The sequence below is a fragment of the Opisthocomus hoazin genome, chromosome 14 (genome assembly GCF_030867145.1).
Source record: "Opisthocomus hoazin isolate bOpiHoa1 chromosome 14, bOpiHoa1.hap1, whole genome shotgun sequence".
Classification (NCBI taxonomy): domain Eukaryota; kingdom Metazoa; phylum Chordata; class Aves; order Opisthocomiformes; family Opisthocomidae; genus Opisthocomus; species Opisthocomus hoazin.
In genome coordinates this window covers 754,775-892,726 of record NC_134427.1, presented here as the reverse complement: position 1 = coordinate 892,726, position 137,952 = coordinate 754,775, and the positions used below count along the sequence as shown (strand labels likewise).

Sequence of the window (137,952 nt, the reverse complement as noted above, 5' to 3'; positions counted from 1 at the left end):
TGTGTTTCCTCTCACACACCATTTCTCTGGCTGAACTAAAAATTCCCCCCGCACTCCTTCCTCCTCCTGCCTGTCCCCCCCTTTTTCCTGGCAGCGGGACCCCGGGACCCCATCCATGGGGAGCAGGGGCTCATCTGGGGCTGGTGGTGAGAAAGATAAAAATGAAACACACTTGTGTCCGGCAGCGGAGCTCTGACCTTGCAGTAAGGGGATCAGAGGCATTTCCAGGCAGGAACGGGGAGTGCTCGGCAGGCAGCACTGCCCTCCCACTGCACGGCCCCCCCACCCAGGGCTGCCAGCCTGCAGGGTCGGGGTTATTGCTGCTGGAGAAACACAGGTTTGCTTTCAGGGGGCCGTTGTGGAGAGCCCCGGCGCATCGCCTGGCACGGCCCCGTGGGGTGCAGCTCTGCCCGGGGGGCTTCGCACCGCAGCAGCACTCTGGGGGGAGATGCTCTGGACCCTTGGAGACGATGATGCGAGGCTCCTGCCAGCACCCAGCACCCACCGCGGGTCCCAGCCCAGGACCCATAGCCACTGACCACGCTCTCTGCAGCACGGAGAGACCCTGAGAAGGCAAGCGGGGAGCTACAGCCCCTCCGTCACCTTGACCTGCATTCCTGCCTTGTCACCATCCCTCTCCCTCCATCCCCAGTACCTCCAGCACCCCTAGCACTCAGCCGTGATGTGACACGGTGCTAAAAGGACGTCTGGTGAAATGTGGCTTGGACGAGAAAGGTAAACACATTCATCAGCATATCATCAGCCTTTCCACCTGCCTGGCAAGGTCAAAGCTTCGCCAACAGCCAGTGTGTTAGCACTGCTCCTCTCTGCCCGGAATTACCCTGGGCTTTGCTCTGTTTCCCCTCTCAGCGCCCATTTTCTGCCAGGCAGAGGGTTTTCACACCTTCCCAGCTCCTTTTGCCACCCGATGTCGAATTGCTTCTGCAGGCGAGGGAGAAGGCAAGGGGAGCTGGAGGATTCATTCACCAGCCATCACGCGGAAGCCAAAGCCCACGAGGGTTATCTGGCCAGCGCTGAGGAGCAAACCGTGCCTTGGCTGAGCCCTGCCAGACCCCGAGGAGCCCCGCGGGGGCTCGGGGCTAAGCCCCCCATCGCAGCCCCCTGCCCCGGCCAGCCTTCGCCCCGGGGGTCTGCACACACGTCCCCTTGGGCCACCAGCATCGCCCGCAGGCTCTGCTCCGGGGCGCGTTGTCCAAGCCCAGCTCCTGGCGCTCTCCCACTGTAATTAACTGCAAATAACACGCACAACCCACTCGCTCGCGCTTCCAGCCCTCACACCTACGTCTCTCCGCTTGAAAGGCTTGCTTAGCCGCGTGATTGACGTCCAACAAGACAACTGTGGAAACAAAGCCATCAATTGACACATCCAGGTTTTAACTGCAGGCTGGTATTTGCAGCACTAAAGTGATGTCTCATTACTCTGCTGTAGTGATCTTGTTAAACGCCAATTTAAACCCTGATCGCAAAGGAGCAGAGAACAAGACTCCAGCCCGAGGAGGAGTGATACATCGCAAGGAAGAGACATCTGCAGCCTGCCCTGGCGTCCTTCGCTGCAGCGCCGCGGAGAGAAATGCAAAGGCCTTTTTATCTTCTCACCTACCCTCCGTGGGCCGAAGCAGGCCTGTACACTACCCCCCAGGGCTCTCTTCAGTCTAAATTTAGATGGCTCAAGGTTTCCATCACTCCCCTTAGGATACTGTTCTGAAGTCTGTAGAGTTGCTCTGCTCTGCGAAGTTTCCCTGGGAGTCAGCCTAAATACTTAATTTCTTCCCCCTTTGTCCTAATTAGAGCTAGCAAAATAATGAGAACATTATTTACAAATCATTCAAAGCAAAGATCTGCACACAGAAGTTCTGTGCGGATGGAGCGCGTCCGTGGGGCGCGTGTGGGCCCCACGCGCAGCATACGTGACGCTGACACGGAGGGGTTCTTCAGCTGGCCCTGCTGAAGACGGCTCCCCGAGGACCTTCCCAACCCGCTCGGTGCCTCCACCCGTCCAGCCCCGAGACGAGCCCTCCAGAGCCGCCGGTTCAGCCCTCCGGAGGCTTGCGCATCGGCTTGCGCCGCGTTCCCGCAGGGCTGCTGCACCAGGGCACCGTCCCAGCCAGCCGCAGGGCACGCAAGCGCCGCTCCCGTGCGCCAAGCACCGGTCGTGCTGGGAGCTGGTCGGTCCTGGCATGTGCCCGGAGCTCTGTCCCCTGTCCCTCGCTGCTCACCCTGGCTGTGCTCCCCAGAGAGGAAGGGTCCCTGCCTGCCCGGGAGCCCACCACACCACCTCTCAGCAGGAGACCGCCGGGGACAGCAGAGCTGTCACGCTGCAGGCAGCAGCGCATCTGTCCAGAGGGAAATTTTGTCCCTGTCATGGAAAAACGCCTTCAGCAGAGGACCGAGCAGGATATGAACACACTGCAGTCAACCACGTGCTGCCCTTAAGTGCAGCGGGTCTGTGGAGACCTCGGTCATAAGCCCCTCTTTCAAAGGGTTTTATTACATACTTAGTCATAAAACTTCGCCTGGGGCTGACTTGGCAAGCGGGGCCTCGGCCCGGAAGCCAAACCCTTTTCATTTTTAATAACGTTTCATGAAAATCCATTTGGCCCTTTGTAACTCGGACAGGTGGGAAAACAACGGAGAGTTCTGTCTGCAGCCCCTCTGGCTGGCCGGCCGCTCGCCCGGCGGGCTGCGGGCTGCTCCGCGCGGCCGGGGACCCCGGGGCAGCCGCCGGCGGGGAGGTTGCTGTGCTGGCTCCGGGGACAAGGACCGTTCTGGCAAAGCCCCCCATATGAAGGAGTATGTGAGAGCCACAGACCCCATCGCGGTCCCCAGGTCAGTCTGCCCGGAGGCTGGGGTCGCTCAGAAAACCGGTCGCAGGGGTGAGGGTCTCTCTCGGCATGGTGAAAGCCAAGCTGTTTGCTGGAGCACCCACACAACCAGCCTCCTGCAGCCAGCACTTGCCCTTCCCAGAGCTGTTGTTCAGTCCTCATCCTCTCACCTCCTCCTTTCCCGGGCACCCTCCCTTCCCTCCCGCTCCAAAGGCAGCCTCCGGCCCGCTCTGGGACTGGGCAGGGTGCCCCGGGCTGTGCTCACCCCCCCTCCACGTCTGCCGGAGGCTGCAAACCCCCGAACCCCCATCCCCACCCCGACACCTCGCGCCCGGGCACCGAGCCCCCCGGCTCCCCGCTCCGGCCGGGTCACCCGAGGATTGAGCTGCCCCGGGGACGCGATGGAGGGACAGACCTGCAGCTGCTGGCTGCCCGACGTGGAGTTCAAAGAGGTGTCAGATGAGTCTCTTGGCATCGGGCTCTATTTTTACAGCTTGTACATTAATGCTACCAAAGTTTAAACATTTGCAAGGGACCAGCAGCTCTGCAGGGGGAGAACATGTCGGGTTTAGTGCAGCCGGCATGCACCGAGCCCTGCTCCGGGAGCGGGTCCCAAAAGCCCGGGCACATGAGCTAACAGCGGGGTGGTGCAGCAGGGTCCCAGGGCACAGCACGGGGACCAGGGGACAGCCAGGAGGGAGGGACGGAGCCTGCATCCTGGGGAAAAGGGACCCAGCAGCCGTGTGAGCCTGGGGAGGGGGCTCGGGGGCGCGGGGGTGCCTGCACGCCGAGTGCCGCGGTGTCGGTGCGGGACTGCCGGTGGCAGGCGAAGCGGCAGCCCCGTGGTGACGGAGCAGACGGGGACCCTGGGCGGGCAGAGGGGGGAAGCCCCCCACCACCCGCTGCCAGGCCGCTCTGCCTGCCGCTCCTTCGTGGCTTGCGAAGCTCGAGTGCCGCGGCGCAGAGGCTGCAGGGGCAGTTTAGTGCCAGATCTGTGTTTGAAAGGTTGGAGTTATGAGTCTGTCAGCATTTCCATTACAGGGCCTGATTAATTTGGGGGGTTCGGGGTAGGGTTAGGAGTTGTCATTCCAGATGTGAATTTTTGTTTTAATTCCTAAAAAAAAATAAAAAGGGTTTAAATCCTTTAACTTTGCGTTTTCCCTTTCAAAGGGAAGAAAAATATGTGCCGTCTGGGTCTGTTTTGTTTTTGCTGCAGAGCTCCAAATGCTGTTTGCCAGGTTCACGGCTATAAGTGCTTTCGTTTGAACTGGGTTCGCTCTCTGTCCTTCCTTACGGGATCACCCCGATTTCAGCCCGGAGAGCCGAAGCAGCGTACGGGGGCTCGGCCTGTGAGCAGCCCAGACTCACGGCGAGGGGCTGCTCAGGTCTCCTGCTGCTGGCAGCAGCAGCGCGATGCTGCGGCAGGGCCGCAGGTACCTTCTCCCAGAGAATAACCGGCGACAGAGGGACATCAGCTTTGGGGACCCCCCCACGCCGTGGCCCAGCTGCGCTACAAGCAGGGAGCGGGGTCAGCATCACAGCATCCAGCATCGGGTGCCTCGGCGAGAGCCCGGCAAGTCCCACCTCAGAGGCTGGGGTCTCTGCCGAGCAGCACCTTGCCGGCACCCCCGGCTCCCCAGCCCCACCAGGCAGCAGAGATGGGGTCTGGGGCCAGCGGTGGCCAAACGGTCGAGGCAAAATAAGCAAACTAAAACTTTGTGCTAGGGGAATATTGAAATGTAGCAGGTTCTCACCAATGCTTGAGCTTTTCTGAAAAGCTGTTTCCCAGCACAACAAATTCAAGATAAAACCAGAAGCTAGAAGGATGGTGGTCCCCCCGCCAGGGAAATGCAGGTCTCCCCTTCGGCACGCTCCGAGCCCCCGTGCCTCCTCCCCATGTGGCAGCGGCTGCTCCTGTCCCCCCTGCAAGACACGAATCCCCTGCAGCTTCTGCTGTGCTCCCCGTCTCACTCGCCCACCGAGTTCCTCATGTTAATTCTGTCCTATAGAGCAAGGGTCTTCTATTAGCACTTGTGGCTTTCATCCTCCTAAAATCTTCCCGGGCACCTCTCCCTTTTTTTACATCACCAGAAAAGACAGGGACCAGTACAGGTAATTTAAATGTTTATGTTGTCTGAAGCACCCTGGCCGTGGTAGCCCTGTGCCACGTTCCCCCTCAGGAGCACGCCGCGGGGTCTGCAGACAGCCTCCGAGGCCTGGGTCTGGCTGGGCAGCAAGCGAAGCTCGGGAGAGCGGCTCGGCTCCCACCCCAGCGCCCGGGAGGGGCACCTCAAGCACAGAACCGTTTTCCTGCAAACCAGAGGAAACCCCCCAGCTGCCCGGTTCCGCCGGTGTCACCGTCCCAGCGTCACCGTCCCAGCAAAGCGCCGGCGGCCTCGTTGCGCAGGTACTCGAGTAAACTTGTCCCTTGATGGGTTTTACTGTGGAAAAAACCCATCCCAAGGAAAGGAGGGACTGAGCGGCACCTGGTAAGGTCCCTCCCATCCCGTTGCCCCCTCCCCATGGGACACCTCGGCGTGCTCCACGTGCCACCTGCGAGAGCAGAGAGCGTCCCGCGGCTTTCCTGCTGGCCTCCCCTAAGGGATACAGGTGAAACCATATTTCTGTCATCCTGCCCACAGATCTTACTCACGACCCACTCTCCTGCTGCTTTGCTGGGAGGGCTTCTTGGCTTTCAGGTTTTACCCATCACGAGGACCTTAGCGCTGGGTGAAAGCAGTGAGAGGTGAAGACAGAAAGCAGTCAGAGAGGTGACAACATATTTACTCTGACGATAACGCAAAGGCAGAGCTTTTGGTGCCCCCAGAAAAAGGGGTCTAAGCTCCGTGGGGGGGGGGGTGTCCCAAGCTGCTCCATTTTCTGCGGCTGTCGTGCGCGCCCGATCCCGCTCCCCAGCCACGTGCTGGAACGTGACTCGGAGAAAGGATCCCAGCTGCCAGCCCTCCCCGCTGCGGCGGCTTTGAAAGATAATGAAGAGGTGGTGGACTCAGGATCCAAGAAATGGGCACAGAGCACTGCAAAGAGAAAAACAAAAGTGCCAGGATTCGTTGCAGCTGCTCAGTGAGACGCAGAGGGGGCTGAGCGATGGCGAATTTCCTTTTATTGCCATCTTTTCACTTGAAAATCTGCCTGGCAGCTTTTCAGTTCTTTGCAGAGAGACTGTTGTTGTCACTGCTGCTGCTGCTGTTGTTGTCGCTGCCAGGAAAAGACTTGCAAATAATCTTCCCATTAACGCTGACTTGGTATCAAACTTGGTATCAGCATTTTTCAGCGAGGGCTTGTGCGGGGGCTGAAGGAGCTGGGCGTCAGGCGTCGAGAGGCTGCATCTGTGCCTTGCAGAGTGGCTTTGCCGGCACTGCCGGGCTGGCAGGGATGCGGGGAGCTGGCAGGGATGAGGGGAGAGGGCAGGGATGTGGGGAGATGGTGGGGATGTGGGGAGATGGCAGGGACGCAGGGGGGGTGGCAGGGATGTGGGGAGACGGTGGGGATGTGGGGAGATGGCAGGGACGCAGGGGGGGTGGCAGGGATGCAGGCAGCAGGCAGGCATGTTGGGGGGGTGGCAGGGATGCGGGGAGCTGGCAGGGATGCGGCAGGGGTGGCAGGGATGCAGGCAGCTGGCAGGGGAACCGGACAGCAGCCACCCCACCAGCGCTCGCTCTCCTCGTTGCCCTCTCCGGCTGCTCAAGCCCTTCTCGAGGCCTTGGAAACGTGACCGGGGTGGGAGGACGGGTAAGGCTGGCATCCCTCGCCACCTGCCCGGGGCCTTCCCCAGTGCGGGCGGATGGGTGTCTCTTACCAGGGCTCCGCTGTGAGGATCCCAGTGACGGGGATTTTCTGTTCATTACCTAAGCAAAGGCTGATCTCCACTTTCCAGAGTGAACTTTTTTCCTTCAAGCACCAAGTCCCTCAGCACCACGCTCCCTCCTAGTCCAAGCCACCCATGGAGTCCTGCCACGGACAGAGCTTCCCTTCCCCCGGGCAGCCCCCGGCAGAGGCGACGCAGCCGACGGAGCTCACCCCGGGCGAGGCTCTGGGGCTGCCCTGGACGGATTTACCTCTCCTGGCGCTGTCAGGAGGGAGGTGGGGGAAGTCCTGCCCTGCCGGCAGAGTCCTGGATCCGAGCTCTGCAAACCCAACACGGCTCTGCCTCCTCTTTAACCTGCCTCTGCGCCGGGACGGGTAGGGGAGTCCATGGGCAAGCCGGAGCCGGAAAACCAGGGTATCCCAGGGAGACAAAACCAGCCAGAGGTGATAGTAACCAAGAGTAGAAAGGAAGAGAAAAGGGGCATGGATGGCACAGGTAGAGCTCTATCTGCCAGACGATGCAGGGGAATGGCTGAGCATCACTGGGGCGGGTGGGCTGCGCAGCCGGGGGGTCTTGTCCTGCCCTGTCTCTGGCCGCCATCTGACTGACTGCCAGGGTGGGAGCAGCAGGGATGGATCAGATAAAACAGAGAGTTCCCTGCTGCCCTACATAAAACTTTGCCTAAGGGCAATTAATTTTTTTTTTTAACTGTAAAGAAAACAGCTGGAGAGGCCCAGACGTCACAGCAGCCTTCCCTGCCGGGGGTTCTTCTGCGAGTGCTGTCCGCACGGGGGGGGGCTGAGACTGGCTGCCAGCGGTCCCCGAAACTTCGCTGTCTGTAGGGGCCTGTTCAACATCGCTACAAAAACACAGTAATAGAATGACACTAATAGGTGTGCAACTATGTAGGTAACTACCCGCGTCGCTAAAAACCTGCCGCAGAATAATACCAAGCCGTAACCTGCACGGCCGCATCCATCCCACCAGCGGTTTCTGTGCCTGCAGGGATCCGTGGGGATGCTCCCAGCAAAGCCTCCGGGCCACCAGCCCCTCGCAGCCCACGCGTGCTCCTGCCCAGTTCACATCTGACACAGCCGATTGACTTTCTTCCCAAGGAAACCCATGCTGCCCTATTAGGAGCAATAGATTAACTGCCGAGATAAAGAAAAATTGCAGGAAAAGCGCAGTTAAGGAATCAAAGTGTGATCAAGGGAAAGGAAACCGTTTCCAAACAGAGGGTATCTTTGGCAGGGATCTGACACTGCCTCTCCCCTTGAAGGCTGCGCCTTGGCCTCTGTTTGCTGAAAGTCCCCAGGGTGGGCGGCCTCAGGGCGGCCGCTTTCCAGAAACGACTGCTGATGGATGGGGAGCTGCCGGAGGGCAGGGAGGAGGGAGAGGGCAGCTCACCCCCCTTGAGCCTGCCTGCGCCCATGCCCGGGAGCTGCTGTGCGGCAGGGGCTGTCACCCCCCCCCCCACCTCAGTCCCTGGTCCTGGTCCCCAGCGCCGATCCCCGGTCCCCGGCGCAGAGCGCTGGTCGCAGGGCCATGCACAGCTCTGCTCCCCGTGCCGACGCTCAGCAGCCCGCACCCCAACACTCCAGCTCCGCTCCCTTTCAAGCACAAAAGCAATTCACAGGGTGGTTTTCACAGCTTTTTAAAAATAATTCCTTTAGTCTCTATGATTTATACAGTTCCGGAGCCTAACCACGGGAACGAAGCGGCCCAGCACCCACCCTCCCCGAGCACCACGCTGCCCAGCCGATGCCACCATCGATAGGCGCCTGGCAGAGAAGTTCAGCGGCGAAGTGCAGATGGCTCCCAGGATCAGCCCCGGGAGCGCAGGGACGGGGGCTGCGAGGGCTGGGGCGAAGGATGCTTGCTCTTCCCTGTGACCACCGCTACCTGGTCTCTCTGTGGGAGAGCAGGGGTGCAAACAGGCAGCGTCCTCGCTTTTGGGGCCAGCTTTACAGAGCCGAGCTTGCGCACCGAGGTGAAACTGCACTAGATAGAAAATGAAATTTCCAGCTCCCACCACACATATTTTCCACAGCTTTTGCTTATTTCCCCATCTCTTCTCTCCTTTTTCTCTGCTGTTTTTCACTGCTTTTGCTGGCCAGGCCCGGAGTGTGGGGAACAGATGTAGGTGGGAAAGGGTAAAGGGGAGGGGGCTTCTGTGTGCAGATGAAACTGGTCATGGAAATGCAGACAGCGTGTGCCTTCGCACGTCAGCCTGAAAGAAGTGTGTGTTTTTATGTTTCCCAAATGAGGCTGGGAAGTGGACAAATAATTGTTTCAGGATTTGGATTTAGTTAATTGATTTTTTTTTGTCCCCTGGCGAATTGTGACAATCTGGAAAGCTGGAGCAGCTGGGCAGGTGAGAGGATGCTCAGCGAAGACCAGCACCCAGCCCAGGACGGGAGAAACCCCACGCCAGGGCCTTCTGTCAGCCCGTTTCTCCTCCTCCTCCCACCCCTGTGGGACGGGCAGGACGGGGCAGGTCCCTCTGCCACCCCAGCTGCCCCGCTCTGCCGGCACCGCAGCGATGCCCCGGGGACCGCGGTGTGTCCTGGTGCGAGGAGGACCCCGGGGATGTGGTTGTGACCTTCCTGCAGAAGCACCGCTAACCAGCGGGCAGCCCTCGCCGTCGGGGAGCTGCCCGCCGTGGGAGCAGGAGGAGGAGGAGGAGGCACCCAGCGAGGGAGAGAAAACGGGCCGTTTCTCAAAGTGATGAATGGGAGGAAAAGAAAGTGGAAAGACGGACAAGGGGAAGAGAAGGGAACTGATTTCCAGATAAAGTTTTCAGGACACTTAAATAAACATCTCAGCCAGCGGAGCAACGGGCGGGGGACAGCAGGAGGGACGTGTGTGAGCTGGGCAGCGCGGGAAGCCTTTCAGCAGGACACTTCAAATAAACAGCGTCTGAAAAAACACGCGCGCTCTCCGTCCCGGGGGTCTTCCTCTGAGCTCCCCCCTCTGCAATTCCCACCCTGTCTCCAGCTTGGCCCAAAGCTTGCAAGCATCTCCAGTCCTGTTTTGTGCCTGGCAAGGGGGACCCTGGGCTGGGGGACCCCCACCATGGCTGCAGCCCTCGATCCTGTGCGAGGAAGAGCGGCTGTGGGTCGTCAGGGCCTTCATCCCCGGCAGAGGAGCGGAGGCGGCAGAGCCGTCCCGTCCCGTCGCACCCCGCCGCATGCTGCCGCCGCTTCTTTCTTTCAAGAACAAAAGAGCAAAGGGGGAGAGCAGAAATTGCCGAGCCATTAAAAACAAAAATGAGAGCCCATCAATGAATTAATACAGCATTCGATGTTAATAATTAGGGGATCGTAAACGTTTATGGGAACAGATTAAAGCCAAGTTCTGCTCCATTAAATTGCTCACGTGATCTCTGCTTTCCACCCACCCCATGGGAGAAAAGAGAGAACAGGCGAGGAGGTTTGCTCACCACCGTCACCGCGCCTGCCCTCCAGGCTCTGGGTGCTCTGGGGGTCCAGGGCAGCTCTGGCCCTGCCAGCAGCTCCCAGGACCCCCACAGCAGCTCCCGGGACCCCCATTAGTGGGGAGCACGGTGCCCATGCACGATGCTCTCCGAGCGACCGGCCGGGGTTAGCTCCATCCCCGCCGCAGCGAGCACGCCGGGATGCCGCAGTCGCTCCCTGCCACGGCAGCGGGGAAAGGCGTGTTGGAAAGGTCGCGGTTTGGGCGTCTGAGTGATGATGACGCCGCAGTTCATCATCCGTGCCGAGCCCGGTGATCCTTTCCACTTCCCTGCGATATTTAGGCAGCCCCTGAAGCGAGGCGGTCTGAGACGACGCGGTTCAACGTGCCGAAGAGCGGCAGAGCATCCCTGCGCACCCGGCTGCGCCTCGACGCGCGCCCGCCTGCTGCGGCTGCGCCTGGGGCTTCGCCACCTCGCCCAGAAAACCTGGTAGAAACGCGGAGGGAACTGCTCGTACAGCGTCGCCCCGGAGAGCGGTGTTTGCATTTCTGTAGCAGCATTCACGAAAGCCTCTGGTTTGCATCAGTGAAGCCTACAGCGGGGCTCTGAGGGAGGCTTCCAGGGGAAGAGCAGACCAGTTCCCCGGGGGAAATCCTGCCGACGATTCTCCTCGGCTCGGCTGGCAGCGTCCCCGTCCCCGCTTTGCGGGGCCGATGGTCCGGCAGCGCTGTGCCCTGGCCCGGCCGGCTCCGGCCAGCAGCACGCAAAGGTCTGCGGCAGCGCTGGGAGAGCAGCCCGGGACGAGCTGCGACGCTGCCGCAAGCAAGGGGCAGAGCTCGGGGTTCTTCCACCCCACAGAGAAAAAAAAAATGTTTTACTTTTATCATTTGAATCGGTGTTTGTTGGGAAAAAATTCTATTTTTTTTCAGTGAAGATATTCTTAATAAACACTTTTTTTCTAACCAAGTTTTTTTAAATGCCAGACTTTTTCTGAAAGATGTCTTTTGCAAGCACTTCCTTTCATTTACCAAAAAACACACGGAAATTTTTGGCAATAAAAAAAAGAAAAAATTTTAAGCACAACACTTTTTGAATACAGAAACGCCGGGCCCCGAGCCCATCTACTTCCGACCTGCTTTACCTACTGGCTGCTCAGCGCTTCTCCTGCAACACCACCCAGCTCTCCGAGCCTGTGACGGGATCACGGGAGGAATGCCAGGAACCTGCCGGGCGTCCCCGCGCTGCTGGGAACACCTCGCCGCGGCTCTCCCTCGCCGCGGGGCTGCCGGAGCCAGCGCCCGGCATGCGGCGAGCGCGTCCGTGGCTCCGCGGTGGGTGGGTGGGAGCAGGGCAGCTCTGCCCGCAGCGGCGGGCAGCGGGCAGGGACGGCGTACGGGCCCCACGCAGCCCGTCCCGGTGGGCTGCTGTCGCCTTTGGCCGCCCCGCGCTGCCCCGGCCGTCCTGCGGGCTGGGGCCGGGGGTCCGCGGCGGCGGGGGCCCTTCGCAATCGAAAGCTTCCTGCTGGGGACCCTTCAAGGGCAGCCCTCGTAGCAGATCTAATTATACAAACAATTTTGTTCTGCTTCTCCAAATAAACACAGTGAGGTCTGCGGGACGCGGGCACGATGGGAAATTAGAAACGAGAAGGCTTGCTAATGGGCTCCTTAGCTGCAGGGGTAAACAGATGATTTGAAAAGGCCCCGGCCGCCCCTCCGACAGATCCACTGCTCCTCTCCCCTCTTTCCTTCCCACCTCCTCTCCCCCCCGTCGCACCCAATATTAACAAAGCTTGCAATTTAATCAAATCTCTGAACTGTGAAAGGAGACTTCTGTAGATTCGATTTCAAGGTTTTTCCCTGTCAAGATTTGCACTGAGAAAATTAGATTAAAATCCTGCATGTGAAGGGAAAGGGTCGGGGGGGATGACTGGCGTGGAGAGGAATCAGGGGAGAAGGAAGGAGGCAAAGAGGGGCCCCAAAGTCTGGCTGTCAGTGGGCAGTTGAGAGGCTATGGAGTGAGATGGGGGACCCCCTTCCCTTCCCTTCCCACTCCCCAAAGACCAGGGTAGGGCTGGGACCCCGTGCTACACCCCCCCCCATCCCCCCATCTAAGATCTGCTGTGGATCAGGACCCGGAGTCCGAGAAGGAGCCCGCTTCATCCATGTCCCCATGTCTCCCACAGACAACTGCCTTATTCCAGGCTGGGGATGGGTGGCACCGGGATGTCTCTGCTGGCTTCAGACTGGTGCTTCTGGTGTGGGGAAACACGTGTAGAGTCAGCCAGTGAGCCCTGGGGACAGCCATCGATGGGAGGTGCCACCACCCCGCCCCACCGCAGTGCCCCAGAGGTCTGCAGGACATGGGTGCCCTGCCCCAGGCTCTGCCCAGCTTCCCCACCAGGACCTCCTGCATCGGTCGCAGTCAGGGATGCGCGCTGGAAAGGGGAAACTCGGAGGATGAGGAGGGTGTGGGAGCTGGAGCGGGGCCCATCAGCTGGTGAAACGGGAGAACCCCGTCCCCGTGCAGCACGATGCCCTCCCCCAGCAGCAGCCGCCGCCGGGGTTTGGGTCTCGCTCTCCAGCACCGGCGTGCATCTTGGGACGCGCCAGCGCTACTGGATCCGCGTGCCCGGGATGCTGCGGCTGAGCCGGGGAGACCTCGGCGCAGTCCCGCAGCGATCCCGGCTCGCGCAGGTTGGCCGCAGTCCTCCCGTCGTGTACACACACAAATGGGCTCTATCAACACCCCGTCACCAGAGGAAATCTAATTCAAGCCAGAGTCCCTCGATGGCGGCTTGGCAGGAACATGCTGTTGGCCGGGACTTTGTTTTCATTACTACTCCATGTAATTTATAATTGTATCAAAACTGAAGACCTAATTGCAGTTGCCGTCCCCTTCTGTGCCTGCCCGCCGCGTGTAGCAGTCCCCGTAGCGGCGGGATGCAGGAGGGCTCATCCCGTGCCAGGGTGTGGGATGGAGCATGGCAGCCGGGGCAGGGCTGGGGGGCTCTGGGCTCCCCTGCCCGCGGGGGTCGGACACACGCCGGGATCGGGGGGGTCACACAGTACCAAGCTGCTGCTGAAGCCTCTGAGATGGGAAATGATGCTGTTTGAGCAAAGGTTTTTCTCAGCCAGCTACACCAGTTCTGCACTTTCGTTTTGGTCACACTCCGATCTTTAAATCAGATTTTCTTTTTTCCAGGTTAAGAACCTCCCTTTGACATTTCAACAATGAAACATGTCGATTTTTCTCTCCAAAATCCTTCCCTTTTAAAGCGCCCTTCAATCCTACTTTTTAAAAACTAATGCTCCAGAACAGAACAAATATTTCCCCGCAACTGAAATGTAACATTTCATTAAACCTGGATCAATTCCTTCTTCACTTTCTGATTCCCTAAGACTGAGTCGTTTCCAGCAGCAGCTCTCGCTGAGGTCCCTCCGCCCTGCCGGGAACATCCCAGTGCCGGGATGCAGGCCCGGGTTTGGGAGGGGCTGGGACCCGCTGTCCTGCCTCCCGCTCACCGCACAGGCGGCCTGAGTTGGGTTTTACTTCTCCTGTCGCATTAATTCATTTTTTTGCCTTGCTTCTTGGCCTTTCTTGCAGCTATCACATCTTCTCCCACCGGTTTTGCAGAGCCTGGGATTACATCGGACACACCGACGCCACGTCCGAGCTGTTCAGCAGCAACCCTCACTGACGGCGGCACCTTCCGACCCATGGCTTCCCCCCACAGGAGCTGTTCCTCGGGGAAAGAGGGGCCGAGGGAACAGTGCCCAAAAGACCTGCAGAGCACCATCTCTGATGAAGGGACTGGCCTTTCTCCCCCACCACCCAAGCCGCTCAATCCGCCGTCCCCAGCTTGCAGACCCCTCCGTCCTGTTCCTGCCTGCAGGCACCCTCCAGGTCTGTCCCATCACCTCTCCGTGTGAGAGATCCCGCCGCTCCGGGGCTGTTACACCGCTCGGCTGGAGGCGTGGGTCCCTCTGCGACAGCCACCCGAGGGGAAGCTGCCCGTGCCCTGCGCATTGCTCTCCCCTCACGCCCTGGCAGGGCAGGGGACAGCCCCACAGTGCCAGGTACCCGCTCAGTGCCAGGGTCCCTATTCCCATCTCCCATGTCCCGGCGTCCGCTGGAGGGACATGGAGGTTGGGTACCACCACTGTGGTATCATCTCTCCTCCTCCCATCGCTCCGGCATCGGCTGGAGGGAAGCAGAGGTTGGGTACCACCACCCCAGCACCATCCCTCCTCCCCGCATTGCTCCAGGGTCGGCTGGAGGGACACAGAGGTTGGGTACCACCACCCCGGCACCGTCCCTCCTCCCCGCATCGCTCCAGGGTCGGCTGGAGGGACGCGGAGGTTGGGTACCACCACCCCGGCACCGTCCCTCCTCCCTGCATCACCCCAGGGTCGGCATTGAGAAGCACCCAGAAGGATGGTTTCTGGTCCCATCTGCTGTCCCACAGCAAACCACTCCCTGAAAGCAGCTGGGGAGGCGCAGGGCTTTCTGGACACACGTGTGGCAAAATTCATTGGGGAAAAAAAACCAAGGGCTGAGAGAGGGAAAGAGGAGCTGTTAAAGGAAACCCAATCTGCCGAGCACGCCGGGGCGGGCGGACAGACCCGCCTGTGTCTGGGGCTATTGAATCACGGAGTTAAGTGGTTTCCTCTCCACCTCACCGGGGAGCGGCTTTTATGTTCCAGTGAAAAGGTATCCTGCTCAAACAAGCGGAGACATAATGGGGAGAGCATCCATTAAACAGAAGGAAACGAGGGCATGTTAAACATGAAATATTCATGGGGGCTCTTGCCAGCTTGTTAATGCATTTGTGTTTGCAAAATACCTCTGGGTGGGGAGCAGGGGAGGGAGGGAAGCGCAGCAGGTCCGGGTTGGAGGGACCCTGGGTGCGTGTGGGCAGGAGGAAGCTCCGGAGAGGGAGGCTGGAGAGAGGACAGAGCCTGCCACCAAGGCTCCCAGCATTTCTCCAGCTTCAGGTCACGGAGACCTCATTGCTGCAACAGAACCCCCTTCCATATATTTACTGGGACATTATAAGATACCATCAATAATTAAAAATAAAATGCAGTTGTCAAAATGGGCAAACAAAGTGCATCTGGTGATGAATTACCCTGGCTATGCAAAGCGGTGTTTGCTGCCTCGGTTGCTAAGCCATGGATCTCATTAACTTACGACACGTCTCCCAGTCATTTCGTGTAAATTAGGGAAGCTCTACTGTGTTATTCCTATTATTATTATTATTATTACTATTACTATTACTATTATTATTAGTACCATTATTATTTGGTAACACAGTCTCAGGGGGAGTGTCGCTAGCAGAGCTGCATCCATCCCTCCGGAGCGGAGAGCGGGCTGGCGGCGGCTCGGTGCCGTCGGGAGCTGGGCAGGGTCCCGGCAGTGCCAGCTCCGGGGAGTCTCTCGGCACTGAGGGAGACCCCGCGTTGTGAAGCTGCCTCTTCCCAGCTTGGGCAGAGTTGCCAGGCCAGAGACGACAGCCGTATGTCCCTTCTGTGTCCCTCCTGTTGCCGTGCCTCCACCTCCTTGTTCTGGGAAGGGTCTGACTCTCTAGCCAAGAACACGTCGATCGTGCTGCGGTGCCAAGAGCGGGCGCTTTTGGTATTAAACCAGGACCAGAACGACCGCCGGTGTCAGCACTCGGCAAAGCCGCTCTCGGCTCCCCCGGAGGGCTCTGTCTGCTGGGCACGTCCCCGTCGTGCCAGGCTGCCCACCCCTCCTTTCACCCCGTTTTGGTGAGGGTGCCTGGAACCTGGCAAGTCCCCGGTGCCCTTTGCTGCTCTGCTGCGGGGAGAGGACCCGGTCGGGGGGTCACGGGTGGGGGGATCTCAAGGGGGTCTTCACGCAGAACAGAGTAATTGGGTGGAGTGCCAACAGGCAAGAAGGGAAAGAAAGCACTTTCTAGTGAAGAGCAGTTTTTAACAACTGCGATTATTCACTCCTAATTAATGAAAGCAGGCTGGGGACAGACGAGCAGGAGCAAGGCAGAAAGCGGGATTACAGCAGCTTTGTCGTGGGCGTTACTGGAACTGGCGGGTGCCTCGCAGCCCAGCGGTGAAGGCAGAAGCGATATCCCATGGACCTGGGCCTCGAGGAGTGTTTTGCAATGGAAAAAAATCAGCATATAATAGAGCTGTAAAAGTGTTGCTCATGCCTTTGTGAAAGTCTCTCGCTCAGAGGAAGAGGCTGGGGAGGGAGAGGGGCTCTCTGAGGAGCCGGAGGCTGGAGGCTCCCTCTGCTAAAGGCGAGGACCGGCAGGCAAAGGGAGGGAGACTTTGCCCAGCGTGGCCACTAATCCTTCACAAGTGTGAACTTTTCAGACCTCGAGTCCTGGGGAAATGGGAACAAAGTGCAAAGGGGAAAATGTTGATACAGATCAGGTTTATGCTGTGCAAATACATTCTTACACTGCTATTTGGGAAATGCAATCACAGACTTGGCCAAGGAGGAATTAACAGCCGGTTCAAAGGCAGCTTGGGCTGAATATTTCATCAGAAATTGCCTATTTCTGTAACACTTGTCTGACTTATCCTGCAGCATTTGCCTGCTAGCCCTCTGCTGACGTCCAGTCCCTCGGAGCCCAATGCCATGCACCAGAAGCATGTCCCAGGCTCATACCCATGTTTATTCTGCCAAAACCCCACTGGAAGAACCCCCAGTGATGGAAGTGGCCTTTGGGGTGGCAAGGGTCCGAGGGCATTCCCTGTCCCAGCGAGGGATGCCGGGCAGTCCAGCCGTGCTGCAGCCCCAGCTGAAATCCACCCCTGAGCGTCTCCAGCAGAGGTGGGGGCTCTTGGGGAAACCCAGCCTCAGTCGCTGCTTGTGAGCTTGGCCTTCTCCTCAGACACGGCCGCATGCTTGGCCCAGCACATAGTTCTGGGCTATTAATCCGTTTCCCCCTTGCAAACCTCCCAGGGTTTTGTTTTCTGAAGGGAAAGTGAGTTGATTATTTCAAATTGATGTTCAGGGTCATCAGCCGAGCTCCTTCCCACAGACAGTAACTCCAGCCAGCTCCCTGCTCGCTCCGTGATCTCAAACCCCATCAGCGGGATGGGCTCGTCTTTAGAGCCCTGACATCACCAGGATGGTTTATCCGGACCCTCCACGGTCTTGTGAAGATCCTCACGGTACAAATGAAGCTTGCTGGAACATTTATTTAGAATTTCTCTTCCTTTTTGATTCCTAATTTCAGGTCAATGAACTCTGTGTAAATCGGCCGCGGGCGCCCGGCAGCCCCCGACCTGCGGCGTGGGTGAGCGCAGCCCCTGCGCCCCGCTCTGCTCTGCTGCAGCTCACCTCCTCTTCCAACACCAGACTATCCCAAGGAGAAAGGAAGTTCAGCAGCCTCGACACGTCTGTGCGGTTTGCCTCGGCTTTTCCTTGTTCTTCATGGGAGAGAAAGGGAGATGAAACACTCTTTCCTTGTGTTTTTAAGAGAATCAATTCATTTTTTTTCACTTGAAACGGTCATGTGTTTCGCTCTCCACTCTATTTTATCCTTCAAATTACAACAATAATAATAAAATTCAGGCCAATTTCTTGCCTGCTGCGGGAACAATGTGCCAGTTGTCCCCAGAAAACACAGGACACAAACCAGGACGTACAGACGTCCTTAGCCGCTGCCCCCTCGTTGGCTGCGGGAGCTGGGCTGCGAGGCGGGCATTGCAGCGGGGCAGATGGGCAGCCGAGCTGCAGCCGCAGCCGCAGCCGAGCCGCAGCCGCAGCCGAGCCACAGCCACAGCCGCAGCCGCAGCCGAGCCGCAGCCGAGCCGCAGCCGCAGCCGCAGCCGAGCCGCAGCCGCAGCCGAGCCGCAGCCACAGCCGCAGCCGCAGCCGAGCCGCAGCCGAGCCGCAGCCGCAGCCGCAGCCGAGCCGCAGCCGCAGCCGAGCTGCAGCCGCAGCTGCAGCCGAGCCGCAGCCACAGCAGGAGTGATGGCTCTCTGTGCCACCCGAAATCAGGGCTGGCCTCGGCCGGGAGAGAGCTGCTCGCAGGTCGCCGCGGTTCTGCGGTGCTGGGGCCGTGCCTGCCCTGCCAAAAGCACGGACGAGCTACCCCCGCTATGAATTCTCAGTCTCAGTGAAAAAATCTCCCCTTCAAACTCTTTGCGGGCTCCGGAGGGGAGCACCTGGGCTGGGACCTGCCGTCGCAGGAGGTAACCACACACTGCGGCCAGATGTGAATCTGCTCTAATTATCTCCGGCTCATTAACACTAGGGGAAAGGCAGGGAGGTTTCTCTGGTGAATGGGCTGCATAGGGAGCTTGCTGCAAGGCTTTGCCTCCCTGGACATCCCTCCTCCTCCCTGAGTTGTGTCTCTCCGGGCATCTCTGCCCGCGGGGCTCTCCTCTGCCCCCAGGGCTCTCCTCCTCGGCAGCAGCTCGTTTGCTGTGGAGGTGAGGACCAGGACCAGGAGGGATGGGCGAGCAGGACAGCCCGCCCGTGGGACACGCGTGGGACCGGCGCGATGGCAGGGCAGCAGGGGATGGGCAGGACGCGGTACCCGCGCATCCTCTGTGTCCCGCAGGCACGGTGACGCTGCAGCAGGACAAGCGCCCAGGCCACCCCTGTGCTGGAGCCTGTGTGACCCTCATGTGCAGTCTCAGGGGCTGGAGACTCCCCAGCACTCCAGCAACCCCACCCAGCCCCGAGACGTGTCCCAGGCCCTCCCCTGCGAGAGGCACCAGCCTGAGAGCAGGGGGCTGGGACCCCCGTGGCGGGGCCTCGGGTGGGGGGTCACCAGGTCCAGGTGTGCCCTCACAGCTCACCCCAGTCCCTCCTGGGCACAGTTATTTACTGTAGGGTTTATACTTTCTTCTTCTTTCTTTTTATACTTTCTTCTTCTTTCTTTTCTTTCTCTTTCTTTCCTTCCACTGGTGCGAAGAGCCTGACAATAGCCATGCTTCCCATCCCAGGCAGTGGTGTAAAACCAGGCTAACACAGCCACGCCGTGGAACAGCAGCCACCTCGTTTGCTCTGAGATCAAATTCATTAAGGCATTAGTCTCCTTCTCTCCCTCTTCCCGCTCTCTCCCCCCAGCACAGAAAGCAGAGGCTTTCACGCAGCCGTGGCTGCTGCTCTGCTCTGAGCAGAAAGCAGGGGACGAACGTCAAGGTGATGGGGCTGTGGCTGGAGCAAGGGGCAGCCAGTGCCAGGGGCTCAGCAGCAGCCCCCGCGGGCACCCTCGGCCACGGGAAAACCCAGCCCCGTCGCTGGCACCTGCACGGTGCCCCACGGGCACAGCCTGCGCTGCTTGTCTGCACCCCGAGGAACCACCCCAGCCTGTCCCCAGTAACCACCCCAGCCTGTCCCCAGTAACTACCCCAGCCTGTCCCCAGTAACCACCCCAGCCTGTCCCCAGTAACCACCCCAGCCGAACCCTGAGCTGCCACCCCAGCCCAGCCCCGACGGGGCCGCTTGCCGGGGCAGCTCGGCTCTCGGGAAGAGCCAGGAATCTGCCCAGAGTTTGCCCTGCACGTGGGCGCAGCTTCAGAGAAACGAACCACGCGTGGGGCGGCTGGCTGGAGCCGCACGAGGGGCTCAGGGGCAGGAGGGAGCAGGAAAGGGCACAGGGAATCGGGGGCGGCTGAAGTCCCTGTGGCGGGACTGCTAACGGCGGCACAGCGAAGGGCGTGAGGGAGGACGAAACACCTTAACGTCACGGGACCCTCAGGCTGGGCAGAGGCGGGGTCCCGCTGGACCCTCCAACGCACGGAAGAGGATGCAAACGAAACTTGCTGTGTGCTCCGATCGCAGGTCGTTACAGACCAGTGGGATCCTTTATAAATAATGAACCAATATTGATTGCCTTTGCCAGTAAACACAGTGACCTTTATTAAAAATACACGAAAAACGCACTTAGAGGAACTTGCTGACTTCTTGCTACAGACAGATTTATACAAAAAGCTGATTTGTCCCGCAACAGCCAGAAATGTGGCAAATGAGGCAGGCAAGGGGAGCAAGCTGCCGGCATAGCGGGTGCTGCACGCCACTGCCCGCTGCCTGCTGCCTGCTGCCTGCTGCCTGCATCCCACTGCCTGCTGCCTGCTTCCCACTGCCCACTGCCTGCTGCCCACTGCCTGCTGCCTGCTGCCTGCATCCCACTGCCTGCATCCCACTGCCTGCTGCCTGCTGCCTGCATCCCACTGCCTGCATCCCACTGCCCACTGCCCGCTGCCTGCTGCCTGCTGCCTCCGTCCCACTGCCAGCATCCCACTGCCCACTGCCCACTGCCTGCTGCCTGCTGCCTGCATCCCACTGCCTGCATCCCACTGCCTGCTGCCTGCTGCCTGCTGCCTGCTGCCTCCATCCCACTGCCTGCATCCCACTGCCTGCTTCCCACTGCCCACTGCCCACTGCCTGCATCCCACTGCCTGCATCCCACTGCCTGCTGCCTGCTGCCTGCTGCCTGCTGCCTGCTGCCTGCATCCCACTGCCCGCATCCCACTGCCCGCTGCCCACTGCCTGCTGCCTGCTGCCTGCATCCCACTGCCCGCATCCCACTGCCCGCTGCCCACTGCCTGCTGCCTGCTGCCTGCATCCCGCTGCCTGCATCCCACTGCCTGCTGCCTGCTGCCTGCATCCCACTGCCTGCACCCCACTGCCTGCATCCCACTGCCCACTTCTGCCCTGCAGCTCCACTCCATCACCCAGCAGAGCTGCCCACGTGGGAACCCACTGCCATCCCTTTGGGTGCCCCAGGGGAGAGGGCACAGGTCTCTGCCCCACGGAAACCTGCAGGAGACGAGAGACTGGGCCCTGCTGCAGTTACTGGGGACAGGAGAGAGCTTGGCAGAGGAGGGTGAGGTGAGATGTGAAACTCCACTTCAGGGCGTATCGCACAATAGCCCACTCGGGCACTTCTGATGTGGGGTTTGGAGCTGGCCCTGGGACTCTGCAATTTGCTCCGAATCGCCCGCTCCGCGCCCGGCACCGGGCTCGCCAGATGCCGAGAGCTGGACACGGCTCCCTCGGCCGGGGGCGGTGGAAGTGGCTCACGGCACTGCGTAAATCTGGGAAGCTGCCTCGGAGCTGCCCTCCGTTTGTCTGCTCTCCTGGGGGCTTGCAACAATTAATTATCTGCTATACAACAGAAAGATCATTCCTCCTGTCCAAGGTTAAACATCCCAGCGCTGCAAAATAGCATGCGTGTTAGCTCAAAATAAATCTCGCTTACTCCCTAGGCAATGCTGCTGCTTCTGATTCTTTGGCCCTAGATTAGAGGAATGGGCAAGAGCGCGGCTCCAGACCCTGGGAGGGGGCTGAGGAGCTCCTCGCCCCTCGGCCACCACTCCAGCTGTGAATTACCGCTCCGGCCCTTCCTGACACCGAGTTGCTCGTGACCCCACAGCAGTTTTTGCCCGTGTGTGACTCGGTCTGCAGCCGTTCAGAAGTCCTGGGGCCGGGCAGTGTGGCCAGGGATGCGGGTGCTGCTGCTGGGCAGATGCTGGGAAGATGCCGGCATGGAGGAGAAGGGGCTGGTGGGGCCCCGGATGGCTTGGGCTGTCCTTCGTCGGCAGGGGAGCGATCCTGGCACCGGGGTGAAGTAAGCCTTTGAGGTCTAGAGACTACACGAAGAAAAACAAGTAGAAAGGGCACTAGAGACTCAGATCCTCAGACTTAACAGCATCTGGTTCTCTTCCCGAAGGAGAGGGGGAACCAGGCGTGTTTTCTGTCTACGAGAGGGTACATCCCGCTTGCTCTCTCGCTGGGTAATTGCCTGCGTATGCAAAGTGACTGGGAGATAGTTCTCTCTCCCAGAGTCCTTTACACACAGCACTTTTCCACATGGGAGTGTGCCCGTGTGTGCACAAGCACAGGCATCTCCACGAATGAAAGCGTTCTGAGCAAACCGTCCGTTCCAAGCAGTGCACGTGGGGTGCGGCGCAGAGGCAGGGAAAGGCCATCCCCGTTCGGACGCGGGGAGCTCGCTGCAGGACTGGCTCTGGGCTCTCACCAGTCGCACCAGGGACACAAACCAGCCTCCACCAGCCCTTCCCACCCTGCCACACAAGGGACTGCAGCCCCTGCCAGCCGAGGGTGGGGAGCCACCGGGACCTCGCTGCCCATGCTGAGCACCTGGCTCGGGCTCTCACGGGATGGGGGTGTGGGCTGCTGCCCCACGCTGCTCATGCCTTCCCACCCCAAAAGCCAACGAGCCCGGGCTCTGTCCTCATGGTGGAGAAGCCAGTTCCATTAACTCCCTCTGGACACGACCAGGCAGCCTTTTTGGGTGCTCTTCCACTGGGGCGTCTCCTGGGCACCCCGTGTCCAGGCACGTGGGCTGCCCCAGGGCCCAGCAAGGGCAGGAGAAAGCCTCTCCCCGTCCCGTCTGGTCTCAGTGAGGACCTGCAAAGCGTGAAGGCTGCTCTGGCACAGGTTGCTGGTGCGGTCTGGGCTGCTCCAGAGGATGCACGATGCTAAAAAGCCGGCGTGGACCAGGGCCAAGTGAACAAAGGTTTTATTAATTGGAGTGCATGTGGGTAAGTAGCATTGATCACTAAAGCCAAAGGAAGTACATTACTTACGGCTTTAGAACAAATGCTGCTGGAGCAAATGTGTCTGGCTGCTTAATTGATTTGGGGTTTTATTTTATTTATTTTTTCCCTCCACTGTATTTGGAGAAGCACGGCTAGGTGCTGAGCCTCAAGCACCTGCACAGTGTGCCTTCGAGGTTTCTCGTATCAAAGCATCCCATTTCACATTCTCATTTCCACCTCCCTTATCACCCCTTAGCTCCCAGGAAGGGATGTGCAAGCAAAAGCCAGTGTGGTATCATGTGCTGGCCCCAGACAAAATGTCTGCTAGACTCACTCGGAAGGGCAGCAGGTCCTCCACACGCCCCACACCTTCCACACATTCCAGCTGAGCTGAGGCACAGGGCAGAGCAGCCTTCCCCAGCATCACCCTCTTGACCACCACTGTTTTATAATTAATGTCAGCACTGCCCAAAGAACACGGCATCACAAGAGCTACGTGCCGGAGCGTGCTCCGAGGCCAGGCTGCCCTGAGTCCTGGTGTCCAGCCTGGTCATGGTGGTCGGCTGTGTTTTCCCCGGGAGGCTGGAGTGGAGGAGCTTTTCCCCAAGCTCTCAGCCGTCCATCACCCTGACGAGCCCCGCAGCATCCTCCATTACTGCCATGCACAAGGGACCACTCCAGACCGTGCTCATAACCCAGCCCCGCAGTCCTGTCAGCACCAAAACCCATTGCACGGCCAATAAATAATTCACTGCAGCGAGCTGGCTCTGCTCGCTGCCTCTGCCTACAGCCACAGCCCGGGGTGCCAGGAGAGCCCCGGAAGGGCAGAAGCACCCTCGCACGCTGCCATGGACGGGACCGCGCTCCTCCGCTGCCTCGTCACCCTGCCCTGCCGCTCCTGCTGCCTTCCCTGCCCGGACCGCTCGCTCTCCCTGCCCGACCCTGCCTGCTCTGCCCGCAGCCGGAGCAGCGGCCGCGGGATGTCTGCTCCCCGCGCGTGGCTCGTGCTGTTGCCCTGGAGAAGGCGGTTAGCCCGCTGCGTCAGGATGTTACTGCACCAGACCAAAAAGGTCAGGGGCTGCAGCAGCTTGTCTCACAGTCTGACCCCGGCTGCCCTCGGGAGAGCCCTGTGCTCAGCAAGATGCTGAAAACACAGGATTGGAGAGGGGCTGTGCTTCCCACCTCACACTCCAGGTAGCCTTCAACTAGCTCCTTAGTCTGGTCACTAGAACCAAGCTTTAGCTAAAGGCCAGTGTTGACTCCAGGTCTAAACTGGGTTTCTTTCCCTACACGCACCCCTGCACTGATGAGGGTCAGAAGCTGGAAGGTTTCTAACCAGCTGGTCGGTGCCTTGGGACAGCTTCCCCCGAGAGGCAGCGAGCATACGAAATCCTGAAGTGGATCTAATATGAAATTTAATTAATTTATAAATGGAAACACATGGCACCGCAGCCTGAGGGAGCAGAGGTCTGCAGCTGATCCAGGCCACCGCTCCGGCCCTGGAGCATCCTCGGGAGGTCCCAGCATCCCGCCTCGGGGTCGGGACTGGGGAGCGGGGACCCGGCCCACAAACAGACCTGTAAGTTTCCCTCACCTTTTTTTTAATTCTTTTTTCTAGACATCAGAGAAAAGAAGCTTTTAAGGGATCGTGGCTTTTTTCATATATACAAATACAAAATGAGAGGTAGATAGGCACGTGGTTTTAACGATCAATCATTCATTTGGTTTGCACTTGATTTTCTGCTCAAAACACTAAGGAGAGGTGGTCCTGATAAACGCCTAACAAAATGATCAGTCTGTTCCCACAAGAGCTCAGGCGTTTGGGAAGCTGTGGATACGCAGGGCTGTGTTTGCCTCCTCCCCTCTGTGACCTGCACTGCACTGGGATTTCAAATCTGGAGGACGGAGGGACAATATTTGCATTTTGAGAAAATTTCCCAACTTCACAGGCTGATTGTCCTCAACTTCCTGCAGAAGTCTCTTGACAGAATGGCACTAATGGAAGAAAAAACAACCTTTTTCTCTAGAACCCTTGAAATGTTCCATTTTGGAGCAGCCAAAGCAGATTCTGAAAGAAAACAGACTCTCCAATCACAGCCCAGGCAGGAAGGCTGGCAACAAGCGGATGCGAGCATGAAATGTGATGTGCAGCGGGATGAGATAAACTCCCTATCTTGTTTTGGCCCATTACGGCGTATTATTCATCAAAACACTTTGTTGAAATCAGCTAGCTCCGGGTTTTGTTAATTTTCTCTGTTTCAAAAAAATCAGACTTTGGGGGAAAAAAAGTGCCAAGAATAGATGTTTAAGTAGCTGCAGCCAAATGGTCCTTGAGTTTAGCCTGTCATCCCGGGTTATTGCTTCACTTCTCTCCCCGTGATAATTTGGGAACGCTTGCTCTGTGCCGGGGCGGGGAGGGGGCGGGTAACGCGCTGCCTTGTTCAAACGCTGGCGATGCTTTCCCGGACGGCTCGAAGCAGCCAGGGTGAGGTCCTCAGCCCGTGGGGAGCGTTATTCCCATCTGCCTGGGGGACATCTTTGTGAGGAGGAGGCGATGTGTGCGTCCCCGGGAGAGGGGTCCCTCGCCCGGCCCCGAAGATGCCGGAGAGAAGCGGAGATGCCTCTGCGGTGAGGGAGGGCAGGGAGGGGCTGGGGTCCCAGCACCCGCACCCCTCCCGCACCCCGCAGCCGCTCCCAAACGTTTCAATGTGCCATCAGGGCGTAGAGGAGCGAGAGCGATGTCTGAAGGCGCCGTTGATTTTCAAGTACCAGCCGCAGGCTTGCTGTGTTTGGGTGAGCTGGGCGCTCGCTGGAGTTTCTTAGCAACCCTCACGGGTGATGCTTCCCGCTCCCCGGAGCTGCAGACGGCGAATTAAGCCGCGGCGTTCCCATCAGAGCATCCTTCGCATGCCCACCCAGGCAGGGCAGTGGGGCATCTCCGGCTCTGCTGTTGGGGGTGCCCCAGGCGGGTGCCCCGGGAACGGTGTGGGACCCCCAGGAATGGCATGAGACCCCCTGGCCCTTTTGGCCAGCAACGCTGAAAGGGACCCATGTTCCTCAGCAGTGACCTGTCAGGAAGGTCCCATTGCAACCCCCCCTACCCATCTCTCCTACCCCTCCTGCTACGCCCAAGCTGGGCCTCTCCAGAGCAAGGACAATGGGGCAGGGATGTGCTTTATTTCTCACATTTACTTATTTAAACCCTATAAATCAGTCAAAGCCACATTTGCTGCTGTTCGTACTTCTCTGCGTCAGCTTCAGGGCAAGGGAGGGCAGCTCAGCAGGCCCCTAAAGCAGCTTAGTGGTTCTGACACCACAACGGAGCAGGAAACGACCCGTCAGCGAAGGACTGTAAATTGAGCCCATTAGAGGAATCATTGCAGTTATAAAGGACAGGCCATGCTCATCTCGGTGCAGCTCTGGACTTCAGAGGGTTTCTACAAAATCACTTCTTGCCTTTGTATAATTTAATACCCTTTAAGTAATATTACGAAACAAAAGCACCACCCTTTAAGTAATATTTTGAAATAAAAGCGTATATGCTTTGCCATCTCAGACAGATGGGTTTGCTCTTCCCCCCTTTAGGACAGTGACTCAGGCCAGCTGGTTTCACGTTCCATATTTTGTGATTTTTACTGTCCATGTCCCCCTGGAGTCAGATCTCTGCAAAACGAGCACCGAGGGATGATCTTTAAAGCGAGGGGATTTAGCTCTCCACCAAAGTCTGCTCTGTGCCACTGCAGGGCATTAAAGGGGGGTCTGTCATTGCTGGACGGCTTTAGCCAGTTGCCCACCTCCCTCCATCCCTGGGGGCAGAGGAGTCACCCCGAGGTGCCCAGCAAAGCCCTCCGGACCCCCGCACCCCTCACCCGGATCCTCAAGGCTCGGTCCCAAGGCCAGATTGGTGAAACTTGAGAACAAATCATGTCTTTTCCGTCAAGACTTTCCAGCAACGCCACCAAGTGTGCTGCAACGTGCTGTCAGGTGGAAATCATTAAGCCTCCCTGATGAGCCACTGATGTCCCTCATTAGCTCGCTAGCGCTTAGTCACCCGGCTGCTTTCAAAGGGTCCAGAATCTCTGGTCTTGGCAGCATCACCAGGGGAAATCTTTTACTGCTTCTTTGTGCTCTCTTGGCCCATGGGTGCTCTGGTGCCAATTGTGTCCCTAAGTGCCACCACAGCGGAGAGAAGTGTTTCCAGGCTTAATGCAGCAGGTTTGGCTACTTTTGTTCATTATTTCATTGTGGACCCCTTTTTGGCTGTGACCTTCAGGATAAACTTGGGCTTCCGTGGAGGACACGGGCAATGTGATGGTGATGATTTTGGCTGATTTGCTGTCACTGTCAGCTGTTCCCGATTACAGGAACCACAGCTGCCAGCCAGGCCTGGACTTGGGGCAGATCAGGACTTCCAGGCTGGGTCGGGGGAGCTGGACTAGGACCTGCCAGGGTGTGGGCATCAGGCTGGGGCTGAGCCCAGGGCATGCTGGCACTTCACTGCACCAGGAGGGAAAGGAGATGCCAGCCCTGCTCTCTGCAGATAAGGCAGCTGGAGAGGTATGAGAGGAAAGGACCAACTGGAATACCGCAGGGAGAAGGACAAGCCACAGGGTAACAGTGTGGTGGGCAGGGCTTCACGGGAGCCGTGTGGGCTCTAAGCCAGCCCCTCCAGATCTTGGCAATGCCTCGACCCACCTTTTTTTGAAACATATGTGTATGTGTTGTGAGTGGGGGCAAGGCTGCGGTGCGGGAATTTGGCCAGCCTGCATCTTTTCTGTCATCTTCTCCCTCTCCCCTCGCAGCGCCGGGCAGCTCCCGAGGGCCGCTGGACGTGATGAACCGGCTAAAGCAGCGACTGCGGGATGGAGCCGGCGATCTGGTTTCAATAAAATCAGCAGATTGTTTCATGGCTGGATGGGAAAGTTGTGAGGCTCCAGGATTTGCTCCTCTGGCAGCTGGATCCTGTTTGTCCATCGCCGTCTCCCTGGACTGCAGCTCCCACCCCACCTCTCTGGAACGGGCTTCCCGGAGAGGTGGTCCATGCCCCAAGCCTGCCAGTATTGAAGAAGCATTTGGGCAGTGCCCTGAATAACCTGCTTTAACTTCTGGCCAGCCCTGCACTGATTGGGCAGTTGGACTAGATCATCACTGTAGGTCCCTCCCAGAAGAAAATATTCTGCTCTGCTCTGCTGTATTCTGTGGTGGCTGGAGCATGACGTCTGCCCCAGGACCCAGCACACCCGGGGCCTGACCTCCTTGGGGGATGCCAGACCAAATAGTGGTCCAGCCTGAGAGACGAAAGCTTCTGCTTCTGCTGGTTAGCAGCTTTCTGAGTCTTTGGAAACACAAGCAGGCTGGCTGGATGAGAGGGTTTCCAGGGAGAACTGGAAAGGTTCTTGGGCAGCAGAGAGCCTCCAGCTCGCAGTGCATCACCCTCTTGGGGCATCCAGCTGACCCAGCGAGAGAGCTGGCAAATCCTCTGCCCACGCCTGGTCCGAGGAGGGCATCTCCTGCGCAGCACTGGAGCTAGGAAAGGAGGAGAGGGCTGGCCTTCAGCGTGAGCTCCTCTGTCACCTCTGGAAAGCGTAGCTGTCCCGGAGCTCGGGGTGCCTGTGGGGTGCAGGATACGGGGGCATCGCCTGGCTCCGGCTCAGCACAGCGCTGCAGCCTGCAGCTTTGACGGGGCCGGTCAGCACATGCTTCAAGCTGAGCCCGCGCCCCGAGGCGCTGCTTAGCCGAGGACTTGGACCTGGTTCAGGCAGAGGCAGCTTTGAAATACTGGGCAGTTTTCTTGGTTACATTTAGCTTTTGTCTGTACCTTTAAATTCTAAAAGCAATGTGACTTCTAAGGAAAAAAAACAAGCCTTTAAAGCAGTAAACAGCTGTTTTCCCTCTTTCTATATAAGAGCAATTTTAAAAAACACTAAAAAATTTAACAACCTTATTTTTTTTTTTTCAAATATTTTTTGTGAAGCAGGACCATTTCAGGGGTCTGTCAAGCATACTCAGTAACAATGTGACATATCCAGTAACGGCATCACCAATAACCAGCTTGGCCTTCCTCCCTAGCTTGGCTTTATTACAGCCCTAAACTGGCCCGATAGGAATTTCTGCTCTGTATTTAAATGAACTTGCAGGCAGTAAAGGAGCGTGTATAGAGAAAGGGGTGAGCATTATGTCAGTTTGGTGTATTGTAACCCCTTTACTTACAGCCCCTATATCTTCTAAACTCTGGCAGGGGCAGAAACACTAACTTCTTCACTCCCACTGTCTCCAGCCCCAAAGTGTGCGGTTAATCCCCAATCCGAGCCTGCAATATCAGCTTTCTCTTCTAGCCAGGACAGAAAAAAAACAGAGCAGGACAGCCCAGCTGCATTTAGAGCCCCATCAGCTAAATTTCAATGAAATCATTTTGATGAATTGTTTAGGAAGGGGAAAAAAAGCCCCATTAACTGTACATTTGCTGTTAATTAATAGTCTGCTTCTTTCCTCCTCTTCGGCACAGCACTTCCGAGCTGTTTCCCGCTCCGCTGTGAGCGCGGCGTCTTGGGCAGGCACAGCAGCGGTGGGTGCCAGGGACGGGTGATCCGGACAGGCTGCATGGGCACGACCCCGGGGAGGAGGACTGCTCCGAGCTCCGTGTTCTGCTCCCAAGAGATGATGCTGAAGCCACGCCAATGCATGAGGAGTGGTAAAAGCTAACGGCTCCATTCTGCTCCCAAAACCTCTGCAGGGCTGCTCCTGCTCCATCCCAGCCTTGGTCCATGGGCAGCCCCGCAGTGTCAGCGGGGCAGGCAAGGCATTCCTCAGCTCCTCGGTTTTATTATCTTTAATAAAGTCTCTTTTCGCGTATTTATTTTCTGTACATGTCTTGTAAATATCTCTGGAATGTTATTCGAGCAGAAGGTTGGCCAATATCCCCCAGAACACGGATGCTGGAGCTGCTGTGGGAGACAGAGGCAGGGCAGTCCCGTGCCCCGTGGGGGTGGTGGGTGCCCGCGGGTCCTGGCCAGGGCTGAAAGCCAGTAGCAAACACACAGCAGGCAGCTGCAATGAAGGGAAAGTCTTGAGAAAACATTTTCATTCATAATTACGATGTCAGCGTGCCCACAGGATGTTCCAGGAGCCAAAGCACAGGCGAGAGCAGGGAGCAGTTGCCCAGCTCCCAGCCAGCCCCTCCGGGAGCAAGGCACGGGATCGGCTGCAGTGTCCCCGGCCTCGGCAGCGCAGGCAGCCCTCGAGCAAAGAGCTTCATCGTGTTTTACACCGGCTCACGTGCTGTGGGCTGTATTTCACAGCTCTTGTAGGAAGCCCTTGCGGTTTCGAAGCCCAGGGACTGAGGGCCCTCTCACAGAGCAGCGCTTGGGGTGAGAGTCCTTGGGCTGCCTAGCTTTAGTGGAGTTAAGATGTTCTTCCTCCATTGAGACCTTCCAGGGTAAGTCACCCTGGGAAGAAAATGCAAAACGCCCGGATGGTGCGGAGGTGGGCACCCCGTCCTGACCAGCCTTGGGGCTCAGTTCAAAGCTTCGCATGCCAGTGTCGGACTTTTCTGTACTTAATTTCCAGTATTTTTTTTCCCCTGTGATTAATCCAGAAACTTTCATTCAAATTCAGCTTGGATTTAGGAGAAACCAACGGCTGTAAACATGGTTTCTTCCAACCCACCTGCATCACCTGGGCTCAGCTCTCCTAGCGAAGGTGAGAAAACCTCCGGAATGGGAACTGTCGGAGAGTGCAAGCCCAGCTCCGGCACCCGGAGACAGAAAAGGGACAGGTACCTAGCGGTAGAAGTGTTTGTGAGCCTGCAGGTTTCTCCTCCTCTTGCCCAGCTGTGCTGACTCCCCCAACAAGCCAGACCAGGGTATGAGGGCGACCAGCGCTCCCCGGCTCCCACCCTCAAAGGCTTCAGCAAAACGGAGGGAGGGAGGGAGCAGTGTGCGGGCAGGGGCGGGTGGAAGGCAGATCCCTCACCTTCGGCGGTGACTTTCCATTCTTTCAAGTGTTTGGGCTTCCTGCAAATAAGCTCTAGATTTCCTGGGGCTTTTTTATTCTTCTCAAACTACCGTGGCCTCCAGCTTGTGCTGGCAGCTCCCCGCGCCTGCGCAGAACACCACTGCTGTCAGCCAGAGCTCCAGGTCTCTGCAGGAGCCATTACAGGTTTGGGTCTAAAAGCTTCCTTGGGGGATTTCTTGCCCTTGATTTTTGACAGGCACCCTCAGTATCGGCTTCACCTTCAGGAAGCGTTTTCTCTGGGTCCCCCGTAACAGCCGCGAGCCCTGGCCATGGCACGCAGGAGGGGGTGGGTGTACTGCATGTCTCTGGTCCACGAGGCATCAGTGCAATGAGCTGCTGCGAAACCTGGGCTCTGCATCCCTCTGAGCCACCGCCCCAGCCCAGAGGAAGAAGCTGATCTGAGATTTTGTACGAAGATGGAGTCATCCACCGCCCTGCCACATGCTTAATTATCCTGGCTAGAAAGAGCAGCCCTGGTAACATTTGGTCCAAATTAATGATGGTTTGTTTTGAAATGCAAATAGTTTTTAATCAGAGGGGGAAAGGTGGAAATAGACACTACTTAGTTTCTACTTTTTATTTTTTTTAACGAAGGCATGCATCTGTGTTTTTTTTTTTAAATATATATTTTAATATGGAGAATAACTTTTGTGTGGGCTGAATTAGCTCTAAATGAAAGCAAACAGGGCATAATTAGGAACCGGTTCACTTTTTCCCTCCATTTCTTTTCCTCTGTAACGGCAGCATCGTAATAAGGTGTGTGTCTGGGAGGGGGGGGGAGGCACCCCAGCAAGAGCGTGCCCGTCGGCGGGGGTCCCGCCTGCGAGGCTGGCACGGAGGAGGATGGAGAGGTGCGGCAAGGTACGGATGGAAGCGGGAGCTGGGCAAATGCCGGGACCTCTCCCAGCTGCCGAGCAGCAGGATACGGCCCCTCTCTCTGCTTCCAGCCCTGCCCCGGTTCCCCCACCCCGACACCCCTGACCGCTGGAAGCAGCTCTGCCGAGCGGCAGGCGAGGGGCCGGATTCCAGAGGCATCTCCACGTGCGAATCTGGGAAGATCCCATTTGGGAACGGCATGAGTTTCTCATTTAATATGGTGCCATGCTGCATTCTTTCTCTATAAAGAGCCCTCATTTAACTTTAGGCGTGTTTATACATCTAATTAAAAATTGGTCATGTTTAATTGATTGCATATATCATTACTGCCGCCTCATTGCATCCGCGGGCACGGTCCAGCAGCAGCCACAGAGCAGCGTCCCCGCGCTGCGGCGCAGGCACAGAAACGCTGCTGGGGCCGGCCGGTCTCTCGCTGCTTTGTCCTCGGTTTGTCAGCGACGGCCACAAACTGTCCGGTGTTGCAGCCGCTGTCTGGGGAGCATCTGGGCTTCGCCAGGCGCTCTGCGGCTTCGCTCCGGCACGGCAGTGCACACACAAAATACCACGCTGGGCTGGTGGTTTCCAGATCCCTTGGGGCTGGGAGGAGGAAGCTGTTTCCAAGGCAAGGCAGGAGCTGGAGAGCCCTCTCCCGTGTCCCTGCCCGCGCTGAGCAAGGTGCTGGGGTGGGTCAGGGCTGTGGCTCTCTGCCCGTGCTCCCCATCACCCACCCTGTGCTTGACACCCCGCATGGTCCCCTCCTCCTGCAAGCCCCACGGCGAGGGGCATGTGGGCTGTGTGGGGTGGGCGTCCGTCCCGCTGCAGGAACAAGGGCCAGCGCTGGTGGACAGAAGAGAGCGTCGCTGGGGGACAGCCACCGCCCCGGCCATCGGCACAGCCACCTCTGCCCGCCTCACCGTCCTCATACCCCCGGCACCGAGCACCATGGCTGTCCCGGCGTGCTGTCCCGGCGTGCTGTCCCGGCGGAGGGTGGCTGCTGCAGCAGTGATGACAGGGCACTGCTTGTCCTCCTCCTGTCACACCTCTCCTGGGTAATTGAATCAAATTGTCAGCAGAGAGGGGATGATGATTCAGCTCCCACCAAAGGCTAGACTATTACCTAGCAGCTTAATAATGAAAACTGTCATCATTCCTGCAATAAGGAAAGATAAATAAGTTATTAAATGCAAGAACCTGCCACCCTCGCCGGGCAGGGCACCACGCCAGAGGAATATTAACTTCTGGCCAGAGCCTATCTGTTAGGGAGCGGAGAGGCATACCCTCAGCACCCAGAGAAAGAGCTCTTTCTCCTCCAGCCGGCTTTGAAAGGGCTTCGGCTTGCTTTGTGCTGCTGCTGTGGGCTTGGCAAACTGAGAGCCACTGCTCCCTGCTCTTCCTCAAAGGCTGAAAGGTAAATACAGTCCCAGACAGGGAGAGAGTGGAGAAGACCAAGTCTGGGGAGGGGCTGGAGCGGGGTCTGAAGATGCCCATCACTCACGCAGGTCTGGTGAGCCCCAGTCTGAGCAAGGAGCGCGTTCTCCAGAGCTTTACTGAGCAGCTGAGGTGGGACCCTCGGCTGCAAGACAACCGAGGAGCGAGCGATGCGGCATCACCGTGGGCAGCAGCTGCGGGTGGTGCCGGGCAGCGAAGGGGACGGGGTCAGCATCCACGCCGGACCCGGCTCGGCCCAGCAGCCGACACGGCTTTCCTCTCCCCGACGGCCCCTGCCAAGCTCACCTGGTTGTGTCTCACCTTCGGCGCCTGTCGGTACGACACGAAACGAAAGGCACGTCTGATGTGGAGAGCAAAGGGTGAGAAACGGGAAAGAAAGGAGGGGAGAAGCAGTGACCCTTCTTGCCCAGCTGTGTTTTACTGGGAGAACACCCCTGAGCCGTTACACGGCCCGCCGGGCACCGGACGGAGCGAGCCCTGGCACCGCTCCGGCTGCAGCCCTGCACTGTGGGGACCCGCAGGGGCTGTTCTGCGGAGCGAACCGCAACAAATGACCTTCATAACGCCTTCCCTCCAACGCTCTCCAACTTTCCCACTAATAAACCCTGTGGTTGTCTAGGCAGTCCTATCGTTTTATCTAAAAATTGCTCCTTCCTTCCCTGCTGAACAGCCAAAGCATCCTCCACTGAGCCTGCAGCCATGCGTTCTCCTCTCCAGCCTGCTTGCGGGGGTCAGTCCTCCCCTGGCCTTCGTCCTCTCCCACCGCCTGAGCTCTGACCCCTTCCCCATTGCCCTTAACTCCTAGGGGATTAAAAAGAAAAATATTTGCTGATGTGGCACCTCCCTCTCTCTCCAGGCTACCTCGGTGCCATTTTTAGCCTCAGCACAGCCCCTGGAACCGTGTTTTTTAATCGCTGTGTTTACACGCACCTTCTGGAGGCTGCAGAAGTGTCCTGACAAGCCTGGGAAATCAAAGGCTGGGAGCTGCCCCGGGGGGCAGGGACCAAAGCGAAGCCATCCGCTGGGCTCCCGCCGGGATGGCCCGGGAAGGGCTGCCGGAACACGCCTGGCGCGGGCGGGCGGGCGCCCGTCCATGCCCCCGCGGCCTCCGCCGCCTTCCCGCCCGGCCACCCACCGCGGCACGGGTCCCGACACGCCGCCCGCCGCGCCGCCCCGGCAGCCCGAGCCCGCAGACGCCAGCGGAGACCACAGGTGAGTTTCCACGCTCGGCCAGAAAGGAATCCAGAAAGTTAGCGAGCATCTCAAAAACGGAGCATCTAATGAGCCCCCTCCTGAAGCCAGGGGCTTGGTTCCAGCTTGGCACCGGCTCCGCTCCGTGCCCTTCCCACAGCGGCAGACGGCTCTGCCTGGCTCCTCTGCCGCGTTCCGTGACCGGAGCCTTCCCTGGGGAGCGGGGCCGTGAACATGCAGCGGATCCCAGGCCGCTGCCACCGGTTAGATGGCAAACGAGGGCATGAGGACACCGGGGCGAAGCGGGGCGAGATGTGACCCAAGTCCTCCTGCTCTGCGTTATCTCGCAGAGTCACAGAATGTTCAGGGTTGGCAGGGACCCCTGGGGATCACAGAATCACAGAATCACAGAATAGTAGGGGTTGGAAGGGACCTCTGTGGGTCACCCAGTCCAACCCTCCTGCCCAAGCAGGGTCACCCAGAGCAGGCTGCACAGGACCTTGTCCAGGCGGGTCTGGAATATCTCCAGAGAAGGAGACTCCACAGCCTCCCTGGGCAGCCTGGGCCAGGGCTCTGTCACCCTCAGAGGGAAGAAGTTCTTCCTCATGTTCAGACGGAACTTCCTGTGCCTCAGTTTGTGCCCATTGCCCCTTGTCCTGTCACTGGGCACCACTGGAAAGAGCTTGGCCCCATCCTCCTGACACCCACCCTGCAGATATTTGTAAGGATCCCCCAGCCTAACCCCCTGCCCAAGCAGGGTCACCCAAAGCAGGCTGCATAGCCTCCCCTCCTTCCCCCCAGCCCTGGCTCAGCCCCCTCGCAGGCGCCTGTGCCCCTCACCCCACCGCTCGCCCACTCCCACCCCGCTCTGTGCTGGACCGGACCCCCGTCCCGGGGTACCTGCCCGCCTTGGGCTGCTCCTCGGGAGACTCCTTCCCTACAGCCTTTCTCCTGCTGGCCAGCCTTCTGCCGTTCCCTGCCCTCTACTGCTCTCCTGCCGGCCATAAAAGTATATAGAATATAGAACATTATTTTATGACGTACTATAAAAAAAAATAAAAAATCCTGGAACTACAAGACACGTGCCAAACCTCAGCAGCACATGCAGGAATGCCTTTGTTCCAGCTGTTGCTGGATTGCCCGAGCATTTCCCAGCGTAGTTTGAAGGCTTTTCAGGACAGGAACCCTGTTTGATTGATTTGTTTATTTATTCGGGCGTCGGGCAGCAGCAGCGGTTGGGGCTGTGCGCAGTCGGTGATGCCGCCTGTCCTTCCCGCACAGCCTGTGTCCCGTCCCCCACATTGCTGCCCCGGACTCCCCAGCCCAGCCGCACGTGCGGGGTTTGGAGCGTGGGCACAGACCGAGGTTGGAAGTGAGAGGGGGGGAGCGGGGCAGGGACCCCCGGTTCTCACCGAGGACGCTGTCTGCATTTATTGCTCCTTACATCTCGCCCCTTGCTCCCGTAAGAGCCCTCTCCCCCCCTCCCTGGGGCTGAGCCGGGGGAGCCCCTCGGTGCAACGCAGCCCCGGCTCCTTCCAGGGTTTCTCCGAGGCGCTGGCTCCGGCACGGCCGCTCTGGGGAACGGGCGAGCAGGGAACTGTCTGTGTTCCTCATCATAAATCACGGGGGATGCTGTCCCACACCGGCACCCCTGCCCCAGGGTGCCAGCCCCACGCCCCGAGGTGCCAGCCCTTGGTGCGCTTTCCCTTCCCTCCTGGGCTGGTGAAACCTTCCTGTAAAACCTGCAAACCAAGCTCCATAAAACTCCCGATTCATTCTGCAGACATTTCCTGCACCGGGGCTCTCCGCAGCATCTGCTGGTTTGAAGTACGCTTTTTATTCGTCCTGGGGGCACCATTACTTTCTGCTTTAGCAGTTTTGCCTGCTCTGTACTCTCTGCCAGGCTCCATCCACGGAAGAGAAAATTGGTGAAAGAATAATAATTATGATTGTTACAAATATATATTTCATTGCGGTGGCCCTCTGTGCATGTGTTCGGCGCTGATGAGGAGACCGGAGGGGAGGGGGGGGACGCTTGGCTCAGAGCAGCCTCCCCCAGCAGACGCTGTGTCCTCACCCAGCTGCCCTCCTCCTCCTCCTCCTCCTCCTCCTCCCGAGGGACCTGCTGGGACAGCCCCATCTCTTCTACCTGGATGGGCTCCGCGGGCCAGCGGGGCCAGAAGAGCCGGACATCTCCGAGGCGGGGGCCTGGGGACGTGCCCTGGGGCAGGCTGGAGCCGCTTCCAGGCTCGGCCATCCTTTGGGATGGATGGAGAGGGGGGCAAGGAGAGAGTAGCTGAGTCGGAAATATTGGGGAAAAGGACTTGTGGAGTGGGGCACGGGGAAGAAGTGCATAACCATGTCTTCTGGACGCTGCCTCAGTTTCTCCAGGGGTGCCTGCTCTCCGCCAGCGGAGTGGAAGCACGAAGGGCTGATCATTCTGCGCAAATGAGTCACAGCAGCAGCCAGCAGCGAAGCTCTCCTCTCCTCAGGGAGCGATCTGAACAGGGATTTCCTGAGTGAGTGCAGAGGATCTCTGCCCCTCTCTTAGAGGGAAATCTCCTTCCCTTCTTTCAGCAGCCGTGGATGATCTCCTTCTCTTCACGTCCTTCGTCCTTCGCCCCTGCCGACTGCGGATGCTCCCCGGGCGAGAGTCCCGGCCCCTCGCTGCCACCCACCCGCTACGCTCCCCTTTCCTGCTGAGAACGGCGCAGGTTCAGCCACGCTGAACTTCCCTGAGAGCGCCTGCATTTCACCCTCAGAGGGACGGCCTGAACGCAGGACAGCAGGAGCCCTGCCGAATGGGTTACACAGGAAGAATTTGTGCTCATCAGTGTTTCTTGGCTAATTTTTCCATCGGCCTCTCAACCCTTCCCTCCCTGTAGATCAGACTAGGTAATTATATGTGGTCCCTCCTGGTTTTGAAAATCGGTGAATGCAGTTCCACCTGTAAGCGAGTCTGATATCACCGCTGTCAGACCTTCCCCGCTCCCAGCCCACCGCCCCACCGAGACTGTCCGTACCGTGGCAGCTGCCGCTGGGGCTGCCTTGGAACACAGAGAATGAGCCCGTGGTGGGCACTCGTGGCTACAGATGGAGATTCATCTCTCAGGCGCTTGCTCTTCCGTAAACTCATTTGCCGTAACTCCTCCAGAGGACCTGGAGCAGGTCGCTGTGCTTTGCCTTCGCAGCAGAACAGAGAAGAGGTGGGAGAAAACACACACACATACGAACGCATTTTACCCCACAGGAGCACACAAACTGCTCTCTGCTCCCACGGGGCCCCGCGCCGGAGCCCAGCACCCCAACCCGGGCAGCAGCATCCACTGAGGGCCAGGCGGTGCCGGCTGGGCAGCCCCCATGCACCCCCTCTGCCAGGCGCTGGGAAAGGAAGGGAGGACGCCCGGGGTGAGGTGGGATGTCCGACAGATGCCAAAGCCAGGTTTGGAGACCGGGGCTGCCGCAGCTGGGAGACGAAGGCGGACGAGCCTGGGTCCACGTGGGATCTGCTGTAAAACACACGCCCTTCGACTGCAGCGCCTGGAGGAGCAGCCATGGACTTGGGTCCTCAGACAGCAGCAAAATTTTAAGATGCCTTTAAAGCCCTGTGTTGGGAGATCGTCCGGAGCTGGTGCCCGCCCGTCACACAACGCCCACCTCTCTTGCACAAGCCCCTCACCCAGCGCCTCGGGGAGATGCCCGCGAGCTGCTCCTCCGCCGGCACTGGAGCGGGACCCCCGGCGCTGCCGCTGCCCCGGGCCCAGCGAGCCCCTGACAGGCGCTTGCTAACCCAGGCTGTCTCCTCCAGACCTGGCTGCTGCTCTCTGCCATGCCCGGCCCCGGCCCCAGGGCTCGCGCTGGGGTTAGAGGCTCGCGCCCGGGCAGCTCACGCTGAGCAGGTCCGGCAGCTCCTCCGAGCCAGCTCCGCAGCCGGGCCAGGCGCTCCCGCACGCTGGGCAGGGACTCACTGAGCAGGAGCAGGACGGGGTCTCCTCCTGTCTCGCCAGCCCCGCGCACGGCAGCCCAGGAGGGTGGCAGAAAAAAATGAAAATGCATCAACAACCGGAGCTTGTAGAAACGTAGCACTAGCTGCAAAGTCTGGGGTTTTTGTCCTTTTTCTTCTGTAAGATCTGTCCTAACCTCTGCCAGTTGTCCTCCCAGTTCGGACAGACCGTTCATGTCCCACCATGGGGTCAGCAGCTCCCTCCCCGCCTCCTGAGCTGCTCTCCTGCGTCCATCCCGGAGAGGAGAGCCAGCTCTCCACAAAGCCGGAGCATCCTGCTGCGGCCTTCTCCGCACCGCGCTTGCCAGAGGAGCCTTCCCAAACACCCTGGTATCTGTCTCCAAATGTAAACGGACATTTCCGTGGCAAACCCGCAGCTCAGCTCGCGCGGCAGCGCAGGGGTGTTCGCTGCAGGCCCTGTTTCTGAGCCCGGAGAGAACCCAGGCACCCCAGAGGGTCTCAGTTTGCCTGGTTTGCACACAAGGAAGCTGTTTCTTATGGCAATTTGTGCTTCAATAAACGTGGAATAAAATTCATTCTGCCCTTTCCCAGCCAGCGTCGTCACCATTTCCTTCTGTTTATCCCATCATCACCATCGCCCCGGCAACCGCGGCGCGTCCCAGCCGGGGATGCTGGCTGCAGGCGGGGTGTGCCAGCCCCCTGCCACCCAAACCAAGCTCCCGCGCCCACACGAGCATCCTCGGTGGCACGGGCGGGAGGGAGGGAGCTGGGGACACCAGCACGGGCTGGGAGCGCAGCGGCTGCTGGGGACGATGCTCCCGGCACCGACCCCAGGCAGCCCCTCGGAGCCGAGCGCCGGAGGCCTCTGCCCCGCAGCCTGCGGACGCGGGCATCCCCGCGGCCTGCTCCAGCCCGCAGCGAGCAGACCAGCAAGCCCAGCGGGAAGGGGGCGGTGCGGGTGCGGCTTGGTGCCCCGGTCCTGATGCGGGTCGATCCCGCTCCCGCTCCCCCGCCGCGGTGGGACCTGTCCGGTCCCCGTGCCTCCCCCCTCGGCTCCGCAGCCAGAGCCCGTCCGGGCGGGGCTCTGCCCTCCTCGCCCCGCACCGGCTGAAGCTGCGGCCGCCGGGTAACGAGGCGGCCACTCCCCGGCGAGCCCCGCACCCCCGCCCCGCCCCGCGCTCCTCCGCCGAGCTGCGGGGCCCGGCCTGTGCGGGGAGCGGCTCCCGCGGGCTGCGCCTGCCCCCGCGCGGCGGCTGCCCGCACCCGCGCCCGCACCTGCGCACGGACCCGCGCATGGACCCGCGCACGGACCCGCACCCGTACCCGCGCCCGCACCCGCGCACGGACCCGCAGCCGGACCCACGCACGCCGGGACCCTCGCCCCAACCCACACCCGAACCCACACCTGGACCCACACGTACTGGGACCCACACCCAGACCTGCACCCAGCCCCGCACACACCAGGTCCCACACCCAGACCCACGCCAAGACCCACGCCAGGACCCGCGCCCACCCGGAGGGCAGCATCCCACACCGCTGCTGCAGCACCCCATGCAGTGCCGGGGCGCAACCCCCCATCCCCACGCTGCAGCAGCACCCGGGGGACCCTCACCGGGACCGGCGCAGGCGAGGAACGGGAGGGACCCATGGGCAGCTCCTCCACCGGCTTTGCGTCCGCGAGCTCCAAGGACACCGACCCTCCGGGGTGCAAGCGGTCCCGGGGCGCAGGCCCGCTGTCCTGGGGGCTCTCTGCAGATCCCCCCGCTGCACGGTGACGAAACGGGGTGCCCGTGGCAGCAAGGCGGGGGCGAGGAGCCGGGCGGGTGCTCACCCACCAGCTTACCTCCGTTACAGGGAACACACCGGGACGCGTTCTCCCAGCAGCTGGTGAGCGGCGCGAAGGTAAGCGGGCCAGGAAAGCAGTCAACACGGGTTTCTCAAGAAAAAGTCGTGTCAGACCAATCTCCTATTTCTTTTTTATGACAGAGCAATAGAGCGAGAAGCAAGGGTTGTCCTCTTTTTTGTCTTTAGTGCCTTTTGATGTTGTCTTTCACGGCACGCTCATTAGCAAGGGAGAGAAAAGCTGAAACGATTACGAACCGGGTGCTCCCGGCCCGAAACCTGCACCAACGCAGACGGCACCCGGCGCTGCCGTCGGGCTGCAGGCACGCACGGAGCGGGACTGGCTCTGGGCTCGCGCGTCCGCTGTCGGTTTGGCTGATACAACGAGAGGCTGCCTGTTTGTTTCGCGTATGTGGTGGAGCAGGAGGGACACAGGGGCAGGATCTGAGTTTGAAATGATCTTGAGAAACAGCAGAAATGGTCTTGGGGGAGAAGTGAAGCACAGCTCCACAGGAGTAGATGCGAAGTTCTGCCCTGAGGAATCATCAAGTGTACAAAACCGGGGGACACTGACTGGGCAGGCGGGCTCCGAGCGTTGCAGTGGACCTCAAGCTGAGCGTGAGTCCACCATGCCACCCCGACCGCCAGCCGCTGCCCGAGGTGCCTGGACAGCAGCAGCGTTTGTGGGACGCGTGGAGTACAGGCTCTCCTGGGCTTCGTCCGGGAGGTGTGTCAGGGAGAGCGGTCTGGGGCACAGCTTTGCGAGAAAGGTGGGGGACAACACAGAGAAGAAGAATGAGAAGGATCGGGAGGAAATGCTGAACCGTTGGGGGAGGTTTATTTGAGAGAAGACTGGAGAGGAGACGTAATTCTCTTCAAAGACAGAAGTTCTGGGGCTCGTACCAACCTGACATCAGTCCAGCTCCTTTAACTTCAGCCGTTCAGGGGTGAGGTGGGTCCTACCTGCACTGAGAACGGGACCTTCTGGAGGCCTCCAGAGCGGCCTCAGCCAAGCCTGGCCCTGCAGGCAGCTGTGCTCTCCCCCTGCCCCACACCCCGAGCAGCCTGTGGGCACCTGACCTCCACGGCCACGCGCCCAGGAAGGACACACAGCCTGGTCCAGCAGCCAAGGGAGGGGTTGGAATGCCGGGGTTCCCAGGGGACCCCTGTGCAAGGCTCTCAGCTGGCACAGTCAGCGGATGAAGATTAAACAGCCAAGCTGCTTTGCCTCTTATCAAAGGGCTGTTGCTCTCCCCTCCGCTGGCAGTGATTCATGCTCTGCTAGAGCACTTTCCCCAGCCTCATCTGGGACGTATTACAGCCTTGGACCTCACTGCGTTTCCTCACAGATGTGGATTCTCCTGGAATGCCTGCCTCCTCCTCCTCCTCCTCCTCCTCCTGCTCCTCCGGTGTCGCGCTGCCCAGCCAACACAGCAGTCCCCAGGCAGGGCTCCCCTTGCCTTGTGCCCAGCTCCGTGGGCATCGCGTCCCTTCCCTGGACCTTTCCTCGGGGAGAAGGGTGGGAGGGCGGGTGGGTCCTCCTGCGTGTTCCAGGGCCGTCTTCCTCCCCGGGGCCAGCTCAATGCCGACCTGCGGAGAGGAGGGAGGAAGATGTTCAGACTCGAGGTAGTGAGCACAGCTTCATCGCATCTTCGCTGCGAGCTGCCGGCTGACATTTCCGAGGGGGGGTCGCTTACCCCGCTGTTTAGCAAGGTTTCATTTAACCGTCTCCGAAGCGTGTTCATCTCTCAGTGCCTGGGACGGTGCTGACCCAAGGCGGCAGCGGAGCCGAATCAGATGCCAGATACCGATTCCTCTGCACATCCCCGGGGACAGACAGCGAGAGTTGCTGTCACCAGCTGTCCTCCCGCACGCTGCCCCTGGAGAAGCTGCACACACACTCCTCCAGCCAACGGTCACGACAGCAGAGGGACGAAGGCTCTCATTTCCAGGCGTGCGGATTTTCTGCCCGGGTGTTTTGGGAATGCGCTGCGCTGGGGGAACGTGTGCTGCTGGTCTCGGTAACGGGAGGTGGTGCAGCGTGCCCCCGCCTCGCTGCGTGTCACGGGCGGCTGGACCAACGCCTGCGCATCCCCGGCCCGCGGCGTCTCTCCGGGAGGTGCCTGCACTTTGAGATCCATGCAGGAAAAACGCGCAAAAGCTGGCATTTGTCATCCCTCTTTTTTTTGCACCCACACTGGGCAAGGCTGGGGACTGCATGGGTTGGCCAGAAACTTGGGACACGTGACAAAAGCGCTTTCTTTCTAGACAGGACACATCTTCCTGGGAACGGGTCCGGTATTAACAAGCCGTCAGCCAGCAGCCGTGCTTGTTGTGTTAACTCGAAGCAATGAGGTCGCTGCGAATCGCTGGGGGTCTGGGGCGCGGGGGCAGAAACCAGCTCGGAAGAACACCAGGTTAGGCCAGAACCTGGAACTGAACGCTTTTGCTTTCTTTATGGCTGAAACTATTTAGCAGTTCATATTCTTCGCATTAGTTTTCCACTCCAGGCTTCCAAGGGAACAGGAGGGGAAACCCCAGGTACCGCAGGAACCACCCCAGCCCAGGGGGAATGCAGGAGCCGGCAGAGGTGGGGGGGATCGGGCAGGTCTGGCCTCAGCCCCCTGGGCAAAGCCCCCCGGGGTGGCGGGGTCAGCGCCATGCCCCAGCTCTGCAGGGACCTGTCCCTGGGTGGCCGGCGGACGGGGCTGTCGGTGATGCTGCTGTGCCGGAGGACCAGAGCCGGGCAGGGAGCACGGGCTGCGAGCTCTGCCGTGTCCTGCCCGATCTCGGCCTCATCCCGGACATCAGCAGGAGGAGGAGGAGGATGGGGCTCAGTCAACATCCCCTTCTCCCCAGCCTCTCACCTCTGCAGCAGCGGCTCCCAAAGGCTTTTTGTTCCTCGAGGGGCACTCGGTGGGCAGAGCACTCACGAAATGTGGGGAAAACACCCATTTGCTAAAGCTTTTCCAGGCTGTAGGTGTCTGGGGACTTTGGGGAAATAGCCGGGTGGCGGGGTGATACTTGAGACCCCGCTCCAGCAGCACCTGGCACGAGCCCGGGCGCAGAGCAGTGCCGCTGCTCCCCTCTCCCCGACGTCCCCCTGCTCGCACGGAGCTGGGCCCATCGCAGCCGCACGCCCGCCCGGACCCCGGAGCCCCAGGGTCCGTGCCCACCGCAGCCCCTGCCAGGGCCCTCGGCTGTGCTGGCTGCCGCTGCTCCCCCCTCCCCGGGGTGTTGTCCACTGCAGGTACCCTTTTTATTCAATTATGCTAAATTAAACATATGATCCCAAATTATCTGACCCAGCTCTGAAGTCTCCCAGGCACAAGTAAGCTCTGCTGGCTCAGCTTTGCGTTTACACGTTTATTTACCGCCTTTCAGATCACCCGGTTTGCCCCACGCAGCCTCTGATGAATAAATAACCAGTGCCCTTGTAGGCCGGATTGATTAAACGTCGGTAATTAATGAGAGCAGCTCCCCTAGGGGACTCTCCCAACTCAGACACAGAAACCAGCCTGTGGTATATGGCACCGCCAGGACCCATGGATTTGCAGCCATACGAAAGAGGAATCACTCAGCCACTTCGCCGACGCCGTGACAAGGACATCCCCGCGGGCAGGGGAAGGCTGCCCAGCGGCTGGGTCACCGGCGGTCCCGCGGGCCTTGCTCCCCCTCGCCGCCTGCGAACGTCTGTCTTTCTGGTGGCGGTGGCTCTGTACTGCCCTTGCCGGCTGTACCGGTGTGGCCGGAGGGACCGGGTGCCGGGGAGCCAGCGCGGCCGGCTTGCTCCCAACGGGCGTCAGGTGGGTACTGGAAACAACAAGGAAAGAGCAGTTGTCCTCCAAGGGAAAAAATGGCCTGCTGCGGTTCCGAAGGGGCTTTCCCCCGCGCTGAGGTCAATAAGCAGCGGTTCGGGGCAGCGGGCAGGCAGGGACGCTGCGCGGAAGGAGTACGGAGCGGCTGCTGGCCCTGCGCTTTCTCCCTGACAGATGCCTGACCTGCAAAGGTGCACAAGCAGCCTTGCGGCATCTCTGCTGCGAGGAGAGGCTGAGGAGCTGGGCTGGTTCAGCCTGGAGAGGAGAAGGCTGAGAGGGGACCTTAGAAATGCTTCTAAATCTCTGCAGGGGGGGGGTCAGGAGGATGGGGCCAGACTCTTTCCAGTGGTGCCCAGCGACAGGACAAGGGGCAACGGGCACAAACTGGAGCAGAGGAAGCTCCAGCTGAACCCGAGGAAGATCTTCTTCCCTCTGAGGGTGACGGAGCCCTGGCCCAGGCTGCCCAGGGAGGCTGTGGAGTCTCCTTCTCTGGAGATATTCCAGCCCCGCCTGGCCGCGGTGCTGTGCAGCCTGCTCTGGGTGACCCTGCTTGGGCAGGGGGTTGGGCTGGGGGATCCCCAGGGGTCCCTTCCAAGCCCGACCATGCTGGGATTCTGTGAAATCCGCTCCTGAATGCTCTGCCCTAATCCTCCGTTAGCCAATGCGATGACAGGCAGATGCCAAGCGCTCCGCCGGGCCCCTCCTCACCAGGCAGGTTGCTGAGACGTCACCGTCCAGGGCTCAAACCCTGCTCTGAGCCGCTCTGCGCACAGCCCCGCGGTGGTTTGTACCCGGGACAGGAGCAGAGAGGCTGTGCCCAGCTGCTGGGGATGGCGGGGCTGCGGGGCGCTGGGGACCAGGGGACCGCAGGGGATGCTGCAGCCAGGGCGGGGGGGCTTTGCCAGGGCGTGTGTAACGTCACCCCGAGAGCAGGCAGCTGGGGTTGGTCCTCACCGAGGTCAAACCCAGAGGTCTGCAGGAGAGGGGAAGAGGGGCAGGACTGAGGAGCTGGCGCCGGGCTGGGGCAGGGAGAGCTGCCCAGCGCCAGCCCGAGCAGCCGTGTGCTGAGGACACGTAGCTGACGGGGACAGACCGGCTCCTGCTCGCAGACGTGCGGTCAGGGGCTTCAAGCTCGCTGCCTCCCCTCTCCCCGGCTTTCCCTGCTCGCGGGCAGACGGCAGTCCCTGCCAGCGCCTCGCCCTGCCGCAGACCCTGCCCTGCCAGGCTCAGCAGCATCCTAGCGAAGATGCCGCATGGGTGTATTAATTAGTCAAATAAATTAGTGCTGAAGCTAATTGAGACCCGCACATGCTCGCTGCAGCTCCCTCCCCACCGGCCGGCGGCTCGGGCGGGACGGCGCAGCGTTGCGAAGGATCAGCGGCGTGCAGCTAATTAGCTGCCGTTGGGAGCACCCGACGCCACGCGTGCCGCCTGTCCTCCGTGCCGCCTGACACAGGCGTCTGCCAGGCTCGTCTCGGTGACGATCGTCAGGTTTTAATTAGTCTCAAACACGATTCCTGTCACAAACACTCTGCTGGGGGTTGTTTGTTTTAATTTGATCAGGGACAGGCGAAGACAGAGGGAAGAAGGAAGGGTAATTAAATCTGACTAAAAATGTCGGAATGCCGTTAAAGCCCATGTCCTCATTTGCATAATCCACTACCCTCAGCGCCCAAACCTTCCCCCAGTTTGTTCTGTTTTCCCTCTGAGAGCCACCCTTGGGTGTCACTGCCCAGCTGCGGAGACCCCCGGGGACCCCCGGAGCCGGGGCAGTGTGCTGGGGAGGGGGGATGGCAAAAATGACCCTGGCTGGCTGTTAGCCAGCTGGGGGGCTGCAGGTGGGGTGGTTGAAGTGCCAGCAGCTGGGTCGGGTGGTTGAAGTGCCTACAGCTGGGCTGGGTGTTAAAATGCCGGGTGGTTCCACTGCTGGGATTTGCTGACGGTGTGTGGGTGCCTGGTGTGGGTGCCGGACCGAGGAGCAGACCAGACACTGGGAATGCCGAGGCAAACGCAGCCGGCTGCGGCTCCAGATCCCTGGGATTTTGGTCCCCAGCACGAGGACAACCAGAGGCAGGTGGTTATAAACTCAGACCGGGCATTTCTACCCTCAGCCCTCCCCTGGTGTGGCCTTAGGCAGCTCCTTTTGTCCCTCGGCACTTCTGTTTCCCTACTTTCATTTTCCTGTTTAACATCGAGAAAATACTATTCCTAATTTCCCTGCTTGGCTGTCCATAAAGCAATTATCTGATAATTATTTTTGCTCGTTGGCAAGTTAGTTCTAATGATGTTTGCTAAACATTTGATTATTATTGCAAGTACTGCTTCTGCATGTGGAGTCGGGGCTGTGATTGCTAGAGACGGTTTCTGGAAAAAGGAGGTTTTGTAGGGAGGTGCTGTGTTCTACAGAGATATCGCAGTCAGAGCTAGAGTTTGTGATGCTGCTAGGTTTTTCTGGTTGTATAGGTAAAATAATTAAGATGATAAGCTTATACTGGGTGATGAACAGGGGTTTGATAGAATTAGGCAGTGAAAATCCTGGCCAGTTTGGGAAGAGAGACTGAGAGGGAGAGGGACTGGGGTGCTGGGGGAGCGGAGTCCAGGAGGGACATCTCCTGTCCATGCCTGGGATGTGCATTTACAGCCAAGAAAAACCCTCTGGCTGTTTGTGGCAGGACCAGCTGCCCCCATCTCCCCGAGCCCATGGGCAGTGGGTGCCCCCACGAGCACCCGGTGCCGGCTGAGGGTGGCTGCTCCCCGGGAAGCTCTGCCAGCCCGGCCGGACCCCCGCACCACCCGGGAAGGGGAGACCCGCAGGGACCGCAGCAGCCGGGAGAGCTGGCCCAGAGGGACCCTGGCCTGCCCAGCCCCGGCACCAGGGTCTCGCCTGGAGCAGCTCAGGGCAGCCCTGATGCCGATGTCGGCAGTTTGGGAGGGTTCTCAGAACCGATTGATTCGCCTCCCGCCACAGCCAGCCTTCTTCAAGCCCTGGAGACCATTCTGCAGTGCTCGAGAAATGCTGTTAAAGGCCTTTCTGGATGATGTTCTGTAATCAGAGCCTTACACCGAGAGCCCCAGGGCACCAGAGGAGAGGGGTCACCCCCGTGCCATGCAGCGCTTTCCTGCAGAGCACTTGCCCTTAGCTGGCTGCAGGCACACAGGCTTTGCTCGCCTCGCTCCCTCTCGTCGCCGGAGCCGTGCTGGCAAGCAGAGCCCAGGAGAAACAGTGGTGTGAGTGAGGGTGCAAAATGCCCAGGCGTTTGCAGGGAATAGTGGGGAGAAAACTGGAGAGATGCTTCGCTTCAGCTTCCAGGTGGGCTCTAGGGGAAGGAGAAGATGTCGGTTAGAGGCACGTAGCTACCCGCGTGGCAGCGGCTCTTCTTTGCCTGGGAGACAGAGCCCACCCTCGCGTCATTTGGCGTTGCCCCTTCCCCCCACGCCTGCTGGGAATAAAACCTTCGAATGAAGGCGGGGGAGAAAGAGTGTGGAGTTGGAGCCCCTAAGTGCTGGGAAAGCCAAGGGCTATTGGTGCCAGTCCAGGTGCTGGCGGAGCAGAAGAAGCTCTTGCAATGCAAATACTTTACAAAAAATGCGACTGAAGAGCAACACAGAGCAGGATGAAGCGGTTGAGCCATCGCAGGAGCAGTGGAGGGGAAGCAAGTGAGCAAGGCGGGCACAATCCAGCAGGCTCCTAGCAGCTGGGGGGGTTGGAATGAGCCTGCGCTGGCTGCAGAGGCTGTGAAGGACGTGGCGGGGGCATGGTGAGCATGCTCTGCAGCGTGTGCAAGGACAGAAGGACGGTGGAATGTCCCCCCTCCCAGCTGGCCTCCGGAGGCAGGGGCACCCCAGGAGGCATCACCTGCTCCTCCAGCACAGCGGAGCTGCCAGGGCCAGGGGTCAGACCGGGCTCGCACCAGCAGCGCGTGAGGAGCTCGCTGTCTGGCAGCTGCTACAGCACTGCACGTGAAGTTTATGAGGTGATGTCATGGTGTTCCTTTCTTAGAAAAAAGGAAAGGATTGCATTTAATGCAGGACCTGGTGAAAGCAGGATGTCACAAAAATGAATTTTTTTGGAGGAAGATGTTCTGAAGTTCACCACTGGAGCTCCTCTTTGCTGTTAAATTAGCTGATAATGGGACTGAACTTTACCCAGATTGCTTTTTTACCTTTCAAAGTGTCAGTTAAATTTGTCTTTTCTCCAATTTGCCCTCTTCTCCATCCCCCTTCTACCTGGAGGGTTGCCTCTGAGGACAGCAGAGGAATGCAGAGACCAGCTGAGGAGCCTCCCCACTGGGATGGGTAACCGGTGGGTTTGGGTGGGCTGATCCCTCGGGATCCCTGCTGCTGGCCGGGACCGCGCGCTGTCCTGCGGGACGTGCAGCAAGCCCTCCTCCGAGCTGGGAGCAGGGACCCCTGCCCGGGGGGAGCCGTGCCAGTCAAGGCATCGATGTAGCGCTGGTGGGGCAGGGAGCACTGCCCAAGCTTTCAGCTTCTTCTCTTGTCCATAAATGAATGTGTTTGCCAAAAAAGCTCTGCCACCCCAGGGTCAGGCACTGAAGATGCCCGAGTTTCCTCCTGTCCTTCAGCCAGCTGACGTCTGTCCAGCAGGGGTGCTGAGGCCGTGGTGCCTGCTGATGTGCTGCCTGCCCAGTGCAGCAGCCACAGGCTTCACCCAGAGAACCGCAGAGCACTGAAACGCGCGCTTCCAGCCCCTGCCTGGCTGCAGGCGTTATCCCGCTCGGATGAACCCCGCGTGTCCCACCAGCACTGCCCCATTCCTGCAGGATTTTTGGTCTGCCTGAAGTCAGTTGTGCAGAAAGGCTGTTGGCACGGGATGCCACTGCGGAGGGTCCATCCTCTGCCTTCTCTGAAGACGGGAGCAGAGCCTGTGCCTGGCCGGGGAGGCCATGGAGGGAGGGGTGGGGACATTGGGCAGCACCAGACATTGCACCTGCAGACCAGGGATGTTGCAAAGGCTGCTCTGAGTTTGGCTCTGGGGACGCAGAGCTTTGCCTGGAACCACCCGCGGTCCGGGCACCCCGCTGCCGCTGGCTCCAGCCTGCTCAGGGTGGGATGGGAGGGGGGATCTGCCTGCCCCTTCGGCAGGGGGGTGAGGATGGGCAGACGGGTGGGAAGAGGCTGCTGACTCAGGGAAAGATGGATCAGCTCCACATCTGCCTCCACCACCTCAGCCCTGTTCTCCGGAGCCAATTTCTCCAGCTGAGGAGTGCAATTCTGTGTTGTTACACCGACCCACGGCTGTTCTGCTGAGCTCAGCATCCCTCGAGCACAGCAGCAGGCAGGGGCTGTTGTCAGATGGATGAACAAACCCAGTAACGGCCCCAGACTGACAATTACATCCGAGGGACCACGTCCCGCAGCAGCCGGATCAGCCGCCTTGACAGCGGAGAGCAGAGCTGGGCGTGCGAGGCGTCGCACACGCCGCTGCCGTCGACCCGCTCAGTGCCCACGGGAGAGCGGAGCCGCTCCGCGACGTGCAGCTCGTGGCCTCCGACGCAGGCAGGGGCTCGCCTCAAACGCAGGGGAAAAAAAGCCCCAGAGAAGTCGGGCCTGAGCGAGAGCCGAGGGATTTGGCACGAGGGATTATCCCAGTGGAAAACAGAGCAAAAGGGAAGCGCTGGCTCGATCTGCTCAGCAGTCTCGTTACCCGGGGAGACGGCAGGGAAGGTGCTTGCGTGGCTGTGCCAGAGCGAACGGCCCGGCAGAGGACTGCGGAGCGCTGCGAAGAGGTTACGCTTCTTTTAAACTATCCCGGGATATAAATCTACCCCACGCAATTGCACAAGCCCTCTCTGAGCCCCCTGGGGCTCTGTATCGTAACGTATCGCTGGGCTCCGCAGCCCGGAGATGCGATGCGTGCGGGGAGGTGTCCAAGGGCCATTCATCATCTGGGGAGCTGGTGGGAGGCGCGTCCCCAAGAGCTGGACGAAGACCGCTGCCAAAGGGCGGAAAGTATTTGGCCCGTTAACAAAGCTCACGTTAAGAAATACAGACTGGGTGTAAAGATGCTGACAGTCTGCAGGAACGCGGGGAGGAAGGCTGACGGGCTCTGCGAGCACAGGGCGTTGGTCAAGGGCCAGAGCAAAGAAGGGGCTGCGGAGGTGCCCCAGAGGAGTGCGGGAACAGCAAGTCAGATGAAGAGCAATGAAATGCGGGGTGTACCTAAGAGAAGCCGGGTGTCCCTTGGCTCTCGCTGGGCTGCCTGGGGGGACGAGGCTCTGCGCTGGGCTGGAAGCAGTGCGGGATGTGAAGAGGAACACCCTTCTGCTCCGGCTGGAGCCCTGCAAGCCGCTTCCTCGCCCCCGTTCCTGATGGAGCATCTCCAGCCACAGAGCAAAGTCCTGACCATGCACCTTCACAAAAGTTTACTACCCTGATCTCCCTGATTTGCCCACAAGCCACCCAAAACCCCCACCCAGGCCCCTGTGCGGTGAGGAGATGCCTGGAGGCAGGGTCCCCAGCTCAGGCCCACCGTTTGCTGCTGGGACTGTGGCTTTCGGCTCTGTGGTCACACAGCTTCGCGCGGAGACCCGGGCTGGGGCTCCTGAGCGGTCCGCAGGAGAAGCGGCCCCAGTCCGTGAAACACGCTGCACCTTTAGGGCGTTGACTTTGATTTTCCTTTTCCTGACTGCGGGTTCGAAGGCTTCGCAGCTCGCTGTCGCCTGGCCCCTCGGCATCCAGCGGCAGAAGCCCGAGCTCAAACATCGGGGCAGAGCAGTGGGTTTGTCTCCTGACACCGAGCCCCGGTCCAGCCCTCCAGAACAGAGTGAGTACTTTAACTGCAGCAGCAGCATCGCAGGTCCTCTGCAGGGGGTCTCGGATTTGGGTGCACAGAACTTTCTCCCAATGGCTTCTTTCCTTCTCTCAAAAAGTGAAAGATTTCACCTCTTCCACTTCCTCTTCCCCAACAGCCTCGCCCGATCTGGCTTTTAGCTTCAAAGCACTCCGAGATCTTAAATTTGATCTAGACCCACAGATACTTGAGGTCATGTTCTTCTGGGAGCAGTTCCCTGCTTCCTTGCGTCACTGGTGGGGGGGAGCGGGCGGCGGGGGGAGAGCTGCGTTGCTGGGACCCCACTTCCTTCAGCGCAGAGCAAAGGGGCACCAGTGCTGGTGACAACCGGGAGCAGAAAGAGTTGTTGTGTTGTTTTTGGAGCTTGAACAAGAATTTCAGCAAGTCTATTGACAAGCTTTAAATATATTAGGAGGAAGGATCCAATAAAAGGGGGGATATGCAAGTCAATCCCACGCATTTCTGTCTTCAGGTCGAGGAGAGGTGGGACGGGAGGTCCCGTGACCTGAGTAAATATTTGCTTTCCAGCAGCAGGGGAAGGGTTAAATTTTTGCAGGTTTTCTGGACCGGTAACAAAGCCTTTGGAAATGCTGGAGAAAGCCAGCTCCAAGGAGACCCCAACTCCCTGTGCAGGTGGGCTGGGAGCTGAGCACGAAGAGAGGAGCTGGGCAGAGGTTTGCTCCCTGCTGGGACCACTTCTCCTCCCTCCCCAGCTGCGAAACACCAATTCCTCTCCCCCCTCCTCAGGGCTCGGGTTAATTTGGTCCCAAGAAGCTGTTCCGTCCATGTCCCCACGTCCGGCAGCCTGCAGGAGGGCTGGCCGTGCCATCACTCCTCCCTGGCCACCCGGACTGGCCGGTGGCACGGCCAGGCTGCCCAGGGACAGCCTCTGCAGCGGGAGGACCTGTGCCCAGGGTGGGCTGCACAGCATCCCTCTCGTCCTCCTCTCTGCTCACCCCCCGGAGTGCTCCTGGGACAGGGGCAGGGTGTGTGGCGGGGGGCCTGGGAGGGGGTCCCAGACGGCGTGGGGATGGGGACGGGGGGACCACAGCATCCGTGGGGAGAGAGGGAGGCCCCTGCCCCTACCCGCAGCCCTCGGCAGCCCGCCTGGACCCCAGCCCACCAAACCCGAGTGCCCCGAGCCTGCTCGGATGAAGGCTCGGGGGCCACGTCCCCACACTTGGAGGGACGGCTGGTGGCTCGTGCAGCGCAGGGACAGGGTGGGGGTCCCCACAGGTGCCACCACGGGGTCATGTCCATGGGGTCGTGTCCATCGGGCCGCTGGACATGGGTGGGAGCAGGTACTGACTGCAAAGCCAGCAGAGGGCCCCCTCGGGGAGGAAGCATCCTTCCTCCTCCTCCTCCTCCTCCTGCTCCTCCTCCTGCTCCCCAGGCCGGCCCTGGGCTCCCCTGGGGCTCTCACCCCTGGGTAGGGGGGACAGCGGAGCCCCACGCTGTCCCCGGGTGGGGAGCACAGGCGAAGGACTGCATCCACCCCCTTCTCCTCTTCCTCCCTCGCTGCATGCACCTCCTCGCTGGATTCCACGCTCAGAGTCCCGTGCAGGCTGCGAGGTGCTGCGGCTGCACCGGGCTGCGGCTGCACTGGTGCCTTCCCCGGGACGGCGATGGCTTCTCCGGGACTGGTGACAACCTGTGGCATCCCTGGCGTGCGCGGTCCCGGGAGACATCGGCGCGTTCGTTAGCGGGAGAGGACCCGCAGCATCTCCGCGGTCCCTTCCCTCCTCTGTCCGCCGCCCAGCAGCCCCGGAGCCTTCCCAGTTGCCCTGCCAGCGGTGGGCGGCTGCTGCCATGAGGCTGCTTCTGCTCCTTCTGCCATCGCTCTGCTGCGCTGCGGTGGGTAAGTGGCTGTGCTTGCTGGTCCCGTCCTCCGAAGCGGGGAGGAAATCGAATGTTTGACTGCAGGGTTGTGGGGGAGGGACGTGTGGAGAATCTTGTGGTGGGATTTCGATACAGATGCTGGCACGTGGCACAGGGATGCTGGCTGCCTGGACGCAGCCGTGCCCCGCCGAGGACAGTGCTGTCCCGTGAGCAGAGCTGGTGTGCCGGGTGACGCTGCGCTGGGCACTGCTCCCCGGGCACCCATCTCACGGCGAACCCGGAGGCAGCTGCGCGTCGGGATTCCGCCTGTGATTCCCGAGCAGGGAGAGCCAGCACGGGAGCGGAGGCAGCCGCCGCGCCGATGTCGCGGTCTGCGAGGGATGGGGCGGCGGACAGAACCCGGATTGAGAAGCGACGCTTTCTGCTGGGAGTTAGGCAGGGGCATGGTGGAAAGGCAGGAGCTCTGTGCTATTTCCATTTTAGTCTGATTTGTTGCGCTTTACTCCTGCGGATGGCGATGCAGACTGTCCCCTCCCTGCCTGCCCTGTGGGACACAGCGGGGTTAAACCTTTCCCTCCAATCGAGCAGTGAATTGTTTGTATCACACTTAGCGCAGTTTGCTTTAGGTGCAGCTCAGCCCACCTCAGTACGGGAGACACGAGGGGTTCTGTGTGCAGCGAGGAGGGGGCTGCAGCCCTGGGCGGCGGGGAGGCACCGTGGTGCGGGTACCTGGGTGCTAGGAGCGAGCGGGATGGGCGATGCATCTCCCCCGGCCGTGTCCTGCAGCCCTGGGGCTTTGCTGGCAGAACCGGACGTTTCCTTCGCAGACGCGGACCCGAGGCATGGTCCGTGCAGCCTGTTCCTTGCCACAGAATTTGGTCACGGATGTTTTCTTGGCCACGCGTGGGCTTCGCTTGCAGCCCTGGGTGGCCTTTGTGGGCAGCTGAGGCAGATGCTGAGGTTGATTGCAGCCACGTTCGGCCCCCTCCCCAGCTGTGCCTCCTCCCATGGCCCCACAGAGCTGGGGCAGAAGGTCCTCGCCACAGCACCGTGCCCACCCCGACCCACCGCTGCCAGGGAAGGTCGCATTACCTAATGGGCTGCATTGTCCGAAAATCATCTGTTTTCTCAGTATTTTACCTTGCTTGAAATGCACGCTTTTTCTCTGTTCTTTTTTCCACCTCCTCTGCTGTCCCAGGCTGTTCTCCGATTTCTGGCCCGCACAATCCCTGGTTTCTCTAGCCCCAAGGGAGGGAATGCAGAACTGAGGTCCTGTGGGGTGGCTGGAGAGCATCGGTTTGCCTGGGAATCTGGGGCTTGAGCGTCATTCCTGAAAAAGTAGAAGCTATCTGTGTTTATATATGTAAATACATATGTATAAACTCTCCCTCTTAGTATTTACGTAGCTGCATATGTGGATACGCTCTCTGCAATAGGGACCTTGAGGCCCTGGAAAGGTTGAATTATGTGGGTCCTCCATAAATCCAGGCTAAGCAAACAGCCAGAAACCCGTGTGACGTGACAGTATGCAATGGAGAGTCTCCCCGGATAACTAGAACTGGAACTGAGATGGGGGGGGGGGGGGGGGGGGAAATCCCTCTGGGGGGGCTCCAGCCAGGTCTCAGGGCTGGGGTCAGATCCGTTTCCATTCGCAGGACTTGGAGAGAGCGAGGGACGTGCTTCCCCGTGTGGGGCTGCAAGAGAGCAGAAGCCATCCCACCCCAGCTGGGGTGTTCTTAGCGTTACCTGAAACGCTCTCTTAGCGAGACGCGTGTTGTCTTACCAGCCCAGCCCCTCGCCAGCTGCCTGCAAGGGCAGGACCTGATGGCACCCCAAAATCCCATTTTTCCTGCCACTTCTCTGGCCTCTTTTGGGAGGTTTCCCATTTGGACAATCTGCAGTGAGACGCTCTTAATCACCTTTACTCTTTGTCTGGATTTTAGCCCACGGGTTAGGTGTTTGTCCTGCGGGGCTGGGCCGGAGCTCAGCTCCCCAGGGACGGGACAGCGGGGACAGCACCCGAGGGAGCCGCAGGACCGACCGCTGCTGGCGTCTGTGAACAAACCCACGCAAAACTCCCGTTACGTAGCTCAGCAAACTCGCTCCTTGGCGGGTCGGCTCGACCCCGGTGCGTGATCCTCCGGCAGCCCCAAGGCTGTCTTGAGGGGTGCTTGGGCATCTCTGGGGTGGCTGCGGCGCGGCGGGAGCTGCCCCTGCCCCTGCTGCAATCCATCGCCAGCGCGTTTTGCGTGCGGGGTGCTGCGGGGCAGTCAGCTGGTCCCCACGCAGGCGCTCACGGGGGTCCTGAGCCAACAGCAGCTCTCCCGCAGCAGAGGAGCCCTCCCGGTGCCGCACCCGGGCTGGGGCAGGGTCCCCAGCAGTGCTCTGCGGCCCTCGCTGCCAGCGTGCCCGGGGAGCTCTTGGGCCAAGGAGCAGCTTCCAGCCGCACACACGTACGTCACGCTGAGACACAGCGCAGGCCGGAGCTGTTTTGACACCAGTGTCGTTTCACTTAGCTTTCCACACATGCTTTTATGATTGGGTGTGATCTGCCAGCATGAGGTATTTTTAATAAACATTATAAAACTCTTTTATTGGAGCATTATTAGAAGTAAACTTACACTTCAACTTGGCTCACACTTTTATTGTGTTTTCTGCCCGGGAGGAGCAGGTGCTTCGGAAAACCGAGAGGAGCGGTCACAGGGGCTGGTTTTGCATTTCTCCATCTTGCATTTCTCCATCTTGCAGCGTGTTCTTTTGTTGGAGCGATTGCTTGTGCCCTTTACGAGATATCCACGCACCAGAGCTTTCTGCTGGTTTTTAGTCCCTCCTGGGATGGGTGTCCTTGCTCAGCTGCTGCTTCCCACCCGCCCCAGTCCCTGGCGAGCGGTCCCGGGGTTGCAGACCACAACTCCGTGGGCACGAGCCCTGCTCCTGGCAAAGCCTTTTTTGTGCGCTGCCGCGGTGCTGGTCTTGGTGCGTAAACCCAAACCTTGCCAAGCCAATTCCCCTCCCAGCTCAGAACTAACAGGTAGAAGTGAAAGAAGGGTTTTTCCATTTTCCCTTTTCTCGTGTGGGTCGCGCCGCTGCTGGAGGAGATGCTGGTGAGCGAGGTGCCATTCCAGGCATCAGCTTCATCCCAGGCGAAGTGTTTCAGGCTGCTGGTGCCGCTCCTCTTCCTCCCCAGCAGGACAGCGGCTGGCAGCCAGGAAGCCCTGTTCCTTTTGGAGCAGTGCGAGCAGGGAAGGCCGTGCACGGGGTCACGCACGGCTGGTGAAGCCTGGCCCCACGCGGCGGCAGGAGCCCGCGCCAGGGAGCGGTGGCAGCTGGCTCCATCCAAGGGCAATGCCTGCCCTTTTCTCGCTCCTGCCGTTCTATTTCCAGAACACTCCCTGCTCCAAAGCTGATGTAACCTGGAGAGCCCCAGCCCTCCTCACTCCCCTCTGAGCTTTGGGTGGACCAAAATTTGCTCTTTACGAGTAAGAAACCGTGGTGCTGAGCACCTTGCCCATCATCACGCAGAGCTCTGCCTGCATCTGTCCTCTGGGAGAGGTTTTGGCTTTGTAAAGCGGAATCAGGCCCCAGATGTATTTGAAGTCACTGACGCCCTGCACTGCCCGGAGTTCCGGGACGAGGGTGTTCAGCAGCGAGCCGCCCCTGGGCAAGCTCCTTGGGGAGTGCCGCAGGAGCTGCCCGTGCTGCCTGCACCGCTCGCCGGAGAGAAGCGGCCACGTGCCGCCTCGTGTCACCTGTCCTGGAGCTGTAAGAGACTTTGCCATGGCGTCTGCGGGCCGGGAAGGGAAGGGACGGCCTCCGGCACACGCAGCAGCCCTGCCCGCATCCCCGGTGGCTGCTCTGTCACGGCCTCGACTCCTGTCTGTTGTGCTACCGGAAGAAAATAGATGCTCTTGCTCCAAGCTGAAGGAACAAAAGATCACGTGTCAATGAACTTTCAGTGATAGAATTTTGAAACATTTAATAACCGATATGCTTTGTAACTTCCCAGGCAGACATTAATTCATCTGGCAGTTGTTACGTATTTCAGTGTTCTGCAGTAGCATGTGTGCTACCCCTGTGGCTTTAGGTATGTCCAATACAAAAGCTTACCCACAAGCATTTATAAAAATCTAAAATTACCTCTCGGTTTGCAAAAAGGCTGTTCAAAGGCAGGCACTTCTGAAACGGAGCTCTCTGGAAGCCCAGTGCATCCCACGAGCTGCACCGGGGCTACAGCCCAGAGCTTTCCTTTGGGGTGAAGGGGACCCGGCGCGTTCCGACAGCGCAGGCACCCGGCACCGGAGCTGCCTGCGGGGTCGGCTCAGCCCAGGGGGTCTCCAGCCGGGGAGGGGGAGCTGCCCCCCGCCAGTCCCCACGCACGGGCAGGCGGCACAGCCTGCTCCCGGGCAGGGCAGCGGCTCAGCCTGCCCCACAGAAACCCGCAGGGAAAACCCATTTCGATGGGGTTTGTGGATGGGGGGTGCGGGGTCCCCGCCGACTCCAGGAGCGATAGCATGGGTCTGTTACAAATGTCATTTGGACCCGCTTTACGGCGTCAGGCGGACAGAGATCCCTTCCAGAGGTGCTTGGGATGGCTCCAGTTTTCAGGAAAGATTTATGGAGCCACAGTAGACTCTGATCCAAATCTTAAAACACGTTGAATCATGTTGATTAAATCCGTCAGGTTTTGCGTGGATTTGGAGAACAAACGCCCCAGATGCGTCAGTAGAGCCGGGGGCAGGCGCGTGGGACCCTCGGCCAGTCAGAGATGTCGGGCAGGGATTCAGGCAGCGCGCGCTGTTTATCTCCAGCTCAGCCAGTTGTTGCAGAAAGCGGGGATATTTCCAGTTTAATGAAAAACTTCCTCAGGTCTGGGCACGACGAGGACGGGGCAGCCCACCGGCGCGGTTCAGCCATGGGGCCGGCCGGAGGGGACCGTGTCCACGCAACGCTGCCCGCCGCGCACAGCGAGACCCGCCGGCCAGCCCCGCACCCTGCCCGCTCCCGCGTCACTCCGTGCTGCGGGATGGTGCACAAAGTGCGGCGTGAGCGGGGCAAAGTGCTTTCCGTTGCAGCCTGCACCGTTAGCCGCTCACAGCCCGGCATTCGGAGAAAATCCCCAGCGACACGTCGGGTCCCAGCCGGGACTGTGGAAATGTTTAGCTGGATCTGCAGCATGCCTCTGCGTGGCTAATTGCAGGATGTTAATGAACGGGGCCCCGCAGCTGGCTGGCTCTGATGGAAAGGGCTCAGCAAAAGGGGAGCCGGAGCTGCCCAGACATCTTCGCCCTAGGGCTGGGGTTCTGCCCTGGGGAGATGGGGGTCTGGGTGGGAGGGGGCCGGGGAGGAGGGATGGGGTGGCTGGCTTCTTGGGGCTCTCCATTTCCACGGACTCCTCAGCAGAGCTGCCTCTGCCCACGTCTCCTGGCCCCAGGGTGGAGTTTTGCCAGCCAGAAGTGCTCCAGAAGGAAGGTTTGGGGTCTTTCCCTTCCCCTGGGGCACGCTCATGCCTCCATGGTGGTCACCAACGTCCCTTCAGCTCACGCGTGCTCTGGACGGAGCGTGGTCTCACGCGGCACCAGTGTGGCGATGCTGGTCCTTGGCAGCAGCACGGGCACCCTCCAGCCCTGCTCTGCCCCAAAAGTCACCGGAGCTGGGCACAAAGCAGGATGCAGCCCAGGAGCTCGGTGCCCCGAGGGAGACAGGGCAGCGTCTGCGAGGGGTCCAGGGGTGGGAGATGCTGCCCCAGCACTGAACATCTCCTCTCCCTTGGGCAGAGCCTCCGCCGCTCCTTTCGCGCTGGGACGGGCACGCGTGTCCCTTGGGGCAGTTTCCCTGCGGCAACCTCTCTGTCTGCCTGCCCCAGGCCCTGCACTGCAACGGCGAGGATGACTGCGGCAACGGGGCTGACGAGGAGAACTGCGGTAAGCAGCAAGCCCCTCGCAAAGCGGGATGCTCTCCAAGTGAGTAACCCTCGGACCCGGGAACATCGGGATCCGGGACCAGGGGGGCATTATTGCTGAGCTTGCTTTTCCCTGGGAGCAACGACAGCGTGAGGAATCCCGGATCTGCTCCGCTGTCCAGCCACTTCCCCAGCTCTTGCAGGCCGCCCTGGCACAGTGACCGTGTGTGCCCCAGCGAGGAGCTCATCGTCAGGGATTGTCCCGGGCTGGGGTCAGGAAACCCCTCGTTGCTACAGGGCTGGGGCAGTTGTTTCTGGAAAGGCCGAGGAGCAGAGGGGCTCTGCGCCATCGGCCAGGAGACGCGGGTTCAGCAGATCTAAAGACACCAAATGAGTTCCTTTTCTTGCACAGCCCGCAGTGCCAGTGTGGAGCTCTGTGCTCGGGGGTGCTGAGTCCAGGGGTGTCAACAAGCTGGAGGCTGGACAGCTTCTCACCCTCTGGGAGCTGGGTCACTGGGTGGCTTGGATGCAGCGTCTGGCTCGGGACACCCTCAAAGCGTGCTGGGTGGGATGCTAGAAACAGAGGAAAGAAAATGCATTGTGGCTGAGCTTGGAGACACGCCATGGGGCTGGATGGATCCCTGTCCTGCCCCGGCAGAGCTGTGGGGCTGGAGCTGGGTCCCAGGCTCCTTGCGAGGCAGTGCCCTGTCCCGAGGCAGCCGGGGCTTTGCCCTGTGCGCCGCAGCCGGTGCCTCTGACAGCGGCCCCCGCGCTCTGCCCGCAGTGGACGACAGCGGCTGGCTGCAGGTCCTGGGCGAGATGCTGGCTGTGCGGAGCGGCACGACGGCGGTGGAGGACGAGGCCGATGCCTGCTGTAAGCCGTCCTCCCCTGGGCCGAGCATCCTTCCCCGTCCCAGGGGTCTGCACTGCCCCGCACGGCCCCCCCGAGCCCTGCCCTCAGCGCATCCCCTCTGCTTGCCCGCAGGGCTGGAGCTCTTCCCCGAGCGGTGCCGGTGCTGGGCAAGGGCTGTGGACTGCACCCAGCAGGACCTCGCCACCGTCCCCTGGGTCTCCTCCAACGTGACCAGGATGTGAGTAGCAGTGGGTGCCTGCACCCCTCTCTCCCGGGAGAGCCGCGAGCTGGGCAGGAAAACAGGCTTGGAGGGAAGGAGATGAAATCCCTGGCTTTTACTTGTCCCTGGATCCCAAGAACCCTTTCCGTGCCGACAGACCCCTCTCTGCTGAGCATCACCTGCTCGCCTCAGCCCGGAGCGGGGAGCGGCCGGACCCTGCCCGCGGTGAGGACAGGGGAGCCGGCCATCGGTGCTGAGCCCCCGGCCGAGACGCGCGGGGTCAGAGCCTGTGGAAAAGGCGAGGGCCAGGAGGGGAGGAGAGGGGGGAGAAACCCCTCTGCAGCGAATGAGGCTTGCAGATCGGGAGGGCAATTAGCAATGCAGCACTAATGAAGAGCAGCTGTCTTGCATTTTGTTTGTGTTGCACAAGAAGGGGAGGGTCTGGTCTTCACCCTTCTCCTCTGATAAAGGCTTCTGCTCTGCCCCTGTCTGCTGGCCCTGGGTTGGATTTCTTTACCTTCTCTTTTCCTGGTAGGGACCTGAAGAAAAACAAGATCTGCTCTTTGCTGGACCATCAGTTTGCCAGGTACAAGAGCCTGACGAAGCTGTGAGTATCGTTTTCTTCACCCTGCTCCCTGGCTGCCCCGTAGCCCAGGGGAGCGCAGCAGGCGCGCAGGTCAGCGGCGGCGGGGCCGTGTGTGGAGGAACCAGCGTCTGCGCTTGCCGGGGCGGCTTTGCCTGGATAAGACCACGCGCTGGGGCACCGCGTTTGTCCTGACAGCAGCTTTTCTTGGCTGCCGGAGCCCGTGGTGCCCGCTGGAGTCAGCAGACGTGTGCTGTGGTGTTGTCGGCTCCTGGCACGCTGTCCATGCCGTGCCCGTCCCGATGGGCATGGGCCGGTAACACCACTGTGATGTGCGGTGCCAGGCGAGCTGTCCCCCTCCGCAGAGCTCAGCCCCCTCGGGTGCTCAGCCCATCGCCTCCAGGCTGCTGCACCGGGGAGCTCGGGGGGACCCTGCGGAGCAGGGTGAGGGGCGTCTGCTCCGGGGGTGGGACAGCGTGTTCCTGCGGCCCCAACCACGCAAAGCAGCTCCCAGCAGCCGCCCGTGACCGTCAGGCATCCGTATTCTCAACTCCCTTCCCTTCGTGTGGAGTAAAGGAGGCGGGGAGGGAAAGCTGCCTCTCCGGGGTTACTGGAGGTGGGGAGCCGGCGGCAGAGCGGGGGCTGCACCCTGACCATGGCCACCCACGCTGCCGGGACAGTCGGCCGTGGTGCTGGGCAGGCAGGAGCCAGCCCCACGCGCCGTGCAGCTGGGGGCCGGCAGACGCAGGCACTTCCCGCAGACCCGGGGAATCCCTTAGAAAGCGTACTGCTGCTTCTTCAGTCTCCTCTCTGTTCTGGTTTTGTGGTTTTTTATTTTAAACAGCTTTTTGCAGAACAACAAGATCCGGCTGATCTCACCCAAAGCCTTTGCTGGACTTTCTCAGCTGAAAATGCTGTGAGTGTGGGTTTCTGCGTCAGTGGGGGACCCTGGGACGGGCACAACCCTCGGCTCCTCTCGGCAGGCAGGCTGGCAGCGCAGCCGGCGCGAGGACGGGTTCCGAGCCCTTTTCCTCACTCCTGCACGTCGTATCGAGCGTGCTCGAAGCCGGAGCCACAGGCGTTGCAGGGGATCGTGGGGCAGAGCAGAGGCATTTCCCCTCCTGCAGACACGGCTGCTCCCCACGTTTTCCAGCCTGAGCTGGTCGTGCGTCTGAGCTGTCGAGGGAGATGGTGCCACGGGCACCCGAAGCCAGGGGCCGTGGGCAGCTCGGGGGGAACAGCCTTAGCAAAACCAGGCTGAACTGGCAGCGGTGTCTGAGGATTGTTCTCCTCCTCTGCACTGGTTCCAGGTTCCTCAGCCACAACCGGATCGCGCAGCTGAAGCCCCAGGTTTTTGGGGACCTGCATCGCCTCGAGTGGCTGTGAGTCCTTCTGCCGGTCCTGGAAAAGATGTGGCTGATCCTGACTCTTCCTCGCATTTACCATAATTTCATTTGCTTGGGGGGAAGGGGGAAAAAGCGGTCGTGACGGGTTTGGGGTGTCTGCGGTAGCGTGCCCGTGTGGGGGGCCGCGGTGGCAATGGGCGCGATGCCTGGCTGGGTCTCCACCTCTCTGCCCTCCCCACCAGCCCAGGGACCAGGGCACACGGCCTCTGCTGCAGCTCTTCTACGAAACTCCTGGTTGAGTTTCCCTCCCCTGTTACTGAGGCCAGACCTGCACGGACTGGACGTGCTCTGGTCCAAAACGGCTGGGCCCCGCCGGGCTTGCCGTGCCGGGCTCGCCGTGCCGGTCCGGAGCAGCCGCGCGGGGAGCGGCGATGGGCTTCGTGCAGAGACAGCCTCAGCTCCCGGGCTGGAGCACCGGAGGTGTGTGTATAAAAGATTTCAAGTGTGCTGTTAAACACAGAGACCTGCAGCTCCATCACCTTGAAAAATGCACGTCTAAATTGAAAGTACAGCTAATATCCCTCCCCTCTGTTTATTCTCCAGGCTCCCTTTGATCTGGGCCCGTGCAGTGTGTGGTTTTACACACAGCGCCTAGAAAGGTCTCGCTACAGAAGAGAAACCATCTTACAAGCTGGCTTGTTCCCGCTCTGCGTTTGCAGGAGCAGCTCGGGCAGGTCCCCCAGGCTTCCCCCCTCTCCCTTGCGACAGGACCAGCTCAGTCATTCCTTAAATCAAAGAGGGAAAACAGGGGATGAGCTGCTCACAGAGGGTGGTCTGTGGTGCAAACAAGTCTGAGAACTTTTGAGAAGCCAAGCACGGCTCTGGATTCCCCGAATGGTTTCTAATTTATCTTTATTTCACAGCAGAAGAGAGGAAAAATCCAAGAGACCCTGGGTGTGAAGGAATCCAGACTCTGCAGCTGGATCCAACACTTCAGCCAGGGCTGCCTGGCCAGGGTTCAAAGGGGGGGGCCAGGCTTCAGAGAGGGGCAGCCCCCCGCCCGGGGATGGGCGTCCACGGAAGCTTGTGGGGCACAAGGGCTGGAGCCCCCTCCCACCAGGCAGCACGAGTGCCGAATGTGGGGGCTTCCCCTGCCAGGAGCGTCCCGCTGCGTGCCCACCCTCTCCGGGACCCCTTGTCTCACTCCTCCCCTTCTCCCTCCAGGATGCTGGACAACAACCGCCTTGCCAGGCTGGTCCCCGCGACGTTCGCCGGGCTGACGTCTCTCTATTTCCTGTGAGTAGGGGCAGGGGCTGCGCTCCTGCGGGGTCGGGGGGCCCTGCTGCCCGGGGGGTCCGTCTGGCACCCCCGACCCCCTCTCCAGTCACCTCCCGGCCTCCGTCAGGGCAAGCCAGGGATGCTGCGGCGTCCTCGCCTTCCCCGGGGCGCGAGCGGCGATGGGACAAGGGACACCTCTGTCTCGCTCCGATTCCCAGGAGTTGCAGGGGGACCCGCAGGCTTCGCTGGCGCTGCGGCCGCTCTGCGCTGTGCCCTGCCCTCGGCACGCTCTGCTCGGGACCGGGGTTGCTGCTTCTCCCTGGGACGGGCGGGTCGCTGGCAGAGCCCCGGCACGCACCGAGGAGCGGGGCGGGCAGCCATGCCCACAGTTCAGGTTGCTGGCTGTCTCCCTCGAGCCGGCGACAGCAAAGGGGGTCCGATGCTCCCCCAGACCACTGCCCCTCTGCCAGGCGTCTTCATGCTATGTTGGCTCAAGCCAAGGGGTTTTTAAGGCCCAGCCGTTTCCAGGATGGGCATATGGGAGAACTAATTTGCTTTAACCGCTGCAAAACCAGTTCTGCAGTTGCTGTAAGATGACTTTAACACCTTCTCCGTAGCCCAGAATGCGGATCGGAAACCTTGGCAGCAGCCGGGAATCGGCGTTAGGGGAGAAGTTTTGGCTGTTGCAGTGGAAAAAACGTGTGTGTGTGTGTGTGTGTGTGCATGTGTGTGTGTGTGTGTGTGTGAGCACAAACTGGGCACAAACTGAGGCACAGGAAGTTCCGTCTGAACATGAGGAGGAACTTCTCTCTGAGGGTGATGGAGCCCTGGCCCAGGCTGCCCAGGGAGGTTGTGGAGTCTCCTTCTCTGCAGATATTCAAGACCCGCCTGGACAAGATCCTGTGCAGCCTGCTGTAGGTGACCCTGCTTCGGCAGGGGGGTTGGACTAGATGACCCACAGAGGTCCCTTCCAACCCCTACTATTCTGTGATTCTGTGATTCTGAGCGCACGGGCACCCATCTGGACTCGCCCACGTCTGACCGCGTTTCCAGCTGTATTCCCTGCGCGTGCACCTGCCCGGGGAGCGCGGGCTCGGGGAACCGCTGCGCCTCGGGACGGGGAGCCATCGGCACGGGGGGACAGGGCCAGCCGGGGCTGTGTCCCTGGGACTCTGCTTCTCTGCAAACCCTGGGTAGCTCTCAGTGTCCGCAGACCTGTCCCTGCTCTGTCCCCTGCGGCGGCCGGCCCTGGGGGGATGAATGTCCCCTTGACCGCGTGTGCTCACCTTGCTCAGCCACGTGCTCTGTTTATCCTTCTGCATTTTTGTTAGCAAACCAAACAAACTCAAACCACTGTCGCAAAACGCGCGGTAAGGAACACTGCGCACGCAGGCATGCGCAGAAGCGCTGGGAGAAACTCCAGCGGAGCTCGGGCTGTCAATCCACCTCCACCGGCGGTCGCTCCGGGGCCACTCGCTGCTGCTTCCAGGCACCGCTCTCCAGCGACGTGCCTGCCGCCGCTCGCGGGCGAGCATCTCCTGCTGCCGCTACGTGTGCCCGGTGCCGTCACCTGGGCTTCCTTCCCAAAGCAGGAGAATGCAGCTCGGCACTACTGCGCCTGCCGGGCCTTGGCTTGGGATGGTGGCAGCCGAACTCGCGCTGTGGTTTTGCGCAGCTGTGGCTGCTCTGCCGGGGGGGTGCCGGGGCAGTGGGTGCCGGGCAGCGCAGGAGTCCCCCGAGGTGAGGACCAGCCAAACACCCTCGGTGCTGCATCAAGAAGAGTGTGGCCAGGAGGTCGAGGGAGGTTCTCCTCCCCCTCTATACTGCCCTAGTGAGGCCTCATCTGGAGTACTGTGTCCAGTTCTGGGCTCCCCAGTTCAAGAAAGATGAGGAGCTACTGGAGAGAGTCCAGCGGAGGGCTACGAGGATGATGAGGGGACTGGAACATCTCTCCCACGAGGAGAGGCTGGGGGAACTGGGCTTGTTCAGCCTGGAGAAGAGAAGGCTGCGAGGGGACCTTATAAATGCCTACAAATATCTGCAGGGTGGGGGTCAGGAGGACGGGGCCAAGCTCTTTCCAGTGGTGCCCAGCGACAGGACAAGGGGCAATGGGCACAAACTGAGGCACAGGAAGTTCCGTCTGAACACGAGGAAGAACTTCTTCCCTCTGAGGGTGACGGAGCCCTGGCCCAGGCTGCCCAGGGAGGTTGTGGAGTCTCCTTCTCTGGAGATATTCAAGACCCGCCTGGACAGGGTCCTGTGCAGCCTGCTCTGGGTGACCCTGCTTGGGCAGGAGGGTTGGACTAGATGACCCACAGAGGTCCCTTCCAACCCCTACCATTCTGTGATTCTGTGCGATGCTGCGTGGTCCAGGAGCAGCAGCAGGACCGCTTCCGTGCACCGGGCTGTGCCATGACCTCGTCTGTCCGTGTCCCCTCCGCCCAGGTACCTGCTGAACAACTCCTTGACTCAAATGCCCAACGCGTCGCTCTGCGTGGAGATGCCGAGGCTGAGCTGGCTGTGAGTACCCAGCCTGCGGGGTTGGCAGCGGCTGCTGCGGGCGGGGAGCGTCCCGGTGGGGATGGGGCAGGGGGTGAGGGACCAAGCCCAGCGGCCCCCAGGGATGGTGGGGATGGGCAGACCCAGGGGAGGTGGCAGTCATGGTTGCCTTTCTGCAGGGAGCTGGAAGGGAACAGGATCCGGGCGGTGCGGAGGGCTGTCTTCCAGGAGTGCCGCGACGTCACGGTGCTGTGAGTGCTCCGGGGCCCGGCCGTGGCCCCCCCCCGCCGGTGCAGACCCCGTCCCACTGCGGACATGCTTGGGGACGAGGGGGGATAGCCAGCGCTCGGCTGGGCCCCCCGTTTCCCACCCCTCTGGGCTGGACACGGGGCTGCCGTCTCGCGTTTAATGGTTTCCGCCCGTGTTTGTGCGGAGCACGGACAGCGCGGTCAGCGTCAGGATTTCTGTCTGTGTTTTGTAGGGACTTGATCAGGGGCCTCAGCACCTTTTGAAGGGGCTCTGTGCCGGAGGGTGGCTGACCCTGGGTTGGGGGGCTCATCCCAGCACCCTGTCACCAGCCCGTGGGGGCTGTCCAAGTCGCATGGGGACCTTCTCGGGGTGGGAGACAGCAGCAGGACACGGCATGGATGAAGCTTCTTGTGGTGTGCAAACACCAGAGCTCGCAGCCAGCCCAGACCCTTCCACTGCCATCCAAATCCCCTAAAAACATCCCTGGGGAAGGCCGTAAAGCTTGTGAGCCGGCTCTCCGCACGTCAGACAGGGTCTGCTTCCTCCCCTCCCTCCTGGAGCCTGCTCCTGCCCCGATCCCTCCTGGCCCAGGAGCCCTCCCGGAGCTGACAAAGGCACAGGGTTCACACCAAGGATGCACAGCCCTCTCCCAGACCCCAGTTTTCCAGCACATGACAGTCAGATATATCTCCCAGAGAGACACAGACGGCCCCTGGAGCCCCAGGAGATGAGGGCAGGAGAGCTGTGCACGGCGCGGACGTCGCCCACCAGCACAGGGCTACCAGTGGCCACGGGCTGGTGGCAGGAGAGCACAACTGGGACGGGGATGCAGGGCTCCCTCCCAGGGGCTCGGCCGTCGGGGCTGCCCGGAGCCCTGGGAACGCATCGCATGGCCCTGTGCCACTGCGGCCGCGTCAGAGGCAGCCAGAAAATTCGGGGCTTCTCTGGACCGCAGCTGGGACGGGGCTGGGACGGGATCGTCTCTGGTGGGAGCCAGCATTCAATCCCCAGAGTCTGCACCCCTGCATTTTTTCTCTCCAGCGAGCGCGGTGCGCAGCCCCTCGTGCGGGTGGGGGGGCTGCCGCCCCGCGCCGTCCTTCCTCCCGCAGCCCAGCCGCTGGCTTGGATCAGCAGCGTTTCCCGGGGCTGTTGTGGCAGTGCCATGGAAACGTCCGTACGGGCGAGACGGACGGCGTAAACAGGCGGTGACGGTGACACCGGCGCAGGAGACAGCTTTACGAGGAGAGGCAGCAGCTGAGACTGGGGCTCTGTGGGATGAGCCGTCCTGGCCAGACCCCCCATCTCCCCCCACCCTGCCCAGCCGTGAGCCATGTCAGAGCCCGGCTGCTCGGTGTCAGCCTCCACCACGGAGCACCATCCCCAGGTCACGGCACCCACGGGGTCTCCCAGCACCTTCAGGCGTTTGCCACCCCGCGGGGCTCTGCTCCCGCTGCTCTGAAACCGTTTGCACCTCTGGGTGCCCCACTCGGGGTGTTTCTTTCTGAGCACTTTTAACCAGCTCTGCCCATCTTCCACACCTCTGACGGGCGCTCTCCCGAGCCGTGGGCTTGCGTGAGATGGAGCCCGGCTTAGCCCTCCCACCACCCAGGGCCACCAAGTGACGGTTGTGGCTCGGTGCCTTTGGGAGGGACGCGGCAGGGCTGGGTACGCCCGCGGGTCGGACGATGCTTGCGCAGGGCTGCGCTGTGCCAGCGCGCTCTCTCCTCTTCCTCCCCCTCCAGCATCCTGCGCAGAAACAAGCTCAGGTGGATCCAGGACGGGACGTTTTCCCAGCTGAGCAGACTGGTGGAGCTGTAAGTTTCCAGCCTGCCCTGGCTCCCTGTCTCCTGCGGGCAGGGCACCTCGCTGCTCAGCACCCTTGGGTGCTGAAGCCTGCAAGCCTTGCACCCAAGGGTGCTGAGCAGCGAGGTGCCCTCAAAACGCTCCTCAAATGCTGCTCTCCTCCGCACAGCGACCTGTCATCCAACAGACTGGGCCAGCTCCCCCCTGTCCTGTTCCAGGGCCTGGCTCAGCTCCAGCAGCTGTGAGTACGGGGGGGTCTGATCCTGCCCAACTCCCCAAGTGACGGTGTCCTGCGGGACCTCTGTGTCGTGGTGGGTGGGGGGTCCCCACTGCGCAGTTCTCCCACCAGAGCTGTGATAGCCCCGTCAGGATGGGGTCCCTCCTGGCGGGTCTGCCTGCGGCACGGGGCTGGTGCCAACCCTCTGCTTTAGGGCTGTGGAATGGGGGGGGGGACTGGGAGCGGTGGGAAAAGCCATAGAAGATCCCCCCCCTTTGTCCTCGCTTGCAGCTACTCTGGTAGCTTCCAGGCAGAAAAACCACCAAAGGCTTGTCTCTTCGCAGGAATATTTCTTACAACCCCTTGAGAGAGCTCTTCCCCGGCCAGTTTGAGAGCCTGCCCCAGCTTCGGTCCCTGTGAGTCCCACAACGTCCCCGGCCCTACAGCTCTGCCCGTGGCAGCCCCAAACCCAGCCCGTGGCCGCCCACAGCCTCCCCCGTGCTGGTTTCCTCTTGCAGGAGCTTGGAAGGGCTGGAGATCCCCAACATCCACAACCTGACCTTCCAGAAGCTGACCAACCTCTCCCACATGTGAGTGGGGGGAGTGGGCGGTGGCTGCTGCCCCGGCACCCGCGTCCGGGGGTGCTGGGTGCCAGCAGGGACACCGGGTCACTCCCCACACACGAGAGCAAGTTATCCCAGCCCCCTGGAAGCCCCTGAGCACGATGACGCTGCTCAGGTCCCCCCAGGACAGGAGGGTCTCTCCTAGCTGGGCTTACTGGGGGCGAGGGGAGCGTTGCAGCCGCGTGCAGAGCCCCGCGTGCCCGAGGCAAAGCGTGGGCTGCGTCTCCCACGGCGCGCGTTGCGCGGGCGAGGCGGGCAGGGAGACTCCGGCAGCCGAGGCACGCGCGGGCGCCGAGCTGTGCGCTGACAGCCGCCCTCCGGGGATCCCATTAGAGGTCTGAGCTAAGGGCCCAGGAACCCCAGAGATGTGCACAGCCCGGCGTCGCGCGCGGGGTGGAACCGGGACCGCGCAGCCAGCTGCGAGTGCCGCAGCTTCTCCGCGGAAGGAGAAAAGCGGTCATTAATTTCTTCCAGATGCACTTTTTAAAGTACCTGTAATGAAAGACAACTGTACATCTTCCTTCCTGTAATGGGCCTGTTTGCGCTATAAATGCGGTACATTTTCTACCTGACCCGTGAAGAAGCAATCATTTTCTCTCCTTTTATCTATAATTAAGCAGAAACGAGCCTCGCGTTGCAGTTTTGTTGTCATTTTCTAATGTAGAGTTTTGCTAAGCTTATGGGATGGCTTTCATAAGGCTTGAAATGATTAATCTGAAATAATACACAGGCGAGAAAATGTGAATCCCTGCTAATGGAGCTTGAAGGCTTTGAATAAGGGATTGATTTTCAGATGTCAGTTTGTGAGAATCACGGGTTGGAGGAAAGCACTCTTGCATTTATCGGCTGACGGCGCTGAACAGCGGCAGCTGTCGGAGCGGGGCCGTGTGGTACCCGGGCCCAGCAGCACCGGGTGCCTCCAGCCGGCTCCGCGCAGGCCGCGGGCCGTCGCCTCTTCAGTGCCCGAAACCGGCTGCAGCCCTGGGGACCCCCTCGCTCCGCTCCGTCCCGGCAGCCCCCGGCCCTGGGTGCTGCTGCGGGGAGGGTTGGGTGCTGGCATCGCCCCGTCCCTGCTCCCACCCTGCGCTGCCGCTGCCTCCCTCCCTTTGCCCCAACCTCCCCATCGCCCTTCCCCGGCTCCGCGTAAGCCCCCCAGCTCTTGGCTAGTGAGGCGGGGGGGGCTCTTCCCCATCCAGAGAGTGAAAAACGTGGCTGAGGGGCTGGAGGGAGCTGAAGGGAGCAGGCAGAGGGGCTGGGCACCCTGGACCGTGCTCGCTCCTGGTCCTGGTCCCAGCCAAGGAACCTTCCTCCCCCCCACCCGACAGCTACTTCAAGAAGTTCCAGTACTGCAGCTACGCGCCCCACGTGCGCAGCTGCAAGCCCAACACAGACGGCATCTCCTCCTTCGAGAACCTCCTCGCCAACATCATCCTGCGCGTCTTCGTCTGGGTCATCGCCTGCCTCACCTGCTTCGGCAACCTCTTCGTCATCTGCCTGCGGTCCTGCGTCGGCACGGAGAACAGCCAGCACGCCATGGCCATCAAGTCCCTGTGCTGTGAGTGGGGCGGCGGAGGGGCAGGGGCCGGCGGGGGTGCAGAGGGAACTGGGGTGGATGTGCTGCCCACCAGCATCTGCCCCTGGGAGGAGGTGACGCCAGTGTCCCCCCCCCAGCACAGCCAGGGCCCCTGTGCTGCCCATTTTTCCCTTTGTGCTGATGGGTTTCTGGGCTCCCCGCCGTGCCTGGGGCACCTCGGGCCCTGCCTGCAGGGCTGTGCTCGCGGGCTCGTTCGACATCTGTATTTGTACGTGCACAAAGCCAAAGGCTGCCCAGCTCGACGACGGCTCCCTGGCCGCGGCGTGACCGCCAAGGGCTGCGATTCCCCGCCGGCGCTTTCTTCTCAGCGTACCTTGCCTCCCCGCAGGCGCAGACGGCCTCATGGGCATCTACCTCTTCGTCATCGGAGCCTTCGACCTGAAGTTCTCGGGCGAGTACAACAAGCACGCGCAGGGCTGGATGGGCAGCGTCCCGTGCCAGCTGGTGGGCAGCCTGGCCACGCTGTCCTCCGAGGTGTCACTCCTGCTGCTGACCTACGTGACCCTGGAGAAATACTGCTCCATCGTTTTCCCGTTCAGCCACCGCAGAGCCGGCAAGAAGCAGACCATCTCGGTGCTGGCGGCCATCTGGCTGCTGGGCTTCTCCCTCAGCGTCATCCCCCTGTGCTGTAAGGAGTCCTTCGGGAACTACTACGGGAGGAACGGGGTGTGCTTCCCGCTCCAGTCCGACCCGGGCGAGCGGCCCAGCGCCCGGGGCTACTCTGCCACCATCTACCTGGGTAAGGCCACCTCGGGACTGGGGACCGGGGCAGGGGGATGATGTGGGGCAGGACGAGCTTCTCAGGTGGGAGCGGGGCTGCTCAGCCTGGCCGTCCCCTCCGCGGTGCCACGAGAGCCTGCACGGCCTCCGTTACCGGGATGCCTGACTGTACGGGGCACTGCCATCCCGCCGGGACCCTGTCAGACCCTGCAAGCCCTCCATCCCGGGCTGGGGAAGGCCCTCGCTCCAGCCTGGTGCTGAGCCCAGCTTCACCCCGGAGCCGGCCACGGCCGCGGGCATCGCCGGGCTGCGGCTGGACCCCGGACTCAGCGCGCTGCCGAGACGTCTCTGCCCCCTCCAGGGACACAGGCAGGAGCCGTCCTGCTGCCGCTGGCCACGCCGCCCACCCCAGCTCATCAGATTTGCACTTCGGCTACGCTCAGAGTGAGGTTTCTTCCTCTCCAGGTTTGAATCTCGCCGCCTTCATCACCATCGTCTTTGCTTACTCCAGCATGTTCTACTCCATCCACGTCACCGCGGCCAAAACAGCGGAGAGGGGCGTCTGCTCCCGGGAAGTCGCCATCGCAAAGCGGTTCTTCTTCATCGTCCTCACCGATGCTCTCTGCTGGATACCCATCTTCCTCCTCAAGCTGCTCTCCCTGCTGCAGGTGGAAATACCAGGTGAAGCCCCGCTCCCTGCCGAGCCCTGGAGCAGAGCCCACTGCAGCCCTGGGCTCGGGGACCCCTCGACGTGGGTGCTGTGGAGTCCGGATGGGTGCTGTGGAGCCCGGAGCTCTCCTCACTCACGCACGGGCTCCAAGGGGAGAAGGACAGCGTTACTGGTTTCCATGGCCCCTGCCTCTCCCCAGGGAGCAGTGGTCACGACCCCCCCGTGAGGGGCTGCCCTTGCAGCTGTGACCCCCCCTTTGCTGTGTGGGCTGGGGCAGGGGGTTACCCTGGGCAGGGGCACCCCCCCTGGGCTGCCTAACGCCGGGTCCTCCTTGGTGCAGGCACCGTCACCTCTTGGGTGGTCATCTTCATCCTGCCCATCAACAGCGCCCTGAACCCCGTCCTCTACACGGCCACTGCGGCCCCGTTCCAGGAGAAGGCGAAGGGCTGCCTGCAGGCCCCGCCGCCGCGCGCGTCCCGCCGCAGCTTCGCCCCGCTGACGCCGCAGGCCTGACCCTTCCCCGCGGCGCGGGGACGCCCGCACCGACGCTGCCGCCTCGGAGCAGCGCGAAGCGGGAAGGGTTCCGCACCAGCCAGCAGACACCGTTAGTACTTTATTAATTACAGGGACGGGAAGAGCAGCCCCGACCCGAGTCAAACGCTCTGTTGCAGGTGCACACGCTACACAACAAGAGTCCCTTAAATACAAACTGCACGTCTCTCAAGTGAGCATCACCTGGCGCTGAGCTCTGCCACCAGTTATATATTAATATTCCAACTGTACAAGTATTTATAGATAGAAAAAAAAGAAACATTTAAAAAAATATTAGGAGAAAAATCACTCCCCCAAATGTTAGTTATATTTTTATATATATATAAATATATATATATATATAAAAACACAGAATACAGGCTGAGTTGCTTTTTTTCTTTTTCACCACAAGAGACAGATCGGGTTTGTTACAGCAAAGCTGACGCCGGGAATGGCTCCCGCGCGTGGGTCGCGTCGCCTTCCCGTGGGAACGCTGTCTGGTGACCTGGGTCCCTGCCGGGGCGGAGAAACCAGGCCGGCTGCCGGGTGCTGCTGGCGGTGGTTTCTCCGTGGAGGCGAGGGAGGGACGGGGAGGGGAACGGCCGTCTCTGCAGGCAGCAGCCCTGCGCCCAGGAGGGCAGGGGCCCCCGAAGAGGGGCGAACCCAGGACACCTCCACCTCCCTGCAGAGGCCAGGACGGGACTGAGCCTGGCCCGAGCCACTGGCACGTCTCTGCCCAGCTTGGGCCACCACGCTTCGCTTGTGCAAAGGAAGCAGCTGCTGCGCCGTGCGCTGGCACGGGCACAGCCCTGCCTCGGCCAAAGCTGTCAGCCCAGCTCCCCGATCCCGGGCACTGCCACGTGAACCCCAACAGCAGCAGGGAACGGGAGCTGCCGCGCTGGCTGCGTCCCTCCCTCCCTCTGTGCCTCCTCGTAGCGGCGCCGGGGCCATTGCCCCTTCCCGGCGTGCAGCCAGCTACAGGGGCAGCTGCCCCGGGGCTCTGCACGTGTCCTGCCCTCTCCAAACGACGGGTGGGCTGGTTTCGAGGGACGGGCTTGGCTTGGAGCATCGTCCATCCAGCCCCCACCCAGTGCACAAGAGAGGGCTTTTAGCCGAGCAAGGCACGGGACTAGAGGGCTGCTTCTTCTTCTTCTCCTACGAAATTGAGCACCAAAGGTGCCACAGGTTCCTTCTGCCACTCGAGGCATACCCAGACACCGAGACGTGGCCCCCCTCCTCCCAGCACAGCAGCCTCCTCCACGACCAAGCAGGGTCTCACGGTGACTCCCTGGCTGTGCCTGCCAGGCGACACCGCACACGACCCACCCCTCGCTGCCCACCCTCCGCTTCCCGGCACAGCGCTGCGCCCCAGGGACGCGGCACCGGCCTCCTCGCTCCCTTCTCCTCCTGCTTCGCTCCACGCACCTTCGGCCCCACGGCTGCTCGCACAGGGGGACCCAGCGCAGGCTGGGCCGGCTGCCTTCCCAGGGGGGGGTCACCCCACAGCCCCTCTCTTTCCCTCTGCTCCCCAACCCCACTACGGGGACTGTGGGCTGCTCGGCTTCGCCCCTGCGGACAGCCTGCTGCACAGCACGCTTGAGCAAGGGGCAGCTGGAGCAGCAGCAGGGACACGGGATGGGGAATGCCCAGCCTGGGGTGAAAGGATGCTTAAAAACATCAGCCCCTGCCTCCCCCTCCACGGCCAGCTGCCTGCGCCGTGCTCCCCCCCGAGAGCCCCCGCCCGGATCCACCGGCAAGTCCACGTCAGATGACACAGCATCTTCCCGGCGCCTCAGAGCTTCGTCTCCGGGCTGCTGGGGCTCAGGGCTGGGAAGGAGTCTCGGATCCTCGCCAGCTCCATGGCGCAGAGGTGGCCGAAGACCTTGTTGTACCACTCGGGAGACCGGCCCCTGGAGAAGGAACAGGCGGAGGGGGTGAGCGGCAGCAGAGACCCTGGCAGGCACCAAGGAGCAGCCGGCCGCTTCTTTAGGATGAGGGGAAACGGCCTCAAGCTGCGTCAGGGGAGGTTTGGGTTGGATATTAGGAAAAATGTCTTTACTGAAAGAGTTGTGAAGTGCTGGACCAGGCTGCCCAGGGCAGTGGGGGAGTCCCCATCCCTGGAGGGGTTCAAAAAACGTGTCGACTTGGCATGTCAGGGCATGGTTTAGTAAGCATGGTGGTGTTGGGCTGATGGTTGGATGTGATGATCTTAGAGGTCTTTTCCAACCTTAATGACTCTGTGATTCTACGATCCCAGCTCGGGGACAGGCACTCGGCGCAGCTCCAGCTGCGACAGACGATGAGACGCTGACCGAGCACCACGTGACAGCAGAGGGAACCCGCCTGCCCGACTCCTCACCGCAGACACGTGGCAAGGCACGAGGTGTCTGTGACCCAGCCGGGCTCGCGCCAGCCCGGAGCGATGACCAGACGGCCCCTCGCCCACCCCTGTCCGTGCACCCCTGCAGCCCAGCACGGCTCACCACCGAGCGACGCGCCCATGCCGTGCTCCGGACCCACGGGGGACCCTGCGTGTTCTGCAGGAGGAACCACCAGCACTGCGAGACCGAGCCGGTGGCTCCTGTCCCAGGAACCTTCTGGCAGCTCAAACCCGGCCCCAGACCCCCTCCCCTCGGGGCGGGCAGGCACCGCGCCGCAGCCCTGCCCGCGCTGCCAGGCCATGCACGCAGAGCTGCTCCTGTCCCCCCCAGCCCGCGGCTCCGCCAGCCTCCCCGGGGCTGACGGCACGGCACCAAGGGTCCCCGTACCTGAGGTCAGCCCTGCAGATGTGGGTCACCCTGGAGCGGCCCGCGGCGCTGGGCTCGATGAGGTACTGGGACGTCAGCACGACGGCTTTGACGCCTGCCTCCGCCGGCAGCTTGTCGTGCTCCACCGAGATGGAGATGAGCAGGCAGGCTCCCCGCGGCAGGTCCGTGCGCCAGCGCCTGCGGGCAGAGCGGCCCCGCTCAGCTCCCGACCCCGCGAGCCCACCCCTGCCGCGACCTCGGGGGTCCGCATCGGGAGCTGCACAGCCCCGGGAGCAGCGGCCAGGGCTGGGGCCAGACGGGATCCACCAAACCAGGAGCAGCCCCCGCCGCCGGGGCCCTGCCCTGCGCTCACCGGAGCACCACGCAGTCCCGGCGCGGGTGGGGGGCCATGCTGTCCGTCACGTAGTGGTAGACCTCCATGTTCTTGTCCAGAGCCTCCACCACGTTGCTCTGCAGCAGGTCCTCGTCCCAGAGGTGACGCTCCCGAAGCACCCGGTGCAGCACCGTGGCGGGAGGGGCCTCGACGTCCGTGGAGACCTTCCACAAGCGCAGAGGGTGCCCGTCCCCAACCTGGCGGGCCGAGGGCAGGGTCAGGTAGGCTGTCCCGTGGGACCCCCACAGCGCAACCCCCCCGAGCGGCTCTACCAACGGCTCCCACTGCCATGGAGCAACACCAGCACATCTGCTTGCTAGTGAGGGGATGGGATGGGATGGGATGGGATGGGATGGGATGGGATGGGATGGGATGGGATGGGATGGGATGGGATGGGATGGGATGGGATGGGATGGGATGGGATGGGATGGGATGGGATGGGATGGGATGGGAGGTGCTCTGGCTGTTGGAGAATGGCTGGACACAGCGAACCAGCTCCCCTGCTAACGTCCTCCTCCCCAGAGCCGTCCATCTCCCCGCCACCTCTCTGGCCAGGGAAGGGGTTGCTGATCCCTCCTCGCCGAAGGGAACAAGCTCCCAGGCCGCTAGCAGGTTGGCAGGTGCCCGTGGCACCCAGTGGTCACCCCACACATGTTTCTCTGCATGTCCCCAAGCCCCCCTCCATACAATGGCATTTACCTTTTTGCAGGAGAGCTCTGTGTTCAGGGGCCCCGGGGTGCTCAGCCACCCCTTGAACTTCTCCGACGACTCTTTGAGCAGGTTCTGGACACTCTGCTCGAAGTAGGAGTGCAAATCCTTGCTCTCCCCCTGACACACAAAGTCAGCCAGGGGATGGGGGTAAGCATCTGCTGCCATATAGGAGCTGCTCAGCTGGAGCAAGATGTCATGGGAGACCTACAAGCCAAGAGCATATCGACCTTCAGAAAGCCAGAGGGATCCCACGTGGACTTTGTGAGCAGCCCTGGGCAGCCAAAACCCCACAACTCTTCATCCCACCAAGGAGCGGGGCGGATGGACACAGCCTCCCTGGACACACGTCCTGCAGCTCATGACCTGCACCACCACGAGATGCAGCTGGGCTTTGCTCCGGGGGCTGACCGGCCGGCGGCAGCCGCCCCACCAGAGCACGGGCACCCTGATCTCACCCCACACCGACTCCACAGCATCAGCACCCGCCGGTGAGGTCGCATCTCCCGCTGGCAGTGCCCGGGGGGGGCAAAGCCGGGCTGGACACGCCGCAGCCACCCACCTGGAAGAGCTTCTTGCAGTCGGTGATCATGTGGGAGAGCCCCTGTGTCGCAGCCATGTTCTCATTGAGGTCCTTCTGGTCAGGCTTCCCCATGGTGCCCCTCTTATGGATCGCCCTGCGGGGCAGCAGGCATCGCTGGGACCGGGCGGGCATCCCGCCCACCTCTGGCCCCCCATCGCTCTGCTTTGCAGCGCAGAGCAGGGGACCCCCACATTGCAAAGCAGAGCGATGGGGGCTGTGTGAGCACACACGCGTCCCACCATGTCTTACCCAGCCCAGTGGCCTCCTCCCGGGATGGATGGGGAAGGGGCGATGGGGAGATGGTTTGCAGGAAGACTGGGGAGGCCAGAGCTAGGCCAGCCCTTACCTCGGCGAGGTGCTTTCCTTCTTGGACACGTTGAGGTGGAAGATGGAGGGGGCCAGGCACACGGCCAGGTTGCCGGCGGTCATCTGGTTCTCCTCGGCGGAGGCGATGTCGCTCAGGAAGTAGAGCAGGGTCTGCAGCACCTCCCGGTTCTCGTCCGGCATGAGGATAACGGCCGCCTGCACCGCCTGCAGCCGCTGCTCCTTCGACACGACTGCGAGCACGGCGTAAAGCGCATGGTCAGCAGGTCCATCCCTGTGGACCACCGCCCCCCTCCACTGCCTCCATCCGAACGAACAGAGAGAGGCCTCCCCCCCGGGAGACCCCGAGCTCCATCCCCAGCCCGGGGCGACCGGCCCCAGCCCAGCACTCACACTGGTAGATCTGCAGGAAGGTGTCCGTCAGCTTGCTGGTGAAGATGGGCTCCGGCAGGTCGCGGAAATACTGCTTCAGCAGGTCAGCCACGTCGTACGCCGACTGCCCGTCGTAGCTGACGTTGTCGGGGCTGGTTTCGTTCATGTGCCGGAGCGCCTGAATCCGGGATTTCACCCCCGACTTCCGGAAAATGCCGACCTGCCGGGGAAGAGCGGGTTGCTGCTCAGCGCCGAGCGGGCACCGACCCGGCAGGCGTCCGGGCGGAATCCCACGGGACAGGCAAGGAAGCCCCTTCCCCAAAGGCCTCACTCCCCAGCACCCCCACGGCAGGGATGGCCGAGGAGGCACCGGTGGGCGCGGAGCTCCCACAGACCTCGCCCTCCCGCCTCACCGCAGCCAAGCGCTGCGAGGGGCGAGCAGGCAGCACGCCCGGCAGCCAGCGCGTCCCCCCAAAGGGCAGTGCGGCCGCAGGCTCGCGGCGTCACCGCGGCATCACCTGGTCCAGGCACTGGCTGCGGATGTAGCGCATCGCCTGCTGGATGCTCTGCGGCAGGGGCTGCCCCGTCCGCTGCACGTTGACGGTGGGCGGCACCCCGAAGACCGTCTTGTCCCTGTAGTCGGGGACCTTACTCCGCTTCATGAACTTGGGCACGGTCCTGCGGGGTGGGACAGACAGACGTCAGCGCCACGGACGGGTGCCTGGGCACTGCCTGGCAGAGGGGAGCCGGACCCCGGGTGACAGACACACAGACACGCGCGTTTCTGCCATGTTTTAAATACAAGCAAGGCAGCTATGGAGCAGGAACGGCAGCACCTCTTATTGAGCCCAAATGCTTTAATGCTTGGCTACAACAGGAAACTTCTGCCCGACTCTTACGCTGCTGCAGCATTTCTAACGTCCCGCAGACGCCCGCAGCCCTCCTGGGTGCAGACGGCGCTGGGAGCCCAGGCGTCAGCCCGCAGCTCAGGCACGCGAGGATGCCCAGCGCAGAGCAAAGCCAGCTTTTGTTCCAGGTTTTTCCCCTCCTTCTCCTCCATCCTGGCACACCAAAGCTGCCCCAGGCTGCGGGACCCGGGCTGGGAGGCCGCGTCCGGCACAGCGCAGAGCTGCAGCCCGTGCCCACCACGGGGACACCATCCCAGTGCCCCTCCCCACCAGCTCACCACGTCCAGGCTTGCTTGTGGGGCACGGAGTACTTCTCCATGATGGCCGTGAGACGGAGCAGGGAGCACTTCTGGAGCAGGTTGAGCTGGGCAGAGGACTGGCGGTTGATCTCCAGCGAGGCAGAGTTCAGGCTGGGCCGGTGCGAGTTCTGGAAACTGTGCCAGCGCAGCTTTCTGCGGGGAAGGCTGGCAGTGAGAGCTGGCGAGCCCGGCGAAGGGCCCTTCCCTGCCCCACGGCACCCGCTGCTCCGGGGGAAGGTGCGGGCACCACGGGATCCCAGCGCCAGCCCCGGTGCTGCGAGCGCTGCTGCCTCCCGTGTGTGCTCACAAACCAGTGTGGGAGGCTGCCAGGGAGAGCATGAGGCGTTTTCCCGGCCTCAGAGGACGGCTCCCTGCCCCAGGCTCCCCTGCATCCTCTCCCTCGCGCTCCAGGCTCCCTGCGCCTGCCCAGCGCCCAAGCGCTCTGCTGGGCTGCAGCCCTGCCCGGAGACCTGGCGAGAGCTCGGAAGCTCGAGGTGACACACGCCTGCAGGACCACCACGCAGCGGTGCCACGTCAAAGGGGACGTCTCCAGCGCCCGCTCTCTCACACAGAAAATACACCCCAACAAGGCAGAGCTCTCGTGGGGGCCTGCCAAAACCCTTCCCAACCCCGTGCTGCTCCGGTGCGGCTCCCGCCCAGCTGCCCCAGTGCATCCCGCAGCCCAGAAGGGCACAAGGGACCTTCCCAGCTGACAAAAAGCCCCACTCCTCTAGAACCCCTCCATGCCCGCCGGCCTGCACATCACCCTCCAGCATCAGCCTAGCGGGGGTAGAAAAGTCACAGAGTTCAGCAATAGCTGGAGTTTGGGGCCCCTCACACCCAGCAGGACACTGAGGGGCTGGAGCGTGGCCAGAGCAGGGCAGCCAGGCTGGGGAGGGGGCTGGAGAACAAGAACTGTGGGGAGCGGCTGAGGGAGCTGGGGCTGCTCAGGCTGGAGAAGAGAAGGCTGAGGGGAGACCTTCTCGCTCTCTGCAGCTCCCTCACAGGAGGGGGCAGGGAGGGGGGGTTGGGCTCTGCTCCCCAGGAACCAGCGACAGGACGAGAGGCGATGGCCTCAAGCTGCATCAGGGGAGGTTCAGATCAGATATTGGGAGAAATTTCTTTACTGAAAGAGGGGTCAGGCATCGGATCAGGCTGGCCAGGGCAGTGGGGGAGTCACCGTCCCTGGAGGTGCTCAAAAAAACGTGTAGATGTGGCACTTGGGGACGTGGTTTAGCAGGCGTGGTGGGGTTGGGGTGAGGGTTGGGCTTTACGATCTTAGAGGTCTTCTCCAACCTTAACGATTCTACGATTCCTCGGGAAAGCACAAGGGAGCAGCAGCAGGCTGGGAGCAAGCGCCTCCCTCATTTAGCCCCGCGATTAGTGACTGCAGAGCCGTCTAATTACGGGTCTGTGCAGGCACAGAGGCCGCAGGCTGCCCAGAACGGGCAGCGGCAGCAGGGCCGGCACCGCCAGCGCGCACCCGCAACCCGCGCTGCCCGCACGGCACGCAGGGCCGCTGCCCGCATGGCACCCAGGGCCGCTGCCCACATGGCACCCAGGGCCGCTGCCCGCCCCGCACCCAGGGCCGCCGCACCAGCACCGCGCCCGCTCCTGCTGCCAGGGAAAGGGCCACCACCCTCCCGGGACGCAGGGACCCCAGCACCCACCGCCCGCGGCTGCCGCTCCCCAGGCCGCGCAGCCCCGCTGCAGGAGCACCCGCGGGACGGGGCTGCGGTGGTCCTCTGGCCGGCGGCTCGGCGGCAGCTCCGGCAGCAGCGGAGGGAGGAGGACACAGCCCCAGCCCCAGCCCCAGCCCGCGCTTACCTGCAGGGCCTGGTGAGCGACGCTCCCACCCCCGAGTCCCGGCGCTCCCGCATCTCCATGTCTTCAGCCTCGTTGAGGGAGTTGCCCGTGCTGTCAAAGTCGCTGGCAGAGGTGCCGACGTCCGACATGGACCGCTCTTCGAAGTGCAGGTTGGAGGGCTCCCCTCCCGAGTCCGACTCCTCCTCCTCCTCGCCGCCCCCCTCCCCAGCCAGGTCGGGGGAGATGGCTTTATACCAGAGCTCCACCTTCTGCTGCAGCCCCCACATGTGCTGCAGGATGTCGTCGAGGTTCTCGTAGGTCACCTCCTCGTCCTCCTTGCAGAAATCCTCGCTGCTGCCGAACTCCGGCACGTTGTCGTAGACGCTGACCCGGCTGCCCAGGGAGCTGCAGGAGCCGCGGCGGCAGGCGAAGCCCCGCGGGGAGGACGAGCCCTCCACGCTGCTGCTGCTGCCGCCGCCTCCCGCCAGCCCGACGGGCGCGTTCCCCGATTTCCAGTGGGCCAGGGCGCTGCCGCCCAAGGGACACAAACTCTCGATGGAGAGGGATTTGGGGAAGGTGCCCGGCTTGTGGTCCCGGGGGATGTAGACCAAGCAGTCCCCGCGGCGCACCCGCCGGTGCTGGCAGTCTCCAGCAGCCCAGTCGCCGCCGGCTGTCACGGCCGTGTCGCAGTCCTCCAGGTAGACTCCGCTGCACTTTGGGTCAGAGCTCACCTTGCCCCCGCCTGAGCCCAGCAAGCGGTTAGTCCTGTACGACACCGAGAAGAAGTGCTTTTTGCCATGGAAAGAGGCAGATGTCCCTCTTTTAGAGGAGTTGGCCTTGGTGGCTGCAAGGCCCCTGCTGCTCTTCAAGGAGCCCCATCCCGGTGCGGCCGTGACGCCGCCCTGCGGGGCCACCTGCTCGTCCGGGCCGGCTTTCTCTTTGTCCTTCCTCCGGAGGGACTCGATCCTCTTCAGGAAGCTGCGAGACCGTCGCTTCTTCAGCTTCTCCTTGGAGCCCTCGCCGTGGCTCGAGGGCTGCCCCGGCAAGGAGCGCTCGCTCGGGCTGCGGCTGGAGGCGGCGATGGCGGCGGCGGGGCGGCTGGGGGACGGGGCGGCGGGCGGCGGGGCCCCGACGCCCAGCGTGCTGCCGCTGCTGCGCAGGGACGCGGCCTCCGGGTTGGTGCTGAGGTCTGTGAGGACGCTCTCGCAGCTGGACGCCAACGGCATGGTGGAGCTCAGCACCTCAGAGCCCCGGGAGAGGACGTCGACGGAGCCCACCCGCGACCACCTCTTGCTGTCCCTCTGAAAAGCCCACCGGTCGCTGATGGCGCACAGGTCTTCCTCCTCGGAGTCTTCATTCTGCGGGCGGTCGACAACAGGGGACAGGCAACCAGTCAGAGTCACAGCGGGTCAGCGCGTCCCCCAGCCCTGCTCTCCTGGGAGAAGCACCCCAGCAACGGGCACAGCCCCCAGCAACGGGCACAGCCCCCAGCACGGCCCCTTAAGCCCCCCCCCGGTCCCCTTTGGCATCGGAGGGCTCCAGGAGCCAGCAGGCATCGCTCTGCCATGCCCGAGGGCCAGGCTGCGCCGGGAAGGGAAGGTGCTGCTCCCAGGCTACCCCCTGTGGCAGCCGGGACGTCCCCGCGGAGCTCCCGGCGGACCCCCGGCCACGCAGGGCAGCGCAGCGAGGGCCGCAGGGCAGCGCCCCGTCCCGAGCCAGAACAAGGGCAGCCAGAAGAAGCAGGGGTACTCCCCAGTAATGATTTCCATACACTAAACACCAAGCTGGCGTGCATCTTACATGTATTATTCATTAAGGGAAATAGAAAAGGCTTCGTTATTAACACGCCAATATTAATTGTTGTGAGTGGAGCTGCCGGGGGTCTCGGCCGCCCGGCTCGGCAGGGCCCCGGAGGGGGATGCTGCGGGCACAGCCCTGCACAGCCCACCACGGCTGTCCCCCCATGGCCGTAACAGCTCCTGCCAGCCCCTCGGCGAGGTGCGGGGGCACAGGGCAGGCACAGGCGCCCGAGCATTCAGCCAGGCACCTCCGGGCCGTGCCTGTGACACAAGCAAACAGCAGCGCCAGGCACCGCTCTGCGCACCGGTGTCCTTACTGAACGCGGGACGGCTGCCCCACCGGCGCACACCCATTCCCCCACGGCCCTCGGCCCCTCACCGGCCCTTGAACACCCAGGAATTACCTGTTTACGCTGAAAGTGGACTTCCAGCTTCATGGAGGCGCATGTGTTCAGGGTCATCAGCCTCCTGCGAGAAACCAAGCTAAGCTTTACCCCAGCCTGGCCCCTGCTGCGGCCGCAGCGCTCGCTTTCTCTTTTTTTCCTGTTCCTGTCTCAGCGCCCTCGCTGTGCGCTGTCACCCGTCACCCAGCAGCCGCGGCCCCGGGGACCCGAGGGACACGCGGAGCCCGGCGCAGCTCTCAGCCTGCTCCCAGGGGAGCAGCACCCCCAGCCGCAGCCCTGCCCGCAGAGCCCTGCAGCACCCCGCACCTCGCCCCCCGCCCCGGCACCCTGTCACGTGCGCCGCAGGCACCGCAGCCAAGGGGCGAAACCGCGCCAGCGGCACCAGCCCTTGGTCGTGTGCCAGCGGGGATTCTGCAAGCGCAGCCCATCGGAGCGGCACTCCGCTCCCCCGCGCAGGCACCGGGACGGCCCGGCCGTGCCTGAACGCCTACAGCCGCCCCAGCGCTCCGGGTGGGCTCTCCCACCGCCGCGGCACCACGGGACGCCCATCTCCCACCACCACAGCACCAAAGATTGCACGTCTCCCACCACCACGGCATCACAGGACAGCCGTCTCCCACCGCCCACGGCATCACGGGACACCCATGTCCCGCCACTGCGGCATCACAGGACACCCATCTCCCATGGCCACGGCACCAGGGGACCACGGGACACCCATCTCCCACTACTGCAGCACCACAGGACGCCCATCTCCCACCACCACAGCACCACAGGACACCCTTCTCCCACCACCACGGCATCACGGGACACCCTTCTCCCACCACCACGGCATCACGGGACACCCTTCTCCCACTACTGCAGCACCACAGGACGCCCATCTCCCACCACCACAGCACCACGGGACACACTTCTCCCATGGCCACAGCACCAGGGGAACACGGGACGCCCATCTCCCACCACCACCTCACCACGGGACACCCATCTCCCACCACCGCAGCACCACGGGACGCCCATCTCCCACCACCGCAGCACCATGGGACTCCCATCTCCCACCACCACAGCACCACGGGACGCCCATCTCCCACCACCGCAGCACCACGGGACACCCATCTCCCATGGCCACAGCACCTCCCGAGCCGTGCTTGCCGGGCACCCCCGCTCCCTGCCCCCGCGGGGGGTTTCTCCTGGCTGGCGAGCCGGCCCCACCGAGGGCTGTGGGGCAGCCGTGACCCCCACCCCCTGCCCCAGGGCTGCCGGGGCCGTTTCTGCTGTGCAAACCCCCGGTGAGCCTGGGGCACCCGCGCCCTCGGGGCAGGGCTGGCCCCCAGCCCGGCCTCCACCCTTCCCTCGCCCACAGCTTCAAGTCCTGGGGATTTTTCGTTACAGAAGTGGAGGAATCTCCAGTTAATTCACTTTAATTAGCGCCTTCATGAACGCTGCTGCAAGCACTTCTGTTCCAGTGTGCAAGCACCTCGTCCGCGCAGCCAGAACACAAACCTCAGGGACACTTCACCGAAAACTTGAGTAACGCCCCTGTGCAACCCCCTGCCCGAGAGCGCGGCCCCGCAGTGCGTCCTGCGCAGGAGGAAACCACAGATCACGGATCACACACTGGCTGAGGTCGAAGGGACCTCTGGAGATCACCCAGTCCAACCCCTTCCTCAGGCAGGGTCACCTCTCTTTTCTGAAGTCTGGCAGAGGGAGCGAGAAGGGGGCACACACGTGTTAGGGGGGGAGAGAACAGGTCCAGGGGACTCACTTCATTGCATTTTCCAGGGTCCTTCTAGACCTTTTTGTTAGCCAAGTGCTGCAAGGGGCCACCTCAGGGACCCGCAGCACGGGGGGCCAGGGACATTCCCGCCCCGCACGGCCCACCCGGCAGCACCGGTCCAGCGACTGGGCAGGGGTGACCTGCCCCGGGTTACCAGAGCAAAACCATCTCAGCAGCTCCTGCAGCCAGCCAGGCGAGGACAAGAGGACCTGAAAACTCAGACAGGGCGGGACGGTCAGAGACCTGTCATCACCCCACACCCCGCTGCCACAGAATCACAGAATCACAGAATAGTAGGGGTTGGAAGGGACCTCTGTGGGTCATCTAGTCCAACCCTCCTGCTGAAGCAGGGTCACCTACAGCAGGCTGCACAGCACCGCGTCCAGGTGGGTCTTGAATATCTCCACAGAAGGAGACTCCACAACCTCCCTGGGCAGCCTGGGCCAGGGCTCCGTCACCCTCAGAGGGAAGAAGTTCTTCCTCATGTTCAGACGGAACTTCCTGTGCCTCAGTTTGTGCCCGTTGCCCCTTGTCCTGTCACTGGGCACCACTGAAAAGAGCTTGGCCCCATCCTCCTGACACCCACCCTGCAGATATTTATCAGCATTTATTAGGTCCCCTCGCAGCCTTCTCTTCTCCAGGCTGAACAAGCCCAGCTCCCTCAGCCTCTCCTCGTAAGGGAGATGCTCCAGTCCCCTCCTCATCCTCGTAGCCCTCCGCTGGACTCTCTCCATTAGCTCCTCATCTTTCTTGAACTGGGGAGCCCAGAACTGGACAAGCCACCACCAGGAGGGACAACCAGGAGCTCGCCCGGCACCCGGGAAGCGGCGCCGGGGATCCCCTCCCGCCCAGCACAGCGGCCTCCCTCTTGGGAAAACCAGTACCAGACCGTTCTCCCAGCCCTGCTCCGCTCCGCCCGCAGCGGCGGTGCGGGAGGCACGGCGAGCGGCAGCGCCCGTTTCTCGGCGTGGAGTCAGCGCAGGGGCGCGGGCACCATGATGGGGCCCAAAAGCCAAACCGGGGCTGAGTCACCGCGTGGCAGTGCGACACACGGCCGGTCCGGACAGACAGACTGCCTGGACCGACGGACGCTGCGGTGGGCGGGGGTCCCTCCTGTCAGGTGCCTGCTCACGCTGGCAGCACTGGGAGCGTTCCCCGCCCCAAAACGCGCTGCCTCCCCGCAGCAGCACAGCCGGCGGCTTCTCCCCGAGCTATTTCCAGCTCTGCTGCCGCACGGCGCAGCGTGTCCCGGTGGGAAACGCGCGGCACGGCCGCGCTGCCAGGCACCGGACGACGACCGTCACACGCAGCCAGCGAGCGCTCGCGGACGCGGCAACCCTCGGCGGAGCGGCCGTTCCAGGGCAGAGGAGGGACCGCCCGGCACAGATTCCACCCGCGCAAAGCACGCCACGGCGCCCACCGACAGCTCCGAACCGCCGCCGCCAGCACCCACGGCCCCTGACGCCCGCACGAAGCGCGAGCTGGCAGCGTGCGACTGCCACGGAGCGCCTCGCGCCGCGGCACGGCAGCCGGCACGCGCCTGGTGACCGCGTGGAACTCCGTCCACGGACACGACTTCACCCACAGGCGCTGCGACCTGAACGCGCCTGACGCCAACGAGACCCCTCCGCTCTGACGCAGAGACGTGGCTCCCGAACTCTGTTCTGCTCTCAGAGACATTGTGAAGCACCCCCGCAAAATAAAGCAACGCGAAACGCGCCCGGGGAGACACGGCTGCCCCCCGGGGACCGCAGCCCGCGGCAGCCACCCAGGGCGGCCGGCGCGGGAGGGGAGAGCCTGGGCTGCGGGAGCAGAGCCGCCTCTCTCTTGGCACCTCTGCTCATCAGCAGTTCAGCCCTGACCGATCCATTTCTAATCGAGCTCTCCAGGCCAGAGTTTCCCAAGCACGAAATTAAAACACAGCCCGAAAGCCACAGGAAGGGAAGAATTATTCCTGGGAAACGTTTCCCTTCTCCAGGAGCTCTGTATGTTCAAAACAAAAACCGCTGCCGTTTCCCTGGCACCACCAACAGCCAGCAACGCCTTCTGATCCGAACGCCGAACGCCTCCAGCGACGCCTCCCGCTTCGAACGACCGAGGCAGCCAAAGCCCTGGTCGCGGAGGGACCGGCAGCGCCCGAGCGGGCTGCGAGGCGGGCACCCCACAGCGCCCGGGCAGCCGCCCTGAGCCCTCGCCCGGGGCACGGCCTCGCGCGTGGGGAAGGGGGGTGCGGGAGCGTTACCTGCACAGGGATTTGAGGGAGTCCTGGTCCAGGAAGCTGTGGTCCCTCTTCACAGCGCCGATGTCGAGAGGGAACAAGGAGTCTGGGGAGGCAAGCCAGAGGAGAATCAGCGGCCGCTGCCGAGCCAGTGGCTCCACCAAGCACAAGGGCCAGCGGCGAGCGTGGGAGGAGGGAGATGCTGCGAGCAGCAGGAGGAGGAGAGACGCCGAGGATGGGGAGCTGGGGAAGCGGGAGAGCAGCGGAGGGGAAAGGCGTGGGAGGCTTCTGGGCCATGAGTACGAGTCGGAAGCAGCCGGGAAGGCCGGGGCACCGCATTGTCACCGGGAGCTGCCACCCATGACGGCTGCGGGAGGGGAGCCTACCGGGAGGGACGGCAGCTCTCCGCAGGCACGACTTGACCCGGCCTCCTGGCAGCGGATGCTCCCGAGGGACCACTTTTTGCCCACAGGTCCAGGAGGCAGCCAGCAAGGAGCCAGACACAGAGGGGGCTGGCATGGAGGGGCCGGGGATGCCCTGGTGCTGAGCGCAAGCCAAGTACAGAGCTGGGAGCGATGAACCAGGCAGAGGAGAGGGGGGAAATCAGCCCCAGCAGCCCGGGAGCAGGGGGGCTTGCGGCAGCCCAGGTGCTGGGAGGGGATCAGCGCCATGCAGCAGATACCCCTGGCATCGCCTCCTCGGCAGAGCGCTTCCCCCTCGCAGGACAGACAACCCGGTCACTGCGCCGGGGACCCTGGCATGCCCAGGACAGTCAAAGCCCACGGGAAAGGCTCCTGCTGGGCTGGGGTGCTGGGCTGGCTTCAGCACCCGACGAGGTGAGCTGACTCTGAAGCAAAGAGCAGCCCTTCGCAGCACCCACGAGGGCAGCCCCGCACAGCTCTGCTCCCAGCTGAGCACATCTGGAGCCCACGCGCGGCAGGGACCCCCTCGGCACCTCGTGGTGGTTTCTGGGGAGCGGCCCCCTCCCCCTCCAGGAGACATCCTGCTGCCCCAGAAGGCAACACCTTACACATGCACCGACTGCTCATCAGTGAGTCCCCGCTCCCACCCATCCCCAGCACCAAGCCAGCCTCTCGCTCCCCTGGGGAGGGCTGGGAGCGGCTGAGAGGCCTCCCAAGGGCAAGACCGCCGCACCAGTATGGCCGTGCAGTAGGCGCAGCATCCCATTCGGTCCCCCCCAACGCCTCACAGGCCGTGGGCCGGGTCTCCACGGGCAGACACGCTCGCTGGCCTCAGGGCAGGAGCTGGAGCGGCACCCGGGGGGGTCCACGCCTGGGGGCTTTGGGCAGGGCTCTTCCCAGGAAAGCGAGGGGAGGGTGGCGAGGTGCCCAAGGGCCTCCATCCAGCTCCCCGCTCATCGCCGCGCACCCAGAGACAGCTCTGCTGGGCCCAGCTACGCAGGACCCGGACCATTAACCACAACTGTCTAAGCCCAGCTGTTCATGAAGCCATCGAGCGCAATTACCAAGGGGACACCGAGCCCTGCCAGCTGGGGAGAAAAACAGAGTGAAACACTCGGAGGATGTGGAAAGTTTTGCTCAGCGAGGCTGGAAAAAGGGCTGGTTTATTCATAGACTGCAGCACCCAGCGCTTCGCCGCCCCGGGCTGCAAGCGCTGCCGGGGGCCGACACCTGGGCCTGGGTCTCCCCGCAGGAACCCGCCGGCCCGTGCACGTGGCTCTGCGAGGAGCTGCCCCCTAAAATAGAAACCAGAGGCGAACAGGCAGCCTGGAAAGCCATCAGCCGGGGGGCTGGAGCGTGGCTCCGGCGCACGTGTTGCGGGGGGCAGTGGAAGTGCCCGGCCGAACAATAGCCATGGCGGCAGCCCGCCGGAGAGCCGGCTTCCCGCGATTGTCCCGGCCAGCCGGGGCCGGCTGCAGCACCGCTCCCCGGCACCGTCCCCCCGGCAGGGACCAGCCACGGGTCTGCAGCAAGCACAGCCGAGCCGGAGGCGAGACGCAGCAGCAGAGCCGCCCCGCCAGCCGCCCGCGGGTGCGTGGCAGCGGAGCTGGGACAGGGTCCATCGCGGGGGTCTGCCCACCCCCGCGCCCTGTGAGCCGTGTGGCTTGGGGACCCAGCCTGCTCCGGGCTCGGCTTGCTGTGCGCTGGGGAAGCGCAGAGCTTGCTGCCGGACAGCGTGTCGGGGCAGGGCAGGAGCCGGCGGGACGTGTCGGGGAGGAGGAACCGCTCGCTCTCCACGTTACCTGCGCCGGCTGCCGCTGCGCTCCCACCCACCGCAAACACTCACGGAGCGACCTGGAGCCCACGGCTCTCCAAAGCCCGCCTGCCCTCGGCCTCAGCAGCCGCCCCGGGGACTCGTCGCAGCCCTGCCCGAAGGGGGAAAGTTCAGGAGTGCAGAGAAGTTAGCAGCACGGCTGGCTCTCCAGGCCGTGGCCAGGTCCGAGGGCTTGACGTTTTAACACATGACCGTGTAATTAGTAAACAACCCTCTCCATCCTCTCCTCTCCGCAGCGCGTTGGGAGCTCTCCCCGCAGCCACTCGTGGTGTTCGGTCGAGACACAGGGCGTGAGCCCCGGCTCAGGGCAGGGGCCGGGACCCGCAGGCTCTCACCTTCGTACAGCTGGGCATACTGAGGGAACCCCGCCGCCCGCAGCCAGTCGCAGGCTTTCTTGGCTTCAGTTTCTGCAAGAAAGCAAAGAACCAGCCTGAGCATCCCTCCGTGGAGCTGCAGCCCGCTCCCCCCGCGCCAGCAGCCCCCGAGCCCGCGTTTCACGTGCCCAGAGCAAGGAAAGGGCCGGCGGCAGAACGGGGCGCGGGGAGCCGGGGCCGTGCCGGCGGGCAGCGATGCCCGTGCGCAGAGGGGTCTCTGCCCCAGGGAGCAGCAACTGCTCGGCTTTAGCCTCCCCGCTAGCACAAGGCCAGGAGGAGGAGGTAACACGAGAGTGACAGGGCCACGAGACACAATCTGAACCTCCCAGCGAAACATTTCATCCCCGAACCCACCAAACCAAACACAGCGCTTTGCCAGGCAAGAGAGGAAGACATTTGTTTTTAATAATTAGTTCAGAGCTCATCAAAGCTTAGGGCTGGTCATTTTTGCAAGCGTCCTCCAGCAAAGCCTGCCAAAGCAACCTTTCCTTCTCCTCCCTCCTTCCCACCGCCCCGGACCACCCCCCACCTCCTCTTTCAAGCTGACGTCCGCGCTGGCCGGCACCAAAACCCGGACGGTTTTCCACCGCCCTGCCTGGCCGTTCCCATCCCTCGCGTGCGGTTCAGCTATCGCCTGGATGAGCCCGTCCAGCCGCCAGCACTATTTTCTGGGAAATTTCTCAAATTTGCACAACTTGGGAGAAAACAGCCCAAAGCTGACGCAGCCAAGGCAAGCTGCTGCCTGGTGTCGGCGGCCCGTCGGTCTGCGGAGATTTATCCTTCTGAGGGTGACAAACATTTGACCTCAAGCGCAGAAAACGCGACGGCAGTTCCAGGGTCTCGCCCGCCCCTCTCGCAGGCACCACCCAGCACAGACTGGGCTGAGGCCGGGTCCACCCAGCGCGGACCGCAGCGAAACCCCCCGGTTTCATCACCACCCACCAGCAGCCGCAGCTGAGAGCTCCAGCCCAGGAGTTCAGTGAAGGACAGGACCCAGCCAAAACCCTGGACCCAAATACTTCAGAAGTTTTGGGAAGAAGTTTTGGAATAAGCATCTGCATTTGGGTCCAAACCGTGCAGCTGTCCTTAACCGTGCCACGAGCCCGGCCAAAACCCCGGGGCTGACCCCTCCTGCCCTCAGCCGGGCTCAAACCCAGTAACCCCAGCGGGGACCTCAACCCCGGCGCTCGACCGGGTGAGCCCAGTCCCCGGGAGCACCGCATCCCCCCCACGCAGCCCGGCACCCCGCCGGGACCGGAGCCCTGCGGCTGCGCTGCCCAGCCAGGAGGGCACCAGGACCCCCAGAAGGGTCTTCAGCCACGGCAGCTCCGGAGAGCAGACCCCTCCTCTCACATCCGCAGGGCGGGCAGGGTCCAAGGACGGACACTTCCCACAGCCCCCCCGGCCAGCAGACCTGCCAGACCCCCTCCTGCTCTGCTCCTCTTCGCTCACAACGGAGTCACCAGCCACGGGGCTGTGGTGGCCAGGGGCTGCGGCCCAGGGTGCACCCAGCCAAGGACAGGAACACCAGCCCCCAGCCCGCTCCTGCCCCGGGACGTCCCGACCCCCCGTAGCCCACTGCCCCCAGGGAGGGACGGGGCTGGGGTCCCCCCGGAGAGGACAGCGGAGGGAAGGGCAGCCCGAAGCAGAGCTGCGTGCCGAACTTACCCCCGACGGCGGACGGGCTGAACCGGCAGAAGAGCACGGCCGGGGCAGGAGGGCACGGCCGGGGCAGGAGGGCACGGCCGGGGCCCGGGGACGCACGGCAGCCGCGGCCGAGCCGGCGTGGCCGGGGGCCAGGGCTGCAGCCGCAGCAGAGGGTCCCGCGCAGGGCTCTGAGCAGGAACGCGGGCTCTGAGCGCATTTCCTTCCCCTTCCTCCCCGCCGCCCCTTCCCAGCGCGGGGGCTGCGCGGGGGGCGAGGGGCCCCGCACCTCTGCTCGCCCCGCTCGGGAGCCGGGTCCCAGGCCTCGCCGGCGGCAGCGAGTCCCGCGTCCCCGCACGGCGGGGACCAAACCCTGCAGGGGCAGCGCGGGGGGCTCGGCCCCTGGCAGCCGGGAGCCCTCCCCACCTCGACGCGCTGGCACAGAAGAGGTTCCCAAGCGTCCCTGTCCCGGAGGGAGCTGGCGGCCAGCTTCCTCCTCCCGCCGCCCTTCCCACGGACGTGCGTTCCCAGGGAAGCGCAGGAAAGCCGGCGGCAAGCGCTGCCGCCCAGCACCGCTGCCTCAAGCCGGGCAGAGCCGTGCTGAGCTGGGAAGCTGCCATGGAGAGGGGTTTCCAACAGCGCTGCGTCTCCAGACGGGTGGATTCTCTGATGTCTCCTTGCACTCTACACCCACCCCTCACAGGGCTGGGAACAGGGTCTCCTTGCCTCCCCTGGTCAGCAAACGATTTTCCCCAGCTTGTAGCAACTCGGTATCTCTGCGACCTGCAGTGTAAATGGCGGAAATGATCCCATTCGAGTGGTACTGCGGGAGGAGCAGGCACGCAGGCACCGGCAGACAGGCACACAAACACGCACGGAGCCCGCGCTTCCCTGCGAAACGAGAGGACAGACCCCACGAAGCCGCCTTCCCACCCCCCAGGACCCAGCCTCGTGGAGCCCCAGCACGGCCGGTGCTCGGGCTCCCGCTGCCGCAGAGCCGGTCTGCAGCCGCGCTGTGCCAGCCACGCTCCCCCCGGCACCTCACGGCTCCTCGCCCCATGCCAAGGAGCTGACGACGGTGGGACACAACCAGACGGCAGCGCTTGCACCCCGGCCGTCACAGAGGTCTGCGGCAGGAGGACAGGGGCTGGCCGGTATTTTCGGCTGGGTTTCCTAAGCAGACGTGTGCAAGCCTGCTCTGCCTGCACCTCGGCATCACCCAGCTGTCAGTACCACCACCAACCCGCCAGCCACCCTCACCCCCACCTGGGAGCAGCGCAGACACACGCACACAAACCTGCCAACCGGTGTCACGAATGCGGACGGGGAAGGCAGGTGAGCGGCCCCGCTACGTCTCCCACTGCAGAGGAAGCTCTCTGTGGGAGACGAGCCCTCGGTAAGCACCTGGACCTCCCCATGGGGGGGAACCAGCACCCACGCACTCACTGCAAAAACCTCCTGACGGCGCACAGCCCTTACGAGCCACCAGAGAATCCCCTACAGGCAAAGCCTCTGCCCTTGTGCGGCAGCTGCTGAGGCTGGACGGCGTTTCCCAAGGAAAGGCACCCACAGCCGCTCTCCCCATCTGATCCTGACCAGGGGCTCAGGCTGTGCCACCGTGGTCCCTCGGGGACGCCCCGAGCGGGCCCGGCGCGGGCAGCTCCACCAGCCTGGCAAAGTGGCGTGGGGTCGGAGGGCACGGCGGGCGGGCGTCCCCCCCCAGACTGCGAACCCAGACCCCCCAGCACCTCCCAGCACGCCGGGGCGAGGGCAGAAAGCAAAACCGAAGGCAGAGAAGAGGCCCTCGTTTTGCTACTGAAAGTGGAAGAAAAGGATGAAAACCAACACAAAAGAGCGAAAAAAGGACAAGCTTCCCCCGGCCGTGCTCGCACAGTCACCGCACCGCGGCATCTCCCCGCACGTGACCCGCCGGCGGGGCAGCACCGCGGTCCGCGCCGGGTCCGACGGGAGCAGCTCCCGGCTGTGGGGTGCTGGGAGCCCTGCACCTCTCCCTCGAGCGCTTCTGGGGCCACAGCCACCCCGGCCCCGGCGCGGACGGGGAGCAGCCCGGGAGACGCAATAAAAGCCCCCACACGGGTGAGCTGGAATGAGCTGGAACACCGGAGGCAAACGCAGTCACAGGCAGGAAAGCCACTTCCCAGAAGCCCGGCTCCGCACTTTCGCTTTAGAAATCAGAAATAAAAAACGAGAAGTCACACCACAAGCTCCCGGCTCCTCGCAGCGAGTTTCCAAATTCCCCATAAAAAGCCCCACACGGCCAACTAGCGTGTGAAAAGAAAACCGCGTCGTGAAATCGCCCCTGCGTTACCTAACGGAAAGCCGTGACAGCAGCTGCCCGGCCGCCGCGGCGGGAGCTCCTTTTCCTCTTCTCCTCGCTGTGCTTTCTTTCCACCCCGCCTTAAAATAAACCGTTGCCTACAACAGTGACGATGCAGCAGCGGAGCTCAGCTTCCCTTCCCACTCTGTAAACAGAAGCACTCGCCTGCTTTTTACAGGAACGACAGAAGATGTTCTAACCCAGGGGTAGGGGTCTTTACTGCTTAAAAAAGTGAGGATCCGAAACAACGGTTCCGCAGGGGAAACGCGTACCCTCCTGCCGCTGGGGCATGGCCGGCGCGCGTGAAGTCCAAGGGGAATTAACTCGGTCTGCGGCGCCCAGCGCAGCGCTCACGGAAATCCGCGTCGCCCTCTGAGCGGGGCATCACCCCCACACCCCGGGGGGCAACGCCGGCGCCCTCCGAGCTGACCGAGGGCACCCCAGCGTGCTCGGGAGAGGGGCCAGAGCCTCGCGGCGCCGGGCTCGCTGCCCACACCGACCCGGGCTTTCGGGGCAGCAGAGGCACGCCGAGTTTCACACGGCCACGGGCATCCCCTGTCCGCGCGCGGCACCGATAAACGCCAGTTCTCTGCTCCCAGCCCGGCCAGCTCCCAGCCCGGCCAGCAAACCGCAGAGATTTCAAAGCCGCCAGCGCGGACAGGGCAGGCAGATAGGAACGAGACGCGTGGCTGGACGCTCTCCCAGATGCAGCGGGTTTCCATAATTAACCTCCACGCAGTAAACAGGTCTCACAAGTTTTGGGAAGCGCTCCTTGCTGCGTCGCCAACAAGGAACTGTTCAGATGCCTCTGCCACCTCCAGCCCCAGCATGTCCCATCTGCTCCCGGAGCCCACCGCCGCCCCGTCCATGTCCCAGACAGCCGCTGCGTCGGGCACACGGACACGAGGGACATCCGGGGTAAAAGCGACCTTGGAGGGAGCACGGAAGTCGCTGGGCAGTGTCTGCGTGGGTGTCGGGACCTGAAACCGGCTGGCACAACCTGGGCAAGAAGCCCCCGGCCGCCCACGGGGCAGGGAGACCAGAGCCGCTGGGTTTCTGGACCACCCCAAGCTCCCCCGTGCCCAGCTGCCCTCCAGCCCTCCCTCCCCTCCCCACCGCCCCGGGCAGTACCCGGCTTGGGCAGACGCTCGCAGCCATCCCGCCCCGTGCCCCGGACGGCGGCGGGGCCGGAGACCCCAGCCGGGCAGCAGCTCCTGGCCAGGACAGCGGAGAGGAAGGCAGGGCCCTGGCACACCGGGCAGACGGCTGCTCGACTGCCAAAGCCAAGCAACGAAAGAGGCCCCACTCGCGGGTGCCCCCCAGCCCGGGGCAGCACCGCAGCAGCCCCCCGGCGAGCGCTCCCCCCGCCTTATCTCTGCCCCGCTCGCGTCTCGGCGCGGCTCCAGGGTTGCACGTAACCACGGTTATCAACTGGACGCAACAGCTTTGGCTTCCTCTCCGGCCAACGAGCCTAACCGTGTCTCCAGCCTGTTTTCTTCTGCTCTAAAGGAAGTCCAGCCACGGCCCCCTGCACCCGAAGCAAGCACAGCCTCGTGCTTCGCGCTGCAGAAACGCGACTGCAGGAGCACGGCCTCGAGGAAGCCCCGGCAACGCCGGAGCTCGGCTCTGCACCACACCCGGCCAAAAGGCAGCTTCTCCCCTTCCCGGCTGGCACCCGCGACGGGAGCGGCACCCGACCCGCGCGGGGAACACCACCACGTCCACAGACAGCCCACCACATCAGCCCCAAACGAATGAGGCTTCATCATCCCTTGGCGAAACGCAAACGCATTTCTCACCTTCTCCACTTCAGACAGGGGAGGAAACTTCTCCTCTCCTGTCAGAATTCACCCCTCTGGGACAACACGGCCCAAGTCACCTCCAGAGCAGCAGCGAAGGGTCCCTTCCTCTCCTGGGGTCTTGTTTTCGACCCAGCAAGGCAGGGCTGGACAACCAGCACCCAGGCTCCAGCGGCACGGGGTGGGCAGAACCCAGCTGGGCTGGTGGCCATGCCGTCCGCTGGACGTGGCCGCAGGACACGGTGGGGTGGCAGAGACGGCCGAGCCGGGGTCCCCCGCAGGCAGGAGCAGGAGGTGAGCCTGTGGCCCGTGCCCTGGAGCTGGTGGCTGCTCCTCTCTGCAGTCCAGGTCGCAGGCAGCGCGGCAGGCTGGAGAAAGGCAGCTCTGGGTGTTCGCTACGGGGGTGTCCCACAGGACGTTACAGATGCCTGCTCCCCACAGGCACCTCCACTCCTCCGAGCCTCACAGCACCCTTGGCCACCGCAGGACGTGTCCTCCTGGCCCTCAGCTGCGGACTGCCCCAGCGGCACGAGGGCTGCGGCAGCTCAGGGGTTAAACGCCCCGCGCTGGAGTGCTGCAGCTGCAGAGCAGATGGCTGGTGGAACATGGGGATGGAAAGGGCACCCACAGGAACAGAAACAAAGGGCCAGGAAGGTGCAGACCCTGATCCGTCCTCCTTGCCTGCCCCACCTGCATTTCTGCAGCTGCTCTGGCCCCCGAGGAACAACTGACAGGGCTGGGGCCCGTCCCCTCCTGCGCCCGGGACCGCAGCAGCAAGTCCCCCTCGCACGGGAGGAGGGAGCCCAGCACAACCCTTGGTTTCATAGAACAGAATCATGGAAGCATTAAGGTTGGAAAAGACCTCCAAGATCATCAAATCCAGCCATGATTCCAACACCACCATGCCTGCTAAACCATGTCCCCAAGTGCCACATCTACACATTTTTGAACCCCTCCAGGGATGGGGACCCACCACCTCCCTGGGCAGCCTGGTCCAACGCCTGACCGCTCTGTTCCACCTCTGGAGAAGGCAGCAGCAAAGCAAGCTCAGGGGGGAGAGGGCCTCCAGCTCCAGCCCACCCCGCGCACCACCCCGAGAAGGTCCATCAGCTCGCCACTGCCTGGATCTGGACTGGGGGGGAAAACTTGCTGCCTTCTCTTTGGCACCAGTTACATTATTCCCTTCCCGGGTTTCAGGCTGGTGTTCACTCTGCCAGGCTGCCCGTACCTCTACAAACGCACATTTGACAGGGAGAAGCTCCCCGGTGAAGATGAACGTTAGGAAGAAGGTGCTTGGATGGCTGAAGCACCCAGCAGGAATGAGCGATGCCGGTAAGAGCGACCGCCCTGCAGCAGGGTCTGTCTGCGGGCCACGACGCTTTGCTGAGCGAAGAGACACCCCGGCACAGCCCTGACCGGCGGGAAGACAAAGATGGCTCTCCGTGGGGGATGGAAAGGTGGGGCTTTGCGGGTCCACCTGCGTTCCTCCATCCACACATTCATGCTCCAACAGCCCCGCGCCTGCAGCCAGCGAGCCACCGCTCACGGGGAGAAGGTCATCCTGCCCCTTCCAAACGCAACCACCGCGTGCACAGGGAGCGCTCCACCTGTGCTGGCACCCGCACGTGCACGTCTGCCGTGCCGGGGGCGGGGGGGTCTCTTTTCTGCCGCTGGAAACCCAGAAGAGAAGCGAGATAAAAAAAAACAGCTACTCAGATGCTGAAGAAAACTAATCCCCCTTGCCCATCCTGTGTCCCACCCTTTCCAAAACTGCGCTGCCGTTTTCCTGTTGCCCATCCCACGGGTCTCGCTTTGTTTGGACTAACGGACGCCGTCGCTCCGAGCGCAGCCAGCCGTGCCGGAGCTCCCCACCCGACGCCTCGGCAGCACCGGGACACGGCACCGCCGGCCGCTGCGGGTCCTGGCCCCGACGAGGGGGGCTGGCATCCTGCGCTGCTTCACGCGGCCAGCGGCAAGGGTCCGTTTCTCCGCTGCTCGGAAGAGCGCTGGGCCCGGCACCGACACAGCGACGCACCCGCAGCCTCCAGCAGCTCCGAGGTCCAAGTCCCGCCAGCCGCATCCCCGTGCTGCCGACACCGCACGCAGTGCCAGACCCGACGCAAGCCATCGCCGCAGGCCAAGCACAGGAACGACAAGAGTTCTGCTAAAAATCCACAACTGGCGGCAGCTCTCGCCTGTGCAGCGAGCCCTCAGCTCCGCGACGCAGCGTCTGCGGCGATGCACGCTCCCGTCTCCGGTCGATGCGACCTGCTGCCGTTTCTCTCCCGCACCACCTGCTTAGGAGCCATCCGCAGCTCCCACTCCAAAATCCAGGCATTAAGCAATAATTACTTGCTTAATGCACGAGGGAATTTCCTCCTACTTTTATGCATTTATTTAGAATAAACACTGGTGTGTGTTACCAGAGGAACCCCACGGAGCAGCACTCCCTCGTGGTCTTTCTGAGCTTTTCCCACGTGGTACAGAATTATAAAACCCACCCAGCTCCCAGCTGAGGAACGCACAGGCTGCTCCGGCCTTCGGCCAGAGTGCTGCGGGCCCCTGGGGACGGCCAGCCCAGCGCTGTCGCGCCCGGTCCGGCGGCTGCCCAAGCTGATGGCCAGGCACTGCCGCAGCCCCCGGGCAGAAACGTGTCCTTGCAGCAACAAACGGGCACTCAACTCCCAGCAGAAGCACAGAAGGTTGTTTTACAGCTCTTTTCTTCCCTTTCTAAAGGCTGAGATACAAAAATAAGCCAGAATCACGTATTTCTCCAGCTCGGTGCAACAATCCCCCTCCTCTTGCTGCCTCGCCAAGCCCCTGCTGCAGGCTCCGAGGCGTGACTCCGCAGCCACGTCCCGTCCCGCCGCAGCGCGCCCTCGACCCGCAGCCCGATGGCGTTTGCCGTGTGCGGGCTCTGAGGTGTGACTCCGCAGCCACCTCCCATCCCACCGCAGGTTCGTCTCTAGGGTGGCTCACTGGGTCCGCACGGCATCCCCCTCCGTGACAGGGACACCTCCCCACCATCTTCCTGAGAACGCTACAAACCAAGGTGTAAAACCAAAAAAAACCCAAACCCGACGCTTCTAAAAGCAGCCCAGCAACATTTCTCGTGAGAACGCCGGTCTGCGTTCGCTGGGGCAGGACTGTCCCCTGCCCGGGGATCTCTCCCACCGGAGACGCTCCGCAAGCAGCCACAGCCCCTCCTGCTGCGCCCAGCGCCCGGCAGCACAGCTCACCGCGCAGCTCTGGGGGTCACCCCGCTCCCCGCCCGCAGCCCCAAAACCCTCTGCCCCCCTCCCCGTGCCCTCCTCTCCTCTCACTTAGAACTGCTTTTACGTAAATCGGCATCGGCAGGCGATGCCACGTCCCGCGGCATGGCTGGCACCGGCACCGCCGCGCTCCCGGGGCTCCCGGCCAACGCCGGCTGCCCCCCGGCCGCTCTGCCTGCCGGGCAGGAGGTGGGGGTCAGGCTCAGGGAAAGGCATTTTGGCGCGGGCTCAGGAAAAAAACGAGGGTTAGGAGGAGCTGGCATGCCGCGCGGCCACCATGCTGTCACCAGCTTGGCTGACTCTGAGAGAAATAAGCCTAAATATTAAAAAAGCTGCGGATCTTTACGCCTTCTGCTTCTTAAGCAGGGAGCGGAGGGCTTGAAGGCCAAGCCACACACGGTGCGACCGAAAGCAGCCGCCCTCCGTGGCACCCATTTCCCCCTCCTTCCCACCACGCACGGCCGTGCCCTGTCTCACCGGGGCTGGGGCTCACAACGCACCGCAGCCCCCTCCGCGCTGGCACGCTCCTGGCAGGGCAGAGGCCACAGATCATCTCAAGGAAAAAAAAAGGTGAAGGAAAATCTGGTCTGTTTTTCAAGAAAAGAGAAAGAACGACAACAATAAAAAAGCTTACCACCAAACAAATTACACCTCCTACCCCTGCCCTCGCCCTGCGGTGTGAAAGCCGAAGCGCACGCCCCGCTGCAGAGGAAGCACTGCTCCCAGGAGGTCTCCGAGAAGAAGAAAGGTCACTTGGCCGAGTCCCCCGGCTCCCCCGAAAGCGTGCTCGCGGGCTGCAGCCGTCCACAGGACGAAACCCCCAGCTGGGACACGAGCAGACTCACCATGGCAGAAGCTGTTAATCCTGGCCTTGTTCATTGGAAACCGTGGATTAAATGCAGAAAAAAATATCAGCATGACCACTGGCCTCCAGGATCCCCCAGCCCGGCACCCGAGGACCACCCGCTGGAGGCGAGAGCCCTCCCGCCCAGAGACCTTCCCGCAGGCAGCCAGCCGCAGAGCTCCGGCGTTCCCGCGCAGGCCGCCCGCACCGAGCCAAAGACGCGCGCCCGCGTTGACCCCGCCACCCGACTTCTCGTCAGCAGCAAACCGGACATCCCCGGGCGCGCGGAGGGCTGGGCTGCTGCAGCAGCGGGGGTGGGAGCGGGCGGGCAGCGCGCCAGGACGCCGCGGCGGGCGCGCACACGCTCACAGGCACGCTGCCAACCGCCCCGCTCCCGCGCCCCGCCAGCGCTGCCCGAGCGGCCGGACGCCTCGCTGCCCCGGCCACCGACCCTGCCGCCACCGGCCGGGACCCTCAGCTGGGCGCTGCCCCGGCCACTGTCCCTGCTGCCACCGGCCGGGACCCTCAGCTGGGCGCTGTCCCGGCCACCGACCCTGCTGCCACCGGCCGGGACCCTCAGCTGGGCGCTGCCCCGGCCACCGACCCTGCTGCCACCGGCTGGGACCCTCGGGTGGGGGCTGTCCCGGCCACCAACCCTGCTGCCACCGGCTGGGACCCTCAGCTGGGCGCTGCCCCGGCCACCGACCCTGCCGCTACCGGCTGGGACCCTCAGCTGGGCGCTGCCCTGGCCACCGACCCTGCCGCCACCGGCTGGGACCCTCAGCTGGGCACTGCCCCGGCCACTGTCCCTGCTGCCACTGGCTGGGACCCTTGGCTGGACGCTGCTCTGGCCACTGTCCCTGCCACCACCGGCCAGGACCCTCGGGTGGGGGCTGCCCTGGCCACCGACCCTGCCACCACTGGCTGGGACCCTCAGCTGGGCGCTGCTCCTCGGGCGATGCCATCCCTGCTGCCACCAACCGGGACCCTCAGCTGGGCACTGTCCCGGCCACCGACCCTGCCGCCACCAGCCGGGACCCTCAGCTGGGCACTGTCCCGGCCACCGACCCTGCCGCCACCAGCCGGGACCCTCAGCTGGGCACTGCCCCAGCCACCGACCCTGCCGCCACCAGCCAGGACCCTCAGCTGGGGGCTGCTCTGGCCACTGTCCCTGCCACCACCGGCTGGGACCCTCGGCTGGGCGCTGCTCTGGCCACTGTCCCTGCCACCACTGGCCAGGACCCTCGGGTGGGGGCTGCCCTGGCCACCGACCCTGCTGCCACCATCCGGGAGCTTTGGCTGGGGGCTGCCCTGGCCACCATCCCTGCTGCCACCAGCCGGGACCCTCGGCTGGGCGCTGCTCTTGGCCAATGTCATCCCTGCCACCGGCCAGGACCCTTGGCTGGGGGCTGCCCCTCAGGCGATGCCGTCCCTGCCGCCACCGGCCGGGACCCTCGGCTGGGCGCTGCTCCGGTCCGACACCAGCACGCCGCGGGGGCTGCCGGCCGCTGGCAGCCGGGCAGGGCAGCGCGCGTGGACGCGGCCTTTCCTGCGCGCAGGAGACGGGAGGGCTGGGACAACGGGAAGCGCAGAGGACCCGTCAGAAGTGTCCCAGCCCCCCAAGTCACTGCAGAGGACTAAAAGCTTCGGAAAAAGATGGCTCAGGGACCAGATCCAGAGCACCTGCTACTCAAGATACACAGACTTAATTGCCTGATTTTCTACAGACTCTGCGCTCCCCCGTCAGCGCGTCGCCCTGCCCCGGGCACGCTCCTGCCCTCCACGCAGGAGGACCCGTCTAACCGCGTCAGGAGGCGGCACGGTCCCAGCCAGCAGCGCTGGCTCACGCGGGATTCGTCTCCGTACCCAAAAGCACGTTCTGTGCAACCCCCCCTCCCCGGGTCAGGTCCCGAACGCGCCGCGAGACCCCCTCGGCTGAGCGGGACCTGGCGGGGAGACCCCCAGCCCAAAGCGCGGAGGGGGCCGTGGAGGGGAGCGGGCTGGCGAGTCCGTCTGCGAGCAAACCGGGGAGAGGAGCGGGCGGAGGGCACGGCACGCCGGGCACCCAGCAGCTGCAGCGAGCGCTGGCGCGTGGGCAGGCGTCTCCGCGGCCAGCCGAGCTCCCGGCGACCACGTCGCAGATTCCCACCAACACGGGAGGAGTCGGCAGCCGCTTCCAAACGTGATCTCACGTCCCAGCGATGCGGGGAAGCACCGGGCCTCCGAGGCAGCCGTGCTGCTGCCGCTCCGCGCGCTTTGCCGGAGGGTGCCTCGGCCGCTGCCCGCTCCAGCACACCACGCGCGCCCACCAGAGCTGTCTCCACGCAGCAGGTTAACGGGACCCCAGGACCGAGAGGCCCCGGTCCTCCCGGGGCTGAAAGCAAGCACTGCCTCGGCAAGGAGTATTGCCAAAAACAAGCCAGCAGCGCATCTAGCCAACAGGTAACAAGCAATGACCATGTTTTAGAGCGAAAAAGGCCTTTCTGCGCACGCTGACACCCGGCTGACACCGCGGGTGCACGCTGGAGGTGTGGGATGGTGGTGGCCAAGGCTCTGCAGGGACACACACCACTGACACCGGCACTGGGACCAGTGCCCAGCTGGGACGAGGTGTGCAGGGAGGTGCGGGGCAGTGGGGGCACGCAACGACCTCCCCCTCAACAAGGGGATTTTTAGTCCGGTTCTGCCCAGGAAAAGCCTCTTCCACCCGTACCCCGGGCGGCCCTTCCTGCCATTAACACCACCGCGGAGGAACCCCGAGCGCCATTCCCAGCTGCAGCAGCAGAGCAGCAGCTGCCTCCCGGCTCTCCGGCCAGCATGCGCAGGTGAGAAGGGAGCAGAGAGCCTCTGCTGGCTCCAGAGCGACGGGAGAGGCACCCAGGCGTCCGCTTCTCCGGAGCAAACTGAAACACGGCCCCAGAGAGGAGGCTGAGAGGGCCCCCGAGCCAACAGCTCCTTCTGGGGCACAGAGAAGGTCCCAGTGGCACCGTCTCCCTCACCCGCGGGAGGCAGCGGGAGCTGGCACAGCCCGGCCAAGGGGATCCCTGCCTGTGCTGGTGACCGAAGGAGGGACATCGTGTTTACCAGACCTACCCCGATGCAGCTGATAACAGGCCATAGTGATTCAAGCCAAACTCAAGAGCGGGGCTTCAACACCAGGTCACACCAAGCTGAGCGATGCAGTCAACGCGCCGGAGGCACGGGATGCCATCCAGAGGGACCCAGACAAGCTCAGGAAGTGGGCCCACGTGAACCTGATGAGGCTCAACACAGCCAAGCGCAAGGTCCTGTGCACGGCTCGGGGCAACCCCCGGTATCGGTACAGGCTGGAGATGCGGGGATGGAGAGCAGCCCTGCCGAGAAGGACTTGGGGGTGCTGCGGGATGAGAAGCTGGACATGAGCCACCAATGTGCGCTCGCAGCCCAGAAGGCCACCCGTGCCCTGGGCTGTATCCCCAGCAGCGTGGGCACAGGGCGAGGGAGGGGATTCTGCCCCTCTGCCCCGCTCTGCTGAGACCCCCAGGAGTCCTGCGTCCAGCTCTGGAGCCCTCAGCACAGGACAGAGCTGGAGCTGTGGGAGCGGGGCCAGAGGAGGCCCCAGCCATGATGTGAGGGCTGGAACCCCTCTGCTGGGAGGAGAGGCTGGGAGAGCTGGGGCTGGGCAGCCTGGGGAAGGGAAGGCTGCGAGGAGACCTTACTGCAGCCTGCCAGCGCCTGGAGGGGGCTCCTAAGAAGACCTTTTAGCAGGGCCTGTTGCAATAGGACAAGGGATAACGGTTTTGGACTAAAAGAGGGTAGGTTTAGACTGGATATAAGGAAGAAATTTTTTATGACGAGGGTGGTGAAACCCTGGCACAGGTTGCCCAGAGAGATGGTCAATGCCCCATCCCCGGAAACATTCAATGTCAGGTTGGACGGGGCTCTGAGCAGCCTGGTCTGGCTGAAGATGTCCCTGCTCATTGCATGGGGGGTTGGACTAGGTGACTTCTAAAGGTCCCTTCCAACCCAAACCATCCTATGACTCCATGATTTCTTTCTCGCCTAGTTTCTGATTCCTGGAGGGAAACACGGCATGTCTCTCACCCCCTGTCAAGGGGCACTGCAAAACGTCCCACCCGCCCCTCAGCTCGCCTCCTTGCACCCTGGTAGGTAAGACAGAAGAGGCCAGCGCTAGAGGCAGGACACCAGCCCGAGGACCACTGCGGTGGCTTCTGCCTGTTACAAAGTTCTCCTCCAAACCCAGGACCCTCCAGACCGCACTGTCCCGACGGGCTGTGGTGGCAACGAAAGCACAGTTAAAGAGCCATAATCATCACAGAAACATGGAGGTCAGTGTGAAACTTGAGAACAAGGATGGAAACCAGACAGCAGGGACCTGAGGGTTATGGAGGCCACCTGAGCCAAATAGGAGTCCATAACCCTTCCTCTCTCTTTTTCCCCCCTTTCTTCCCCCTGGAAGGAGACAGTGTTGGGGTTGGAGTCCAAGCTCAAGGCTGCCTCTTCTTTCTGAAGCCAATAGGAGCTGCTGGAGAGAGCAGGCCAAGGGGCTTTTTGAGAAGTAGTTTTAAAGGATGTCACAGTTTTGCAAAGAGACAAAGGAACATTCTAACAAAATACAGAAGTCTCCTTGCCAGGAATGCAGGGAATGTCAGAGAATATTACAAAACAGGATGCAAAAGCTGGCCTCGAGCAATGTCATAGACTCATATGTTGGCCTGACAGTCAAGATGCTGGAAGACGAACCACGGGAATGGCAGACTCCGCTCACCAGGCTTGGTCCCATCTGTCTGTCCCCCACCAGCGAAGCCAGCACAGCCATCTCTGCCAGCCAGTCCCGCACCCCTCTCCACAGACACGCCGACACGCAACCCAGACACAGCCCACAGCGTGGCCTTTATGGAGAACACGGCGTTTTCCGAGGAGCTGAAGCAAGCACAGCCTCGTGGGACACGGCCACGGAGCCTGCTCACACCACGGCAGAGGGAGGATCCGAGGACGCACGGAGGGAACTGGGCTGGTCCGTAGCCGAAGGATAGTCCTGAATCCCAGACCTTTGCTGTAAGCAATACGAAATGCTTCCCAGAGACGGTTAAAATGACTCTCTCCTTCAGTTTTGTTAATTAACCAAGAACTTCCCGGCCTTCCGAGGGATTGCAGGCGCATGAGCTCACAGCCCCCTGCACAGCTGTTCCGCTCGAGGGAGGTTATGACGCCCAACGCACCGGAGCCGGTGCCGCGGCTGCAGACAGCCAGGTCGGCAGCAGAGGAAGCCCTCCCCAGGGTCAGGGCGAGGAGAAGCCCATGGGTTAGAAGACAGCAGGAAGCCTTGATTCAACACCTCACCCGTCCGCAGCAGCGGCATTAGCAAACAGAGGCCGGTTACTGGCAAAGCAGCGCCTTTTGGCAGGAACGGGCATGTTTTTTCCCAGCTTCCCTTCCATGTGAAAGCCCCTGTGTAAGTAGAGGAGGATTTGTCACAGCGAGACCTACTCGGGGTTTTCTCGCCCAGCTGAGTGTTGCCCCGACAGCACAGTGATCTCGCTTGTGCTCGCAGCCGGACACGGCGAGGAGGAGCCTGCTGCTAACGGGAGACAAACTCCCCTTGCGACGATGGGCTTATGCACAGGGTGATGAAGGCTCCAGCCCGCGTCTGGTGCTTTCTAGGGGTTATACTGGGGACACTTTGCCCTAGAGACAGTCACACTGGAATATCCACCTGCGATCACGCGCGGAGGAAGCTCTCCAAGAAAACCTCTGCTGCAGCGGCCACGCACGCTGTGCGCGGCAGGGAAGCCCCGCTCTCCCCATCGTTCCAGGGCGGGAGGACCAGGGCGAAGGCTGTCACGGTGCTCACTCGGTCTCCTCGGCTTGCGGGACACCAGCCCAGAGCCCTCCCCAGGGCTGGCAGCCCGTACGGCGTGCTGCAGGGTGAGGGGCCTCAGCAGCATCGTCCCCCCCTGCACTCCAGAGGGGCTGCCCACCCTCGCAGCCCCCCAGCACCCCTCGCATCATGTCTCCCCACACAGCCCAGAGGGGCTGCCCACCCTCAGAGACTCCCAGCACGCCTCGCATTGTCACCCCCACACAGCCCAGAGGGGCTGCCCACCCTCGCAGCCCCCCAGCACCGCCCCAGACCCGTACGTAGGTGCTTTGCACAGCAGTATTTTACACACCCTCCCCGTTGTAGACCTCCCCGGCAGTCATCTCTGCATCTGTCAGACCAACTCTTCGAACTGTTCACACCTTCCCAAGCAAGCGCTGCTCTTCAGTCTCGCTAGCGTGCGGCCGTTCTCCCGCTGACATCTCTGCGGAAACCTCTGCCTCAGAAAACTCCTACCTGAGAGCCGCAGGCCAGCGTCATTTGTGGCAAACCCATCAGCTCACATCTGTGGCTATTTTTACGAGTCGCTAATTTTTCTGCAGGGACTGAAAGCCCTTAATTAACACTCGGCTCTCACAAGTGGTTAAAAACTACAGCGCTGAGCTGCTTCGAAACATCCGGCTGTGCGAAGCTCTATTCCTGTCCCCGTGCAACGGGCTGGCGCGGCACGCCAGCGGTCCTGCTCACCCTCAGCATCTTCCTGGGGCGCGCAGCACCGGCCCGCCAGCCACCGCGGCCACTCGCCATCCAACCCATCCAAGATGGTCTCCACCCTGCTTCTGTCTAAACACCTGCAGGGTCGGGGGCTTGGAGGCACGGCTGCCGGGCTGGGCGAGCCCCAGGGCGCGCACGCCGACGGGCGGGCTCGCCGCGCTGCCCAGCACGCCACGGAGGCACACATGGACGCGGTGACACCGACACGGTGACACCGACGGACCCGCTGCCCACCGAGCGCTGCGCTCCCACCCGCCAACGGCCCGCCCGCAGAACTGCGCGGGGTCACGAGGCGACGAGCACCGAGCTGGGCCGGACGAGCTGATCTGCGCTCCCCCCGGCCGTCCCGAGCGTCCCCGGAGAGAGGCGCGGGATGCAGCATCCCCTCCCGCTGCCACTGCCAAGCTCGCCCGCGCCCGTCCCCAGCCCAGCACGTGCGGGCTGGCGCTGGAGAGGGACGCGCAGGACGGCGCGGCGCGGGTGGACGGCTTTCGTCTCCAGCCCCAGCCGCGCTCCCGGGAAGCGACACGCGCCATTCCTCCTCCCGCGCCTGCCGAGCCGCAGGGGACCGGAGCGGAGCAGAACCCCTTTCTGTCCTCTCATTTCCCCCCACGCAGCCTACGACTTTTCCGCTCTGGCTTTTTTTGCCCCGAGGAAGGTCTGACGCACGCCAGACACCGGTTCGGGCTGTCCACCCAAGCAGCCCTGCTGGAAGGTGGGGCTGCTCCAGCTCCCGGCGCAGCCACCGGCCCACCCGGCCAGAGGACGCCGGCCCAGAGCACGAGGGTAGGGGCCGCGCGGGGTCTGCCGCCCTCGGACACAGCTTGAGTTACTCCACCAGCAGCACCAGACAGGTCGAGCTGAAATTACCCGCGCTCACTTTCCCTTACTTGCTGTCCTTCTTTGCAGGCCCTGCCTGCCGTTGCCGTTTTCCCCTCCGGACAAGGAGCCATCACCAGACAAACTGCACGTGCCAGCCGGCTGGGCCAGAGCGCCAACGGGGCAGAGAGCGGCAGGCACCGGCAGCGGCCCCGCAGCAGGCATGGCAGACCCCGCCGCGGCAGCTCCACGGCACCGACCCACCGCCCCGGGCAGCCCGCGGCTCCCCCTGCCCGCGGCCGGCACAGCCCTGGCGTCAGAAAAGAGGGACAGAGCTGTCAAAGGCCCCAGCGCATTGTTCGAAACGCTGACGGGCTCAGGAGCCTGGCCAAGAAACAAGAGTGCCTCGATAACCCGCAACACAGAGCCTTGCGCAAGGGCGAGTTATATTTACCCGAGCCACCTCCCGCTGCCAGGAGCCGCCTGCGAGCACAGCTCCTGCCCACGGAGCGGCACGTACCGCCAGCCAGCGGGCAGCTTCCCCCGTGAGGCGCCTGGGCTGGCCCCGGCCCTGCCAGCACGGCCAGCGAGAAGCCCGAGGACACCCGAGACCTCTGCGCTCACTCGCAGCAGGGCGACGGGGATCTCGGAGGCTTCAGGTCGCATGAGACAGGACCTGACCCCGCGCCGGGCAGCCAGGGAGGGCTGGCCCTGCCGAGGCAGATGCTCATAATTCACCATGTTTTCCTCCTCTCTATGGAGACAAGAGATAAACGTCAGGGAGCCTTATCAAACACTAATCACTGAGACTTCCGACCTCGTTATCCTCTGCCTTCTCTGCTGGCTGCGGGCAAAGAAACAGCGAAGCGAGACACGGACTCCTTTCGCAGGACCCTGCCTGGGGACCTCAGCCCACCACCCCAAAACGAGAGGTGCCACCCAACGCGCAGCCCGGACAGAGGCGGGGAGGAGGGGCAGGGGTAGGGGCTGCCGTCGCAGGGCGAAGGGCGAGCCGAGGGCTCGCATCGCCGAGAAGGGGGCAGGAAGGAAAAACGTCAAACCTCAGAGCCCTGCCAAGCGCTTGGCGCTGCTTCCGGCAGCAGTTTTGCAGAACTTAATTAATGAGCAAACATCTGCGGCTTCACATCCCCTAAAGAACATTCACAAAAACACGCTCCCATTCATGCAAAAAAAAAAAAAAACCAACAAAAAAAAATTAATTAAAAAAATCACCGCTTCTCAGGCAGGTGGGAAAGCTGCGGGGGACAGGAGCGGGAGCGGCAGGCACGGCCGGCGCGGGCTGCAGTGGGACGGCTGTGCCCGAGCCGCGGGGCAGCGTGACCCCCGCCGCGGCTTCCTGCGCCGGAGGAAGAGCTCTGGGGCACACCCAGCTCCTCTCGGAGCCGGCTCTGCGGGCAGAGCAGGGCAGCCCACCGAAAACTCACCTCCAGCCAAGCCCAGCCTGCCTCCACCCCCCTGCTGCCCCCAGCCCTCGGCCCCTCGCAGACCACCTACCACTCTCCTGCAAGCCCAAGGTCACGGCGAACGGCATCCGTGGGCCCAGGGAACGGAGCGCCAGGCGCAGCAGCCATGGCGTACCAGCCAGCCCCGACTTCCCTCTTTCTTGACCCCTTCTGCAGTCCCACGCTACTCGTCCTGCCACCACCACAGGGATCGCGCCCAGTGCCTGGGGACCGACCAGGGAATGACGTGGGCACTCACCCACCTCCGCGGCCCGCGCGCCAGAGACGGAGCGTGCCTCTCACCGGCCGTGAACACAGCCTCACCCAAGCCCTTCGGCTGCGAGAGGACCCCCAGTAAGCACCCGGCTTCGTCCCCACGTCCCTCATGGGTGCGGCACCCAGCGCGGAGCAGCCGGAGAGCAGAGGCCGTGCAGACCACGACTCGCTCCCACCTGCGGCCAGGAGCGGACAGCCAGGGAGCAGCACCAGACCAGGACCCGCAGCTCTTCCCAGAAACCCTCCCAGGACTCGGCGCCTCACGTCCTCTCTAAACAGCAGAACTAAAAGCGTAGTTCAGAGAGCTGATAAACTCCACAGTGCAGGTTTGATTTCACGATGGGGGCCTTGGAGGACGCCAGACGTCGTGGCTCATACCAGCAGGGAGTAGGGGACAAGGCTGCACCTCCCCCTGCACCCACATTTGGGCTGCAAAGTGAATTTTCCACCTTTTCCAGAGGTGGAAAATTTCACAGATTCCAGCCACCACCCAACTTCGCGGGCAGTAACGAGCAGAGTGAGAGCAGCCTCCTGTTTCACCAGCACACACGTTTCTCGTATCTGCAGCAGCTATGCCAGCAGCAGCTCTGTTTCCTCCAGGCACACGTCCTATTTAACCACCCTATGAGAAAATCGATGTGTACTTTTTTGCTTTCCGGATCAAACGTTTAAAACCAGAGCCAAGAGTCAGCTGGCATTTTCCCCGTTACCGAAGACAGTTTGGGTGTCTCTTTGCAGCTTGCACGGCTACAAAGCCAACCGAGAGCCGCCTGCAGGTTTTTAGCCAGAGAAACCGAAGAGATGCAAAGCCCAAGGGGAAAGGAGGCCAGGGCACAAACCCGGCCACAGCCAGCTCCTTCTGCTCTGACACAGGGACGGTGGTGGCCGTGCTCGTGCCGCCCCCGACGAAGCCGTTCTGCTGGATGGCCGGGACACGCTGAGCAAACACGGTGCGGCCTTTCTGCCTCCCGCTCCCTCGCGGCAGGGAACCCGCGCGGAGGGCTTGGTGGCTTTCCAGCAAACACCACCTCAGGTCTCCAATCCCCAGTGATGACAAAACTTCTCCAGGCAAAATCAGTTCAGCTCTTTCCAACGCCTTCCATGTCACGTTTGGCAGAAGCTTCCTGCACCAGCGCAAGGAACGCCCATGGCTGCCGACACGAGCCCTGGCCTGGCTCCGCACCCAACACGCAGCAGCCCCAGCCGCAGGGCTGTCCCCCCCCAGCACCCACCGACAGCAGGGCTGTCCCCCCCCGGCACCCACCAGCAGCAGGGCTGTCCCCCTCGGCACCCACCGACAGCAGGGCTGTCCCCCTCGGCATCCACCAGCAGCAGGGCTGTCCCCCCCCCCAGCAGCCGCTGACAGCAGGGCTGTCCCCCCCCGGCACCCACTGACAGCAGGGCTGTCCCCCCCCGGCACCCACTGACAGCAGGGCTGTCCGTCCCCCCCAGCAGCCCCTGACAGCAGGGCTGTGTCCCCCCCCGAACAGGCACCTGAACACGGGCCCCAGGGTCTGGGTCCCCTTCAAACACACGGGACCCCACGAGCAAGCACCAGCAAGGGGACGTTTGGAGCAGACACCTGGGGTGTGCTCGAGCAGAAGCGGCACCCACCGGCCCCCCCCGAGGGAGTCTCACTGGCAGAGTGGGCACACACCGGGCAGCCCGAGCACCCCTCGCAGGAGCCGCCGCCGAGCGAGCCAGCCCCCCGCAGCAGCCCCCCGCAGCAGCCCCCCGCAGCAGCCCCCCGCAGCACCCACGCTGCCTTGCTAACCCCTGCCAGGCGGCAGCCTCCGGTGAACCTCCCCGGTGTTTTCGGAGGACGCCTGTGGAATACACCAGTGTTCCCAGCTCAGCCTGTCCGTGCCACCGCACGGCCAGCAGCGTTTTGTGGCTGGGCCCACCGCTCCTGGGGCTGCCGGCGCTGAGCGGCGGGGCCAGGAGCCAGGGCGAAACAATGCAAACCATTTACAGAGCAGGAAGCCGCATCTGCTGGATGAAACGCTATCTTCAAACAAGACGTGTTTGGATAACTCCAGTTTCATAACTCGCCTCTTCCGATGTTAGGAAATCACAGTAATAAAAAGAAAACAAAATGGGGGAGAACAAACTTGGCGTGGGGAACAACGGGAGAGCTGCGTGACGCCCGGCGCTGGCGCAGAGGTGAGCCCGGCCGCAGGCTCCCAGGACCTGCACGAGCACCAGGGGCCGACCAGACATCAACGGGAAAAGGGTTCGCTCCGCACTACAGACACCAGCAGCACAGTAAATTTTGATGATCTCTTACATTGCTGTGCTTGCCTGCTTGATTTTCTTGTTTTTAACAGAAATCAAAGTCATCTTGGGGGAGGGAACTGAATTAGAGGTGATCAGCTATGACCCTTAGAATCTGGGATCCGGCAGGACTTCTCCTCATCATCTTATAGGTGGTGGAAGGGATGGTCTCAAAGGGTGGAAGGGGATGACAGCTCACCTTTACTTGGCACTAACCACTTAGCTTTTTTCTGGTGTTAGCAGTGGTGAATTCTGGTGAAGATCAACCTGCCTGCTCCGCAAGTTCCTAACGCTGACTCAAAAACCCTGCAGATACTGGAGGAGGACTTAACGGTGCCTCAGCAGGTCACGGCTTATCAGGGAGGAGCAACGGGAGGGAAGACAAAGACCGCAGCTCCTCAGCTCCAGCCCAGGGCAGCTGCTCTGGCCCAGCACGAGGTGAATCCCCACCAGAGCTACTGCCCGAGCAGGGGGGCCGGCTCGAATCCTCCCCCCAGACCACGCTCCCGGCCTAGGCACAGCTCCGTTCGCCAGGGCACGCGGCTCCTCTCTGATGGCTTTTGCAGAAGAAGGAACACAGAGCCGTCCCTTTCCTTCACCCCACAAGCGCTGTTTTGGTCACCCCAGGGACCCCGCTCCGACCGCCGCCAGTCCCACCACCGCTGCTGCCGCCTCGAACAATTTAGGACAAGGAGCCAAACGCTGAGGTCACTCGGCTCGGGCCGCCGGACCCCTCCCCAGCACCCACCTCCTCTCCCCACCCTCCCCAATCCAAATATAAACTTGCTTACAGGAAATGCCTTAAAGAAAAGGCACCTCCCTGAGTCCCGAAGAATGCCCAGAAAATAAACTGTCTCTGCACATGAAGGAAATGGCTTTTTTTTTAAAAAAAAAAAAAAAAAAAATCACACTGCAAAGCGGCTTTAACCCTTTCAGTCCCTTAACCTCAGCCACTGCAAGCCTCGGGCCCCCGGGGTGTTTCGAGGTGTCTGTGCTCCGGACTGGCGATGCCACACGAGCCTCCCGCCAGCGGCCCCTGCGTCCTTGCATGATCACCGGGTCCTGAGCAAAAATGGCCCAAAATCCACCGTCCAGGTGCAAACTCTCTTTCCAACAAGGAAAGCACCAGACCCTCAGAACAGGCTCCCGGCCTGGGAGCCGCTCTTCGTTTCGGACAAGCGCAGGCTGCGCTCCCAAAGCCGCCGCGCAGAGCAGGACCTCGCAGTTGTTCGCATTGCTGGAGGTCCTGCGTCGCCCCGCGCAGCTGGGGGTCCGGGGGCTGCGCCTCCCCCTCCCACCCCGACCCCTTCCCAAAGAGCCCTCCCGCGGGGCGAGCACCCACGGGGTCCCCGAGGCGCGCTGTGCCCACCTGCAGCGGGAAACGCCGTGCCCGCAGAGGGCAGGGACGCGGCTCCCGCCTGGAAACGGCCAGTGGAAAGCAGCCATGAGAAAGGCAGAGCCGCGTGCCCCGGGCCAGCCCCAGACCCCCAGCAACGCCAGGTCACAGACCCCCGGCAATGCCAGCCCCCAGAACCGCAGCAATGCCAGCCCCCCCAGACCCCCGGCAATGCCAGCCCCCCAGCCCCCCGGCAATGCCAGCCCCAGCACCACAGCAACGCCAGGCCACAGACCCCTGCCAACGCCAGCCCCCAAAACCACAGCAATGCCAGCCCCCCAGCCCCCCGGCAATGCCAGCTCCCCCAGACCCCCCGCCAGCGCCAGCCCCCAAAACTGCAGCAACACCAGGCCACAGACCCCTGCCAGTGCCAGCCCCCAAAACCGCAGCAACGCCAGCCCCCCCAGCCCCCCAGCAATGCCAGGCCCCCAGACCCCCAGGCAGTGCTATCCCCCTGGACCCCAGCAACGCCAGGCCCCCCAGCCCCCCCAGCCCCCCAGCAATGCCAGCCCCCCAGCCCCCCGGCAATGCCATCCCCCCAGACCCCAGCAACGCCAGGCCCCCCAGCCCCCCCAGCCCCCCGGCAGCTCCCAGCCCCTGCAGGCAGCGCAGCACCGCGTCTGCTCCCGCCGGGCTGCGGAGCAAGGCGACAGGTGGAGGCTCAGGAGCCACAAACGCTGTTTTCACACCAACGTCCCCCACCAAACGCAAGCAGGAAAAACGCGCAGCAGGAGCAGCCCACGAGAGGCCGGGCGCAGAGGCAGCTGTGTCACAGCAGCGGGACACGGAGGCTCCCAGGCACGCAGCCCCGCGCGGGGACAGGAGAGCTGACCCTCCCCGGCCCCTCCCGGGGACCCGGGGCAGCGGGGCGGCAGGCGGAGCGCGTGGCGTCCCGGGAGAGCCCTCCGGCCAGCGCGCTGGCACGGGCACCGCGAGGGCACCGGGCGCTGCCCGGCCGCCGCAGAGGAACGCTGATGGGGCAGGACCGATAAACGGGAGGTGGTGGCAGGATTCGGTTGGGTCCCCACGCGCTCAGAGGTCCCAAACTGTTTACAGGAAGGGAATTCTCCGTTATCCCTCTTCTACAGCCTCTCCCGAAGCAGAGCCAGGAGCACAGCCAAGAGCACAGCCCGGCTCCCTGCATCCACAAAATCACCTCCCTCGTCACCGGACCACAACGCCTCCCGAAACGTGCCCCTTCAAAAATGTATACTCAGGGCTTTAAGTCTCAGATGCACAAAGTAGTTTGATACAATTCAGCTGCTGCTGCAAAATGCCTAAAATACTTGTTGCTTTTTTTTTTTTTTTCCCTGAACAGCAGCAGCACTGGAAAAATCGTGCTGCAGAGGTGTGTGCGGGCCCTGGGCGTGGGAAAGGAAAGCAGCGGGGTCAGCTCCCACTTGGCTGGAAAGCAAGCGTCCGTCCGGAGCGCGAGTCAAGGGTTCAGCGGAGACCACGCCTGCCTCCCGAGAAGAGAGGCCATCGCTGCCCAGCCCGCGCCTTGCTGCCCCGTCCGTCGAGGCACAGCGTGAGCAGCCCGGATCCCCGCAGGAGGAGAGCCTGGCACTTGCCCCGGAGAGAGGCGGCGATGCTTCGGAGAGCTCGGTGGGAGCAGGAAGCTTCAGCAACAGCTCAGCAGGGTCCAGGAGAGCAGGGCTGCTCCTCTGGCTCTGCCGAGACAAGCTGTGCGAGGACACCCAGTGCTCAAGCAAGCATTTTGGTATCCACAGCCTCTGGAGATGCCCTGACGGAAGGCGTTAAGGAAGAGCAAACCAGGCAGCAGACGCAGCAGACGTCCCGGCCGGCTGGCGTGGGCGGTGTTGAGGATGGACATCGCCAGCGCAATGTGAAGCACCCAGAGGCAGGTCCTGGGAGCACAGCCCCGGTCAGACGAACCGGGGCAGCCCGAGCACTGCCGCCGCTGCACCGCGCCTGGCGCACATCGTACTGGGACAATAAAAGCACCTCTGAACCTCAACTGCCTTGGCCGCAGCACCGCTGCCTTCACACCGGCACGGCAGCTGGGGTTCCACCTCCCGCAGCCTTTGGGCCGGGGAGCCGCGGCGGCGGCCGAGAGCCTGACTGCTGCCCGAGCGGGTGACCGAGGGGATCTGGGGTGCTGGCACCGCTGCGCCATGCTTCCCGCTCGGCCCCACAGCCCCAGCACCCACGCTGCTGGGCTGAGCACCTCACGGCAGGCACCCTCGGGACAGCAGCTCCGGCCGGCCGGCACGAGCAGCCGGGGAGGAAACGCCGCAACCTCCCGCAGCAGCACTTGCAAATCGTTTATTTGGACTTCGGCTTAGCTTCTGCCACCCGCTTGTCACACTACGGGCCACGCTACAGCACGGCCACAGCACAGCACTCACCCGTGCTCCTGCCAGGATGAGGCCTGGGGAAGGCGAGCAGCAGACGCGCGAGCACCGTCCTCCGCCGTCCCCAGGCAGCCGCGGCGAGCCGGCCTGTAGGCAGAGGAGGTTTAGTCACCGCAGAAACCGATGAGGCCGTGTAGCTGTCCCGCAAAAAATGTCTCCTGCTCCAAATTAGCAACAGACGATCAGAATCGGAAACATTCGTAATGGAAGATAAGAAGATTCAGAGATGGGCACAAGGATGCCGAGTGAAACAAATGGGAAGGGACCAAGCGCTGCCTGGCCCCGCCGGCTTTGCCGGGGCCCACCAAGCCGATGCTCAGCCTGCCACCGGCAGGGAGGGCTCCCTGGGCAGGAGGGCAATGGGCAACCTGTCCTCTCACACTCACCATCTCGGGCACACTCAAGTCCTTCAAACCAATTTTTCCCTTTTTGAGAAGCCCATCACTCTGAGCCGGGGCAGACCCACCGCTTCCCAAACGCTGGCTGCTGTGAGACATCGCGCCAGCTCCCAGGGCTTCGTCCCAGCAGACACCAGCCAACACGGCTCGCGCCCAGCCCAGCCGCCTCGGGGACAGCCTCCCCGGGGGTCTGCTCAGGAAGGCGCACGGCAGCCACAGGGCAGCCTGGGGAAGTGAATTGGGCCGCCGGCCCTGCCTGCCCCGACGTCCTGCTCTTGCCCAATGGCACTGATGAAACGAGGTCAAGTGCACCCTGAGTCACCACCGAGCACGGCTGCCCCGCAGCCCCGTGACACCTCAGCCTGCCTCTGCCCACAGCCGCTTCCAGTTTCTCCAGCAGCGGCAGAGGGAACCGACCCCCGGCCGCCCCTCACCAGCCCCCCAGCAAACCCCCGCCTGCACCCCCAGGAACCCACCTCTCTCCCCAGCCCAGCCCGCTCCCCCCAAGCCCAGCCTTCAGCCCAGTGCTTCCAGCAAAGCCTTCTCCTCTTCACCCCCCTTGTGTTTTTTTAATTCCTTTTTTCTTTAGATGCTCTTTCTTGTCCTTTCTCCCTGCGCTTCCTCCCCCAGCCCCAGGCGGAGCTGCCGCCCGCCAGCCAGGCACGGGTCCCCGGTGGGGCGGCGAGGGGAGGGAGGGGGGACAAGCCCCCCGGTCCCCTGCTCCAGCCCTGCGCAGCCTGCAGTCGCGCGGGAGGCTCGCAGCTCAGCCACGGGTCCCTCCCCGCCGGCAGATCCCCTGCCCCAGCTCCACAAGCGCCCAGCTCCCGGCCGGCAGCCTGCCGCGGGGCCGCCGGTTTGCCCTCGTCCCCCCGGCGCAGGCGGCAGCCCCACGGCCGGGGCACCGGGCGAGGGGTGCGGCGGAAGCGTCTTCCCACTTCCCTCACACCTCAGCGTCCATCGCTTGTGCCCGGCGCGCTCCGAGCACAGGCACCAAGGCCACCAGCGCCTGCCCGCGCAGGGCGCGGCGAGCTCGCAGGCAGGCTCCGCGCAGACCCCGCGCACACGTGCTGCGGCCGGACGCTTCCCACTGCCGAGCGAGGGCAGGACCCCCGGCGCAGCCCCTCGGCCCCAGCAGCCTGCCATCCCGGCAGGAGCTCCTGCTCCCAATTAAGCAACGGGAAGCCCAAGGCTTGGCCGCAGGGTGCACAGAAATCCAGATGTTCACCCCAGGACCATGCTGCCCTCCCGGGAGTTATCCCGACCGCGCCGGCAGCCCGGGCACCCTCGTCACATTGCACAGACCAGGGGCAAAGGAACGGCAGGGCACAAGCAGACCCCGCCGAAGGCTCGTCCCCTCCAGCAGCACCCCGGGCTGTGACACCCCGCACCTCCGCCCGGGTCATCCCAGGGCAGGCAGAGCTGGTTGAGGCCGAGCAGGGACCCCTACTCCGGTGCTGCGGGGCTCAGCCCCTCCAGCTGCCACCCCCCCCGCTCTCTCCCCACACCCAGGTCGGCAGACCCGAGGCTGACGTCCCAACCATCCCGGTGATGCCCCGGGCGCCCGCTGCCTTCCCCGCGCCGAGCACAGCGACCGCAGCCGCAGCAGCGAGCGTTTTGCTGCTGGCTTCGCTCCCGAACCCCGCACGACTGCCAGGCCCAGCACAGAGCGACTCTGCCAGGGACCGGCCAGCACCGCAGCGGCTGCACCTCACGCACACGAGGCGTGACACCAGCCGCAGCCCAGCCCCGCACGGCGACCGCGTCTTGGTGGCCCCGCGCTCGCCCTGGCCGGCGGCAGCAATCCATGACACAGACCGGGACGTCGGAGCGGGACCCGTGGGACGGATGCTGGGGAAGCCACGGAAGGCAAGGGCTGAGCTCGGCCACGGGGCAGCACAAGGAACTCAGGCTGGCACCGTGCCTCCGTGCAGTGGGATACGAAACAGCTGAGCCCGCTGGCGAAGGTCCCCCGAGCTGCTGCGCTTGCTGTCGCCCGCTGCCAGAGCCCGCCGCTAACGCTGGCTCTGTGACTGGCACCGGGTGACGAGTGCCCTTTGCTGATAAGGGATCCCTCGACCCGCTCAGCAAACAGCTCCGCCGCTGCGCGCTGGAGCGTGCCCGCGTGGCGCGGGGACCTGTCGATCATTAACCGAGCGGCCGAGGGAAGAGCCGCGGGCTGGCGAGACACCCACCCACGGGCACCACGGCTGAGCAACCGGGGACGGGGGCTGGACGCCCGGGACCCCGCGGGAGCCGCGTCCCAGGGGCTGGGGGCTGCACCTGGGGTCCCACAGGGCGGAGGAGGGACGCGCACGGAGCGAGGCCAGCACGGCTCCGCACCTCCCACGGGCCCCGGCACAGAACCGTGCCAATAACGCGTCAAACTCCGCAGAAAGCGAACAGAAACCAGCAAGCCACCGCTCCCTGCACCTAAAAACGCGTTTCTTGCCGGGAATGCGGGGAAAGACCCCGTCTCTGTAAACTTCTGCGCCCAGACCCGGCAGCCTGGAGGAGTTAATATAATTATCCGGAGGTGACTTTCCGACAGGCTCGCACAAGAAGGGTTATGGTGGCTCAATCATTAACCGGCAGGAGACCCCCGGCCTCGCTGGAATGCGGCCACGCGCTGCCGCTGCCAGTCCTGCCCGGAGCGCACGGGAGCCCGGCACAAAGGTTAACGAACGGCTCCTCCACGCCGCCCCGGCCACCGCCCCGGCCAGGCTCCGGCCGCTTCCCAGCACGGCCTTGCTTCCTGCACTAAATCCGACCAAACACCTCCCCGGGCTGGAACAGCACGCGGATGGAGGAAAGCTGAGAAATGAGCAGACCCGACCTCCACGCAGACGTCCCCGCCACGGCACACACCTCAGCCCCAGCAGCACCCACGGCTCGGGGCGGCTCGTCTCCCACCAGCGTGCCGCTGCTGCCCCGGGACCGGCACGGCCACGGCGGGGGACAGGAGATCCGGCAAGGGCAGGAGCATCCCAGCCTTTCCAGCCGGCGCGCTGCCCCTGAGAGCCTTTCGCCCCACAAACCCAGCTCAGCTTCCGTCCCTGGGCTCTGGCAGCGCACTCCACCGAGCCTGGCGGGCAGAGGGATGGAGCAACCAGTCTTGTACTGGGCTGGCGGAGATGGAAGGAGGCACCAGGGATGCCCGAGGCAGTGCTGGGCCGGGGAGTGAGCGCTGGGCAGGGCAGGGGTCCCGCCGTCCCACAGGACCCTCCCCAGCTCCCCAGGCAGCCGGGGCCGCAGCGACCGCGCCGGGACGCACTGCCTGCCTCCGCAGCCTGGCTGCCGGCACGCTGCCTCTGCTCGGAGGATTCAACGCCCTCACACATCTGAACGCAACAGCCCTTCCGAAACCACGCAACTGCAAACTCCCGTCTGCGAACCCCTGCGAGGGGCAGACTGCCTCGGGCTCTTCAAGGGACGAGCAGCGCGAGGAAGCAGCCGCGGCTGCCCAGGCTGCAGGGCACCATGTGCCCCGTGCCCCAGGACAGCCAAGCTGCGGCAGCGCCTGGCTTTCCGCAGCTCCCCTCGGGCTCCGGCGCGGCACCGAGGGGCCAGGCCACTGCCCCAGCACCACCGGCAGCACCCGCAGAGTCACGCAGCAACCTCTGCTACGCCCTCAGGGAAAGGGCAACCTTCCTCTCCCCTCCTCTACTTCAGCTGACTTTGAGAACCTTCAAATCTTTTTGAAATTAGTACAGAACCCAAGAGGAAGTACTGAGGTGCCCTGAGGCAAAACCATATTTTGTTCTCTTACGAAACGAAGTTGCTGGCAGCCTGTCCCGTGCACACGCTCAGGTTCGGACGTCCGAGGCAATGCAGACAGGGAATGCCTAACAGAAGCACAACTGGATTATTCGGTCGGTCTTTTATCAGAAAAGTATTTCTCAGAGGAAGCGCCGGCACATGAACTGAACGTGAGCACCTCCTCGGAAGCCAGGTCTGATCCCTGCGCTGCGCCAGGACCTGAGGGTTTGTCACCCAAGGAAATTACTGACGAGCTTTTGGCAGAAGGGTGGGAGGAATTTTTTTCCCTATGAGAAGGGAGAGAGGCTGAGGGGGTTTGATCTGAGCCGCGCTCCGGGCCCAGCCCACGGCGAGGAGCAGACCCCGCCAGCGCAGCCGCGGGAGAGCGGCGAGGGGCCGCGGCGCCTGCCCCAGCACCACTGCCGCCTCTCTAACTGGGCTTCCGCTAACAGGTAAACGGAAAAAAGCACTTTCATTGATAAGAGTTCAAGTACGCACGTGGAAAAGAATGCAGGTTTCTGCCAGCAACGTCACGATATGTGCGCTGACACCCTGGGACTGCGAGGGTCTCAGAGGAGGCAGCTCCTCTCCGCTCCCACCAAGGAGCCACAAAGCCAAACGCACAAAGAGCTGGTGTTTGCCAGCCACGATCAAACAGCCCCTGCGAAAAGCAGCCTCTCATGCTGATGGATCACTGCTAGCTCACGACGTGACAAGCTACGCACACACGGCAAAGCCCCTCCGTTTCTGCCAAAGGTCTCCAAGCAAGACAACTGACTGCAAACACGCGCCCACGGCTCCGAACGCCAGAACGCGGAGTCCGGCTTCCCCCCGCGACAGCGCAAGGGCCCGATCCAAAGCCTCGTGAAGTCAGCACTGCTTTCCACGGACTCTGGCTCCCCGGATCCGCCGGCAAATCCGCGCTTTCCCAGCCCCCGGTCTCACCATCAGCAACCCCAGCTAGAGGAGCGGCGAAGGAGCCCCGAGACAACCCGGGCAGCCCAACGCCCGCAGCCAGCCCGCCGCGTCCCTCCGCCAGCGCAGCGGCGGGTCTGCCGGCGGCGAGCGGCTCGGCCGCAGCAGGAGCCGGGCACCCCTCACACCCACAGACCCCCTCACACACCCAGACACCCCCTCACACCCACAGACCCCCCTCACACCTGGACCCCCTCACACACCGAGACCCCCCTCACACCCACAGACCCCCTCACACACCCACAGACCCCCTCACACCCGGACCCCCTCACACACCCACAGACCTCCCCTCACACCTGGACCCCCTCACACCCACAGACCCCCCTCACACACCCAGACCCCCTCACACCCACAGACCCCCTCACACACCCACAGACCCCCCTCACACACCCAGACCCCCTCACACCCCCAGACCCCCTCACACCCCCAGACCCCCTCACACACCCACAGACCCCCTCACACACCCACAGACCCCCCTCACACACCCAGACCCCCTCACACCCACAGACCCCCTCACACCCACAGACCCCCTCACACACCCACAGACCCCCCTCACACACCCAGACCCCCTCACACCCCCAGACCCCCTCACACCCCCAGACCCCCCCTCACACCTGGACCCCCTCACACCCACAGACCCCCTCACACACCCACAGACCCCCTCACACCCACAGACCCCCTCACACCCACAGACCCCCCCTCACACCTGGACCCCCTCACACCCACAGACCCCCCTCACACCCACAGACCCCCTCACACCCCCAGACCCCCCCTCACACCTGGACCCCCTCACACCCACAGACCCCCTCACACACCCACAGACCCCCTCACACCCACAGACCCCCCCTCACACCTGGACCCCCTCACACCCACAGACCCCCTCACACCCACAGACCCCCTCACACCCACAGACCCCCCTCACACACCCACAGACCCCCTCACACCCACAGACCCCCTCACACCCGGACCCCCTCACACCCACAGACCCCCCTCACACACCCACAGACCCCCTCACACCCACAGACCCCCCTCACACCCCCAGACCCCCTCACACCCACGGACCCCCCTCACACCCACAGACCCCCCTCACACCCACAGACCCCCCTCACACACCCAGACCCCCTCACCCCCCCCCCACATGCACACACTCACCTCACACCTCACCCTGCCCTCACACCCACCCCACCCCGCACCTCCCCTCCCACACCTCACGCCCCCCCCACAGACCCCCTCCCACACACAGCCCCCCTCCCACACAGACCCCTCACACCCCCCCCCCCGGGCCCCGCAGCAGCCGCCGCTCCCCGCGTCACCTCCCGGCCGTGTCGCGCCGCCGTCAGAGCCGCGGGAGCCGCCGAGCCCGGCGGAGCAGGAGGAGGAGGAGGAGGAGGAGGAAGGGGGGGGGGGGCGAGGACCCCCCGGCCCCCCGCGGGCAGCTGCCCGGTGCCGGCCGCGCCCCGGCTGTTGTCGGCGGGAGCGCGGCAGGTGCGGGGCCTCCGCGCGGGGCCCGCCGGCTCCGCCCGCCCCCGCCGCCCCGGAGCCGCCCCCCGGGACCGCCCCGCCAGGGACCGCCCGGCCCGGAGCCCCCCGGGGCAGCGTCCGCCCGGCCCGGCGGCGGGGAACGCGGCCGCGCACGGTCTGCGGGGGGGGGAGGAAGCGGGGGACAGGGTCTGGAGCAGAGCGGCTCAGGGGGAAAAACCAGCACAGGTGGACGGGAGCATCTCTGCTGCGGGGAGAGGCTGAGGGGCCGGGCTGGTTCAGCCTGGAGAGGAGAAGGCTGCGAGGGGACCTGAGAAATGCCCATAAATATCTGCATGGGGGGTCAGGGGGACGGGGCCAGACTCTGTTCAGGGGTGCCCAGTGACAGGACATGGGGCAACGGGCACAAACTGGAGCAGAGGAAGCTCCAGCTGAACCCGAGGAAGAACTTCTTCCCTCTGAGGGTGACGGAGCCCTGGCCCAGGCTGCCCAGGGAGGCTGTGGAGTCTCCTTCTCTGGAGATATTCCAGCCCCCCTGGCCGCGGTGCTGTGCCCCCTGCTCTGGGTGACCCTGCTTGGGCAGGGGGTTGGGCTGGGTGACCCACAGAGGTCCCTGCCAACCCCGAACATTCTGTGATTCTGTGACTTGAAGGAGGATTTTTTTGGTGAGAAACAGGAGGCCGACGGGCCGGAGGTCAGGAAGGACCAGCCTGGGCGTGGAAGGAGAAGCAGAGGAGGCCGAGCGCGAGCCGGCAGCGGCGGGACGCTGTGCGAGGGGCTTGGCAGCGAACGCGCAGAGCAGACGCGGCGCCGGGAGGGACGGGCAGCGGTGTGGCGGGGACGGCCGGACAAGCGGGACGGAGACCAGGCGCGCTGCAGGGATGCCGCAAACCAGCTTTTCTCTGGGAATTATGGGTTGGAGGGTTCCCAAGCACCCCAGCACGTGAGGATCAGGGAAAGAAACAGAGGATTTCTCCATCACTGTCACAGCCTGAGAGGCTTTCGACGCCCCCCCCCCTCCTTCCCCAGCCCCCAGCCCCCACCTGCCCGCTCCCCCGCCGCAGCCCCCGCCGCCGGAGGGAAGGGGCTCTGGGCAGCTCTCAATGGGGCCGTTGTTGACGTGAAGGTCTCCACACAGCTCTGTGCGAGGGAGCCTCCGGCCAGGCAGGGACCGGGGGGGTGGGCGGGGGGCCGAGGGCCACAGTGCAGGGACCTGCTCTCCATCAGCCGAAGGTCACTGGAACGAGGGGGGACGCAGGCTGCGAGCACCCCGCTGCGGAGCCGCAGGCAGGCGAGGGGTCAGAAGGGGGGTCAGGGCAGCGGGACCCCAGCCGAGCCTTCACCCCCTGAAGCACCGACATCCACACAGCGCTGGACATCCACACGGAGCTGGGGAGGGCGGCAGGAGGGGACGGAGGGGGAGCAGAAACCCAGCCAACGATGGGAGCAGAGCCTCGAGGTGCCGACCATGAGGCCCAGAACCCCGGGGACAGCCCGGACCCCTGGGGATGGCCAGGACCCCCGGGGATGGCCAGTTTGGATAATTCGCTACGGCCTCATCACACGGGAAAAGGACAGCGGCAGCAGGACACGGCGCCGTTCCCCGCGCGGGGAGCACAGCTGGGCAAGGGCAGGGCTCTCGAGGCTTCGTGCTGCCGCAGGCTCGCCCCTCACCGGCACCGCGGCAGGTCACAGCCTGGCACCGGCGCCCGGGTGGCCCCAGCAAAAAAACCACTTGGCTCAGAGGAGGATTTCAAGCATTTTCCACTCATTTCCTCGTGCAGAGCGGGAATGGGGAGAGCGTGGGGGCAGAGAGGCAGGAAACGTCCCGGAGACGCTGAGCTATAAACAGGCGGCAAGGAGGGCAGGACCAAAGCGCCGGTCCCACGCGGAGCCCGCGGCCACGCGCCTGCCCCGCTCGCACCGGGAACGCCGCGGGTGGATGCTGGGAGGAGCACGGCATCCCCCCGCGCTGCCCCACGAACGATATAAATAGTTGCCAGCATATGGCCGAGGAATGGCGGAGCGCCTGCGGGCCGCCCCGCCGCCCAGCGTGCCCGCGTGCACACGCGTGTGCTCACGCCGGGCGCCCAGCAAAGCGGTGAAGGCTGCCTGGGGCCAGCGTGCCCACGGAGGAGCTGCCACGCAGAGGGACGAGGGACGGAGCAGGGCACGGCGGAACCAGGGTGGGGGGCCCGGGGGCTGCCCCGTGATAGCCACCCCCGGCCAGGGCAGAGGGGCAGCTGGCCCAAAGCGCATCGCTGAGAAGGGACAGGGAAAAAATCCAACAAAGGCCCCTTTGGGCTGGCTGGGTACCAGGAAAAGGCGTCAGGAAGGGTGACTGGCTGGGAGCTGCCTTCTCCTCCTCCTCCTCCTCCTCCCAGGAGGAAGGGCGGGGGCCAGCCAGCTGCTCCGGACACCCAGGCCGAAACCCAGGAAAGCTCCAGTACGGGCTCGAGGGGATAACCCTGGCCTGGCCCTGAGAGGAGCCACGGACGGGAGCGGAGGGGAGCAGAGTGCAGGCCGAGCGGGGCAGAGGGACAGGGCGAGCGAGCCGAGCCGTCGCAGCCGCGGGCACCCCGGGGAAGCCGGGATGAATCCGGAGCCTGCAGAGCAGCACGAGGCCAGCCCAGGCCACAGACCCGAGGCCAGGGGTGAGCTGCCCACACTGCCCGTGCTGCCCATGCCACCCACGCTGCCCACGCTGCCCACACTGCACACACCGCCCATGCCACCCACGCTGCCCACTCTGCCCACACTGCCCATGCCACCCACGCTGCCCGCTCTGCCCACGCTGGCCATGCTGCCCACGCTGCCCACCTTACCCACCTTACCCACACTGCCCGTTCTGCCTGCACTGCCCATGCTGCCCACCTTACCCACGCTGCCCACTCCCCTGCTCCCGGCGAGGCCCCGCGGGACGGGACGGGGCAAGCGGCGGGGGATGGCGGCGGGTGTCGGGGACTCGTTACGCGGGAGGCGCGGGCACGGCTCTGACGCTGGCAAGGCCCCACGATTTGGGCTGGATCCGCATGTCCCGCATCCTCCACGCGTGACACCCCCCCCGCTCCCTGCCCCCCCACTCCCCTCCCTCTCAGAGCGGAGCGGCGCCCCCTGCTGGCCACGGCACGCGGCGCCCCACGGGGAAGCAACACCCACGGCCCTGGAAAAGCCACAGCCGGCAAACGGCTCGGGGAGGTGGGGGTGGACACAAGGCGAACCCCCAGGAGAAGGAGCAGGAGCAGCACCCCTGCCCCAGCCGCCCGCCCGCCGCCAGAGGAAAGCCCGCGCGCCCGCAGCGAACGCGTCCTGGGCCGCCCCGAGCCCGTCACTACCTCCCCCTCTTTTTCCAACAAACAAAATAAACGGGGGGGAAAAACAAGCTGAGATTTCCTCTCAGGTGCAGAAATAACAACCGGCCGCAGAAGCGAGCCAACCAGAAGTGGGTGTCCTGGGGTAAATTAACCCCCAAGCGCGTGCTCGGGGGACTCTGCTAACACAAGTGCTATTCACGTTTCATATTTTTCCACTGCCACAGATGGAGAACGGCAGAAGCTCGGGATATTTTTCATAGAATCACAGAATCACAGGTTGGAAAAGACCTCTGAGCTCATCGAGTCCAACCATCCACCCAACCCCACCACGCCTGCTAAACCATGTCCCGAAGTGCCACATCCACACGTTTTTTGAACCCCTGCAGGGATGGGGACTCCACCACCGCCCTGCGCAAATCACTGCTGATTTTTCCGCACAGCTGCCTGCTTGGTCCCGGCTCAGCTGGAGCTGGAGGCTGGTGGTGTAGCTACACTATTGCTCTGAACTCGTTCTCCTGCCTTAACATTTGAGGCCACTTTTTTTTCTGCGTGAACCAGCTTCATCCGGGCCTGACCCCGCGTCAGAGCTGGGCTCCACCTGCACTTGCCACCCTCTCCCACCTTGGGGTGCCCCATTTATTTCTTCGAACGCTTGTTCACTTTTCTCAATCCCCAGCTATAAGAAGAGCCGCCCGCACCGCCAGCACCGCAGCCCTTCGGAGCTCGGGTCCCCAGCAAAGCCCCCCCAGGGAGCCCCAGCCCCGCCGAGCATCCCACCCGCACACACAAACCCACGGCGGGTCGCTGCCGGGGGTCTTGCCGCTGCCGCGCAGGGGGGTCTGTGCCCTTGCAGAGCAGGCGGATCCGTGCGGATCTCCACGGGGTACCGGGGTGTCATCAACGGCCACAAACCCAATGTGGCATGGGGCTGCCCGCTCGTCCCCTCCTGCCCGCGGCACAGATCGCTCAGAAACTGCCCGTGCCCATCCACCATGACCCCAGCTCCCCCCACGGCAGCCCACCTGCAAGGAGCTGAGGCCGAGGAGGAGGAAGGCCCAGCACATCCCAGGAAGCAGCCCTGGCCGCTCGCAGCACGGATCCCGGGGCGCGGGGATGCTCCAGTGCCCATCTCGGCACCAGCACAGAGCGAGCAAGCCGGCTCCGGCCGAGAGGAGGAGGATGGCTTCAATATCCTTGTTTACGAGAGGAAAGTCAGGAGGAAGAAGTGAGCTGGCACAGACGAAATGGCAGATGGAGCCGGGGTCGCAGCTGCACGAGCACAGCAGGCAGGGCTTCGCCAAGACCGAATTCCCCAGCTTCCAAGGGAGGAGGGCAAGAGGGAGGAAAAGAGGAACCCGGAGACGTACGCACAACAGCATCATTCATGGGAGCTGGTCTTGTGCAACAAGGGTCCTGTGTCTGGCCCGGAGCTGCAGGCATTTAAAACAGCAGCCACAGATCTCGGAGAAACAGCAGGAATTTAGCTGAGGAATCCGGATTATGTGGCCACTGCTGAACCAGAGCAAAAAGCCTCCCGCTCCTGGAAGGCAAATGTGTCGGCGGGCAGCGAGCAGCAGCAACCAGCTCCATTACCCCGAGTGTTTCTCCTTCACCCACGCCGGAGCCTCCTCACGCTACGTCGAGGGGGGTTACGGCTGCTGGTCCTCGCTCCGTGCAGACCGTACCACCAAGGCGACGGCGCAGACAGCAGAGACACCGTGTTTGCAGCCCGGGGGTGGCAGGCGATGCTGACGGCGGCGGGTCTGCCACAGCGGGACGCAGCAAACCGGAACGGCTCGCTGTTCCAGAGGAAACGGTGGTGGTTTGCAAGCCCAAGAAAGTGGGTTTCCATCCTGGCCCAGCCTCGGGAAGCACACGCAGGGTTTGCCAAGACAAGCGAAAAGAGACGAGATGGGGATTAATCTCTCACAAGTCTTACTGGCATGGCTGGCTCCCAGGAGCAGCTACGGACCCTCCGGGAGACCCTCGGGGAAGATGGGTGGCTGTGCTCCCAGCTCCTGCGCAGACCGTCCCAAAACCACCTCCTGCCCCTCCGTCCCCTGCCCGCGGGGCCGACAGCCCCTGGCCACCACTCACCCCGGCACCAAGGTGGGCAACGTCACCAGCATGGGGTCCGGCAGTTGGGGGGGTCTTTGGAAAACTCCATTTTCCCCTCACCTACGACAACTAAGCCAGCCTCCCCATCCCCGAGGAATAACCCACGTCCACCCAGCCTGTCTTGGGCCATTCCGGAGGGGATCACGTAACAGCAGGAGGAACGAGTCTCCAACAAAAGTCTTGGGGCAGGTAGGAGATATCATTCTTCACCGAGCATCACAGCCAACAGAAACCCAGCCACAGCGGTTCCTCTTCCACACAACCCTAAAGAAACAGCTTTCAGGATTGTTATCCGCACCCCGTTATCAAAAACCCACACCAAACCAGGTTTATCACTGGAGTGCCGAACAAAGAAAAACTCCGTAAGCATTTTAACAGTCTGAATGAAAACACTGACACAAGCATCACTAAGGCATTATCAAATACAAAATAATACCTTTTTTTTTTCTTTTTGATGAAAAGCACTGGGTTCTCTTCTTGGAAGGGAGCAGCTCACGAGGATTACACCGCTCCCACAGCGGCCGCGTTTGCTTGCACGGCCCGGAGCCTCCTCCCTTCACAGCAGCTCTATCCAGAAGTACGGACGGGTTACTCCAGGCGCGGGAATCACGACCTTTCTCTGCGTTTCTAACGCCGCTTACGTGTCGAAGCTCTTACCAAAGGAAAACCATCGTACAGCCAAACCTCTCTGTCGGTTTTCAGTGCATTTTCTGATTTCGATTCCCGGGAAGTCACCGCACTCGGAAGTGCCCTCTGGATCCTTCCGGTGCCCCGCGACCCACCCAGCGAGGATGCAGACGCACAGCTACTTCCTTGCCCGCAGTTTCTTTCCCGGCCGTCTCAGTCGCTCCCTGCTGCCATGAGGACCTCGGCGGCACGCGGGGCACGGGGCAGCCGAAGGCTCCTTCCCCCAGCCCACCCTCCGCCCTTCCCCAGCGCCCCGCAGCCCAGCCGGCACGAGGGGAAACCCTCTCTTCTCCCACCAAGGCTCTTCCCTCCTGGCCCTCAAAGAAACTCGCCCCGTTGGCGACAGGATCCTGCTGCGCGGAGGGGGAATCTGCGTTTTGTTGGCTGCAGGAAGCAGCAGAGCGTCCAGGCCCTGCAGCGGCAGCCGCAGCGGGACGGAGGGGCAGCGCCGGGGGGGTCACGGCAGCAGGCGATGGGTTCTGGCGCCGCAGGACGGTTTATGGGCTGGAGGGGGATGACGAGGAGAAACGGCCTCGGTTCCTGGGCTGGAGGGGCCTCCTGCCTCTGACAAAGAGCTTCCCCGCAGTCCTTTATTGGGAAAGCTGAAGTGTGGCCAAGGTGGTTTTGATTTTCCTTGAAGGCGTTTCTTCTCGTTTCAGGTTTCCTCAGGAGCCGGCGAGGGCGGCTGGAGCGGCCACGGCCGCGGCGGGCGGAGGGGTGGGAAGCGGGGGCTCACCCAGCGGCCTTCACGGCTGTGCCGAAAGACCGAGAAGGGTGACAAGAGAACAAACCCAAAGCGTTTCAAATTGCTGCAGGCCAAGACGCCAACAGGGGTGCTCTGCGTGCCCGTATCACTGCCATGGCAGCTCCCGTTAATTAGCCACGGCTGTAATTACATGTGCGGCTCCAGGGACTTCTGCGCAGAGAAGCAGCACGAAGGCAGCAGCTCCGGAGAGCGGCTGGGTGCCGGGCGGGCACCGACGGGACGGGCAGCGCCGCGCACGGCGACGAAACGAGGAGAGGTTGAGGGAACTGGGCTTGTTCAGCCTGAAGAAGAGAAGGCTGTGAGGGGACCTTATAAATGCCTACAAATATCTGCAGGGTGGGTGTCAGGAGGATGGGGCCAAGCTCTTTTCAGTGGTGCCCAGTGACAGGACAAGGGGCAATGGGCACAAACTGAGGCACAGGAAGTTCCATCTGAACATGAGGAAGAACTTCTTCCCTCTGAGGGTGACAGAGCACTGGAACAGGCTGCCCAGGGAGGCTGTGGAGTCTCCTTCTCTGGAGATATTCCAGCCCCGCCTGGACAAGGTCCTGTGCAGCCTGCTGTAGGTGACCCTGCTTCGGCAGGAGGGTTGGACTAGATGACCCACAGAGGTCCCTTCCAACCCCTACTATTCTGTGATTCTGTGATTCTGTGAAACCTGCGACCACGCCGGCGGCACCGACCCGCAACGTCCCCAGGCAGGGCCCGCGGGGACGGGCAGGGAACGTCGGAGCTGGCAGCCGTGGCTCTGCCCGCGGCGTTACCGCCCGCCGGCCTGCCAGGGGACGCTGAACCACGCGCCGCAGGGCTCAGCGGCGCGGTAACAACCTCACGGGTTCGCCGCGGGGGCTGGACAGGAGGTGCTGAGAGCGTCAGGCCTGAGGAGATGCTGTGCCCCCCCCCAGCGCAGCGTCTGGCCGAAAGACGCACAAACCGTTTGCTCCAAAGCTGCCCTGGCAGGGTGACTTCTAGTGTATAAACCCTTGTCTGGGAATTATCTTTCTGCTTTTTATAAAAACTTTTTTACTACTTGGAGCTAACACAGAGCATTTTACGCTAGGCAGGCAGAGGGTCAGCTCCCAGCGACAGCAGAGTGCCCAGGAGTCAGGGCCGGGGGCTGCAACAGAGGAAAATGAGAATATTTGAGAACAAGCGCTCTCCGTTACGAAAAACAACCACAGGAGCAGCAGAGCCCGCCCGAGCGCGGGTCGGGTGCTGCCGCTGCCAGGCCACGCCGGCGGGCTCTGGGCTGGGGGCTGCCCGCCCGGGGGCCGCGCGGCGCGGGGGGCCCTGCGGTGACTTTGGGCTGGAGGTCGGCGTTTCGGCGTGATTCACCAGCCCAGCCCGAGCCGCGGGCAGGAGGGGAGAGGCAGGCGCGGCGCAGGCTCCCTTTCACCACGTGTCACCAAAACCGCTCATAACCACGTTCCGCTCAGCCTCTCCGCTTCCCGCCTCGCCAAGCAGGACCCAGACCCGTGACCGCGTTTTCCGCCACGTACCAGGCAGCGATTCCTGGGGGAGCTGCAGAGGTCCCCAGAACGGGGTCCCTGCCGCCGCGCCCAGCAGCCCACCCACCCCATCAAGCCACCAGTCTGCTCCCTCACACAGGGGCTGCAGCCCCCCGCCAGCCCCCCCGGCCGCTCTCTCTTTTGACCTGTTCAAGCAACGACAGAAAAGCAGATCCCAGTCCCCTTCTTCTCCCCCAAAAACAGGGCAGCAAACGCGCAGGCAGGCGCCGGGCGAGGAACGCAGGGCTTGTGCCTGGGCTACAAACCAACAGAGCCAGCGCGAGAGATTTTCGTGCAAAGAGAGAAGAAGAACTCAGCTGTGACAACAAATCAACAACAGCTAAATTTAGCCGGTTATTTTTGGAGATCCAGATGCTGGGTAAATACAACCTTATTATTTCATGCAGGGGCAAAAGTTCAGCAGCGTCCCCGGTGCTTCTCTCCTCTCTTATTTCACCACATCCAGGCGCAGAAGCCCACGCTGGAAACACTGCGATGTCCCCACGGCCGGGCTGCGCTGACGGAAGCCGCCAGCTCGGTCCCCAGCCCTCGGCACTTAGACGAGGCCGCCGCTTAAGGACATCTGCAGAGCGTGCTCCGCGTCCTGGCACTGTTATCGGCAGGCGTTTGTTCGGAGGACGCCGTTCTCGCGCGCGCGGCTGGGGCGCGAGCCTTTCCTCTCCGCTTCGCCCAGAACAACACGTGGGGAGCGACGGTCAGAGAGGAAGCGGAGGGTTAGGAAGCCCATGGAAACCCGGCCCCGGCTGGGACAGCTCTGTGGGACGGCTCGGGGCTGCGCAGCGGGCACCGTGTCCGGAGGGGGCTGGGAGGAGCCCGAGTCCCCGCGTGCTCCCGCTGAAACGTTGCCTCCAAGCAGGCGGGTGAAATCCGGGTTGTCTTCCACCGTTACTGCCGAGGGAGCTGAGCGCAGCGCGCCCGGCTCTTCCATGACAGCTACGGGGATGAACGCCAAACCAACTCAACCCTGCCTCACGCCGCGGTCTCGAGAGCTGAGGTCCTCTTGGTGCCCACCCCTAAGAGACTAAAAAACCATCCAGGAAGGGAATGGTGTCTCCTGAGCCCGCGGTCGGAATGTTTCCTCAGGTGACCCCCACTTGTCAGAGCACCTTCTGGGGATGGTCAGCTAAGGGGACAGCAAGCGACTGCACCGGCCTCTTCCGAGAGCTTTAAAAGCCCTGGCAGCGACGGCTGGCTCCAAGTCCAGCGTAGTTCACGTGACAGGGAGAGCTTCGACCACGCTCCGCTGGGCTCCACGCCGCGGGGCACCACGCCGCTGCAGACTGCGGCGGTGCCGAGCATCCCGCTACGGCTCCCGTCGATGCATCGAACCGCAGGGGACAAATCCTCCGCTGCAAAACCGCGCGGCTGCTCCCGCAGGCGAGGGCTCCTGCCCCTCCGGCCCTCAGACCCCCGCGCACGCGGGACGCCGTGGCGGCCGAGCATCCCTCCGGCAGCGCGGAGCTCGTCGGGCCGGGACATGGACATCTATCTTAGATGAGATATTAGGAAGAAATTCTTCACTGTGAGGGCGGTGAAACTCTGGCCCAGGCTGCCCAGAGAAGCTGTGGCTGCCCCCTCCCTGGCAGGGTTCAAGACCAGGCTGGATGGAGCTCTGAGCACCCTGGGCTGGTGGGAGATGTCCCTGCCCATGGCAGGGGGGTTGGAACCGGATGAGCTTCAAGGTCCCTTCCAACCCAAACCATTCTGTGATTCTGTGGACGTGTGGCTGTGATTGCTGCACACACAGCTGAGCCTTCACCAAGAGAGACCTGGACTTTACAGGCTGTTTTAACCGAGGGGAAAAAACCTATAAACATCCTTCCCTCCAAAATCCAGCCGTGGATGTGATCTGTAGCAGCCTTCCCCGCCCCTTCCCCTGCACAGGGCTCTTCAGCCCCTTTTAACAAGCTCTTGATATTTATGTTGCTAATCCCTCCGCGACAGGGCGAGGGAGACCACCCAGGGTCACCTCCGGCGCTCCGCGCACAGAGCACCTCTTGTTACCCCGAGCTCTCCGTGGGCCCTCGCGCCGGCCGGGCTCAGAGCTCCCCTCCCCCCTGCACCTCGGTGAGAACCAAGGGGCCGGGTCGTGGCCCTCGGGTCAGGGGAGCAGCTCGGGGAGCCCCGGTACGTCCCGCCGGCTCCCTGCAAGGCGGCGCGTCCCGGTTCGCAGCGCCGGAGGCTTGGCCGGCAGCACCGCTCCTCCCGCCTTCGCTGCCCAGAGCCACCGCCCAGGGGTCCTGTCCCGAGCCCTGTGCCGCGAGCAGAGGAGCCGACCCAGGGCAGAGGAGCCGATCCAGGGCACAGCAGCCGACCCAGGGCACGGCAGCCGACCCAGGGCACGGCAGCCGACGGCCACAAGCTGAGCGTGGGACCAGGCCAGGTTCACTCCTGGAGGCATCGCCAAGCAAAAAGACTCCATCAGACCAACAAGGCAAACCACGACCTGCAGGACCTCTGCCCACCCTGCCCACGGGCTGGGCCACGCTCGGCGGCGGGGCTGTTTCGCTGGGGTTGAACACGGGGACGAAGCGAGCTCCAGAGCACCCTGCTCACCCGGCAGAGCGGCAGCCCCGGCCGGCAGCGCCGTTCCAGGCCAGTCCGGCAGCGGGGCCCTGCAGTGCCCTTGAATCGAGCAGCCGGCTGTGCCCCGGCTGTCCCCATCCCCGCAGGCACACACCTCATCCTCCTCCTCCTCCTCCTCCTGCAGACCGCCGCCAGCCTCCGGCCTCCCAGCACCCACGAGCCCCCCACGGCAGGGTGGCCCCGACCCCCAGCCTCTCCCCGCTTCGCGGAGGGACGGTCGGGGCAGAAGCAGCCCGTGGACACGCGCAGTAACCACGGGCCGGCCGGGGGCTGCACGGCGATGCCCTCCTGCCCGGCCGTCGCGGCTGAGGCATCCCAGTCGCACGACGCCGAGGGGGCTCCGAGACCCTCCTCCCCGCGCTGACCCGCGCAGCGCAGAGCTGGCTGCCGCAAGGATGAGAGGAACTGACGGGGAAAGGGCAGGAGCAGGGCCGCTGCGGGGCTGGGCTGCCCGGGCTGACGGCTCAGCGCGTCGGCACAGCGACGGCAGCGCGTGCTCGCCGGGATCACGCCGCTAACCGGCGGTCACCGCAGCCAAGCCGTGTGGCAGCCGGGGTGGGGAAGGACGGGGTGGGCACGTCCCGGGGGGTGCCCCGCCAGCACTGCCTCACGCTGGCGGCCTTCGCAGCCCCGCTGGAAGACGACAGGTTGGGGGGAACTGTGCTGGTGGCCGAAGGGACCAGAAGCCCAGCAAGGGGACGGTCCTCGTCTGCTCGTAACCCCCGCCCGCCCCGCACCGAGCGCATTCCTGCCCCGAAAAACTTTGCCACAGCTTACCTGCATCCTTTTTATCTTCCAGCAATGTGAAACGCTGTGAAAAGAAAGAAAAAAGAACAGAAATCATTCGGTTATCTTTTGGATACTCACATTTGTGGACTGCTACCGTCGCGTTCGGTGCCCGCTCCAGCCTGCTCTCTGCCAGGAGAGGAGCGGGGACCAGCAGCGCCCGCTCCGGCTCTGAGGAGAGCAGAGCCCCAGCCGAGGCTTGTCCCAAGGGCATCACCCCCCCGGGCTTGGGACATCGGTGCCAAACACGGCACAGAGCACCGAGCCGACGTGGTGTGCCCCGCACACACCCCCCACCACGGCTGCACGCCTTCGAGGGGGGAGCGGGGCCGGGACGGGGGGCTCTGCATCCCTGGGGGGGCCAGGGACACGGACCCTCCTGCCCGGCAGCTTGCAGAGGACGCTGCAGAACTGCCAGGGAGGGGACAGGCCAGGGCTGTCAGACCGGCAGCAGGGAGCCGAAACGGAGGTGGGGAGGACGCGGTCCGTTCCCCCGCGCGCGCAGACCGCAGCGCTGTGCTCTGTGCCACCATGGCGCCGGTGACACCGAGCTGCCTGCACACCCCGCACCGGGCATCACCCCCGGGTCGGCTCCCGCAGCCCCCGCACAGCCCTCCTCAGCCCCCCAGAAACAGGGATCCGCCGCGGGAAACCCGGGGGCCACCTCCCGCTCCTCCTCCTCCTCCTCCTCGCCCTGGGTCTGACACCCCGGGGCCGGAGCGCGCGGAGCCGAAGGGCAGCTCCGGGCAGGCCAGCGCCCTTGGCTGGCCCCCGCCGCGTCCCACCACGCTCTCTGCAGCTCAGTCCCTCACCCGAGCACCCCTCAGCTCCTCGCCAGCAGCAGAGGCAGCGGCTCCAGAGAATCCCGTGGGCAGAGCTCCGGCGGCGGGGCAGCAGCGGGGAAGCCGCTCGCAGCCTGTGCAGGCAGACCCCGCCGCTGCCTCGGCCCCGGGCAGCCCGCTCCCACCGCCCGCCGCGCAGCAGGACCCAGGTCCGCACCGTCCCGCGGGCTCTGGGCGGGAAGCAGCGTCACGGTGCCTGCAGCACAGCTGCTCTGCCGAGACCAATTTCAGAGGAATCCGGCCTCGTGCCCAGGGCTCGGGGAGCATCTGCTTTGGGAGCGGCTGCGGTGGGTGCTTCCTCCAGCAGCGGAACGAAGCGGGACGGAGGAAGGGACCGCTGGAAGGGGGAGGCTGCAGCAGCTCCTCGGAGAAGGGCTCTGGCGTGAGAAACGACCGGAGCAGGAGGAAGAGAGATCCTAGGACACTCGGGGCCTCGGGGTGGATTACTGCCGGAGCCCTTTTCCCTTCGAGCCTCCACAAGGGAGCTCCAACGCCGGCACCTGCAGCTCGGCAAAGCCCCGACCGAGCGCTCATGGAGCTCCTCCTCCCTCCCGCACCCACGCCCGCAGCATCTGCGCCCGTTCCCCGCTTGCCCCCCGGTTCCCACACTGAAGGAAAAAGGCGTTGCACGGCGATAGCCACCCCGATGAGCGAGGCACGGGCCGACCCCGGCGCGGCACAGCTCTGCCCTCCGACCCACACCGCGCGGCGGGGAAGCCTCTCTGGGGCAGACCCTCGCTTGGGCGGAGGGGGCACGGGGCCGGTGTCCCCCGAGCACGTCCCTCGGCACCTGCGCAGGCAGCAGTGGAGATGGCCATGTTTTAATCACATGGGAGGGCTGGGAGCGGAGCGTACAACGGTGTCTGCAGGCACAGAGAGCCTACAATAAAGAAAGGGGTGAAAAAAAAAGCAAAGCTGCAAGCAGGCTGAGCTCCGCTCCCCGAGCCCCTGCACGGGCGCAGCACCTGGGGTGGGGAAGGGGCCACCAGCACCACACACAGCAGCTGCCCCTCGCCTGGGCTGGATTTCTGCGGGGACAAAGCCAGGGGAAACGGGGTTTACAGACAGCAGAGCCTGGCCACCCCACAGGAGACATCGGCGATTCGCACAGAGGCGGAGGAGCCGGAGGGTCCCGGTGCTGCCCGGCTCCCAAGGCGAGCGCAGAGCCCAGGACCCTCCCCAGGCCCCTCTCCGAGCCCCCTCCATCGCAGCCACAGCCCCACCGAGCAGGGAGCGCCGGAGGAATGCTGCGTGCCGCTGAGCTGGCCTTTCCCACGGGCCCCCCGGGACCCCTCTTCCGCCCGGGGGTGACCCGGGGCAGATGCCTTCACCACCTCCCTGCTGCGGGGCTGCTGGCGGCAGCGCCTGCCCGAGGGGTGCCCAGCAGCGGGGCCGGGGTCATCGCTGCCACCCCGCAGCGTGCCTGTGTTGGCGGGGGGGTCACTGGGCTCCTCTGGCTCGTTCTGCACTGCCGAGTCTGCTCCCACTGGAGAGCAGGGCAGGGAGTGGCTGCTCCTGCTGCCTGCTCGGCCCCGGGAAGCCAGGCTGAAGCAGAAGCCATTGGTGCTCGCGGAGGGAAATCAGCAGGGTGACGTTCTCCGTCCCCTCAGCCTACCCTGGAGCCCACCCAGCCGCTCGGCCCCGGAGCATCCCTCGGCGCCGGCCGGGCAGGGCTGCTCCCAGCCGCCCCTCCTCTCCCACAGCCTCTCGCTCCACGGACTTGTCCTGCGCTCGTGGGTCCCAGGTGGGTCCCAGCCGGGTCCCGTCTGCTGGTGGGGCTGGCTGCTGTGGAACTGGAGTGGAAGCATGCAAACAGCAGCATGCCGACGGGAGAAGAGGAGAGAAACGAGGTGTCCACCAGAACACCTCGTGTTGCTGCAAGCAGAGCAGCGGGAAGCTTAAATCCAGCAGAGGAAACCATGGAAGGAGCACAACCCGGGCAGGCGGGACCCGCAGCATCCAGCGGGGAACCCCTCATCGCCGTTCTGGGGTTCTGCAATGCCAAACGCAACAAGGGCCGCGTGGGCTGAGCTAACGAGGAAGCACAAAACGCAGAGACGTCATTTGAGCTCTCAGCTCCGGGCATCGGGGAAGCTCCCACCCAGGCAGGGTCCCTGACCCCTCACTGCTGGGCCCCCCGCCCCGAGCGAAGCCCCACCTCGCTCACACCTAAGGAAACAGGCTTTCCCCGCGGCAGGGGGGTGGAGACGGCGAGCCGAGGGCCTCCCACCCCTCTTCTCCAGGGCTTGTTCTCCTCAGGCAGAGCCTGTCCCAGCTGAGCGTAAAGCCCAGCTCTCCCACCGCAAACACCTCCAGGAGCCTCCGATGGCGTGGGGCTTCGCTCGTCACGGGCCCCTGCGCAGGTCCCTGGCCACGACACCCCCGTGCCCGGGGTGACGGTGGGGGGGAAGAGCCCCAGAACCGAAGGACAAATTCACTCCCAGACCCGAGAATGACTTTTGCCCACGCTCTGTCCCCACGCTGCGCCAGGCGTGCTGCAAAAGCGCTTGCTCAGCAAGAAGCAGACACAAATGCTGCCTCAACTAGTGAAACCGGAGGGTTCGGGTGGAGACGTACCCCCAGATGGGGGGTGGGAGCACGTCCAGGAGAAGCCCCACGCTCTGCCCAGGCCACGGCCAGAGGAGCAGCTGCAGCTGGGGGGACGGACGGGGACGGCCCGGGGACGGTGAGAGCAGGAGCCACCCCACAGCCCCCTGCCGCTCGCCCACCGGACCCTCCCTCTGGCGTGGGGCTACCTGCCGCATGCAGGTGGGCTTCGGCCTCGGCGGGGGGCCGGGCTGGGGCCTGCTGGGAGCTCCGCACGGGGGGACGCAGGACCTCGACCCTGTCACCCGGCTGCCACGAGCACGACGGCACGCAGCTCGCAGGGGCGAGGAGGGTTAACAGGGACAAGCTAAGCTCTCTGGAGACAGCAGGGACAAGACAGCCACTACTGTTATTAATGAATTTCACAAATGTCATTTTTAGACTCCACTATTTTAAGCTTTGCACGGAAGCCCTGGGGGAGCAGCGCGCATTCCACATTCCCCTCACCACAGCAGACCCACACAGCCCGGGGTGCAGCACCGCTGGGGAGGGATTTTAGTGCTTTTTCCAGCCTGAAGCTCCTGAAATCCACACTAACAGCACCTCCGCGACCCCCCCGGCGCCGCGCAGCCCGCGGTACCGCACATCCAACACAGGCGACGGGGCCGTCGGAGCCGCGCGTTATCAAGGCGACAGACGAGGAATTAAACCCGAAAGAAAAACACCAGATGCCACGAGAACCACTGCCGCAGGAAATTAAAAACGTGGGGCCTCCGGCCTCGCTGTTCCTTCGTCGCCCTGCTCGCAGCCGCCCGTCCCTCCGGGCCGGCGAAGCCAGACGCGGTCCCGTTGGGTGACGGGACGCGGGGCGCACGGGCCACGCTGACTCACGCACCGCACGCGACCCGTCCAAAATTCACCTCTCACGTGGGCGCGGGGTGAGGGTGTGACAGCCCTGCGGAGCAGAGACCGGGCACCGTGCGCGGTCCCAGCCCTGCCAGAGACGCCATCCCCGCCGCCCTCCCGCCGTCCGCTCCCGGACCGGAGGCTGCCCGCGGGACGGACGCCGGCAGGCGGACGGCTCCTTACCTTGGCTCTCCTGAAGCACGCCCAGAGGGAATCCAGCAATGGCATGGTGGGCTGGGCGGGGGGCAGGCGCGCAGCCCCCCTAGACTGCGGGGCTGCCCGCGGCCCCGGGCTGAGCCCACCCCGGCAGCCCCATGGCTGCAGCCGGCGGCAGACGGAGCCAGGCAGGACCCGGTGCAGGCAGGACCCGGTGCAGGCAGGACCCGGTGCAGGCAGGACCCAGCGCAGGCAGGACCCAGCGCAGGCAGAGCCCGGTGCAGGCAGGACTCAGCGCAGGCAGAGCCCAGCGCAGGCAGAGCCCGGCGCAGGCAGGACTCGGCGCAGGCAGGAGGAGGAGGCAGCGCGGCCGCGGAGGCGGGCCAGCGATTCAAACCCTGCACCGTTATTCCGTTGGTTGCGAGCAGGCTTGGACGGCGACTGAAATTCCCCAAAGATTGCGAGTTTTAAAGAGCGTCAGGCTTTCCTTCCTGCCTCGCAGGCACCGCGCAGCGCTCCCGAGCCCCGGCAGCGGGAAGGAGCGGGGGCAAAGGGACCCCCCGGGGCCGAGGAAACGGGACCTTCGCTGTCAAAGGCAGATGTAGGACGTTGGAAACCCAAGCCCCAGAGGGTTTAGGTTTTCGCTCCTGGCCCCCGCTCCAGCTCACCAGCAGCAGTGACAGACGCGCTCGAGAGGGCTCCGACGCTGTCCCTTCCCAGGGACGAGCTGTACCCACGCAGGCACATTGCCACCCCCGCCACGGCCTCCCGCGTGTGACCGCAGCCGGGAGAACAACCTCGGGGAAACGCAGCCCCCGGTCACCCGATGTGGCCTCGCCAGTCGCTCCGACGCTGGTCACAGCTCCTCGCCCTCCTTCCGCCAGCATTTGTGCGAGCTTAGCGTTCGCTCACGAGAAGGGCCACGATACAAGGCAACGCCACAACCTCCCGCGCCCGCCGCCCGGCGCCGTGCGCAGCGCGAGACCCCGGCACCGGGGCGCGGCAGCCGAGCCCTCTGCCAGACGCCAGCGCGGGCAGACCGGGGCGCAGCGCCGGGACCCCCGGAGCAGGACCCGCGCCTCAGCACCCGCTCCTGCCTGTCCCGGGGCCACCGTCACTGCTCTCCCCGCCTGTCACCAGCGCCCTTCCGACTGCCTGGCATGGTGCAGGTGGGGGCACCGAGGCAGCCTCGAGTGCTGGCGCAGGGGGAGACCACCGGGGTGGGGAACCGAGGAGTGAGCAAAGCACGAGCAGAGCACGAGCAAAGCACCAGCACCAACGCGGGCCGGTGGCCGTGCAAGCACAGGACATCCCATGTGCGTGGCACTTCTCCCGGCCACGGCCACCACCAGCGCTGAGCCGAAGGGGCCTGCTGAGACCCCACCGCTCCATCGCGGCGGGAGCAGTGCCGGCCTCGCTGGTGCTCTCTGCGGTGACGCGGAGACAGCGGCCGCAGCTCCCGGGAAGCAGGACCGGGGGACAAGGCAAGGAGAGGAGCACAGAAGACGATGCAGCAGAGCTGGAGAAGCTGCGCCCGCCCGGAGATG

At 63.1% G+C, this 137,952-nt stretch overlaps 2 protein-coding genes across 6 annotated transcripts; one reads left to right on the top strand and one right to left on the bottom strand.

The window, feature by feature from the left end:
- The first annotated feature begins 52,387 nt into the window (after positions 1-52,387).
- On the top strand, positions 52,388-71,484 carry LOC142363154 (relaxin receptor 1-like). Its single transcript, XM_075435857.1, has 18 exons — positions 52,388-52,436; positions 58,192-58,338; positions 59,101-59,190; positions 59,302-59,407; positions 59,925-59,996; positions 60,817-60,888; positions 61,283-61,354; positions 62,543-62,614; positions 65,042-65,116; positions 65,275-65,346; positions 67,087-67,158; positions 67,317-67,388; positions 67,709-67,780; positions 67,883-67,954; positions 69,313-69,542; positions 69,910-70,320; positions 70,767-70,982; positions 71,312-71,484. The coding sequence occupies exons 1-18, from the start codon at positions 52,388-52,390 to the stop codon at positions 71,482-71,484; spliced, it is 2,145 nt and encodes a 714-aa protein (XP_075291972.1).
- A 1,808-nt stretch (positions 71,485-73,292) lies between these two features.
- Positions 73,293-136,987, bottom strand: STARD8 (StAR related lipid transfer domain containing 8). Of its 5 annotated transcripts, XM_075435527.1 has the most exons (15): positions 136,433-136,987; positions 131,946-131,979; positions 88,427-88,498; positions 85,860-85,941; positions 81,847-81,910; positions 79,665-81,001; positions 77,817-77,990; positions 77,149-77,308; positions 76,652-76,850; positions 76,281-76,491; positions 75,914-76,028; positions 75,343-75,558; positions 74,623-74,840; positions 74,271-74,447; positions 73,293-73,412 (listed from the first exon to the last, which is right to left on the bottom strand). In XM_075435527.1, the coding sequence occupies exons 1-15, from the start codon at positions 136,475-136,477 to the stop codon at positions 73,295-73,297; spliced, it is 3,222 nt and encodes a 1,073-aa protein (XP_075291642.1). In that variant the 5' UTR covers positions 136,478-136,987; the 3' UTR covers positions 73,293-73,294. The 5 variants fall into 5 exon arrangements, with proteins under 5 accessions (XP_075291642.1, XP_075291645.1, XP_075291644.1 ...); XM_075435530.1 differs by lacking the exons at positions 131,946-131,979; positions 136,433-136,987 and adding an exon at positions 124,505-124,580; XM_075435529.1 differs by lacking the exons at positions 131,946-131,979; positions 136,433-136,987 and adding an exon at positions 120,003-120,096.
- Between the last annotated feature and the right edge of the window lie 965 nt (positions 136,988-137,952).

What these genes read in the sequence shown, in the direction of transcription:
- LOC142363154 (XM_075435857.1), top strand. Translation starts at nt 52,388, where the DNA reads ATGAGGCTGCTTCTGCTCCTTCTGCCATCGCTCTGCTGCGCTGCGGTG. An exon ending in GGACGAGGCCGATGCCTGCT is followed by an intron (nt 59,191 to 59,301) that starts GTAAGCCGTCCT and finishes GCTTGCCCGCAG; the next exon opens with GGCTGGAGCTCTTCCCCGAG. An exon ending in CTGCATCGCCTCGAGTGGCT is followed by an intron (nt 61,355 to 62,542) that starts GTGAGTCCTTCT and finishes TTCTCCCTCCAG; the next exon opens with GATGCTGGACAACAACCGCC.
- STARD8 (XM_075435527.1), bottom strand. Translation starts at nt 136,477, where the DNA reads ATGCCATTGCTGGATTCCCTCTGGGCGTGCTTCAGGAGAGCCAAG. An exon ending in TCCCTCAAATCCCTGTGCAG is followed by an intron (nt 81,911 to 85,859) that starts GTAACGCTCCCG and finishes GGTTTCTCGCAG; the next exon opens with GAGGCTGATGACCCTGAACA. An exon ending in AAGGAAAGCACCTCGCCGAG is followed by an intron (nt 76,029 to 76,280) that starts GTAAGGGCTGGC and finishes GCTGCCCCGCAG; the next exon opens with GGCGATCCATAAGAGGGGCA.